This window comes from Lepisma saccharinum, chromosome 17, assembly GCF_977018435.1.
Source record: "Lepisma saccharinum chromosome 17, izLepSacc3.1, whole genome shotgun sequence".
Lineage (NCBI taxonomy): Eukaryota > Metazoa > Arthropoda > Insecta > Zygentoma > Lepismatidae > Lepisma > Lepisma saccharinum.
In genome coordinates, this window is record NC_139245.1 from 27,175,037 (window position 1) to 27,316,743 (window position 141,707).

The following is a 141,707-nucleotide window of genomic DNA, read 5'->3' on the forward strand; positions in this document are numbered from 1 at the left end:
TACTGTGTTCACCATAAGAACTACTCTAAGTAAGTACTTCGTAAATAATCGTGCATCCACGTAAACACACATTTCTTTTGTTAAAATAAACTGTTTTTTTAGTTTTATTCTCACTTATAAAAAGAAACCGGTACGTACTGTTGCTTACCAACAGAATAAAAGCCCTTATTATTGTTGCATCCAAAGTAAATATGTAAACACAAGATCTATCAGTCTGTCATTTCAGGAAGTAAGTTCTCATTTACTGTACATTGTAAACGAATAGCAGTGACCGAAATACGAGGGGCGTTCAGTATACTCACCAAGAAATCAATATATCACAGAAACGTAAATATGTTTGTTTTTCAACAGTCCTCTGCCGTTTCAATGCAATTTGTCGATCGCCGCTCCAAACCTTCTATGCCCTGTTGAAAGAAGTTTTCCTCTTGGCCGTGAAACCATGCATCGACATCATCCATGTCATCCGGAAAAGTCTGTCCACGGAAATGTTGCTTCAATTTCGGAAACCGGTGGAATTCGCTTGGAACAAGGTCGGTTGAATAAGAGTGAACCACGAATTCGAATTCGGCAACTTCTGACCTGTGGGCGGGAGCGTTGTCCTGATGCAGCAGCACCCCAGAGGTCACTATTCCTCTCCTCTTGTTCTAATCTGATTTTCCCAACTTCATGGGTTTTGACATCTTATAAATACACAAAGTTAACTGAAATTATATTCTAAACAAAGTACCCGATTTTGACCGTCCTAATTTGTTTCCACGAACACATTTTCGCCCAAGCGAACCAGCAATTCTAAATGGATGCACGCTTTACCGAATGAACAATCTTCTTGAGCGTCATTGCGCTCACGGTGGTGGAACAAACTGTGTTCGGAACTTCATCCACTAGACTCATATCTTTCTCTTGCTGTGCGAGTTTATTCGCCCCAAGCTCTATCCGTGTGCTACATCTACATAACGAGCGAGGAGAGTTTCTCTTGAGGACCTCCGCTCTTTATATCACCAAGTTCCTACCCCTGTGGTTCTTTTGTGGGATTTCAAGTCTTAGCATTGTTTGTGGTGGGACCATCAGTACAGAGAACCTGGGTCAGATTTTGAATCAGTTTCTGGAAGTCAGGTTCATCACTCTTGAATGACGGCACTTCACTTAACTTCAGTCCATCTTCTGGCACATACTCTGCATTGGGCCTTGAGACCTGCGAAGCGTCGAACCGTCTCTTGGTGGTCTGCAGCAATTAAGGTCCGTAATAGCGCATTTCGTTGATTCGGTATCAATTTCCTGCCCCCAGCCTTGAGCAGTTCCTCCTAATGCTAGCACGTGCTCGTCGCTTGATCAGTTCAAACAAGTAGACTTGCTGGGACCAATACGTTTCATACTTGAACAAATAGGTCTCATCCAAAGACGTTTGGACGAAAGTTCGCTGAATACTGGGAAGAACATTCACCTCATGACCGGATACCCTGCAGCATGATGGCACGTTATATACCAATTCAGGAGACGTAGCAACTACTTTGACCACGCAATTCTCTAATGCATCCAGCTCTGATATTACCAGCCACCAGAGGCGTGGCGTGCATGTAACCGGTGTTACCGCAGGTAACAGAAAAATGTAAAGAAATTAAAGAAGTTTTTTTCTTAACTTATTTAACAATGTTGTTATTTTATTAACAGAGTTGAGTGTATATTGCAGAGGACATTTTTTCTGCAGCCGACAAAAGCGAAGAGACAGGCCGTTCCGCTACCCTCAAGAGGCAACAGGAGGAAAGGGCGCCAATGAAGGGAACAGCGGGGAAAGACTTGAGGAGGCAAGTGTGCTACGGGGTTATTCATATGCCTCTTTAGGGGCCCTGTTGCCGGATCAGCAAGTGTCACACTGGATTTCCAGAAAACAGCTAAATCCCGCCTAAAATGGGGATACTATTTCTCTGAAGCAACAAGAGCTAGACTGCAAAGCCAACGCTGGATTTAACTACATCTGAAACCGTTTAGGTAATAGACGAAAATATAAGTACTTGATGCGATTCGTGATTTGGACAATCCTTTCTCCAAAAAACTAAGTTGGTAACAGTAGAACGAACATCTGGACTTCCTTTCCTCCGCTGGAGGAGGAAAATTCTGTCGTCTGCTCACCGCAGAAACGTCAAACTGACCCCTTTGCAAAGAAACAGAGATGATTGACAAGTCTCGACTACTATTCACTGGATTTTCGCGGTAACTCTATCATGAGTGGTTTTTCTAGGAGTGATTGTGGCTAAATAAATCACTGAGCGGATTGCAAAAGAAAAAAAAAAGAACGAAATTAACAAAAATCCAGATCAAAGGCATGTTAATTTTGGGGGGGATGGAGATGATAAGGTCTGATGACCGCGACCGGTAACACTTTTGAAAAAGTCACGCCACGCCACTGCCAGCCACGTTTTCATGGTGAGTAGGAACAACATAAAGAAGATAAACCTGGTTAAACAGAGTCCTACTGCTGGCCATTCAGTGAATGGGAGTTCGATAACACACTTTGGGAGTCCAAGAATACTTCTGGCGTAGATATGATAGCATCCACAATGAGAAGCTACGGCATCTGTTCACAGTAGGTAAACAGTTACTTTTCCTATTATGAAGCCAATTAAAGCCACAGCCTCTAGTTTCAGGCCAATCACCTTACCTGTGTGTGTAATCTGATGGAGCATATGGTCAACAAACATTTTATCTGGTTCTTATAGGCGAACTCCTTGATTAGGAACTTTCAATGTGGGTTTCGCCCAGACCCTTCCACGCTTGATCATCTCCTTCAACTGGAAACATACGAGCAGGATGCGTTCTTGAAAGAACAGCTAACCTCCAAAAGTAAAACTTGGCGATTTGCAGAGGCGAAGATATAGTACAAGCAATGCAAGCACTGCTTGCATTATTCGAATATCATTTAATGTACTTAATGTTTTAGCCTTATTTCGTTTCCATCGCACTCGATTTAGCGAAAAATTACGGCCGCAAACTCCCTCAGCAGCTCTGTAGCAAGCACCAGCCTCAATGCTTGCGGCTGCTCTGCGGGAAAATAACGCACCCGAAGGAGTCACATGGCGAAGCGTGAAATTCGAGTGGAACCCGTCCACAACGCTTATACCAAAAGCTCTGCTTGCTGAGCTTGCGTTATTCCCGAAAATAGCCGAGCTCAACCGAAAGCAGAAGGATATAGTATTACCACCAAAAACTAGGAGTAAAGAATATTTGTCTTCATGAACACGTAAATAAGATCGCGAATATAAAAATATTTCTTAGTCATAAAATAACTAAAATAAGTTATTATCATTGTTCTAAATTCCATATATATATATATATATATATATATCATTTTATATTACAATTTATTTTAGATTTCGCGAATTGTAAAACGCGTAAAAAATGGATATTGGGAGTTCGGGCGAGATGGTAAAGGGCGGGGGTTTGTGTTTCCAGGAAGTGAGATGTCTGCACCCCAGAGTTTCCCCAGGGAGGGAGGGAAGATTCGACGAACCTTGGTCTGCACCCTGTGTCCAGCTCGGTCCAGCTCAAATTACGTCAAAAGTGTTGACCGCACCAGTGTTTGCAACTGCCAAATTATTTACACAGTAATTCAAGTGAGCTGTTTCACAAATTTTACAACCACATTCAATAAATTGACTGCTTTTGAATAAAACTTGGGGTGAAAATAAAGCTATCTAAAAAGAACTCTCTACTGATATTTACACAGCACAATTAAATCGTATACATTGTACACATTATGAACACAAGAACATGTTTTAAGTTTTATTATTATGACACAAGTGGTGCTCCCAGGATTTTTTGTAGTAGTCTCCTCATTTTGTCATCTTTTCCTGCCTTTGACTTTCCTTTTCTTAGGAATACTGGGCCAAAGGGGGGGCAACCCTCCCCCGGCCCCGGCCCCGCCTCTGTATGACACTTTATTACTTAAATATTATGTATATACTCTTTCTGCTGTAATGATTCTGATTCCACCGCTTAATTTCTATCTCCATACTGATATATCTTTCCTTCCCATGAGGGTTAAAATGAAGGAAATAGGTTGGTATCACTTTCGGTCGTTTCAGAGATTTCCAAAGTGATCTTGCGTGGATGCTTTCCAGTTGTGGAAAGAGCATGGGAGTGTCTTCACGTTTTGAGAACCTTGAAGCCCTAAGATTTGTTGAATTGTTCGATAGCGGGAAATTTCCTATATATGCAAAGGAGTTTGGAATTCTTTGTGGTGAGTACATCGTCTATGCATGTGTTTCTTTTGTTTGAAATGGATTTTTTAAAGTTTGTGTTTAACTTTTTATTTTAATGTTTGACTCCGAATGCGATTTTTAGGGTGCCCACAAATCCTAAATTACAATCACGCAGTGTAAATTAAATAAATGAGTTATTTTACCTAAATCAGTTTGGTCACCGTTTGTCCACATTAAAAAATTATGAACAAATAAAAGTACTAATATATAAATAAGAAAATACGTACCCCTTTAGTCGTATGCGGAAAGTTCGCATATGTAAGACGTTTACTACCATACGAATAACGTTACCTGGAATTTCGAAAGTAAATGTGACGTTTGAGGATCATATGGATTATTTTTAGAACCTTCACTTTATTATGATATTTTGACAAATCCAGCGACCGGGCCAATGAGGCTATAAACCTTTAATCCCCCCTCTTGGCGTGCCATTGTACTACATGTTTTGTTGTACTGAAACATTGCTTGCCTCCTTCGTAAGACTACGCTTCGCTACTGGCGATTTGGTATCCTGAAGCAGCTCCACTCCTGGGGTGTTTGTTGCCACTTGGGAGTACTTAATTTAGAACTTTTAGTGCAACGATATTTCCACGTATGTGTTGGGAATTCCTTTTCTAACCCAAACTAAAGAGAATGGTGTCCTGCTGTGACCCTGTTTGCCATAGCAGTTGACGGTGTTATGTTCAACATTCTTGCTCCCTGTACATGTTATTCTCTGTCGATGACCTGATGATCTTTTGCCGCTCACAGATTTTCACGACAGTTTCTCGTCTAGTCCAACTTGACCATAATTGTTAGCTTGAGTAGTCCTCCCAAACTGGTTTGTATTTCATCAGAGAAATCCGTGTGTTCAATTTTGTCATTAATGCACTTGCCAACTTGATCGAGACCTGTCTACAGGGAGAACGTCCCTGCATTTCGTGAATGAGGTTAGATTTCTCAGCCTCATTTTCGACAACAAATTAACCTGGCAATCTCACTTTCGCCAGCTAAAGTTTTCTTCTTTCAGAGTCCTCAACCTTCTATGCATCCTAAGTCATACATCTTTGGGTGTTGATGGAATGGTTCTCATCTGACTACTGCTCTCTTATCAAGTGGAAGCTCAATTAGGTATGTGTGGTGTATTCCTCTGCACATCACTCTGGGCAGCATTCGTCATGGCGGTATTCATTTGTGTTCTGGTGTATTTTGTACTAGTCCAGTTGGCAGCTTTTGAGTGGAGACACCGGAATAATATTTGTCTCTACGAAGACGCACTTATTCTATTACCTCCATCTACATTTAATGCCTTGTTACGTGCCCGGTCGAACCCAATGATCAACATAGGAAGAATTAGTTGGCGGAAGCAACAATAGGTGGCAACATGACGGAAAGGCAGAAAGTAAATCGATTGATGAAATTAGAGGAGACAAAGTGATATTCAACAAAACAAATTGAAGATAATGAGTACAGATAAAATCATTGTAAATATAGGATAAGGAACATAAAATAATAGAGGAATTATGTCTATTCGATTCGAATCAGTGTCTTTTTCTCTCTGACGAGGAGGAAAGCCTCGTTAGGTTTTTGGTTGTTTCCCCATGGTGGCGCTATATTTGATATTTATCGCCCAAAAGAACTACGGTTGCGCTAGCTGACTTTAGTCGCACCAGACCATAGGTAGCGCTCTTACATTAGCGATCCTGGGTTGTCCCTTTGGTAGTTATCTAGCTGGTGCTATATCCAGATTTGTTGTCCCAAAATAGATCCAAGTTTTGTTAGCCAAATTCAGACTTCATGCCGAAGAAAAGGGGGAGTAACGACGAAGATCCTAGAGGAAAAAGGAAGGAGGATGGTACATTGTAAAGGATGAAGCAGTTTGTAAATAGAAAATAATCAATCTTTGTACAGAAGAATAGAAGAAATATTTAATCATTGTACAGAAGAATAGAAGTAGTAGTTGATCCTTCTACAGAAGAATAGAAGAAATATTCAATCATTGTACAGAAGAATAGAAGAAGTAGTTAATCCTACTACAGAAGAATACAAGAAGTAGTTAATCCTTCTACAGAAGAATACAAGTAGTAGTTAATCCTTCTACAGAAGAATAGAAGTAGTAGTTAATCCTTCTACAGAAGAATAGAAGTAGTAGTTAATCCTTCTACAGAAGAATAGAAGTAGTAGTTAATCCTTCTACAGAAGAATAGAAGTAGTAGTTAATCCTTCAACAGAAGAATAGAAGTAGTAGTTAATCCTTCTACAGAAGATTAGAAGTAGTAGTTACAGAAAAATGAAATTCCCTGACTTTTCCAGGTTTTCCACGACAAAATTTACATTTTTCCCTGACAATTACAAACTAAACTAAATCGATATTTTTGCAAATGGAAATAATAAACTCATACAGATCCAGGTATGGATTTGAAAAGTACCAATATTATCTTCTATGAAATTGACTTAATTTCTCCATTCTCTATGATTTGAATTCAAACTGCAAAATAGTGAATTTTACAATTCAGAAGCTAGAGAAGGATTAAGGAATTTTATCATACGCAGTAAGTTTAAAATAAAATACTTGATTATTTTTTAAGTTACGACCAAATGAGATTAGTGAAGAGTGATTAAGAAATACATTTTGTAATTTATCAGTCTCCTTTTCCATTCTCGGTATTATATGTTGATATTTCCACTGAGGTTTGGGACCCTCTGCTTGCAAGAACCATGAGTGCGGACTCATTTTTCGATGCATAAAGCTACTTCTCTCTTCTCTGTAAAGCAAACAACGTAACTTTTGCATATAAGTGAAACAATTGAATTGTACAAAAGAAAATGTCACATTTCCTTACATTATCAATGGGATTTCTGCTTCAGTACAGTATATCCAAGTGAAGTACTGTGAAACTGACAACATGCAGTTGTACCATTATTGCTGACGAAAAGTATATGTAGGTACGCGTATTAGAAATTTAATGTAAGCAATTTATAGAATTGCATTGTATACGTATAGGTGTCTGATTTAGCTAACCAAACATTAAAACATGAGTACTCTGTTAATAACAGCTTCTGAAAGTTCATATATACGAGAGGCATCCTGAAAAAAGTTCCAATGGTGCCTATACGCAGCACTAGTGGCCGGAGAGCGACACACACTTGCGGGTAGGAAGAAGTGGAATGTAGCTGTAATCTGGTAAAGTCGCAATGCAGCTGTTTTAGAACAGTTCTAGGTTAAAGATTGCAGATCTCATACAGTACCGTCTCCCGCCGACTGCGATGTAGCCTACGTATAGTAATCAGATTTTTGCACACTCAGAATTTGACACCGAGCCACCAGCAATCGTGTGAGGTGTGTAGACCGGACGTCGTGAGTGATAGTATGGTCAGACGATGGTGCAGACAATTCACGGAAGGCCAATCGAATGTGCACCACCCCATACAGCTGAGTACACGCGGGCCCTTTGTATCACTTCATCAGTTTCATCTCTTGTTTAACTGAAGAGGTGTCTGGCAGGACACTGATTTGACAGCTACACTGTGGTAGATATAGTTCCAGTCTTTGCTGTCAGACACACATGCCATGGGCATACAAAATTTAGTGCCATGCTATGACAAATGCCAGAACACTGGTGGTGATTATGCCGAAATAGGTTAGGACTCACTGTTACTAATGCAATAAATTACTACTGATATTAGAAGTAGTAGTTAATCCTTCTACAGAAGATTAGAAGTAGTAGTTAATCCCTCTACGGAAGAATAGAAGAAGTAGTTAATCCCTCTACGGAAGAATAGAAGAAGTACTTAATCCCTCTACGGAAGAATAGAGGAAGTAGTTAGTCCTTCTACAGAAGAATAGAGGAAGTAGTTAGTCCTTCTACGGAAGAAGTTAGTCCTTCTACGGAAGCATAGAGGAAGAAGTTAGTCCTTCTACAGAAGCATAGAGGAAGAAGTTAATCCCTCTATGGAAGAATAGAGGAAGAATAATCCCTCTACAGACGAATAGAAGTAATTAAGCCTTCAACAGAAGAATAAGTTAACCTTTCCAAAGAAGAAGTTAACCACTCCATAGAAGAAAGAAGAAGAAGTTAACCTCTTTCCTAGAAGAATAATATAATTTTGTATTGAGAATTTAAGCAATTTATTTTATTATGGATTTCTACTGCTTCCCTGCCTCTTTTAGTTGGTATTTTTATATTAAATTAATTAAATCCAATTTCAAATATATTTTCAACATACCATCCAAATCGACACAATGTAACATATATAACATTCGTAATTGTGAAGGTTTCAGAATATATATATTCTCATCCTTATATCCATTGGCATATATATATATATCTGCTTTCTGATTTACATTCCAAAGAAAAGAACCCATAACCCTCTAGATTAGCTGTGGTATACAGAAGCTGTGCTCCTAAAGTGTGACATACACGAAGGCACGTAGCAGCCTTCACATCCATCATATCACACTGTCTGACGAGAGAAGGCTATATGCAATAGGGGGTATCGAAAAAAGCAAATTTTTTATGATGCTTTTGGGGTAGAGCGGAAAAGTTGCCTCTATACGTAAGTAACTTCTGTTCAAAATTTCACCACCCTAGGATAATGTCTTCTGTTCTGGCAAGGGACGTGAAATTTCAAAAATTTAGTAAAATCGGCAATTTTTTTTTTTTTTTGAAAATTTTTTCAAATTTCACAGCACTTTGCGGTAGTGTGCAAAAGTTGCACCTATGTATGGTTAATTACAGTGCAAAATTTGGCGCCCCACGGACAATATGTTCTGTTCTGGCAAGGAGCCTGAAATTACCCAAAAATCGACAAATACACCGTTTTTTCATTATTTAACTAACATTTATTAAACATAAACCAGAATTGTCATACACTCGCATACTATTAGATATAAGAATTAAGAAATAAGTGTTCAAAATTAAAAGTACGAAAATGTGTGTTTTGTAGGTAATAATAATGTAAAATATGTGTCTTTAGGTTTTGTACTGTCTCTTGCACCTAAATTCAGGCATGGCCTTTCTCGATTTCAGAGTGCAGCGAATAAATCCATCCCGTTTTTTATGACCACACACTTTCTTTGAGGCCTCCGTAACCAATTTTACTGTTCTTTCCACAGCTTGTGTGTGGCATGGGAACTTTGTAAAAGTCCAGTCAATTGGTATTGGTTCTTTCAGCATACTTTTCAAATCTTCTGTAGTCACATCATTCAGTACTGGTGGTGGAGTTACTTCGCTGGACGACCAGTCAATTAGTTCGATATAGTCGTTTGCTTCGAAGTTTATTTTTGGAATATCGAACTTTCTAATCCCAACGTGTCCAACCGTCTCACATGATTCTCGTGCTTTTATGACTCTTCGAATGCCAAGGGCTCTGATATGTGTTCTCTTATCAGTCAGCATCGCGAGCAGAATGTTTTCTGGAGATGCGAAGTAAGCATTCCGAGAAATCACTGGGTCGATGACGTTGCGGTTAACTTGATCCAAGTATCTGGATGACTGAATGAAATGGTAAAGATGCCGAGCTCCATCCTTAATTGAATGATGGATTTTGATGCGGAACCAAGATGGCACATACACCCTGATAACAAACTCTACTATGGTACGTAAGTTGTCTGATGGTTCCGTGGTGGAAACATACAGTCTTAATATCCTGTTGGCTGTTGTCAACCAGCGGGACATGTTTAGGGGACCTGGATCGCGCTTAGCAAGACCTGGAGGACACATGCCTGAGCTGACGGCGAGAACAATATCCCTCAGATACTTCTGGTCCTTACTCAAAGTGGATATATCATCTGATGGCAAGGTGCAGTTAACTGGCTCAAATGTTACCACTGGAAGCAGCTCACACGCCTTCAAAGATTTTCCAATGCAACCAGTGTAGGAATTGGGTCCGGAGGTGGGACCATCGAGGGACTCGAACAAGTGGCGGAGAGGCAATTCGTTGAAATGTAGTTGACAAACAGCCCATTGCACAGCTCTCCCGATCTTCAGTTCAAGACGACGCAGTACCCCACCGTGAACTCCAGTATTTACGACCGTTCCATCACACCCTAGAACAAGAATATGGTTTAAACCTCCGGGCACTTCTGCTGTGATATAGTCGTAAATACTTTCAGCAATGGCCAGACTTGATCCTGAAGCTGGTGTAACATGACCAACGTAGCTAGATCCTGGTTGTTTCACCAAGGAATAGTGTTCCTCTACAATTGTTCTTTGGTAGTATTTATCATCCTCCTTTTCTGTTGACAATGTTTTGTCACGTCGGCCATCGAAGTAAAGACCTGTTAAATGATCATTGTAAATGTCCGAACTCTCACTTTTAAGCTCTTGCATGGTTCGATACCTTTCTCTAGCAATTTTGTTCTTATCAATCACTAAAGATGTATCCGATTCAGAGACTAGGCCTACGTCGTGCAGAACGCTAGAAGCTAGGGCAGCCGTGGCTTGAAGCGATACCCCAAATCTTTGGCTTATTAAGGTGGTATTTGAAAGTTTCTTTCGCATTTGCGAAGAGGATGAAGTCGACGGTCCGGGATTGTAGTCGTAGTCATCAGGTTCAGGTTCCTTATCCTCATCCATTGCCTCATCATCTTCTAATAACGTTGATGTTGATGAGAGCTCATCACCATCAGGCTGCGATGAGCAGGATGCAGTAGATTTAGAACTACGAAGGAATTTTTTGTCTTCCTTTCAGCACGTGCTTGGAGCTTTTTGGTTTCTTGCAAATCGAGCGATCCAATGCACATTAGGCACTTTGTTCTCTGATCAGCAAGAAATGTCTGTTCCTTACAGGGGACCTTGGATTCCTTCGGGCAATTGCAGTCTGTAAACGTGGAGCACTTACAAGCTGCTATATCAAAAAGAAAGCACGATTCTTCTTTAAACTTCTCCACCCTTGCTTTAGTTGCCATGCTTTTCTCTATTCTTTTATAAACAGCCTTGATATCGATATATTTCTTGTGATATGCATGAATCATATCAAGGACACGTTTCTTTGAAACTGTCGGAATGGAAGCATCAGAATACAGCATTTGCAGCTTTACACAAACTTGCTCTGCGATGTAAGAAAATGCGGGTTCCTTGTTACCAGTTGTTTCAGATCCAAGATGCCACCTTTCGTAAATGCAGCATTTAATAACATCCTCTTTTGTTGGAAGCATCCCAGCAAAATCTGTCGGTGATCCGAAAATTGGGCAGTCTAATGCTCCTCGCTTTGAAAATTTTGAAGATTTTGCCATGTTTTGTTGCTCACTGCTAGCTCAGTTCACGACCTGTAACAAAAAAAAAGATTAATAATTAATAATCATTAATTAGTGGTTAATGATAATCTGGAAAATCTGCTGCTAACATAATTGTTAATAAATCATATTTATACCTAAAAGTATAATGAAAAAACAGTGTATTTGTCGATTTTTGGGTAATTTCAGGCTCCTTGCCAGAACAGAACATATTGTCCGTGGGGCGCCAAATTTTGCACTGTAATTAACCATACATAGGTGCAACTTTTGCACACTACCGCAAAGTGCTGTGAAATTTGAAAAAAATTTAAAAAAAAAAAAAATTGCCGATTTTACTAAATTTTTGAAATTTCACGTCCCTTGCCAGAACAGAAGACATTATCCTAGGGTGGTGAAATTTTGAACAGAAGTTACTAATGTATAGAGGCAACTTTCCGCTCTACCCCAAAAGCATCATAAAAAATTTTCTTTTTTCGATCCCCCCTAATATGCAACCAATGGCAAAGATAATAATAGGCAAATTGTCCATGGCTACTTTCATTATTTTTTATTCTATAACTTGTGTTGTTTAAAAGAATGGAATTGTGTTGATTCGAAATGTCTTCTACGTATTGACGTTTTTATTTCAATTCATTATCATCACATTGTGGAAAACAGACTGAATGAAAATAGTGATGGACAATTTGCCTACTGTTTTTGCTGTTAGGTGTACCAGCTACATCATTTTGCCACAATACTATTTGGTATTCCTCCAGATGCCATCCTTTCAACACATGGTGTTCATAACAATCTGCCTGACGTCTCTTCCCTTATCCTGCCCCTCCCCACTTGGGAATTTCCTGCACTTTGGTTGACACGTTTCAGAGTGCCCTGCCAAAGGCAGAAACCCCAAAGGCCTCTTTTATATGGATTGGTTCGAATCAATTGGTTGTGCCTTTGTTGTAGACTCCAAGAGTTAAGATTGTGCCTTACACCCTCCCTGTTCATCTACGTGGCAGAACTCTATGCAGTCCTAAAGGCACTAATCTTTTCAAAAGTTCACACATTCCAAAGATTCCCCATTGCTGCGATTCGATTGGTGTGATCCAGAGTATGAGATTGCTCTCTTCCAGGCATCCTTCAGTGCAGTGCATTCTTTGTTGGCTCATGCCTTCATCTGCAAGTGTCAAAGTTGCTTCAAAACACCTTCTAAGGTGTCATGCCTGTAATGTTGTTTTAAGTATTTGCCATATTCTTCTAGTGTGCTAATTTTTACTGTGGCCAGGGAAACTTTCAACCTTCCCCAACTCTATCCTCAGTTTTGGGAGATGACAGTATTTTAATGAAACTATTTTTTTTTTTTAAATTTTTGAAAAGAGTGGACCTTTTACACCATCTCTGGAAGTTTTTAGTCTCTCCTTACCTTTATAGTGTGTTGTGCATGTCTTGTGCAGGGCCCTGTACAACTTCAAGAAGACACTGGATACAACTTTTCACTGTTTGTGATGAGTGGACTGCCACAAGTATTACAGCACAAGATATTTAACCTCTTCCCTGCGGCAATGTTGAAGAGAAGTGAAAAAAAAAATCATCTATATATAGATGCAACCGCAAATTCGTGTCATCGTAATGCAAAAACTAACTATAAAAAGGACTTGCCGCAAGCTAAAGCTAAGGAAAACAATATATATGGACTCGGCCACAAATAAACATTACATATTAGGTAAGGTCAAAGGTAAGGTTACCCTTGCATACAACACCATGCCTTGAAGACACATTTAGGGTATGTGGGGGGGGAGGGACCCACAACCCCACTACATATTCTCAATCTAGTGCATTTTGGATGTGATGTGATCAGCACCATGCTCCTTTACCCTCCAGGGTTGCCCCCGGTACACATTGATTTGAGGCTGAGAGAGCCCCAGAGCTGCTTTATGCTCTAATTCCGTATTGCAAAAAAATATATTTTTCAGGAACTGACAAAGCATAAACAATGGATTTTTGGATTGCCAATAGCCCATATAGAATAATAATAGCACGGAAAAGTGGTGTCTATAAAAATGACCTGCCGCAATACAAGAACCGTTAATGTTGAAATGCAGTCTATATATAGATGCTCCACAAAAATAGGTCCAATTTTAGTGTCTATATATAGCTCCACCAAAGTGAGTGGATTAACACTACGAAGGAATGTCTAATGTAATAAACACAGAGAACATGCTATAGCCTGACAAGTTAAGTCCCGATATGCGCAGATCGCTGCGGAGCACTTCCTATTACGTCATCCTCCCCACCACTCTTCTACTCACTGGTCTGGCATTGAGAGTACCAGTGGTGCCAACTCAGCAAAATTAAGCTAAAACAAATATGACGATTTTCATGATACAGTGGCTCGCAGCGACAGACAAACCTGCAAATGAAACTGAAATCGATGCGGAGAATAGAGTGAAAGCATTGTGAACAATAAACAAAAGGAAATTGTACTTAAAAATTCAAAGCCTTATGTGAAACAGTATGCGATTGACACGAAATTTAGAAACGCGGGGCACACCATAATACGACTTCCGCCTTACCACGCAGACTTAAATCCCATTGAACATGTATGGGGGGAAATCAAGGGTAAGGTAAGGGAATTCATTTCGGATTCACTGGACGCAAAGAAAGATTTGCTGGGAAAATTATTTAGCGAATATTCTGTACAGAAATGGATTAAATGTTGTGAACACGTGAAAAAAATTGAAGATTCTTACTTTGAAAGAGATGGACTTATGGACGAGCGTGTAGATGAACTGATAATTAGACTTGGTGAAGCCGATTCAGACACTGACACAGATTCATCGGTAGACACAGACTCGGATGAGTGGGAGAGTGAAACTGAAGAAGGAGAACTGGAAAACATTTAGAAGGTGAGCTCAGTTCTATCGTTTATATATTTTTCATTTTTCTATAGTTTTATTTCATACATTTCTTATGCTGGTAAGAAATATCCTTCTAGCTGACCCAAGTGATATTCTAAATAGATGGAAGAACTACTTTAATGACCTTTTAAATGTCCATGTAGGAGATAAATCAGAAGTGAATGAAGTCCACACAGCAGAACCTTTAGTTCCAGAACCCAACTTGACTGAAGTTAAAGATGCTATTAAAAGGCTAAAGAATAACAAAGCACCTGGCATTGATTTAATACCAGCTGAGTTAATTAAATATGGTGGAAATTCATTAATGTATCAAATTCATAAATTAATCTGTTTAATATGGAATAAAGAAGAAATCCCTCAACAGTGGAAAGAATCCATAATTGTTCCTGTGTTTAAAAAAGGTGATAAAATGAACTGCAATAATTACCGTGGAATTTCTCTACTCTCAACAACATATAAAATATTATCTAACATTCTTTTAACAAGACTAACCCCATATGCTAATGAAATTATAGGTGATTATCAATGTGGATTTAAACGTAACAGATCAACTACAGATCAAATTTTTCACATCAGACAGACACTTGAAAAAAAGTGGGAATATAATCAAAATGTCCATCAGCTATTCATTGATTTCAAAAAAGCATATGATTCAGTCAAAAGAGATAAACTATATAATATATTAGTTGAGTTTGGAATACCTAAGAAGCTTGTTAGTATGATAAAAGTATGCACCAGTGAAACAGAAAGTAAAATTCGTGTGGGTATTAATATGTCTGACAAATTTACAATTCATGATGGGTTAAAACAAGGAGATGCATTATCTCCATTGCTCTTTAATTTTGCCTTAGAATATGCTGTTAGGAAGGTAAAAGAAACTAAAGAAGGACTAAAATTAAATGGTGTGACTCAGTTGTTAGCATATGCAGATGATGTAGACTTACTGGGGGATGATGTGAATACAATTAAGAATAATGCTAAAATATTTTTCAAAACTGCTAAAGAGATAGGTTTGGAAGTTAACAAAGAGAAAACTAAATATATGCTTACAGGCCGAAACCAAGTGTTAGGTAATAATCAAAATCTAATTATTGATAACAACTCGTTTGAACCAGTTTCCAAATTCAAATACTTAGGAGTAATATTAACAAATGAAAATTATATTAAAGAGGAAATAAAAAGTAGGCTTAATTCAGGAAATGCATGTTACTTCTCTCTTCATAAACTTTTGTCTTCTCGTTTAATATCTAAGAAACTGAAAGTTAAAATATACAAAACAGTAATTTTGCCTGTAGTATTATATGCATGTGAAACTTGGTCCCTTACATTGAAAGAGGAACATAAATTGAGAGTATTTGAAAATAAGATCCTTAGGAAAATATTTGGACCTAAAAGGGATGAGGAGACAGGTGAGTGGAGAAGGTTACATAATTTAGAACTACATAATTTGTATTCATGTCCAGATATTATTAGAATAATTAAATCAAGAAGACTTAGGTGGGCAGGCCATGTGGCACGAATGGGAGAGGAACGAGGAGTTTACAGGATTCTTGTTGGGAAACCTGATGGTAAGAGACCTGTAGGAAGGCCAAGACGAAGATGGAGGGACAACGTTGAGATGGACCTAAGGGAAATCGGTAGGGATGGAAAAGAGTATATAGAACTTGCTCAAAATAGGGAAACATGGAAGGCCTGTGTTGCTGCAGCCATGAACCTTCGGGTTTAAGAAGGCTAGAGAGTTAGTTAGTTAGTGGTAAGAAATATCCCTAATATAACATAATTCATTTAAGGTTTAAAGGGAAAATATCAAAATGTATTTAGAATTTAGCGTAATCAATAGGTAGCGTAGGTGAGGGGATACTAATTCATGTCTTTCACATTCAAATTTCGTTGAAAATTCTCAGACGATTCCTCTCCCTCCCGGTTTGCAACACTGCGAAGGAACGTCGCCGCAGACAATGGGGTGGGGAAATGTGATGCGAGGTGCGCAAACAATGGATTGCAGCGTCTTGTTTTTAAACTTGCAGTTTCAGATATCACATTCAAGCAGGGTTAGCATATATTGTGAAGTAAAAAAGAGGACATCTCATTTTCTCTTTAAATATAAAAAACAACTGTACTTAAACAAGTAAGTTGACCTGTTTTGTTTGATTTGGTGTTTTAAGTCCACTTTATGCGCAGTAAGGCTAATCGGGACTGGACCTACAGTTTAAAGTGGAATCTGAACCACTTGTGCCTCCAACGGGTATCAAACCTGGGACCCCTTGATTACAAGGCAATGACGCTACCACTGCGCCATGGGGGAGGCCCTTTTAAGTTGACCTGTAAACTTAGTTTTTATTTCAACATTTATATTTTCCAATAGTATAAGAACACAACAACAAAACACTCTAACACAACTGAATGGTACACAATACCATATCAAAATTATTATGGATACAAGTTCGAGTCAGAGATGGTTTGTCTCTATTTCTGATATCAACCGATCAATTGCTATCAATGGTGTTTCAGTATCAATTTTAGTGAGGATCGTATTTGCACTCAATCTAGTATGCATGTTGTGACTTACTATGCCTTTCTCTCTCTCTCTATCTCTCTCTCTCATATTTTTTTAAAAGTATTTGTGGAAAACACACACATTTCTACTCTGCATAGAAAATTGCCCACACCCTACTTTATCTGAAAAGAGGACATGTCCATGGGCATCCGGAAGGGGAAAATGCAAGTCAACCAAAAATTATATATTCTTGACATATAATTTCATTTGAGCCACAATGTGTTAATTATTGAATGAAAATGATAAATTCAAATTTAAACAATGTTTTTTGAGGGAACAACACTATTATTGGGACAAATGTGCCTTGTTTGCCCCCGGCCCCTGGAAAAAAATACCTTCCTTGACTCTCCCTGGAAAAAGTTCTGCGGATGTCCATGGACATGTCCCCTATTTGGAAAACTCAACATTGTCACACTCTGTACACCCTTCAAAACTATGCACCCTGGACTATCTTGTCCATTAATGTCTGGCCATATGAGAACCAAGCAAGTTTGCAAAATAAATGTGTTTACGTGATGACTTCATCCCACTGTGGCCATGCAGTCTTAAGGCGTCATGCTTAGGATATGCACAGATTTGAGTCTCTGGGGAAAGGTGAAACAACTCTCCTGAAATTTCAGCCTGTGGCTAAACACCGTGAGGAAATTGGGGAGCTATGAATGAGTAACCTGGTCACGAAAATTCACAACAGGGGGTTCGTCGTGCTGACCACACATCAGCCTGCATGCTGTAACTGGTTGGATGATCTCACACTCCGGCAGTCTGTAGGTAGGCCCTGGCCCTAATGGCTGTTGAGCCACAGGTTATTTGTAAGATGATGACTTCTGGCATTGGCATAACAATGATAACTAATACCAAACAGATGACAATTGGGGAAAATAATAAGTATGAATAATTTATTAGATGTTTAATTAACAATATCTGTTACAACTAGAAATAAAAAAGGTATGCATAAAAATCACAAAATATAATATGTAAATACTTTAATATGTATGTATAAGATATTAAAAAAGTAAGAAAAATTTTAGCATGTAAATACTAGCGCAGATTGGCTTCAAATAACATAAAATGCTCTTAAAAAATAAGCTATTTATATCAAATATGGTAGACATAAAACTAAGGCAAAAACAATGTAAAAATGTTGCACTTGATAGCTGCAATTGTTTTGTTTAAAACTATTCCTTCACAAAATTATTGACAAAGCTGTAACTAGCATGATCACCAAGACAAATACAACTTAAGAAAGGCATGGTGGTAAATAAAGGTAGGCGCTTACATAGTCTTCATTTTTGTTAGTTACTGGTAAACAATTTGTCCAATATAAAGTGTGTATCTTTTTATGAGATATGGGCATAGGTGTTATTATTTAAGCTTAAATATAATAACAAAAGGCAACCTTATTAGAAAGTAATACAGAACAACCATCAATACACGAAAGAAAATAATATGAAATTACTTGTAAATAGGCAAACAGAACCATAAGTGCTCAACTCCACTCAATTGATGGCAGCTTCGTCCAATTTGCAACACATTTCTCAAAACTATAAATAATTCTTAGAGAAATATCTAGTTGCATCTCATACGTAACTTCTATTCTCTTGTCTTATTAGTACTTTAATATAAATGTCAATACCTGAAATGGAAAAAGTCAAATTTTAATTTGTATAACATTGAAATAATAAATTATTCCTTCTGTTATAATTCGTCCTTTTTACTATTCTTCTCTAAATGATTTTTCTTCAATCCATTTTCTTGCAATCTATGGCAGGAACATTTTTCAGTTTGTTTGTCAGATTCAGGTTGAGGCACATGTTCCATATCTTTCAGAACTTTTATTTTGCTCACTATTCTCTTGCTCCATTCCTGAAAAGATATTTTAAAAAAGATAAAAATAATTTTGCACATGATACTGAAAGATAACAGCAAGCAGAAACACACATTAAAATAAACTACTGAGAAAGAATAAGTAAAACTTGAATTTCTAGGAGGAGCAATTTGATCCTTTAAAAATCAGCTTCATACCAGATTATCATATTCAAAATCTATTTCCAGTAATATATTTTTGCATACTTGTTCATCTGTCTACATTTGTGTGCATATGAGTAAAAATAACAAGGATAAAAAATGACAATTAGATAAAATGATTTTAATATGTACTGTACAATGGACGAGATCGAGAATATGTGGAGCTCTATACATCCACATCATGCCATATGCCTTCATGGCATGTGTGCACATGTGCAGGGGTACCTTTACCTTTTACCTATATGTACCATCATGACGCTAGTTCAAGAAAAAAAAAGTGGAATTTATTTTCCTTCTCAAATACTGATGGTACAGAAAAAAAAATCCAGACTTTTCCAGGTTTTGGGATTTATTTCCAAAATTCCCTGACTTTTACACTTGCAGCCTAATTTCCTTGATATTTTAGGTTTTCCAGGTCAGTGAGAACTGTAATAGTATTTAAGTGCAACTATGAACCGAGAAGAATAAATTATATGAAAGTCACGAAAATACCTTAGTATTTGCTGAATAAACAGAGGGAAATTGTTAAATCCTCACCAGAGTACTGAATTTTTGACTATTTGTTCCACAAGTAATACATTTTCAAATAATATATATATATATATATATATATATATATACACACACACACACACAGAGAGAGAGAGAGAGAGAGAGAGAGAGAGAGAGAGAGAGAGAGAGAGAGAGAGAGAGAGAGAGAGAGAGAGAGAGAGAGAGAGAGAGAGAGAGAGAGAGAGAGAGAGAGAGAGAGAGAGAGAGAGAGAGAGAGAGAGAGAGAGAGAGAGAGAGAGAGAGAGAGAGAGAGAGAGAGAGAGAGAGAGAGAGAGAGAGAGAGAGAGAGAGAGAGAGAGAGAGAGAGAGAGAGAGAGAGAGAGAGAGAGAGAGAGAGAGAGAGAGAGAGAGAGAGGGGGGGTGGTGGTGCAAAAAGAATACATGTTTTTGGAATAAGTGTAGCATCCTTGATTTTCAAGATACAAACTTTTTATTAGTGCCAAAACCATCGGTAAGAAATACAGTTTAAGCAGGTACACAGTGATGATTTAGGTATGGAATATGATGTCTGGAAGATGATGTCATTGTTACTGTCCGCACCATGTAATCTCATGTTTCGGCGATCTCTCTTGGCCCCCCACACTCCCCAGATTTGTCTATCTGCAACTTCTTTCTGTGGGGTTAACTCAAGCCGAAAAACTTGTTCAGTCGATGAGCTGAAAGTTGCCATTCTTGAAGGAATTACAGCTGTGCCAGACAAAATGTTGGCAAGGGCAATGCGGAACTTTGAGGAGAGGCTCTGGATATGTGCAGCAATAATGACGTCATCTTTCCATACTTAAATCATCACTGTATACCAATCCAAACTGCATTTCATTTAACGATGGTTTTGGTGTTAATAAAAGGTTTGTATCTTGAAAATCAACGATGTTACACTTATTCCAAAAACATGTGTTCTTTTTGTGCCACCCTGTATATACATGGGTTGAAAATTTAATAGTGGCAACAATGCTGTATATACGCCATGAAACGGAACCGGTGTTTCACACTTATACCACATCTTAGTTTGATACCTAAGCTACCTCCCAGTAAACACTCTTCCTTCCAACACCAGGCGCATGCGCAGTGATGAGAAGAATAGAGTATTGTTGGAGTTGGCTGTCTAAAGTTGTGTAGTCACAACCCCACTAATGTCAAAGTTCTGATGATTCTTACTGTACCTCCAGGACAGACCATCAATGTTCAGTTTTACTGTTCATTTTTGGAACATGACCTGCGATGCGAAGAAAGAGGGCACACTTTCTGCTGAATCCTCCCATAATTTTGCAGGACAGTGCTCGAGCACATACAGTGCAGCCTGTGGCTGTACCAGCCCCTGTGACTTTGATTTGATCCCTTAGATGAAGCTTCCAAACTGTTCCAGAGATTATTCAGGCAATAGACAGCCCCATTCCAACAATCAGCAGAACAGGCGATGCTACAGATAAACTGAAAGACTTCCAAATTGCTGGCAATGGTTGTACATAATGCTGGTGACTATATCGAAGGGTTGTAAAGTTTCACAGAGGAATCTCATTTGCCACTATTAATTATCCAACCCACGTATATATACACAAAAATATGAGAGGTAGGAGACTGTAAACACATGACAAAATAAATATTAAACCTACATTTCGTGGGCGAGCTGCATCATCACGAAGATGAGGCACAGACTATTAAAGAAAGCGCCAGTACATAGCCAGAAAGTAGAAATTGTAGGTGGAGTTCAGGAGGGCAGGGAAGGATGTGTGGGGCATTTATTGGGTGGTTAGGTTGAGTCTGGGGGTATAGTAGCCTGAATGCTTGACATATAGGCCCTTTTCAATCACCTGTGGGGGGAGGAGTAATAGGTGTATAATGGCCACAGGGAAACCATTGTTAAAGGTAGTGGTATGGCTGGCTGCTGGTGTGGGTGGGGACAGTGAGATCTGAGTTTTGGGTGAGGGAATGATGGTTATTGATTCTGAGGTTCAAGGAGGTGGTGGTTTCGCCCAGGTACAAGTTACCGCAGATTTGGCAGGTGCCCTTCGGGTGAAGAGTTAATCTGGGAATCTGGAGGGTGAGGGAGGTGATAAATATGGGGCAGGTCTTACACCTGGGTTTGTTGCACCTGTGGGCTGGGAGGTATGGAGTGGGAGGAGTTGGTGTATTTCCGACAAAGATGTTCTTGAGGTTGGGGGGGGGGGTGCAGGGGGAGGGGGGAGTTGACCCTCAGTTTGTCTCAAAAGATATCGCTGGTGTCAGGATCACTGTGAAGGATGGGAAGGAAGGAGTGGAGGGTATGTTTGATTTTCATTACGTGAGGGTGGCATCATCTGATAACGCAATACTCCATGTTCATGCGGCTCGTCTGCGAAATATAGATTTAATATTTTTTTTTGTGGTAAGTGTTTATTGTCTCCTACCTCTCATGTGTTTGTTTATCCACCCTTCTGGCACTTTTCCTTATTATATTCCTGTGTTTATATATATATATATATTCAGAGCCAAGAAACACTTACATTGAAGAGAAATGCATGGTAACAAAAAATATCCTGAGGTAAGAGGTTATTCCTTGCAAAGTCTTGTCCACTAAGTGATACAGCCCGAGCCTCTTCATCATGTTCTCTGGCCCATTTTATTTTTTCAACAAGGTCACTGAGATCGCTTTTAAATGGGACATAGTGCTTCCATGGCTTAAGATCCTTGTAAAAATGTTCGTAATAGTTTGAATCCTGTTTTAAAGTGACAGAATCACCAGCAAGAAGGTATGGAACTCTGTATGCTGCCACTGTTCCATCAATTGTAACTTGATATTTATACTGCAAAACAAATGTTTATTATTATTATTTGTATGAAACAAACACTTAAATGAGATCTAATTTTAAATTTTCCTGTATCTACAATACACATATTCATGTGTGTCCAAAGAAAGTAGTATAATGTTATAATTATTTTCTCTTCTTTTGCGAGTTTTGAATCAGTAAAAATCTATCATCTGCACATTTTTAATATTCTGATAAAAGTACTGATGTACAATTCATAGAGGCATGCATATTTAGTTTTTGACGAAAACACAAAATGTGAAATAACACGTTGTAATGATAATTTTTTCATGTTTCTGAAAGATTAATTCTGCTGTAAATATTTGAGAAGACGTACGTAGAAAAGCCCGCTTCTAAGTCACCATTTGTACGAATCTCACCATAAGTACGAAGGGCCCTCGATGTAGCCTTCTATGACATATATTTGGGGGGGGGGGCATGGCCTTTCACAATATTTTTAAACCTCATGGGTCATTTCTCAATGTGTTTAAGTGCCCACGTACATCGAATGGGGGTACGATGTTGCAAAGGTTCCCCACTGATTCTACGACACCCCTCTAAAAGTATGAAGAAGATACCTGGTGCATTTCTCCTGATAGTTTCCACGGTGGCAGTTTCATGTTGGTTTTCTATGTTTTAAAAAACTACAAATTTTATTTTAAAACATAGAAAACCAACATGAAATTGCCACCGTGGAAGCTATCAGGAGAAATGCACCAGGTATCATCATACTTTTAGGGGGGTCGCGTAGAATCGGTGGGGAACCTTTCCAACGTCGTAACCCCATTTGATGCTCCGTGGGCCCTCAAACACATCGAGAAAGGACCCACAAGGTTTAAAAACATCGTGAAAGGCCATGGGCCCCCAAAAAATACATCGTAGAAGGCTACATCGAGGGCCCTTCATACTTATGGTGAGATTCGTACAAATGGTGACTTTGAAGTGGGCTTTCCACGTACGTGAGAAGCAAAAATGGACACCTTTGTACAAGAATAAACTTAATATTCTGGTAACAACATAAATGTGCTATTAGAAGGGATACGTTTATTTTGTGTAGAAAGTGCAGTTTTTAAATCAAATTTGGGTTATATTCACATTTTTAAAACCAAAATGTCATTTTATATACTGCTTTTTCATCACTATAACAGCAAAATTTTATTTACTGCTTTTGAACCCAAAATTGACTGTTTTTGTACCGAAATTTTGCTTTTTTTATTTACAAAAAATGTAAAAAAAAGTAAAGTGCTCCCCTGTGCTTAGCACCACGCCATGAAGACGTATAGGGGGTGTGGGGGTAACGCCCCACACTTTCTTGATCCGGTCGTGAGTGGGGGTGATGTGATCAGTATCACGCCCCTGACTGCCTTTACCCCCCAGGGTTTCCCCCAGGTACCCATGTTATTCGACGCTGGGTGGGCACCGGGGCTGCTTCCATCGTTAGAAAAGTTCCCGGATTTGAACCGGCCGGGGATCGAACCCGGGACCTTTAGCATGGTAGTCAGACGCGTTACCGACTGAGCCACCGCAAAAATGTGCCTCTAACAATTCACTGCTAGTAAAAAAGCCAATTTATGCAAACTAGTCATACAGTTTAGCAGTAGATCTGAAGAACAAGTACACAACTCTCTCCATCAATAGGATCATTAATTCATAGCATTTAAAAATGTATATCTCTATAATGAACCACATCTATCAGATACTCATTACACAAAAACCTTAAATTATGTCAAGTTATAGCTGCATCTTACATCGAAAAATTTGAAGAATGATATGTGTTTTTCCTTGCCATAGACTTCTTCTTGGTCACGGAAGAAGAAAAAGTTTGTTAATGATGCATTGAAGAGTTCCGGATGTTTCCGAGCAATGTCTATTAACTTCAGCCGTTCCTGGCGAGAGTCCCTACCCCTCCAGAATGCTTTCTCTATCTTTTCATCCCACGACTTCTCTATATTTCCTTGAACGGAAAGCATGTCCAACATAACCCTGAAAATAATAGAGCTAAGTTTATATCAGTGGTATTGGTATCTGAAATTCAGTTGTAATTTAATCACTGATGTCGGCCAGTAATTTTGAGGAACTTGGATGTTTGTGAAGTCTGAATTAGGAATGACACAAAATCTGGATAACTGATATCTGTAGTTCAAATTATCCATTTTGGCTAATCTGGATATTTGGATTGAACAAGAAAATCTGTACAGTGAAATACGAAAATGACTAATAAAAGAATATGTGGATAGACCATAAAAATGGATAAAACTGTCTGGATAATGCACACATTTGGATATCTGGACATTTCGGATAATTGAATATCTTGGATAATTTGGGTATCCAAATAATCTCTATATGAGAATATTGGATATCTGGATGTTTGAAATCTGGATAGAAAATTATCCAATATCTGGATACATTTTTAGATTTGGTCAACCCTAGTCTGATTATCCTGGAAATTATGCAAAATGCATAATTATTATTATTTTTGCAACAACTTTGTGTAAAGAATGAACTAGGTGAATCTATGATCATCTCATGTGATGTTATGAATATTTTAAAGCAATGGTATAGTTTTATTGGAATGCATGCTTACAAATTAAAATTTATAAATATTCTGAATTACTTTGAACTGTTGCAATTGACAGGTATCAGTATCAGAGTAGTTGCACTGGTATCGGCCAGCCCTAATAGTAATAATAATAATAATAATAATGACTACATTAAATAAAAATTCTCAAATCTTACAGTATTACTTCCTGCTACATTGATTTATTTTACTTTGCTTTTATGTTATTTTTGGCTAATTGCAAAGGTAAGGATGAGTGATGATATGAAGTTGATGAAGGAGCACTGACAAAGTACACCCATTCGCAGGCCCCAGATTTGAATCTGGGACACCTGGCATCATAGCATGCTGTACTAACTTCCTGCTACGTGTCGTTAACATCGTAAATTGATGGAAGTCATGGCTGGCCACAACTTAAGTGTTTAATTTTACCTTAAGTATCTTCTATTAACAGATGAATAATTTCCTGCCCAGATTAGATTTCAAATTTGGATTATATACAAAGCATGTGTTGGAACTTGAGTTTAACTCAATTTATCTGTACATATTATGCTCATAAAATGCTAAAAATCAGGAATTTGCCATGGATTACACTCAAGGAAAGAATTATTGAAGTTTGTGATTTATAATATAAAATATTCATGAAAAAGTTAGATTACTGTTTGCATGTACTTACCTTCCCATACATTCCAAGGTTGATTCAGTAATATCGTATGTTGGCATCACAATATCAACAGTGTCATCAGACCCACACCAAGAAAACATGGGCAATAATGGGGTTTGATCTGCAGGAACAAGTGGCCAATCTCCCAAATTAACCAGAAGCTCCATGTTAGGCAATTGGACTTTCCGTGCCAAAGACAGTAGAATGGAATCCATGAACATTTTGAATCCAACATATTTTCCATAACACTTTCGATAAACCTGGGGAAGTAAATAATAAGTTACTAATATATATATTTTCTCCATACTAGAATTAGCATTTACAGATTCAGCTGATAGGGAAGTAATTGGTATTCCATTATTCGTTAAGTGGGGATGAGGGAAAGGAACCGCACATTCTTCGATCTCTGGTATTTTGGAGGTGATATGATCAGCACCATGCTCCAGCTGCCTCTACGTTCCAGGTAGTTATATATTTGAGGCTGGGTGAGCTCCAGAGCTGCTTTATGCAGGGACAAGGCTGGAAGAATTCCAACCTTAGATCACCCACTTCAGGAATCAAACCTCCTGGGTGTCTTGCATGGCAGTCAGGCAACCTACCAAGTACAGCACCATTCAGGGTTGGCATTTTGCCTGGGTTTTTCCAAAGAAAAAAAAACCAACCCAGGTGAGTTTTATTGTTTTTTTTTTTTCAGGTTATGTTTAAAAATATATATTTTAAAAATGAAACACATTTTCCCCTGGTAGTAATTTATTATTAACATTCAATTTGTATTGCTTTATACCTTGTCCCAGCTCAGTGGCGTAGCGCAGTTCTCTGGGGGTCCCCTGCAAGTAAAATATTGGGGGCCCCTCAGTGGAAAAAAGAAACTGATTGTATTGAAGCTATAGATATTTTGGCACCCTAGGCAGGATTGTGTTTTAACGTCCCCTTCCGCCACCCTACCAAGCACAGACATTTTATGTGCATCCTTCGATATTTTCCTCTTATGCAATGGTTTGTGAAATTTACATCCTTCAACTTTTGAAAAGAGAAAAGAAAGAAAAGCTCATTAAAAATAGTACGTTAAAAAAAAACTGAAATTCTGGTCGATCATTAAGGTGCATGACCTACATGGGTATAGAGGTCCTAACCAGACATAAATAACATTTATCCTGAATAGGCAAGCAACTCATTATGATGAGAAATGAGAAATATCATTTAAAGAGTGTTCCCATATAATTATGGCACAATTAACGACATTTCAATAAAATGTACTCAATTCTCTCTTGTAATGCTTTAAACATGCAAAAATTTCTTGTATCAATTGATCATCACAAGTGAAACTAGGATGTGCCACTATGGTTTCCCCCACATAAGGAAGTATCTTATAACCGAAGTGCTACCACATTTCAAAATTATAAGCTTTGTACAACTATGTTGCATCAATCAATGCAAACGTTTTATCAAAAAATGTCTGATACTTCTTCTTTTTTGTTTCTTGGATACATATTCTTTTTATTTCTGTTAAAATTGCATTTCTAACATGATTTGAGGGAAATAGCCTGAAAATCCCACTATGGCTTGTACTACATCCATTATTTTTAATAATACAAGCTCTGCTAAGCCTTTTTTTTTTTTTTTTTTCAAGTTTTCAAAAGAAAATTGACAACTGTAGAACCTCACAAGTATTTAAAGCAATAATTTAGAACATTTTCTGAAAAAAAAACAACACACCCTTCTTGACTGGGTTTTTCTGAAAAAAAAAAAAAAACACGTGGGCAAAACTGGGCTGGGCCCACCCGGGCCAACCCTGCCACCCTCTGTGTTCTGTGAATAGACGACAAAAATGTACACATAATTTGTTGTTTGCATTCAAATATAATGTTTTAAATAGAAAAACGCCAGAGAAGTTATACCAGCTTTCTTGAAACAAAGACAAATCTTGTTTAGCGGTATATTTAATCTTGTAAATCATGCATTGTATTTCTTGTTTTCAAGAACTTTGTCTTCTAGAACAATGAACTATGATTCTTCAGACTTCAGTTCACATTGTGGTCAACAAATTTGCATTTTACTGTGCTTGTTCTTGCATCTATTTCACAGCCATTAACACACAGAGGTGTAGATATACAAATTGCACACAGAGATCATTGCATTTGGCTTTATAACTGAATGCTTTGCTGAAAGAAATTTGGAATCACATTACAACCATAATAAACGCAGTCTCTTACCACAGCAAAGTTAATAAATGAGACATTACTGATCATGTAAAATTATAATGGGGTAGTAACTGAAAATATACTTAATGTGAAGAGTCAAGATACCTGATTATTTTTAACAACATAGTTACAAATGCTCATGCTTCCAGGGTGGTTGTATTTTTCTCTTGCTGCTTTTCGAAATGATGTAAAATTTACGGTAGGAAAGAGCTGGAGATCTGATGCAACCTGTTTGTAGGAATCCTTGCATTCGTATTTATTGAGCCATTTATTCATGGACTCCACTGGACAATAACAATCATCAGAATAGACTGGATCTGGAATTATACAAATGCAGAAACGCTTGTTCATGTTATCATTATATCAACTATTTTAAAATTAAGCTTGGACAACTATAATTTCACACGATGTACTTAAGTTACATTTTGGCACTATACAATATTTCTACAGGAGATATATCATTCATATCTGAAAAAATCATGAAGGCAAAGCTATGACAATTACTGTTAACTTGCTATTATTGAGTTAATGTGAAACATACCTTCAATTGAATATGGTGATCCTGCAACATGGATGCCCTTGTATTTTATGTGAATTTGAAAATCTTCACATGTGTGATACACTTTATACCTGACAATGAAACTTCCATCCTTTCTGTCTAATATATTAACCCACACTCTGCACTTTTTTGTTTGAGATTCACCATTCATGAACACTTCAAAAATATCTCCAGGGGATTCCTTCAACCTGCAAAGAAAAAGATAAAAATAAACCCATAGTTACTTGTCCAAAAGAAGTGGGGGCAGTGGCGTACGCAAGGGGGGGTTACCGAGTTTAACCCCCCCCCCCCTTGAGCTTTTGAAATATTATGGAAAATGCTGTAGAAAAAAATAAACGTGGCTAATTTATCATAGTCAAAGATCTGCGACAGTAATAATAATAATAATAATGATAATAGTCTACCAATAATAATAATTTGAATTATTATTCCCATGCAGCATGGATTGATTGATTGATTTAGTTTATTTTACTTCGCGTTTTGTGCCTCTTGGCTAATTTGCGAAGATGGGGATGAGTGATGAAATGATGAAATTGATGAGTGGACATTCACAAACAACCAAGCCCGACCGGGATTCGAACCCGGGACCCTTGGCGTCGCAGCGCGATGTGCTAACCACTCGGCCACAGGGTCGGGCCCATGCAGCATGGAGAAAAACACAACATTCCAAACACAATCTAAGCGGCCACAAAGGTCAAATTTGCAATTTTTTTTGCCAAAAAGTCGCACAGTGACTAGCGAGAATTGTGAAAATTCCTTGCTTCGTCGCAGGTAAAGGTAATGTAAATTTCCCAGTGCATATAGCACCGTGCCATGAAGGCACACGAAATAGTGTGGTGGGCCACACACATTCTAGATCTCGGCAATTTTGCAGGGGATGTGATCAGCACCATGCTCCGACAGCCTTTATCCCCAAGGGTTGCTCTCAGGTACCCATTGATATGAGGCTGGGTGCAGAGACAAGGCTGGAAAAATTCTAACCAATTCCGGGAATCGAACCCGGATCTCCCACGAGGTTGTCAGACTAGACCAGCGCGGCTCCGTGAATGAGTTTCATATTTTGATTATTTCAATAAATTTAATATATTTGCTTGTTTTTATGGATTTTCTCACACTTGTCTCACCTATCATATACAAATAACCGTTGACTAGACAATTATTTCGTAACAAAGAAACAAAAAAATATAATTTTGTTCTATTGCTTTCATAAATATATTTATGTAGATCTCTACTAAATAATAGTAGTGATATAAATAGTAACAGCAGCTGCATTAGTAGTACTATTAGTAGTAATTTAATTAATTAATTAATTATAAGTATTATTAATTACTTAATTATGATTATTATTAATTAAAGTATAATAAAACAATGGTAATGTGAATTTGTAGAAATTTTTCAATATACCCCCCCCCCCCCTTGATGATATCCAGCGTACGCTACTGAGTGGGGGTACATGCCATCCTCTCTTAACACCCAAATGCCTTCCCAATGGTGTAGTGGCTACATGGTTCCCTTGTAATGAAGGAGTCACGAGTTTGATACCCAGTGTACAAACATTCAGATCTCCATTTAAATTGTAAGTCCAGTCCTGATTAGCTTTTCTGTGCATAAAATGAACTTAGAAACAAACTTAACATGCAAACTGGCCCATAAGTGTAAATATCCTGCAATAAATTTATTTATATAAGAATTAGCCATTTTACGTTGGAATGTACTAATAGAAAATAACATAAAATTACATGCGATAAAGTGGATTACATATTTTTACACAACAGCCTTCTAAAACATGCTTAGTTTTCAAATGTCGATTTGGTTAACTAAATATTGTATTGGCTGGGTAGTCTGTGGAACAGGGAACACCGGATGAGGCATAATCTTGACTCCTGACAAGCGAAAAGTTGGGTGGTGCTTGTTGTGTGAGATTACACTTGAAAGTGAATTTCCTGAAGAAGGTGGGTTACTTCAGATGTTGCCATTGACTATTTTATGGAATAAGGTCTGCCAGTTTGTGTCTATTGTGAGGAGTATGGATATTTACTTTCCAGAAGGATGGGGTTTTGCAAATGTTTTGTGGATGGAATCTGGTGACAAACAATGATCAGGAAGAAATTTAATCAGTCTACATATCTGGGCCATGACATAGACCACATAGAGAGCAGTATCCAATTTTAGGTGAGACAAGAGATTTATAAAAAGTACTGAGAGCAGACAGGTTATTTATTTCAGTAAAGCGATGAGAATACCCAGCATACACATGGAACCCTTGGTGACCTCGGATGTGTGTTCAGAAAAGGAGAGTTTTGCATCAAATATGATACCCAGGTCCTTCTGTGCGGCAACTCTTTGAACACAATTATTTTCTGTGTATAATGTGCTTTCTTTAATGAGAAAGTCATCATGGTGCAATTTTTGGGAGCTAAGTTTCAAATTCCATATTACACACCACTTTATTAGGGAATCTAAATTATTTTGCAGGACCATGTCATTGAAATTAGAGATTTACTGTATATTTTGCAATCATCAGCAAACAGGAGAAGGTTTCTACATGACTCTGAAAGATATTCTGGAAGGTCATCAAGATACAGGATGAAGAGTAGAGGTCCAAGAACACTGCCTAGGGGTGCATCAGAAGATACAACTTGATAAGAAGAGGAGATGTCGGAAAGTACAACCTTTGTTGTCTGTTCTGGAGGTAGTGTTTGAGCAGAGCAATTTTTAATAAATATTGAATCTATGTGATAATTTATGCAATCAAGATAGGATACACTGCACTTCATCTGGAAACGTGGAGAGAGATGTTAGGGAGTGATAGCAGAGTGGAATGAGATTGGGAAAAGAAGAAGCCAGTGTAATAGAAACAGTATTTTTTGGAGGGGGGGGGGAAGTTCCGTCAGGGTCCTCTGCATGTGCTGTGCCATGTTTAACTTCGTAAGGTATTCGAGAATTTTGTCCTTGAGTTTATTAGTGATCAAAAATGCTTGTAATATTGACAATGTACTCACTGTATTTTATTTTCTGAAGTTGTTTAGAGTGTCTTCAGAAGTCGGTAAAAGTTATGCATGTGTGTTCATTTGGGAATGAAGGCTTCTTTTCATGGGTCATGCTGCAGATACTGTAACTGAAACACCTGCAAACATTAGTGTTATGTTGAAAGTAACAGGTTACCAAGGACGTTTAACTATTCTGACAATTACATCCATTTTCCATAGTGCAAGTTTTCCCAGTAACTTTACATGCGCAAGTTCGCATGTTTCATCCTGGCAAACAAATCCTTCCATTTTGAAATTATCAAGGTAATAATGTCTTACTCATACAACAAGTAGCTACAGAAAAAGTGACACGTTACTTGAACATTCCAGCAGTTACATGCAGAAAAGCAACTTAAAACATGTGTAAAATCCTAGCAGAAAGCTCCATGAGAAGCACTTTCATGCATATGTGACACACTACATCCCAACTTGGGCAACTTTGAAAAATCTCTAATGAATATATGCGTCTTTGCCTATGAAATGCTCAGCACAGTGACAAAAGATTCACATGTCTTGTCTGGGCAACTAGATGATGAGGTCAATGATCCCTCAAGAATAAAGATGTGAACAATGAACATTTTTTGTTACATGTAATGTATCTGTCATGGTTTATGGCATGAAACGTCATGTTCGGTACCAGTTTCATAGATCGGAGACACATTAAAATCGGATATTTTGTTTCGCATGGTTCGTACTTACCAATTGTGTATTGCGGAACATAGTTCAAGGTGCCATTATGCTTTTTACACGAAAACAAACACGTTTTCTACTAAAATAATGCTTTTTTCTAAGTGATACCGACCGCACGTAACGGTGCGATATCGCTTACTTTGCGAATCATATCACATCTTTTGTTTTAGAAAATATCAGTGTTTCCAACCTTCTTCAACGAAAAATACTTACTATCGTGTTCGTCACGTGTGCAAATTGTACATTAAGCACGACTAACTGACGGATAGCCCCACAAACCATTCCGATAAGGTTAGGTTAGGTTAGGCAAGCATAGTTAAAAAAAAAAGGGGGGGGTTCGAAACACTTGACATGATCTTCCGGTCAAATAGATACCACGATGAAAGAAAATACCTGGATTAACGTTGGAAACGTTAGAGAAACTCACTTCCGTAAGTAGTTTCTTCGGAGAGACATTTCTTCATTTTTACAGATGTATGAAACTGTGGTAACATTATCGTATGAGGGAAACGGATTCCTTCAAATTTACAGGAGAAAGTACTTACGGAAATTATTTTCTTTAGCGTTGTGGAAGTTCATGAATGTAGATTTGATCCATTTTAATGTGAATGCATGTTGTTTTCTGCGAAAATCTCTGTCCGACACGCTGTTTCTGCTCCCGCCATTTGCTTTCTGCACGAGAGTGCAATGTTTTGTGTGTTAAGATGATGCAAGCCCATAGCCAGTGTTTCAGCCTCTCCGTGTTTTCACTAGAACATGACGTGTTGAGTATTTTTTTTTTTAATTATGCTTGCCTAATCTAACTTAACCTAACCTAACGGAAAATGTTTTTTGGGGCTAACGTGAACGGTTTTTGGGGCTAACTTCAATGGTTTGTGAGGCTAACGTCAATAATTTGCGACGTATTAGCATAATTTCAAATCCAGGCATGAAAGTATATATTTTCCGGTGAACGAGGTTGCAACACTGCATAAATCGATAAAACACTCTCAGAACGCCCCCTAAGCCAGTATGCTATCACGGCCATAATGTTTTACAGATTCGAAACAACAAGTAACAGTAAGTACTCGTAAATAGAAGAAATAGACATTATCTTAGTTAGAAATGCATTATTTCACCTTAAGAAATGTTCCACATTCGAAAATAACACGTTAACAATGTAAAGAAGTCCGAAATATATGATTCGTAGGTGTTTCCCTCATACGATAATAGTGCCGAAACTGTTACCAATATGAATAATGCCGCTCCTTTAAAATAAAATAAAAAAGCAATAACTAGCAACTGATACAAACTTGTTCTGCTTTTCATCCACTGCGTGTATGAAGAAGTATCGGGCTGGCATTACAATTTTATCTGGCTTCAATCCTGGCCCCCACACTTGAGTGTTGATTGGATCAACGTTTGCCGAAGTGTAAATACAATGCAGAATACAGCACATAACAAAAACGTAAATAAGCATGTTTTATGACAGTCTAAAGACTATTTAAAGTGTAGTTCTAAATACAAGCAAAATTTACACAAATAAAACTAAATTAATTTCCCCCAATACAGAATCATTAACGTAGAATAAATATTGCACGATCGCGCCCTGAAAGATCGTAAGGACTGACATATGTCGTAGTTGTCACCATAATGTTGAATTTTGTATCTTTTTATTATTTAGCACGGCTTTTCTGTCAAGTTTTGGTTATCGCGATAACGAGAATCATGGATAATTAGATTAAATTGATGAAGGGCTCTAAGAAAAAAACAAAAAAAAAAAAAACAGGCCGGGGCTCGAACACGGAAACTTCGATGGCGAGATCCAACGAAACGAAGTAATGTTGAATAATCGTTGAGTTAGTTTCTTTGCAATGGCAAATAGATAACCGGATAGTAGCTCCGAAGTCCGAAGCAGTCTAATTTCATTTTCAATGTAATTAAAAATAAGTGTTGGGTAGTCAAGGGTTTATCCACAATTAGCGGGGGGGGGGGGGGATGTAAGAATAAATTTAGTCAAAAAGTCTATAACTTGGGCTTTTGTGGGGCAGTGGGAGCAATAATTAAGGGCCCAAATATGCTAATATTTTTACTTTTTTTGTTTTGTTTTCTTCCCCAGATTATTTATTTGCAGTGTTGCCACTTGCAGGGAATTTTCAGATATAGATCAGACTACGGAACATACAATTTTAGGCACAGCGAAATGTTAAAAGTCTACAAGTCTTCCTTTGCATGTTGTTTACTGGAGCTGGGCACTATATCACTTCAAAAACAGCGTAACTTCACAGGCAAAGACACTACAAAATTCTACATGCAGTGTGCGTGCGTTGTGGGAATTGTTAGAGTGGGGTCAGTGGGATTTCCCGTTAAGTAAAGAGAAGGAGGAGAAGTTGACACATCTCGACACCGGCAGAGCCGACGGATGTTATGATGTAGCAGACGACTAGCAAATATTTGAAGTTATGATTTGCTTAAGCCTTCTAGTCACTGATTAAACGTGTTTTTGAAATGAACAGTGCAAAAAAATATCGTCCATTGATATACTCAAATTTTTAGAACGTCCAAGAATGCGTCTTACGATGACAGCTCCACTGAAGCAGGAGAAAAGGTTATTGCATAGACCAACATCCGTTGAGGAAAATATTGATGACAACCACTACTTCTGGACCAGGTATTTTTATTTATCAGTAGCACTTAAAACAATGCATGCAGTGTAGATTCATTTCTTGACCATATAGTTCGAAATCAGTGCAGTAAACCTGTTGCCTAGTATGCCTTTAATTTTTCGAACACATCTAAATTAATGAATTAAGCATTTTGTAATTTCTGTGTGGGTAAAATTTCAGTAACAACCAAACGGCTCTAATTCCCTTATTTTCATATTTTTCACATTGATACTTACGTATTCTGCAATCCTAAGGATTCTTGAAGGTGGCATTTCGTTTTTTCCACGCAAATAATCTCAATTTTAGACATATCGAGTATTTTTTTTTGTTCGCTTTCGCTTGCGTTACACGCAATATGTGTTCGTCAGGTGTGAAAATTTTACATTATGCACGGATAGCCTGAGTAGCTGACGGATAGCCTCACGAACCATTCACGGATAGCCCCACAAACCATTTGTAGATAGCCACACTAACCATTATGTACGGTAGCTGACGGATAGCCCCACGAACCATTTCCGATAAGGTTAGGTTTGGTTAGGTTAGGCAAGCATAGCGAAAAAAAAAGGGGTTGGAAACACTGACAGGGGCTTACGTCATGAAACGTACGCAGCATGCAGTTCACGTAGCGAAAGCAATGGCAATTGTGCGTCGGTGAGATATTTCTCTTGAAAAATACCTAATTTCCCGGTCATATATATTCCACAATGAAAGAAAATACCTCGACGAACGTTGGAAAGCTTCGAGAAACTCAATTCCGTAAGTAGTTTCTTCTGTAAAAATGAAGAGACATGTCTTCAATATAACGAACTGAGAACGATTTAAGATGACGTTACCCCTCCCAGATTTTCATTTGGCGTACTCACTAATTGAGGCTTCCTAATCACGAATCTGAAGTTAAATGTTGTCGGAAACTTCTAGAAATTGCAAAATAAGCGAAAATAAGGCGTTCGTTTTCGGAATGGAAACAGTCTATTTTCGTGAAATTATTTGTTTCACAAGAAAATATATATTCCTGATACTACTAGGACACCAAATTTTAACTGTCTGCCTAACCTAACCACACGTCAATGGTTTGTGGGGCTAGCGTCAATGGTTCGCAATTATTTTTCAATTTCTAGACGTTTGCGACAAATTTTAAATTCAGATTTGTCATTAGCAGGTCTCAATTAGTAAGTATGTCAAATATGAAGAAAATCAGATAGGGGTCCGGTCATCTTAAGTCATACCACGAACTGTTACCCTATCTGCTTCGCGGAACATTCTTGAAGGTGTATTCACGTTTTTTTAATGAAAGTAATTTCAATTTTTCACATTACGAGTACTTCTTTATTTATGTTTCACTTCCATAAGACACAGTATGGTGCTTACACCTTCGTAGACCATCGCGAGTCGAGCTTGTGTTTTGTCGATGCAGTGTTTCCAACCTTCATAACCCAAAAAATACTATTGAAGTGGATTTTTTTTAAAGCTTCTTCGCATTAATTTACGAACAAAATTTTTACTATGCTTGCCTAACCTGACCTTGCTGGAAATGGTTCATGGGGCTATGCGTGAATGGTTTTTGGGGCTATCCATCAATGGTTTGTGGTGCTACCCATTTTCCAAGTACCCAATTACAAAATCCACTGGATCTTCCACACCCAGTATGAATTTCACCACGCATCCACGCCACGTCATCTTTTCGGAAAACAATGGCGTGGTTGGAAACCCTGCAATCAACAAAACACAAGCACGACGTGCGATAATCTACAAAGATGAAAGCGCCAAAGGATATTGTGCATCAGAGAATTAATTTTCAAGAAAAATAATGAATTTCCGCTATGATACATTCCCACATGACAGTAAACACCTTCCAGATGTTATACAATGCTAAAGGAACTTATTGCCGTAAGTAGTTTCTTGTGTAAAAATGAAAAATGAAGAAATCTGTTTGTGGAATAGTAAATTAGTACAGATGCGTTGCAAAAATTTTGCTATGGGGGGATACCATCCCTTTGCATGTCCCTTCACTTCAAGCACTATTTATATGGACGTATTGCTTGCATTGTAGAATTATACCTCTTGTCGTTTGTGGTTGTTACAAGCATTTAAACACATTTTTTTGGTGTAATGTTTTCCGAGAAACGCGCACTTCTTTCATTAGACATCCGATGAAGAGAGCATGTGTTTTACCAAAACATTACATCAAAAAATGCCTGTAACAACCGTAAACTTCAAGAGGAATAACATAGGCTGTATTGTCTCTGGATAGCTGTGTTTGGAGTTTGGATATTTGATGTACATATGAAGCGTATTTTTTATTCTATAGCTGAATACATGGAAGCAACTCTTACATAAGACAAGATGTATATAACTCTATATAACATGGTATAATCACATATTCTTCTTGTAAATTTAAATGTCGAATGCATTTGAATAATTAGTCACCTAGAAGTAGGCTGTAGTGTTCTATATCTTCTCATATTCTTTTTTTGTGATGTATTGACATGTCCTATATTATCATGTACTGTTATTTGTATACACACTGTAGTCCTTGGATGCAAATAAACTAACCTAAACTAACATTAGTTTCAATAGGAATTTTAAGGGAAATAACAGTCTGAATTACAGAATAATTTGAAAGAGGCCACCGTGTATAGAGTTTAAAAAATAGCTTAAAGTTACCTTCACTAGTTTTTTTACTTTTGACAGTACAAATAAATAAAAAGGAATCTACTGATTAGGAAGAAACTGAATATTTAATATGTATTTCTCTTTCTTCCTTGTAGAAGCGAGAGAAGAAAATGGCTTCTTACCCTTCTCTTTGGGACTGCAGCTGTGTATGCAAGCAGGACATCAGTACCACTAGTGATTCCGGCCATCACAGAAGACAGGGGGTGGAGCAAAACAGATTCAGGGACAGTTTTGTCAAGTTTCTTTTGGGGGTACACTCTGACTCAAGTAATTGGTGGTTACCTGAGTGACATACTTGGTGGGGAGAAGATCATGTTGACTGCAGCTGTTGGTTGGTCCTTGATTACTTTCTGGATGCCTCAGATTGTCAGACTCTTCTCTTTTAAAGATACATCAATATGCTTCATTGTGTTCATGAGGGTTCTTCACGGAGCATTCCAAGGTGAGTATTTGTTGTGCTCCTGTATGTACCTTTGTAGGTTAACCCTTTAGTGTCCAGCCTGTTTTCCCCGGTGTTTGCATGAATGCCCAGCATTCAGCAAGAAATTAAAAATCTACATGTTTTAAATAAAATGTAATATCTTAAAAACTACAAACAGTAGCGGTACAAATCATACCTCATTTTATTAAGTACAGATTGACGTATAAACCTGTGATAAAGAGAAAAAAATCATTTTTAAGGAGAATAAGACTAGAAAGTCCAAAGGACTTCAAAATTTCGAATTCAGCCTCCACAGAGGCATTGCCACAATGTGTTAGTTAAAAATTTTACCAACATGTTGCTTATTCTTTTAATTGTTGTAACATATACTTTTCAATTGCAGGGGTTCACTTTCCAAGCATGAGCAGTTTATCTAGTCAACGTTTAGTAGATACAGAGCGAGCCGCATTTTTCAGCGTTGTGACTTCAGGGTCAGCAATGGGAACATTAGTTACGGGAACACTAGGATCATATTTATTGGAACACTATGGATGGCCGTCAGTATTTTATATAATTGGTAGGTGTTTTGAGATTTAATTTTTGTTCTTAAATGTTTCCTAGTCTAGGCTACTGTATGTACAGTCTGAATTTTTTTGAATTTTTTTGCATGGAACGAATTCAGTCAATTATTGCAAAAACATACTTCTAGGTAAATTAAGAATTCAGTATGCAACATACATTGTTGCATGGTGTTCTCTGGAATGGAAGAGACACAATGGATGTCAGTGACTGGGGGTTTGGCTAGATTTTAATTTGTTTTTCTAGGGGTTGAAGAGTTGGGGAGGGCTGCACCTGTTAGAGGCTCATACTTTTTACTTGGCCTCTACTTGTCATCAATTCTCAATTGTCCTATGATGCTGGACTTTTGAATCACTGTGTGTATGGACCATTCTTTTATTTTATTTTTTATAAAGAAACTGTGCCACTTAAATTTTGCTTCTGAATTTCAGTAGAACACTAAACAAATGACAGAATTGGCTTAGCAAGTTATAAATTTAGTTCATTTAATTAATTGTGCCTATTTGTACAGTGCATTTGTTTTGACTCCTGGCCAAGATAGAGCGTGACTGCAGAACGGCAAGGCATGGCTTAGATGCCGGCAGTTTTGACCAGTGACATGCCACTTACTTTTACGCACATATCTTTAGCATGCAGACAATCATATTTATATTGCATAATGAGTACTAACCTGTGATATAAGGGTTGCTGAAAGTGATGTCTAATTGCATTCACACATTCCTGGAATATTTTGATTGGCATATTTGTTCTGTTTGCAAGTTATTTTTCTTGCCATTGTTAAATTGCTTCTTAAGTCTGAATTTTAATTGTTTCAAAGCATATAAATAATAATATCTTAAATGATTAACCTAATTTTATTAAGTTTGAATATTTTTATGTATGAGGAAGAAAGTTTTACCCATGCGGGCATTACAGTGTTGTTATTCTTGACCATTCTGTGAAAGAAAATGCCATCGCATTGCCATGCAAAAGTTGTATGTTTAGGTAGAGTTGCAAAAAAGCCAGCTATTTTGACTGGACATTTTTTTTTCGACAAAAAGCTGTCTTTTTGGAAAAAAACAACAGAAATTTTGGCTTTGTAGTAATTACAGCTAACCTATTTCACTTGAAGTTAATGTTGAGTTTACAGGTTTGTAGTGACATATTTTACAATTAGGTAAAAACATTTACATGATGTAGCAGCCAAGAGACAGATATAGTCCAATCCCAGTGGACACACATCGTATAGTGGTTCAGATACAATTTTAATCCTAGTTTACCAAGGAGCCCAGGCCCACCACATCTATTTTCTCTTTTTGATTTTTCAACTGTGTGAAAATAAATTATGCTGTTCTCTGGGATGCTCCCAATATTTCTGCATTACTTTTGCTCATAAAAACGTAAATGTAATGTAAATAGGAGGCAAAGTGCACTTGGTGGGCTTATCAGGTGCCATCTTTGAATGCATCTCATTTGAGACACTCATGCCAGTGACAGTGTACAATCGGTTGGTAATGATGGTAATTATCGTAATTATTATATTTAATAAACCACTGCACTTCTACAGACAAAAAAGCATTAATAAGAAATTATTATGGATTTTGAGAGTTTTAGTGAATGATAAAATATGTGAGACACTAATGCAATAATTGGTTATTATTTTTATTAATGATAGTAATTTTTGTAATTATTATAATTAATAAATAACTGCACATATATAATCAGCAAAGGAAGCAGTGATTCACATGGACGTCTGCAGGATTTTTTCCAGGGAGGGGCAAGCAAGGTAATTTTTTTCCGGGGGGGGGGGCAAAGTGCACATATTTTCCTCCAAAATAGTGATGCCCCTCAAAAAACACTGTTTCAGTGTGAAATTATCATGTTTCTTCAATGAATTTATAATAATTAACATAAATTACTGTGATTGAAATGAAATTATGTGTGAATTATATAATTTTTAGGTACACATTCATTTTCCAGGGGGGGGGGGGCGTGGCCTCCCTTGCCTCCCCTTCCGGACGCCCATGGTGATTCAATAATAAAATGGTTTCTTGAATTCTTGGACCCCCCACACCTCTAAATACGTCCTTGTCCTGATGAGCACATCTGATCATGAAATGGACTTAAAGCAATGTTTGTGTCTCAATTTAAATGTTGATGTCATAAAATATGAAACAAATGTTAATATCAAAATATTTGATTTTTCGGAACAATTAAAAATCTTTACTGTTCACAACACATATGCATGTTATGTGAATGTGTGTATACATCCTGTTTAAGAGGGAGGTGGAGTTTGGCGAAGGTCGCCGTGGAAAGTGCTTAAATTTAACATGGGCTTTTTTGTATTTTGTTGAATATAACGTTTTAGGACAAAAATTTGCCGGAAAACACGCAGTAGATGTGAACTTACTTTATGAAACTTTGAGTACATGACACATTTATGCAATTTGAGTTCGATAAATGTGCACAAATTCCATTATTTTTTTTCAATTTCCCATAAGGAAATACGTAAATAAGCACAGAATGGTTATACGATTTGTGGGCAGCACCAACGAAAATGGCCATTATGATGCATACTAACGTAATGCTCAATCCTTTTATGACTAAGCTAGGGAGGGCTTTTCTTTCAAAAGTCACTTGCACGGCCCAAAATGATTGTTTAAAAATGTCATGTATTATCGACGGCAAAAGATACGGCCGCTTCAGCCGAATTTCATTCATCATAGTTCGCCACTTGGCCACTAGATGTCTCTGTTCGAAAATTGCCCCAGGCGAGACGGGGAGGGCTAGTCGCGCGGGTGTTTTAATCCTCTGCACAGCTGGGTTCCGTCCCCTCGTCAGAAGGTCCCGTAGCTGTCACAGCTTGATTTATTGCCTCTTTCCCAGGCAAGAAACCAAGAAAGCAGGAAGGCCATGAGTTTGTGTATGTTTGAGTGTAGAGAAGCAGAGCATATTTACCGTGAATTGGAACCAGTGACACAGTAACTTTATCTGGACCCCTACCGCGAAGGACGTATTTAGGGGGTCCAGGTGTCCCAACCTCACCCCGAAAGACTTACCAAGTATAAAAATTAAATAATGAAAATAATGAGATCGTAAAATAACTTCAATTAAGTAATGAAAATAAGGTTGTTGTTTGATCGCAAATTGTTTATTTCCGCAAAAATATTGGAAAGCAATACGACTTTGAATGACAGTACCAAAGAAGATTTATGCAAGAATTATTACTACATAATAACATGCAAAATATTACCAGGAATTTTACTTTCGTCAACTGGATCTAACATCATTTTTTCATACTCAATGAATATTATATTCTTTATCTATTTGTCATTAATTTCCTTGCCAGGGCAGTTTCTATTTTTTACAAATTTTGCCGACCTTAACTACACGTAAGCTAGATAATGAATACGTGATGTTATACTGTATCACTGTTGTTATACCGCCTTCTTACCTATTCATGTAATAAAAATATATTAATTAATTTAATATAATTATACTTATTTTAATTTAATATTATTATTTTGGGACATTACGTTAGGACGCCCCTCCGAAATATATATCTAGATACGTGCCTCGTGTTCGATTTGAATAAAATGTAGAAAAGGCGGGGAGGGTGGTAGCGCTTCCTCTTTTTACATTTCGATAGTTTTACCTCACATGTGGTACTTTGTGAGTCAACGGTGCAGATAGGAAATACGTGTACACACACACACATAATTGATGATTCGCAAAGGAACTTCGTTAAATTCCCATGCTTGTTCCGCTCACAAATCACATCCTCTCCAAATTACAATAGCCAACTATTGTTGTTGCTTACATATGTGTGTGTGTGGTTCCTAGAACTTCACTACTTCCAATCATAAACTTGATGTGACTCTTACAAAACATTTGTTTTTGGAGCGGAAAGATCATGAAAAGGTCTACTGTTTCTTTGCAAATCTTCAATTAATATAAAATTTAGTATAGAAACATAATTTTGGCTGACTTGCTAACTTGAGATTTAAAGGAATTATTAATTTGAATTCTTCATTAACAATAACAAAAGCGACATAAAATGTAGAAGGACAAGATTATTGGCTTGGTTGAGAATTACATTAGAGATGTACAGGTTAGGAAAGGGGAGGGAGAATTCCCTGTCTTCTTCCTCTTCAGCGCGAACCCTGCCTCCTACATTCTACATGTCCATTCAAAATGTCTTCTTAGTTTCAGATATTTTTGCCTCCCCTATAGCGTAATGGTAAAGATGACCCACGTAATGTCAAAAGGTCCCGAGTTTGGTACCTGGTGGACGCCCAATAGTTCAATCCCACTATAAATGTAGGTCCAGTCCCGATTAGCCTATCTATACATAAAGTAGACTTACAGAAACTCAAACGACCGGCATAGGGTTGACGGCGCTTGTTGCTGTGAGAGAGCCCCCTTTGCCAAATCAAAATTAGGAAACAAAAACTCATCTCCAGGTGTTCCCCACTTTTTCGCCATTAGATGCTGTTCTGCATCGTGACCGTACGGTCTAAGGCTTCATGCTTTGGGCTCCAGCTACGGGACGCGCGCAGGTTCGAGTCTCGTGGATGAAGCGTAACAACTTTTCTCCTGATATTTCGGCCAGTCAAACTCGCAGCCCGGGGGCCGCATGTGGGCCCCAGCATCTGTTAATGCGGCCCGCCTTGGCCCCACTTAACACTTCATGCTTGAAATTATGTATACATTTGTAGTTATCCCGTTTTCTCTTTTCTCGTGATACAAGACCAGACTCATCCAAACTTCAACACATTGACCAATTTTCCCTACACAGGTATACATTCCATTATAGACTAGGTGTTGTGTCAACTAAGCAAGCTGATTGACAGGTTACTTCTGAAGTACCAAAATATCTTGCCAGCTGGGGGAGGGCAGCGTGCATACTTTCTGTCGCCTATGAGTCTGTGTCTTGATTTGCAAGGATTTACCTGGAAGAAAAGCCAGTTTCTGTAAAAGTTTCAGAGAACCATATCGCTGCCCAAACTTCGTTGGAGTAAGAAAAGGACCATAGAAGAGGAATGTAGATTTTTCAAGTGAAATGCTTACTTTTGTTGTGAAGTGAATACTGAAAAGCGTAGAAATTGTGTACCCTGATAAAGTAAATTCATTCAGAAGTATTTCTTTATCACGAAATAAATTTGCCATAATCTGTGGCGGAGTGGTTAGCACAACCCGTTGCGACACCAGAGGTTGCGGGTTCGAATCCTGGCCTGAGCATGGGTTTTCTTTGTATGTGTCCCTTCATCAATTTCATCATATCATTACTCATCCTCATCGTCGCCATTAGGCAAACGTGGCAGAAAAGCAACGCTAATAAAAAAATCAGAAATACAGTTGAGGAGAGGATTTATGACTTAGTCAACGAACAATTGAAAGCGAAAATTGTTCGTGTTGTTGCCTTTTCGCTCACAATATGTGAAATTACGAACGTCTGTGAGCTAGCTCGGTTAGCTCCCTTCATTCGTGGATGCGATTCTCATCTCGATATGACAGTAAAACTACTCGAATGATTCCTCCCCGTGTCACAAGAGTTGACATTTTGAAGGTAGTGGAGGCCATTTTGCAAAGTTACAGTCTTCCGTTATATTAAAACTTTTTAATAAAGTTATAATTTGTCCTTCCCAACTTCTCAGGAATACCAGGAATGACAGGAATATTTGTCCCCAGTAAAAATACTACTTGATGAAGTTGGAAACAGGTTTCAAGACTTCAGAGGGTGCGAAGGGCAATAATCTTGTTCTGCTCTGCTCCCTTTTCTTTTGATGATGCGTGTGCAAGTCCTGACTTCGAATGGAACTTATTTAATTGCAGTGCAACTCGTATAGGTGGGCTATCCTTGATTTTTCTTATATCTCCCATAGCAGTATCCTCGAATAAGCTATTTTACTGTAGAAATTTTATTAATTTTTGTTGCACTTGCCTTGGAGAAAAGTTGTTTTCCATAATGAAGATTAATGAAACAGCCGAATGATCAAGAATGACTGAAAAATCATTTTTTGTCTGCATTAAGAATTTCATGCTAACAAAAAACTTATTGCAGACTTTTGAGGAACTTGTTAAAAAAAACAGTGAAATCTGTGCGAAACGAAACTATAATTGCAAACAAACAGTTACAATTGTAACCAATTTATACTCGAAAGTAACATGTAAAATACTATAACCATGAAAAAATATGGGGGGAGGTCTATATAATTTACATATCGATGCTGCAATAATAATCACTGGAATCCCCCCCCGGCCCAATTGAGTCGAACCACTTAGTTCTGGATTTTAAGGTGTTGGGGTACTAGATGTGTGGCCCGGATAGTTTTGACATTATCGTTATGCGGCCCTACTCACGAATTGAGTTTGACATTGCTGGTCTATAGGACCTGTTGAGGAGATATATATATATATGTGTGTGTGTGTGTGTGTGTCATAGAACATCACTACTTCCAAACAAACTTGATGTGGCTCTTACAGAAACATCTGTTTTTGGAGTGGAATGATTACGAAAAGGTTTACACTGGCCTCCCCGATGGTGCAGTGGTAGCGTCGTCGCTTTGTAATCAAGGAGTTCAAGGTTCGATACCCGGTGGAGGCAAATAGTGGTTCGGATTCAACTTTAAACTGTAGGTCCACTCCCGCTTAGCCTTACTGTGCATAAAGTGGACTTAAAACACTAAATCAATCAACCAACAAAAAGGTTTACCGTTTCTTTGCAAATCTTCATTTAATGTAAAATTTAGTATATAAAAACATAATTTTGCTGACTTTCTAACTTGAGATTTAAAGACAAATTATTACTTCGAATTCTTCATTAACAATAACAAAAGTGATATAAAATATTGGATAAATTTCTTGCCTTCGCTGAGAATCAAATTAGAGATGTACAGGTTAGGAAAGTGGAGGGAGAATTTCCTGGCGTCTTCTCCTTCAATGTGAACGGTGCCTCCTACGTTCTACATTCCATTCAAAATTTCTTCTTAGTTTCAGATGTATTTTGCATCCCCTATAGCATAATGGTAAAGGTGACCCTTGTAATTTAAAATGTCCGGAGTTTGGTATCCGGTGGACGCCTAATAGTTAGTTCAATCCCACTATAAATATAGATCCAGTCCCGATTAGTCTATCTATATATAAAGTAGACTTAAAACAGAAACTCAAGATACTCAAACGATTATCATAGGGTTGGCGGCGGTTGGTGCAGTGAGAGAGCCCCCTCTGCTCAATCAAAATTGTGAAACATAAACTTTTCAGACAGTAAAACCATCGTGGTACGAACATTAAATTTTTTGTTTCAATTACATATTCGACGTCGATCTTGTTCACCAGATTACCAATTGTGATAACTTTTCTCTGCTTTAAAAACTACACAAGGAAACATGTTGAAAACGTGAATTGGACAAGGTTTCTTCTCTAGAGTTGATTTTTAAAAGACCATGTCTTAGAGATGCTCTGAAGGATATTCTATTTTTAAAACACCAATCAGAATAAGGGATCAGCACTTATGTATATTTTCTCCCGCAGGCACGTGACCAGGGGAGGGGGGAGGCTGAAGACTGTTCCGAAATCCTACAAATATGTAATTAAAATAGGGTATAGCGGTGATTAATTTTACTTACATTAAACATCTTGTACAATAACTTGTAATATACTGAGAAATTCATCTTCAGGGGTTCTATTCCCCACTTTTTCGCCATTAGATGGCAGCTGCTGATAAGGGATGAGCCTTCCCTCTGATATAAAATTCTGGCTACGGGCCTGCTGTTCTGCATCGTGACTGTATGGTCCGATGCATCATGCTTTGAGCTCCGTCTACGGGACGCCGCGAAGGTTCGAGTCTCTTGGGGGAAACGTATCAACTTTTCTCCTGAGATTTCGGCCTGTGTATAGGACCGGTTGCCACCCACCATCGTGAGGAGATTGGGAAGCTATGAATGAGTCACGGAAACCTACAACAAATATTAGGGGTTCGTCGTGCTGACCGCACATAACTGGTTGGACTGGAAGTGAGGCCGGCAGTCGGTAGGTGGGCTCCGGCCCTCAGGGGCTGTAGCACCACGGGTTTACTTACGTATATTGGCGTAGCCATGTGTGGGTCCACAGAGGCTCGGCCTCTCCCCGAAATTCTGTCACTTTATTTTGACCAATTCACTGGGATTTTTTAAAGAGTACTTTGTAACACGTATAGTGCTGATCTTGAAGATTATACTGTAATTAGTTGGACTGAAATTTCACTTGGGAAGCAATCAATTAACATTGGGAAAAATCACAATAGGAGAGAGCAACTAATGTGATGCAGGAACTGGTCATATGTTTCCACAGGGGATTCCCATCACCACTGAGAGTTTGTCCCCACCCTTGGCCGATTAACCGGCCTCGTGGCGGAGTATTTATCTCATTTCGCTACGACGCCAGTGGTCCCGGGTTCGAATCCGGTCTGGGCATACGTGTCCTTCGTGAGCGTCTCTTCATCGATTACATCATATCATCATTAGCCAAGAGTGGCAGAAAGGCGAAGTAAAATAAACAAAATCAATCAATCTTGGCCGATTAAAGCTGCTGTGAACTCCAACGATGAGAACTGTGCAAAGGGACTTAATTCAGATCATAACAAAGAAAACTACTTCATCAAAGTGTAAGTTCAATATTATACTATTGCTTCCTGACATCTTTGTTACTACTGTACATTTTGTTACATTGTTTTGTCCGTCTTTCTCCTTTTCAGTTTTTCCATATGTTATTATGCATGTCCATGTTTCCCCTTTTTAAATTCCAGGTAGTTTCGCTCTTGCCCATCTCTAATAGGGACTCGATTCGTTAATAGTTGAAATAATAATTGTTACTAATTCTTGCCTTACTATTATCATTATTATTATATATCGATTTTGTATTATCATTATTATTATATATCGATTTTGTATAAAAAAAAACTTCAAAAATAATACTTTCTTTCAACTGATATTCTCTACCTCCTTCTTTACTCTCAATTGATAATTCTAACCTCAACAAGAAAATTCAACATAATTATAGTAGCCACTGTAATCAACCAAATTTATTCAATCAAAACTTCAGTGATGAACATTCTGTCTCTGGAGCCTGCCACTCGTCTCGCTCCATGCAAGAGTCAGCCAGCAAGCAGTGAAATGCGAATTGCTTTGTCGGTGGAGAAATTTTAGCCTCCGAAACTAGAATGAAAAGAAACAGGTGGGTGTCATTTTCCTGGAAACCTCACTGTGGGAGTCACGCGGAGGGGAGGGGGTGGTGAAGGGAGGAAGGTTCTCTTCGTAGTCCTCTGATATGTCGCTAGGTGTCTCTATATCGCATCGGGCCAGGAAACTACTTTCATGCCAACCTCCAGGCCACTCTTAACGGAGCTCTGAGACGGAAGCAACATGTGGCTCCAGGAAATCAACCCTTAGAAGTAAATGCAACCTTTCGAACCGAAGTAACATAAGCTGCAAGTGTCGCTTGTCACTTGATCTGTACCGTTTTATCAGGGAACTTTCAGACTGAAGCAACAAGTGGCATGTGTCACTTCGAAGCAGACCCTCAGTAATCCATTCAACCTATTGAACCAAAGTGCAACAATGAGCTAAACATGCCACTTGCATGTTGCTCAGACTATACTGTTCTTTCAATGGTGTGCATTGTGCCAATTCGATCTGTTGTTGTTGCATGCATGGTGTATGTCTTGCTTTATACTGAAGAAGACTGTGTCACTTGTTATCTGAGACTTCAGTCTGAAAGCTGAAATGCACATCATGTCACCTCGGTCTTTTTTGTGCATGCGTGGTGGATGCTTGCTTTCAGACTGATGGGGACCATGTCACTTGTCACTTCATTGTGACACCCCGCACTGTCATTGTTACTTCGGTCTGAATGTTCTCTATACTTAAAAGAGATTGTTAGCTCTTTTATCAGATATTAAGATTTAATTTAGCCTGTAAATCACACAACAAATTGCAAGTACTGTTGTTGGAAAAAGGCCAGCTTTTGAAAGAAGGTTCCTTTTATAATCATGAATGGGCCTCTGGAGTGAAATAAAGTAATGCTGTTGCCTTGTAATAAGGAGGGGTCTGAGGTTCAATCCTCACTGGTCAGAGTGCTTCGGATCTCATTTCAATCTGTAGGTCCAGTCCAGATTTTGTAACCTTTAAACAGCCAATGGGTTAAATATGACCCATGGTGTCGATTACAACATGCACGTGCTTTTAGGACCTTCATACTTGTATGTGAGGTTGTAAACACTGACAGATGTTGAGATAATACTTTGAAATGTCATGTGAAAGATGTTTTTGCTTTCAAAAAAAGTTCCGAAGTAGATTGCTCAAATAGTCTCCGAGATATACTAATTTATTCTCTTAATATGCAAATTAGCCATTTTTGCCAAAATGCAGGATTGTACATATGGCATCATATTTCAGTCTGTATGAGGACTAGAGACTTGGAACAAGTTTCATTTTGTTGCAAAAGATCCATTCTTTGAAAACAATGCAAAAGTTTGCACCCTTTTTCCAAAATAACTGGAGAAGAGGGGGCGAACGCCAAATTTATTTTCATTGAAATTTGGGGACTTGTCCCCTTCCAACTCCGTTTTTTTCACTTGGGCTTTCTGAATTGTACATGGTTGCATACTCCGATGTTTTTGCTTTCAAACCAAAGTTATCCGAAGCAGATTGCTCAAATAGTCTCAAGAGATATACTAATTTATTCTCTAATATGCAAATTAGCCATTTTTTGCCAAAACGCAGGATTGTACATATTGCGTCATATTTCAGCCTGTATGAGGACTAGGGACTTGAAACAAGTTTCACTTTGTTGCAAAAGGTATATTCTTTGAAAACAATGCAAAAGTTTGCGCCCTTTTTCCAAAATAATGGGAGAAGAGGGGCGAATGCCAGATTTTTTTTTTTCATTGAAATTGGGTGACTTGGCCCCTCCCAACCCCGTTTTTCTCACTTGGGCTTTCTGAATTGTACACGGTCGCGTGCTCAGATGTTTTTGCTTTCAAACAAAAGTTTATCCGAAGTAGATTGCTCAAATAGTCTCAGAGATATAACATTTTTCTGAAATAATTGTAAAAATTTAAAAATAGCGTGCATAGGTCGCGGCGAGAGAGGGGTTACTTTCGAAAACCGGGTCGGCTGTTTAAAGGTTAAATAGGATTTTTTTTCTCCATTTGCAGCAAGTCTTATTTGCTTCTGCTTCAGTTTTAGTGCCAGTGTTCACTGGGCTACAAAGTATCCGTTGCACCAACGGGTTGAAGACTAATTTATACAGAGTGTCCGAAAAGTCACGCAACCTGGTGTTTACGACCGTATAACGGAATAGCGAAACGGAATGAGAAGAAACGCTTTCTGCCAAGAGAATGCCCTGTATATTGGGAAAATTTAGAGAGACAAACATATGTAAGAACATGCATGTTTTAATAACAAATAAGCAAAGTGTTGCCAAAGGCGGAAAAAAAATATTTGCAAATCGTGTATATTGATGCACAGAACTCACTGAGGTAAATTATTGCAACATTTCACAATACCAACGAACAATTTGGATGGCCATCTAATGAATTTGACAGAAAAAGATGTTTGACGAAGTTTCAAAAACATTGCAGAAGGGAATAAATGGGCTGTTCCAAAAATCGATGTTTTCACAATATTACGAGGGACACTGGCAACACTGTTGGTGTCACGTGTCACTAACAGATGTGTTTCACCTCAGGCTATCACACTAAGGCACTTTTAATGACAAAGGAGAAAGTTGGTTATTCACGAACATATGCAATAAATTACATACACCTTGCAACCCTGAAATGTGGTTACAATTGGATAGGTATGTCAACAGCCAAAATTCCAGGCATTGGTCTACAGAAAACCTGCATCAGTTGCATGAACTACCATTGCACTCTCCGAAAATCGGTGTATGGTGTGGAATATCGCGACGACGTATTGTAGGACCGTTATTCTTTGAGACAACAGTGGATTCTGCTGTGTACGGGGATCTCATAATGCAATTCGTTGCTCTCCTGGAAAAAGACGAACGTGATGTTTGGCTACAACAAGATGGAGCAACTTGCCATACATCTAATGAATCTCTTCGTATGCTGAGATAATTTTTTGGTGATCGTCTAATATCCAAGGATTTATGGCCCAGTCTAGTCGCTCGCCCGATTTAACATCTGGAGATTTTTTTCTGTGGGGTTACTTAAAGGGGAAAGTATACCAAACAGACCCAGAACATTGGAGGAGCTGAAACGAAACATTACACAGGAAATTAATAATATCGGTGCTGCAACCCTCAGGAAGGTATCTGAGAACATGATCAAGCGAACCAACTTATGTATCCAAGAAAATGGTGGACACTTCAAACATTTGCTTTAATTTGTAGCAATACCCACATTTCAGGGTTGCAAGGTGTATGTAATTTATTGCATATGTTCGAGAATAACCAACTTTCTCCTTTGTCGTTAAAAGTGCCTTAGTGTGATAGCCTGAGGTGAAACACGACTGTTAGTGACACGTGACACCAACAGTGTTGCCAGTGTCCCTCGTAATATTGTGAAAACATCGATTTTTGGAACAGCCCGTTTTTTCCCTTCTGCAATGTTTTTGAAACTTCGTCAAACTTCTTTTTCTGTCAAATTCATTAGATGGCCATCCAAATTGTTCGTTGGTATTGTGAAATGTTGCAATAATTTACCTCAGTGAGTTCTGTGCATCAATATACACGATTTGCAAATATTTTTTTTCCGCCTTTGGCAACACTTTGCTTATTTGTTATTAAAACATGCATGTTCTTACATATGTTTGTCTCTCTAAATTTTCCCAATATACAGGGCATTCTCTTGGCAGAAAGCGTTTCTTCTCATTCCGTTTCGCTATTCCGTTATACGGTCGTAAACACCGGGTTGCGTGACTTTTCGGACACTCTGTATCTAATTTTATATTTGACAGCAAGTCTATACATAATTGAACTATGATTGTGCCATAGTTGATATATTAATATTAATTGAGGGTGCATATTAATTTCCATATAAACTTTAAAGATCAGAAATGTATTTATGGGTGAAATTGTTGGGATCAGGGCATCGACATGTAAGAAATAAATTTACTGGGCTGTGGTCTCACAAAGGTTGAGAATTTTGCAACAAGCAGCCAAAATACATCACTAGTTGCCCCGTGTCCGGGTTTAGCAGGCATTTATCCAAATTATACATGATGTACTGGAAAGCCAGAATACAAATATACTTTACTGAACACAAAATTTAATGTAAAGAGATTTGATACTAGATTTTCAAAAGGTAGAGCAGTATTTTCCTTTTGTTTGTGTAACAAATTCAAACTTTGAAAATCGTATCATACTAATCATACTATTAGGATCTATTAAAGATGCATACAATACTACTCTAGTTATGTGACTATGTTTATACTACATAGATATATTAAATAAGCCTACCGAAATATGAAGATAACACTAAGAACGAACTGCCCATTCAAAAAGGCCAGCTTTTTTGAAAACTCTGATTATGTCTAGCTATGAATTTCACATTGTAAATTGTATTTTATATTTTGAAATGAGTGTGTATTGTACAGTAGGGAGATAAATGAAAACCATGGAACAGGAAAAATACTGTCAACTACTGTATTTTCATTGATTTGAAAAAAGCAGCAGAAAGAAACTCAGGTTTTTTTCCAAAACAGCCAGTTTTTTTTCCGACCACTTCCAAATCGATGTTTAGGTGTAATTTTCTAGTTTAATTTAAGCGCTTCCAGTCTCATAGATCACATCAGTGTTAGTTTTTTTCTGTGTAATCCCAGTGTTTGTTTAATAAGATTTTGTGACGATTGAAATGAGTGGCCGAAAAATTCACGTTAAAACAAAGAATTTTTATGTGTGACACTTAAGTGAAAACTAAATCACGTAGACACGTTTGTAGGCAATTTATTATTTGTGGGGACTCCTAAAAATAGTCTATAGAAACAATCACATACTATAGGTGAACTGAAAGACAATATAAGAAGAAAACTTACAAAAATTACGGAAGAGGAACTTTTGCATGTCAATCAGAATTTGATCAAAATATGCTGTGAATGTGCAATTACTTTATCTACTCTTATAACACAGATTAGCACTCGCTGTGGAAAAAAAATACAATTTTCTGCATGCTAAAGATATGTGCGTAAAATAAGCAGGACGTCACGGGTCAAAACTGCCTGCATTCGCGCCGTTCTGCAGTCTCACGATATCTTGGCCAGGAGTCAAAACGAACACACGGTACTATTTCCAAACTGTATTCTAAGCAGTGTTGATACATTGGTCATATTCCAGTCTCATACATAGGACATAAGTTATTTTATTTATTTATTTACTTGTTTGTTTTTTTTTTTGCATTTGAATATAAGCTCATAAAATGAGGTTAGCATTCTAAGATTTCACACTGAAGCAACAAGTAAGCATTCTGTGATGCTTGAAAATTTCACCAATCAAATGCAGGCTTGTGTCATGCCACTGTAGTCCACAATATTGCTGTTGATTGGTTCTTTCTTAAGGGACATTTAGTCGCATTTTGCTTGAAATCTCTCTAAGAGTAATAATAAGGGGTCAAGTACAAAATTTTACCTCACAATAAAACAAGTAGAATATTCAGATTTTTCTGATATAAATTACATGTAAATTGGACATCAAATGACAGTAGGGGAATACAAGTTCCAAAGAGTTGATTTTTTCAGCTATTCGAAAATTTAAACAAATATGAGTAAACATGTATAAAACTACAGCCTAAATGTGTAAACGTGTGCGAGATTTTAATAATTCCTCACCAAGACTTTGATGATTTGCTTACTACATTGCCTGTTGTTTCTTCAAAATATTACAATTAACCTATTTTTAAAAATTATTTCAGGTTCTTTTGGAGTATTGTGGACTTTGTTATTGAGGTACTATGCTGTAGATGTGGAGAAGAGGAAAAATATTTTGATTTCTCTTCCTTCAAAACTTTATTCATCCCCATGTTCTAGGGAGAGACTTCCAGTACCATGGATGCAGATATTTAGACGATCTGCATTTTGGTAGGTTGGGTAGAAAGTTAATCATTTATCTTAATTCTAATGTGTGATACAGAGCTTTTGTTAGAATGAAAGTTGAAATTAGAGGTAAACATAAAATTTATTAACTCGGTTTCAAACTTTTTGGAATTTGTTGTTTCTTCTCAAGATTATCTAATAATCTTATTTATTCTATGAAGATTGTATTTATAACTGTTGTCTGTGAAGGACAAGTTCTGTTATTGACAGACAACCATGTATACTAGTTATTTCCTTTTTTTTGAGTAGTTTACATGCAATTGCTACTGACAATCTTAATTTGATGTAGTGTATATTCTGAATATTTTACACAGACAGACAAAAAAATAGTAGTGTGACCAATTTATGTTGCACATAAATATGAACTGTGATTTTTTGTAAGTAAAATAAGATTGAAGAAAATTAACCATTTGAAGGAAAGTGTTTATATATGTGCAAAGATTCATCCTAATCACATTTTGGTTGCATAGCAACTACAGTAATAATCTGCAATTGACATGTGTTATTTATATATTTTATCACAGTATATATAAAATAAATATAGTTTGCACTCTCAATGTTTAATGTTTTTCACTGTAAATTTACTTTTAAAAAATCAGTTCATACATACCGAAATAAATCGGCAAATTCCTAACTCATTGGCATTATACTACAGAGCATTCCCTGACATTCGCTACGAGACTCGGTGGCAAGCAGCCCGCCATCAGCGCTTGTCTTTCCCAGTGAACGGGATCCGCGACAGTTGCTAGAGTTGGCTATTAAAATTAGTTTTCATATTGTGTACTAACCTTGACTACAGAAGGTGTTGAAAATGATGTCTCTCTGCTGCAACACATTTCTGTCATCTCCGAAGGAAATTGGCATTTACACGTGCAAGTTCGTCTACTGTAATTCTCCAGATTTCTCATACAATACTCTCTTTTAACTCACGAATGGTGTGCAGATTGTCTTTGTATACTTTATTTTTTAGATTTCCCAATTTTTCTTTCCACTTTTATTCAGAACTGACCCTGTTACTCAACTTTTTTACGAGGTTTAATATAATGGTCCTATGTGGATCGGGAACACCAGGAAATTTCGTTTCAAAACGTCGTCTTGCTTCTCCACAATTTCTCTTCCGAAGTAACACTCAACAAGATAAACCCTTTGTTGTAATGTAAACTTTTGTGGTGCCATATTAAGCCACAATCTTCAACACATGGACACGACACAACACACCTTCCGAGGGAGGATTATACTGGCGTCAGTCTGCAATGTCAACAGAAAGGGAAAGAAAGCGAAGGCAGGGAGAGCGAAAAAAACAGACTGTAGCGTGCGACTATCGTGGACCCGTTCACCGGGAAAGACAAGCGCTGACACCGGGCCACTTACCACAGTGTCTCGTAGCGAATGTCAGGGAATGCTCTGTACAATGACTATTAATGACTAATATAGTACAAAAATTGAACAGTAATCGCTAGAGCTTTTTCAACTTTACTTTCCAATAACCTTTCTTCTCTTTTGGGTTTTCTGCTAGCTCTAAGAGTGCAACATGTAATTTGATATTTGGTCTCTTCCTTGTACTGTCTGTCTTCTAAACTTGCTGACTACAGATTTCTTTTTCAGGTCTTGTGTGATAGGACATGCGTGCCAAAATAATTGTTTCTTCATTCTTCTGTCCTGGCTGCCAACATATTTTCATGATACATTCCCAAATGCTAAGGTACATTATGCATGCTTCTTATGTTAATTTAATAGTCACTAAAATGCTAGAGACCTACACAATAGTAGAACCCTGATTTTTACATTCCCACACTTTGTTTTCCTGCTTAATACGTTCAGATATCTAGGTCCCGCCAAACGGCCATGTTAAATAATGAAATGTTTGCCATTAACTCCAGTTTCCTGTTTTATACATTTTCCCAGAGGCGATCACAATTTTTATTTTCCTTTGATGTCTGAAGTTGAGCAATCACTCCTGGATTCATTGTTAAAAAGCGACAAACCTTCAATCATGGGACAGTAAAATAGTCTCGCCTCCTGCATTCAAAGTGTATATTTTCCCATGGACAGATTAACAAGAAGGTGAAAATTTTGAGAATACCTTTGCAGCTCTGTAGATATTGCTAAATTGAAATATGTCTGAATAGCTGCTTGCAAAATTGAAACTTTTTTATGCACCTAGGATATTGTATAAATAATATATGGGTATGTAGTACTGCCAGGGGTGCCCCCCCCCAAAGCCCATGATGCACTCCCCCCCAAAAGATAGAACATCCCCCCCCCCGCTTATGCCGAATTAATTACTCAAATTATTTTTGTCAGACAAAATTTGCGCAAAAATATAATACCAGAGGTGCTACCATTTTTGTCTTGGGGGTCAAGTACCATGATAAACGTATCAATAATAATAATAATAACATTAATTATGGCTTTATTATTATTACTAGTAGTATCAAAGATGTTATCTTCATAAATTACGCAAAAAGGGGGGGGGGGTAGAAGTCTGTGCTAAAGCATTTATTTGGAATAAATGATTTGAAATATTTTTTCAACACTGTCAAGTTCACATTAGCTTATAATGGAAATCAAGCACACAAACTGTATTCTTGAATGGCAGAAAATGAATGATAAATGCATTCCGAAGATACATGTGTAACTTTCATGTAAAACATATGTTTTACACATATGCAACATGGAGCGACATAAAATAGTAAATATATATGCAACAAGCTAACACTAAATTGTGTATGCATTCAAAGCTTATTCAATACAAATATATAACACATATTATTTAAATACATTACATTACATAAAGAGACTGCGAGCGAAGCGAGCAAGAAAATTTTTAGATCCAATTTTTGCAATTGATAACAATATTGATTTAATAAGGTGCAAATAATTTCACTGGACGCCATGGCATTCTCTCTTTTACAACTTTTTTTTAGATTATTCGGCTCCCATGGCAGACTCCCACCGCCCCTAGCTACAGCTCTGAACTTGACGAAAACGAGAAAAGCAGATAATGGAGCGAAGCAAGCAAGAAAATTTTACAAAATGTATTTTTATTTGCATAAAATTTGAAATCGAAGGGGGTAATTGCTCCTCTGTGCCCCCTGCATGTGCCCTAGGCCGTCAATGTTTGTCCCCCCTATTTGCCCCTAATAAGGTGCAAATAATATCACAGTGCGCCAAGGCATTCTCTCTTTCACAACTTTTTTTCATTTAGATCATTTGGTGCACATGGCTAACTCTCGCCGTCCCTAGCTATAGCTCTGAACGTGATGAAAACTAGAAATGCAGATAATGCGAGCGAAGCAAGCAAGAACATTTTTCAAAATGAATTTTTATTTGCATAAAATTTGAAGTCGAAGGGGTAACTTGCAGTTGCCCTTGGACGTCAATGTTTGTCCCCCCTTGCTACCCTAGAATTGACTTCTGTCGAAGGTTGGGTGGGGGTGGGGCAATGAGCCCCTGCCCCCCTGTGGTTCCGTCACTGTATAATACAGACATATTTAAGCAATATATGTTTACTTTAGATACTTTAGGCTCGCTGCCATTGTTAGTCAACCTTATTCTGCACAGTTTGTCTGCTCGACTAACCTTGTATTAATGCAAATAAAACCAATTCTGAAGGCATAAGAGGCGGTGTTTCATTTCAACCATATTGCCGCGATCACCCACAGGTAGGCAGAAAAACTAAACGTAATAACCAATCATAATAATAAGTCAATCAAACTATACAATCCCTCCATTTTTGTGTGAAGATATATATAATTGGTATAAAATTTTGTCCCACCCAAAAATTCCCATGACACAGGCATGTCATGAAACCCCCCTGAGTACTGCTTGTTTAATTTTTGCATTCAAGAAAATTACTTTAAGTTACACACAAAATTTGAAAGCACAATTGATTTTACCACCATTCTGGCAGCTTCTTCAGACATGTACTACTAGAAAGATGGTGAAGTAGATCACACTTTCAAATCTTATGTGTAACAATTTTTGTAAGTTGTATAGAATAGATTACCACTGCCACTCCGATGTATCTAAATATAATGTAATTTTTACATGAACAGAAACATGCCTATCTTATAAAATTATGGACGTGGAAATATTAAATTTTGGATATGAGTTTGAATTTTAGGTCTCCATAGTTTTTTTTATAATTTTGACTACCTATTATTGTCTTTTCTACAAGTTATATTGTGTATATTTGTGTGTTTTTCCAAATTTCTTGGCACATAAAATTCTGCACTCTACTCGCATTATTATTAATCATATAATTTTAAAAGTACACCTTTATTGTTATTAATTTTTCCAGGGTTGGATTTTTAATGTAGTTCCGTGGCTCCTTTCCGTGCCATGTACATTCCTAGGGAAGTGGATGTGTGAGCAGTTACTAAGAAAAGGTTATTCTGTTACATCTACAAGGAAGATTATTGAAGTGATTTGTTTGGGAACACAAGCTTTAGGCCTGTCATTAATTGGTATGTTACTATTACAGTATATTTTTAAATAAATGCATTTTCTCCCCTTTTTTTAAAATAATTTATTCATTACAATATTAGGCATGCCACGGTAGCTCAGTCGTTAGGACGTCTGACTACCATGCAAGAGACCCGGGTTCGATCTCCGGCAGGGGAGAATGGGATTTTTTCCACCTGTTCAAGCTGCTTCAGTGCCCACCCAGCATCTTATAAAGTGGGTACCTGGAGAAAACTCTGGGGGATAAAGGCAGCCAGGGGCATGGTGCTGATCACATCACCCCCACCTTCGGCCGTGATCAAAAAAGTGTGCCCCCCCCCTAACTCCACACCCCTATGCCTTATTGGCGAGGTTCGAGCCTCCTGCTTGTAAGCGTTCAACATTTTTTTCTTGAGATATAGACCAACGAACATCTTGAGGAGATGAGGGAGCTACAAACAAGTACCATTAACAGGTGATTTTAAAGCTCTAACAAGGACTGGAAGGTCGTCGAGCTGACAACACAACCCCTGTAACTGGTTGGATGATCGACCACCTCTGCTGATTTGAACTATAGTTGGTCAGTTTTGTGTGTATTTACATAAAAAAGCCAGACTTTTATTCTTGTATAAGGTTAAATCCTATTCAACATCATGGTCACATTCATTAATTAAGAATTTCATTTTCATTTCATAATAGATTGGTAGTGATTGACTTTTGATTTTGCCACTCAAGTTCCTTGGTTCTAGTTCAGCGCAGACATAGGTGTTCTTCGTGAGTGTCCCTTCATCAATTTCACTAATTCCCATTGTCAGAATTAATCAAAAATGGCAAGAACACAATGCTAAGTAACAAATACATAATGGATTGGCACACTTAGTTTCCAGTACTTGACTGTTTCATATTGTATCAGTCCATACTTACCTTGTACAATGTACACCTGCTAAATGTAAATGCAAAAATACCTTTGCAAATGTTCTCATATTGCATTTTATAACTTAATCTTCGATCTTTTCTGCCTGCATTTTTTTGGCAGCATGTAAAATTAATGTTCCTAAAATTTTCCACAAGTATGGTTTCATATATATTTATTTCAACTTATGAAATAGCAGTGACTCACAATATAACATCACAGTATTATTCAGGTACATAACATGTGTTGGATTACAGTTTGGAAAATGTATGTAAAAATAACAGTATTTTTTCTTTTTATTATTGCAGCCAAAATATCCACTTTTCATGGTGCCTTATTCTGCATGACTGTAACATTGGGGGCATCGGGATTCCACAACAATGGAATAGTTGTAAACCCTCAAGATTTAGCTCCAAAGCATTCTGGCAGTGTTTTTGGAATGATGAACACGGTTGGAGCTATTCCAGGTTAATATTTACAGCTATTACTAGTAAATAATATTTTTTTCTATATTAACATCCATTTGTGGAGTCAGAAGTGTGCATCATACATTCTAAATTTTACTAAATTTGCATTTTTGAGTGAAACTCTTGCTGCTTTGGTGGCCGAGAGTATTGAGTGGGGCACAACGGAGTATTTTGGTAGAGCATGGAATTTGTAGTAAATCACGGGCCCGTTGTAAGTTTTGTCCCCACCACCTGCAAAATTAAATTTATTCACCTGAAAACAAGGGTAGAGTTGATCTCACGAAAATGTGAAAGCAGTTGATGAAAAAATGTCGAATTAACCTTGTGTGCTGATATTTTTATTTATCCAATTTTTCAACAAATAGCATGTACTTTTTTGGGGAGGCCAATATAAATTTATAATCTGTGCACCTTAGTTCTGTAAAGTAAATGTTACGAGGGCCATTCAAGTCAAACCAGGACTGCATTTTTTTTTCTTCTGAATAACTGCACATGTGCATGCAGACTAGGGCTGAGCCGATACCACTTTGAACCGACACCGATACTCTCCCCGATTCCCACCGATACTTGAAAATTGGAATAATTAAAAGTTGTTCAAAATATTGATTAATATTAGTGTGTATGTATTCCATTCTAATTGTATGCATTAATTTACCAAGAGTTTTACTTTGAAACATTCGAGAATCACATAAGAATATTAAATTACATGTTATAACAAAATTAATTTTTCACACATAAGTAATGCAAGATAAAAAGGAACTTTGAATTTTGCATAATTTTGAAGATAATGAGACCATGAAAGTGTCGTGTGGCATTTTTATGGACCCCTTAAAAGTTCAGAATGCCGGAAAAGTATTGGTCGGTATCAGTAAATAAATTACAACCGATACTTTCAGATACCAATCCCACTGGTATTATCGGCATCTGTATCGGTTCAGCCCTAGTGCAGACACACAGGAATAAGAGCACTAACATCATGGGTAATGCGAGTCACTTGTTAAATGAAATTTCAGATAAGCCTGCGAGTGCAAACTTGGGAAAACATATTGTGCTGAAATTTCTTCTGAATGAATGTGTAAAATCAAGTGAAATTCACAGAAGACTTCAAGCACAGTATGATGATGCTGCTGTGAAACATTTGAATGGTGCAAACAAGATTGCCGTGCAAGACGATCCATGCTGAGGTGCCTTGAAACCCACTGCAGTCATTTCCATGATCATTCAGCAAGTGGAAAACCTGATCCATGAAAAATTGACGAGAACGAGAAGTTGGAACACAATCACTCACAAACACCTACAGTTCTGGAAAGTTAGTGTATGTTGGGTACTTGCACCAGCACAGAAAATTTGCAATGAGTTAGAGGAAAGGGACATTTGGACAGAAAAGGCCAGTCTTTCCTCCAGCAGATTGCTATCTGTAATGACATGTGCGTGTTTCCAAAAAGTTCAGATCAATTGTGTCCGCAGGTGGTCATGGCCAATGTTTTTTTTTTTTTTTTGGAACAAAAGTGGCATCATTCATAAGTAGTGTTTTCAGTCAGGTTCTCAAAGATGTGAATAATGTAAATGTAAATGAAAAAAAAAAAAGCTGAGAGTCCCTCTGTACACTTCGGACCTTGCTGAAGCGAATTTCACCAGTTTGGGCCGTAAAGGAGTTTCTTGGAAGCCAGTATTTCAGCAATGATAAAGAGATTAAGCAAATAATCCGATCGTGACTGGCATATTGAGAAACCTTTCTGCACTCCTAGTATCCAAGCACTAGTGAAACATTGGGATAAATGCATTAGTGTAGAGGGGATTACATGTAGAAATAAAAGTCCCAAATGTGTTCCATTAGTCTGAAATATCAAAAGTTCTAATTTGGTTTGAACACCCTTGACGAAAAGACAACAATAGTTATTTTTATAAGGCAAAACCTATTGCAGTCACTTGAATAAGAGGCGAATAAACATTCAGGTTCTTCATTATTTGTAGTTTTGCCGTGATATTGGCAAATATTTTCTGTCAGTCATTACTATTTTGTAACTGAATTTTTGGTCTGTTAAAAATTGGTGTTTCATTATTTCACATGAAGTTATTCATCATAATTTTGTGTGTCTAATTTATTCACTGAAAATTCTATATATCTCTCTCTCTTTTTCTTTTCAAAAGGTTTTGTAGGTGTGTACCTGGCTGGATATATACTAGAGCTTACAAAGAGTTGGGAAGCTGTCTTCCAAACAACTGCGTTAATCAACATGATTGGTCTCGTTATCTTTGTAATTTTCGGAAGTGGAACTCCCATTACTTAATGGAGATCCTGATTGTGAAACATAAGACATTCAAAAATTCCATTCTAGTTGTGAAGGTAAGTGTTTGCTTTCCTTCTGTCCATTTCTGATTTTTTTATGAATTAAACCTTTGAAGTGAAATGAAATGCCATTTTTGCTAGCAATTATTTTTGTGTAGATATGTGGTTGTTTAGTCTGGAAGGTGGTAATTATTTTATTGATGTGTGGCAAATTGGAACATTTAGTAATCATTCATTTTCACTCACATAAAAGTTTGACAAGCTGTAAAACATAATGCATTCTATGTTTAAAGTAAGGTCAAGAAATGTAAAGCTAAGACCATTTCCCCATGTAAAAAGTGTAAATATTAAAGAGCCATTGTATTTCTTTGTAAATAATGCACAGCTGGTTTTGTACCAGTACAATGAATGTACGCGTATATAAGATATCTTGTTGATTGAAAAACTGTGATGTAAACTATTCTTTTTTTATGGGTACTTTTATCTATCTGAATAGATATTGGTATGCTGTGTTCATACATGCTGTAAAGATTTTTATAAGTTATGGATACTAGTATTTAGCTCTTATCTTCAGAATTAACTTTACATTGTGAAAGAAAATATGAATTATGTGTGTGTGTGTGTATCTATAGTGTTCGGAGCAGGTGGTTGTAGGTGGAACTGGAATAAACTTAATACAATGACAATTTGTGATGTAATTGTGCATGTTGTGACACACACACACACACACACACACACACACACACACATACTTGTCAAAGGCAGTATTAGAAAGGAAAGAAGGGCTGAGGCAATATAGGTTCTAATTTATTTACCAATAAAAAACTAAGTCTTAAGTACCTTGTAAGACCTGCAAAAAATGAGATGATATATTACTCAGATAATGGAATTATGTGGCACAATTCTTCTCCAAGATGGTCAGTGACCATGCCTTGAATATCCTTGCTGTTTCTCTCTCATGTTCCACCTTTCAGTTTCTCCTGTTTCCGTCTGCCTCTTCTGAATGCAGGTGGAAGAGAACTGGCTCAGTTAGAGTTCTTTCCTGCATTTTAGGGAAACTATGGGGAGGAAAAAGTGGTATTGTTCTTCCGTGAAAATCTCGTGATTTCTGCTCTTTTTTCAAGTGTCGGGCCAATTAAATTCTACATGAACTTTATTTCCTTATGTTATTTTAATTAATGTTTCACATGTGGTTCTTTATTGCAGTAACCACTTTTATTTTCTGATTAGTGTATTTTTCTTATTCTGACCCTTTTATCTAATTGTGGTGATGAATGTGAATGATAATTGGATGAAATTGATGAAAGTCAGGACTCAAATCCAAAGCTTTCGGTGCCAAGAAATCAGAGTTAACTGCTCAACACACTTAGTCACCAAGGCAGTACACGTGGATCCGAAAATGACTTCTGGATATGGGGAAAACATAGCAAAAAAGCAGATGAGGAAAGTACAAGGAGGTTTGATCTGAAAGTTAAAGAAGAGCTGTGTGGGGAAATGCTACAGAGTTTTTCAGAAATATGTTTAGTTCACATTTCTCGTTGTTTATTTGTCCTTTAGATATTTCTCTTGCCTCTGTCCATAATTGTAACCACAACTCTTGTCTTAGTCTTTTTGGAACACCCTGTATATTCATAATCATTCAATGAAATTCCACATTGCTGAATAGTCCAAGTGTCATTATTAATGTGGGTACAAGGTGGTATTGTCTGCTATATTGATTAATATATTGTAAACATTTGGAAAGTCATGTGGCTGGTTGAGAAGAATGCTTTCTCAAGGTACAGTCAGGTGTAATTTACAATTGTTAGGGACTTGCTGAAAAATATACTGAACTTCCATCAACTTGAGCCCAATACTGAAAAAAATGTCATTTGGTTCTTACAATTACAAGTTTTTTATGTGCAAAAGAAATAAGAATTTTGGGGTGTGTTTTAAAGATTCCGTAACAGTGGTACATGACACTATAATCAGTAATCATCAGAGAGAGTGTGTGTGTAGGGGGGGGAGATGTACACCTCGTTAATAATTTGCTGTCCCCATGGCTCAAGAAAGCACTCTGCTACCTATAAATCTCCCACTTTTAGCAGCGCTGAGTACAAGAACATATGCTCAAGTACAGTCGTGAACACTTTTGGGATGTAACATTCCAATTGACTTTCATTGGGTTTGTTACAGTTCAGAAGGTCTTGTAATCAAGTGGTCCTGGGTTCAATACCTGGTGCAGGCACATAGTGGTTCGAATCCCACTTTAAACTGTAGGTCCATGCCCCAATAGCCTTTCTGTGCATAAAGTGGACTGAAAAACGAACTCAAACTCTTCAGAAGTGTCCATGACTGTAAGCTTAGGGATTTATTCCCTGTTAATTGATTTAATTTTGTTTCCAGTGTGAGAATGTTAAGTACAACTTCGGTTCATTGCCAAAAAAAAAAACAAAAAACCTCACTATTTGATGTAGGTTAACAAATAAAAGCTTAGTTTGTAACTTGTAAAAATTTATAGGAGAGACTTATTTTCTCAAGTTCTCATGGTGGTGCTATTTTTTTATTACAATTCTTAAAACATGGTATAATTTAATTTTGAGCACAAAATAAATTATATATTATAACATTAGATGAAGATAAAATTCTCAGACTGAAAGTTAAACTGGATTTAAAAATTATGTATGCAAGCAGTTAATGTGGTATTTACATTTGTGGCCAATTGTATTATCTTATTGCAATGTAACAAGCATCTTGTGACAGTTGAAATATTGTGAATAAGAGTATAAAATGTGCTACAAGTGTAAATAATGCATTGTGAGTTTCCTTTATATTGGGAGTAGGGTCAGATTAATCGGTACTTTTTTGGTATCGACCAAGGTAAACATATCGGTTCATTGGTAAACTTGCCGAAAATTTTCAAGTTCTGATATTCCTGTAAATAGTCTGTAATTTAGTACAATTTCTGCTACATTATTTTTATGAATAATACAAAACTAGGGTTTATGAATTAACCTTGATGAAGTAAATGTTTAGTATCTTGCTGTCAACTGGTACATAAAATTAAGTAAAAATTTAAATGAACCATCCAGCTTCTTCACAGAACATTGACAATTTTATATTGAATAAGTACAACAGGAGTTATCAGAAAAAATTGTATTGGCCCACCCTTAGTTCCTCTACATAAAATTTAAACTGTTAGCATAAGCTGAAAGTTATTCATTACTAAAATGAGATTATCAGTTGTGAATTGATGTAAATTTTCTCATTGATAATTTCTGGAACTCAAAACATTTCTCAGAATTTCTTTCCTCAAGGAAAAACTTTATTTGTATCCACTTTGATAAATTAATTTTTTTAAAACACTATTATTACCACTGTCATTATGTTCACAGTTTTTTGTATTTAATGTAAGTTTCAATTGATGTAGCAATAGTCTTGTAGAAAATCTATTGTTGTGGTGTATTCACTGTGGTACTTTTTTTTATTGCCTATGTAATGCATCTCTGAAAATTACCTGAATTGTGAATTTACAATATATTTTGTTTCATTTGAATTCCTGAAATCTGAAAGAAAGTTATAAATTCTGTGCTTTTGGCATCTGTGGGAAATTAACCATGTTAATATCGGTAATCTCATAATGCACCAACCGTAAGGAATTGGATATGTGCTATCATGTGCTTTTGTATCTTTGTTAGAATGTTGTTGCAGTGATAACCATTTGCTGAACTGTTGGTACTTTCACATGTTACGGAAAATCTTACCAACTCGTACCAATACATAATCCTTGGTAGATTTTAATGTTAAAGTGTTATTTCAAAGTATCCATAATTTTATCCCCAAATTCTGGTTTAAAATTAATGAGTTACACATTTTGCATAATTTCCAGGAACAGAAGTATCACATGGCATTTTATGGTTATCATTGGGCCATCAAGACATGAATAGTATCGGTCAGTATTGGTGGTACTTCAACTGTAGAGGGGAGGGGGGGGGGGAAATAAAAATGGACTTGTTTGAATGGTTTACAAATGATAGCATACTACATCCCCCTATCCTATACTGACATTAATCATGGAAATAGAACAATACAGCTTACATATATAAATCAATATTTATTGTATGTTTAGTCAAACATTTGTCAACAATAGTTCATTATATATACACACACAGAAATCTTTATAAAAAGACAAAAATGAAAACAGGACATTGGTAGTTACACATCGACCGTCATAAATATATTACAGTGATGCAAGATTTTTTGACATGTATGGACCATCTAGCTCATAACCAATCTTCCTGTAATAGTTACGGGTACCAACACCTGAAAGAAAGAAAAAAAAAAAGTGGCAATCATGTAGACAACTAAGTCATATTATTATGAAATGGGTAGCATTGATATTAAATGACTCAATTCTTAAAGACTATGGACTGATGAACTAGATGGAAATAATTAAAATCAATTATGAATATCTTGCCGCATATGAGAAATCCACATTTAATGTTAAATAGTACTCAATATCAACAGATATACATATATTGGTAAATTTGGTGATTACCTCCATAAATATAATTATCCCATATCTTGGTGCAAAATTCTGACATTTTGAATATAAGGCAATTCGTATGTACTGATTTTGTAAAGTAAATGTTTAAATATTGAATAGTTTTCACATAGAAAAAATAGAAAAAACTATTTCATTCGCCTACTGTTAAAGCATTTTAGTTTACGCCTTAGCAGTAAAACTTGATAACCCACAGAATATGGATGAGAGAAATGCAACAATTTTTTTTTTTTTTTTTTTTTTTTGCATTGTGGGTTATGAGTGTGTGTGTTGCTGCTAAATACCACATATTGTATAGCAATTGGATCCATGGATCCAATTTCAACTCAATTTTACTCCCAATCCACTCAATTTAGGATGCAAGTTATTCATGGAACATTTGCTTTCTGATACATATAAATGTCATGTCACTCATGTCTAACTTTAATAGCTTCCATACTGCTGAAGTTTGTTACATGACTGAATCTATACTGCTTACACTCATCTATTTCTAGTATTTGTGGCATAACAGTTCTTTGTTACATTTTACAAAGGGCGACACTGTTAGCCAAGGTGAAAAAAATAAACTTTACATGCCATTAAATTACAAACACAACAGGATCCAATCCATATTATGTCACAGAAACTTACCTGATATCACAGCTATTTTTCTGGAACCATGTTCCTCCCTGGCTATTCTCTCTGCTTCCTCCATTAGCAGCATGCCAAACCCTTGGTGCTGGAACTTGGTTGGATCTCTTGCATTCACAGGAACTACACTGCCGTACACATGCAACTCCCTCACAATCGAGACACCCCCTTTCAGCTCGGGCCTGCAATTAAGAAGTATTTACAGGAGTTGATTTTAATTAATTTGGTTTATTTTACTTCACTTTTGTCTAATTGCAATGAGTATGAATGATATGATGATGAAATTGATCAATGCCCACGCCATAATTCAAACCTGCGACCCTGGTATCATAGCATGCTGTGGTAATCACTTCACCATGGAGGTTGGCTAATTTATTTTAAGGCATAAGTGTAAATAATGCACTTGGCTAAAGTCTTGCATAACCTGACAAAAAATAAACAAACTTAAAACCCAGTTGGTTTTTCCATAACTTTGGTATTTCAATGATTTCTGAAATGAAGGAACATCATAGAGGTGTATACTAATTATTGATTGCATTATAGATTCTTAGAATGTGATCACGACTGTCATTATAACTCAAGATTAATTTTGCTATCTAAAATGCCCAACACTTCTAATATTGAAATGAAGTAGAACGAAATATCAGAGCTCAGTACACCAATACAAACATTTAATAGGCCTATATTAAGTTGTAGATTCTGCAGGTACTTTAGACAAAAGATCCCAATATGTATGTTGAACAGCAACTTATTTATGGGCCCAGGTGGGTTGGGTTTTTCATACCCTGCTACCAACTCATTCAGCCTCCTCGATGGCATAGTGCCTTGTAATTAAGGGGGTCCGGGTTTGATACCCGGTGGAGGCACAGTGGTTCAGATTCTACTTTACACTGTAGGTCCAGTCCTGATTAGCCTTTCTGTGCATAAAGTGGACTTGCAACAACAAAACAAAGCTACCAACTTACTGCAAATGGTGGGAGGGTTGAAGAGGAATCATTGCAGCGCATTTGGTATAATAAAGGAATTATAATAAATATACAGCTCTGAGAAAATTGAGAGATTTTCTATCACTACTCACCTGAATGTTTCTTCAGAACATTTCCGTAGCCTTAATAGTCCAACTAATATATCCTGCTCAGGATCTTCATAGGACAAAAACGTTTCCCAGCCTCCATTTGCATAGTAATCTCTCCTAATCAGTTCAACCTACAAAAAGAAATTATAAATCTCTCTAATTAATTTCCAAAAATAAAATTAACAAATCTTAATGTACAGAATTTGGATCTCTGCAAAGTCTTATGCATTAATTTTGCCATAGACTAATTTAGTGCAAAACTCTGCCATTTTGTTATTTTATGAGTATAAAAGTATAATTCTTATACCCTGGTTTTGTAAAGTAAATGCCTAAATAAGCAGTTTCTTTTTCAAAACAAGTCATGTAGAGGAGCTCTTTAATTAAGGAAGTGCAAATTCAAGTTCTGCACGAAAAATTTGTAATTTTATATTGGATCTGTAGAATATCAGTCCCCCCCCCCCCTTTGTTTACTAGTTTAATAAACTGAAATGACTTGCAATAAGTGAGTACTTCATTTCTGTATATTGATTTGCTACAATGTCTTTCCCTAAAATTCTTTATTGCTACTTTTTATTTATTTATCTTAATGAAATGAATGCTATTTACTATTGCTGGAAACTTTAATCTCTTCTAGCAGATTTCATTGCAGTTATTTGTTTTCAGGCAAGCAATTTCACTGGATGAAAAAGGCCAATAAGAGAATATTCATAAGCAACATGTACAATTAGGTAATAGTACCTCATATGGCCTGATTTTGTTATGAAGCTCTTGTATTCCAACTTCCCTTGTCCTGACGTCTCTGCATTCTGTGCCAAAGTCCTTCATACGGGCAAGAGCTAACTCTCGCAAGTTGCCATGTTCCACACCAGAACTGAAATCAAGAATGAATTTCATAAAAGAAATGGTGAAAGCATTGTTACAATAAATAGTTTCTCTTGAAATCGAAAAAGCACTCATTAGGTAAAAGAAAATACCCTTTAGTCCAAATCCTATATTTATCTTTATAATTGGAAATACAATAAAAAAAAGTGAGAGAATTTTATAATAAAAAAAATTAAAAACTAGTCTCACATGCTATTTATACACAATTTTATGAAAAATAATTACCAGCAAATCAGATCCCTCCTTAGTAGATTTGACAGCTTTTTATACTCCCATGGTAAATCATAATAACTCAAAAAAAAATAATCTAAAATTCACTTATTCTCCATGCCAAGATTTGATATCCCTGCCCCATTCCTCTTCTTGCCGAAACCACAGTTGTCATATCTGAAAGTGTTGTCACTGTACTTGTGAGGGAAAGGAGTTGTCTACCACCTTGTCCGTGGTTCTTAAACCCCAAGATTTATGACTATGGTTTCTCCTGGAGTAAGGGAGATGCAGTTGGGTAGTAAAGCACACTTCATGCAAAATATTTCTCTATATTCACACTACAAGCAAAATTCTGTATTACTAACCTGACAAGAGGCATTGGGATATCCCTTTGGACCCTGTATACACGCACCCATGGTGGAACAAGAGCTAATATACGAGCTATGAGGTCAATTAGTGTGTTTGGAGGATAACTCTTATATCGACCTGTTTTCCACAATTCATATAGTCCAGTTCCACGAATAACCAGAGTTGGATAAATCTTCAAACCGTCAGCTCTGAAGGCTGGATTTTCAAAGAACTCCTATTGAAACAAAAATAGAATTAATTAATGCTCCTATTCTGTAGCAAAAAATCTGTGCATCACTGATGAAATTAAATTAATAGTGCTTCCTTGGTTTCACTTAAACCAGATTTTGTTCTGATGAAAGAGGCAATACATTTTATGGATGCCCTGGTACCAATCAAGTAGCAATATAATATATTGATAACTTGTAGTGCAGTACCTTCTTCGTAGAGTATGTATCCAGATGCCTCCACGAGTTTTGAAGTTAAAATTAACAATGAAAGTCAGTTGTGCCACCCTTTCCGGATGAAGAAAAAATGTTAGACAACAACATACTTAGCAAACTATAATTTTTAGATAAACAGCAAAAAAACACTATCTTCAGGCTTGTCTGGAAAGTGTTAAAACCTGATTCCACAACTTCTATCCTAACCTTTCAATTAGTTTTAGAATTTAGCTATATTAGTTAATAACATAACCTAGAAAGTTTGTAAATAATACTTACAATGAACTGTTCCACATCTCTCTCAAAATCTACATTCGGAAGGTCGGGCATCATGTGGGCAACGACTTTGAAGCCAGCATCTTTGGCCAACTGGAAGCTTTCACATACAGCCCTCACTGTGTGGCCTCTGTTGGTGTCTCTAGCAATATCCTCGTACACTGATTGCACACCTATTTCCAACCGCGTGCAGCCATACTTCAGCATATCTCCAAGATGCCTCTTCAGACAGTAGTCTGGTCTGGTTTCTATCGTGATCCCAATGCATTTAACACGACTTCTCTCGGAATACCTGCCAGAGGAAAAATACAAATGGCACTTTAGAATCAACGAGAAAACAAAATGGATTCTGAAAATCTGAACATTGCATAACCACAATGACAGATTAGGTTTTGCCTCCAACCTTGTTATCAAGACTGCTTCATACTTGGTGAAGGTACACTGCATGGTGGTTCCGATCCAGATAGCTATCTTGGCCATCAGTGCAATTTTTTGGCCCGTTTTACCCTACAGTCAGTCCTCCAGGTATCCACAGAGCTCCACATTTTCTTTATGCAAGGACAGTGCAATTCCCAACCCCAGGTCTGCCATGTGGCAGTCAAGACACCTTATCAACTGGACCACCACAGCTATTACTTCCTCAAGGCAGTGGAAATGAATGGATGGACCTTCAGGTAGCAGCTCAGATAGGAGTTGTAAACTAAGCATCCAAATCAAGCAGGTTAAAGAAAATGCTGGATTAAATAAAACTGAAGTGACACTAGAACTACATTCAAGGGGAATGGTAGGATGGACACAGAATGTGCAGAAGATGGAAAAAGCTGGGAAGAAAAACATGTCATGGCCCAAAACAATGAAGTGAAGGAGTAAGTAAAATACATTACATGTAGAAAATCTTTCAGACTGAAATACTCCCTCTGTCCCATAATTATTGTCTGGTACACCTTTGGTTGTTGTCTCATAGTAATTGCCCAATATTCAAACTGTGACATTGGTGTATACAGAAGATGAACATAAGACAAGGGAATGAGTCATACAACTTTACTACTCAAGGATCAGTACAAATTGGGCTTTCCATCTGCCTCTTCGTCTGTCATTCCTGTACTACCATTTTGGCATACCGGACTATAATTATGGGACAGAGGAGTAACTTATAGGACACACAGAGAATTTACAACTAGGGCTGATCCAGAAACTCTTACCAATACCCACCGATACAGATGCTTAAAAATTGTTAACACTTAAAATTTGTTCAAAATATATTAATTTTAGAGTGGGTACGTCTCGCTCCCTCTATAGGCATTAATTTACCAGTTTTGTTTCAAAATACTATAAAAGATAAGTTTTCCACACAATGTGGTGAAAAATACACAATAACTTCAAATCCTACATAATTTCCAGGATAATTAGAAAGTTTTGAGTGGCATTTTTGCAATTTGAAAGATCAATTTGCCAGAAAAATATTGGCTGGTATTCTTAACTAAAATCCAACTGATGCTTTCCGAAACTGATACCACTGGTATTTGACAATTCTGATACATTAGCATCAGTTCAACTCTAATAATAACCTATTGAAATGTTAGTGAAAATTGAGGAATTGGAACTGGGAAAATAATTACATCAGGAATGAGCAAAAAAAACATGTACAGAGATCTCGGCTGTGGAAATTGTGATGAATTCAGAGCTTATAGAAATACACTTGGTATTGTGCATGAAGTTCCTCGTTGAACCACAATTTTCACTAACCTTTCATAATCTTTAATACACACTCAGGATATCTGAAATTAAGAATCGTAGATAAAGTACATACGTACAATAGATTAGCGTTGCACCCAGATTTTTAAGTTTTTTCTCCAGTTTCCTGAAAAACATAAAATTGAGGTTCTGTACATGTTACACACCTATTAATAGTGCATCAAATGTACAGTCCCTTGAACCTGAATTGTTATATGTTAGGTTGTAGCAAAAGAATAATAATGAATACTTACTTAACAGCTTCTTCTACATTGCTACTCGTATGACCAGAAAGGGCATCATGAAGATTCCGAATGAAATAATCTCTATATTCTTCAGACAAGCACATGAAGGTGCCACCCATTACTATGAATTCCACTTTATCAACATTATGTCCAAGTTGCCTCAACTGGAAAAAAAAAGTCAATAAATCTCATATTGCGATGGAAGTCATTGTTCCCACAAGGTAATGTTTAATTAGGTACATTGATGACGATGCAGCATGCTACCATATACAATTTATTTGTTATAGATTAACAATGACTGTGTATCTTCCTTTGCAATATGGCTTTACAAATTGAAAACGGACATGGTTCAAGTCCCTGCAAGAGCATGTGTCTTCCAGTGTGCAATATACCTAAAGAAGTACTAAAGGAACACTACTACGCAGCAACAAAAGTAAGGGAAGTGGGTGCTATTCTGCAATTTTTTTGTGACACTTAACTGAATCCTAAGAGTGTTGTTTGTTTCATGTAAAGGGGCAAACAAACATCCAATATTTTTTGTAGGTAAGGTTTTGTATTTCCAATAGCTAGCCAATGTTCAATTGAAGAGTGTTTATGTAAATACTAAAGAAAGTGGTTGGTATAACAATGTATAGATATACGTGTGTGTGTGTACACACACACACAGAGAACAGAAAATTTGAGTATACCTTTCTTTCAGGGGCATATGGATAAAAAATTCATGAGAAAAGTAAGATCTACAAAGATATAAAAATACAGATTCCACTGAATGTTATTAGCCATAACTAGTGTGACCTGCTGGTTGAGTACTTGGAAAAAAGGGGGCAAAACTGACTTGTGGAAAGTGTGAAAAGGTCCGGGATCAATTTAAAGTACGCGCTTAAAAGTTAAGCTACAACCAACAGTTACAAATTCGAATTGTTGAGGATTACGGCCTGCTTTTAGCGCTGCCCCCTCAGTCTCAAAAGAGAACCAAAAATTGCTATTGTGCGAACTCAAAGAGAATGAAAATAGTTATCGTCCATTATTCACACAATCAAGAAATTACATGCAAATAAAAAAAAAAGGGGAGATCACAAAACATCGTGGAAAATTTCGCTCAGGCTTGACCAGTTGTTAAAAGATCTTTCAATTTCAGAAAAAATATACACAATAACTTAATATAGACACATGTACGTAATCTACGTCACTCAATACCTTTGTCGCTAGTTTTTTCTTACCAACAATAATTTTTGTTCTTTTGTCTTTTTTCCTTTACGCGAAATTTTATAAACAAAAAGGGTGAGGCACAAAATAGTATACAAATATCGAAGATCCTTTTGAGTTACAAATTTATTATACTCAATCTTGAACAAGAACAATTAACTTCTCAAATAACAACAACATGAAGAATAATCTTATCGTGTATCAATCAGTTCTACGTACCCTTTGAGAATTTATCTCACTTGCAATACTAACAATTGTTACTGTCGTTCTTTCATTTGCCTTTTGACATGACGGGACACATACAAACATTTATGGATATTACAAAATTCTAACAACTACTAGAAAACTCACGAGTTCCAAGTGAACCCCATTTATTGCCCATTTTAAAACTTAACATGCCGAGAAATTCAAACATTTACCATTTATCAATAAACAGACTAGTTTTGCCACATATCGTTACTTTGACAATAGGTAATACTATACTCCCTACTCCTATTTGATGCTCGCAGTATCCCAATTTAACTTGTGCCAACCTCGTGCATTTGATATTTCAACATGGTGCATGTCTAGTATCTCGCGCACGCCTTGGTAAACGTTAATAATTCAGGCAAAATGCCGCAAGTTCATTCGCGTTATTATAGATACACAATCAATAAGCCTACTCGTTGATTCTTAATTAGATAAGGTACGTTAATAGCAATTTAGAACAACTAGTGTTTTCGACGGTTCCTCTTTTTTAGTCCTTTTATACTCGTTTAAACTGGTGACTCAATTAAGTTAAAGATACGCCACTCTTTCACAGTTCTCGATCTTTGGATTTATTGCAGAAATATAGAGGGGGAAAAGACGACACTGTACATACCTCCATTAGTAGCACATGAAGTACCAGACGTCAATTTCAACACTGCTAATAGCGACTGGTCAAAAGAAGTCCTGCCTTCCTTCACGTTCCGTCATCAGAACATTGGCTTCGCGTCTAGAAAAGTCCATAGACCCATCCTCAGTCACAAATCTGAATCCTATCACAAGTTGTGGGAAAAACACCCAAATCAAACTGGACGACGGTAAAGTTCACACATTCGGCAAATGCAACCTTCCATTTACACGTATAAAGTTAATCAGGAAAAAACGAGTTCCTCGCGTTGAATCGTGCAAAAGCAGAGAGAGAATATATATATCGTAAAAGTGTGTGCTAAAAATGAAGTCAGAAAGGAGGTTAAGTCTCGCACGCGAGGCAAACTTGCACGCTTAACCATGCAACACACTGGAAGGCTCTCTCTCACCCGTGACCGAAGTCACGTCGTTGTTATCGCAAAGCTTGAAGAATCGGAACTGTTATCGCCTTCGGCTGGAGAAGCGAGCACAGGGCGAGAGGTCAGCGGAGACTATTATAATTAACCAAACAAACAAGACGCAAGGCGTACGAAGAAATGAGGAATTGTGATGCTTTTCCACGCGAAAATACAAAAGCGTAGGAAAAACGTCACACTAGTTTCTCATCAGAACTCTACTTCGTGGACAGGTTCATTCATATGTGAGGGTATTTAAATTTCTTTTTTTTTTTAAAAAAAAACAACTTATTTAGCAAAAAAATGTATTTCTTGAATATTTATAAAACCATTGTTTCTAATACACAACGAGAAGTTTAAAAGTTGACAAACTCTCAACTCCTTTTAAGTTTTTTATCTCATTAGTTTTTAAACTTCTTTAAAGCCTGAAGAAGGCTTGGAAACTGAGCTTAAATGTGTATCAGAAAAACAATCACTTGAAAGTACATTTTACAATTTTTCTTAATGCATAAATAAATGAGCTGGACCTGAAAATGGAATAATGAACAAACTTATTGATCAAATAGTTGCACAACAATTACGTTATCATACAAAAAATATGTAAAAAAAAGTTTCCTTTGTTATATTTTGATATAAAGTATACAATTCCACATACATTCTTTTGATAAACATGTTTTGCCATGCATATGATGACTTGTGAATACATTAAAATAATTTAGTATTTTTTTATCTACACTAGAACATATTGATATTAAACAATAGAATTATTTGAAACAAACCTGGTCAACTCTATGTCGTGTCTGAAGAAAAGGATTGTACCGTGCTCGAATTGCTCTCATAGATGTTGGTTCATAACCTGTGTAAGACTGGGTTGAGTATTCAAAATCTGAATCTGGTCCTCCAGGACAATAAACACATATATTTCCAGTCATGTTTATATGAGGGCATCGATGTGGTTTGCACATCACTGCAACTACTGCAATCTGCAAAGGAAAATATTTAAAATCAGGAATATCTGCAAAATTGACAGAACAACAAAAAGTAGCATTATACTCTGATCTTTTTTGCAAGCAGATTTCACTCGCATAGATTTTCTCATTCAGTTTTGAAATCTGCCTGTGCTCATTACAATTTAAATAAAATGGATTGAGGTCATCCAAACAATCCACAAGCACACTTATGAGAGCATTTAGATGTAATTAAAATTATTGGCCCAAGTCCCTTTTGTTATATTGCAATTTGTTCATGCTACGTAATTATTCTAGTATGAATAGAACAATCTGAATGGCAATTTATACACATACACATGTAAACATAAACATATAAACAAACACTTATTTAAATATAAATTAAGACTCACCCCACTTGCAGTTCTTACGGGCTTGGCTTTTAACTTTGGCAGAAGGATCTTCTTGTAGTCCGAAGGTACTGCTGCTATGATGTCCACCAACCTAGGGGAAGTTTCCAATCCATATTTAGAGGCAATGCGTGTCTTCATTCTATTTAAATTCACATCTTTTCCATCTTGTTGTGCATGGATTAACTCTTGGATAATTTCTGCTATTGTTACAACCATTAATTCATCGCGGCTTAGATTCAAACCTGAAAATAATTAAAACCTTAAAATAACCCAGAGAGACAACCAAATAATGCACTGAACCTGCATAATAATGTATGTAACATGTTTGAAACTTTAATTCAATTTTAAAAATTGTATTGTTATTTTTACGTCACTTTTCAGCAACTTCTGGCTAATCCTGATGATGAGAATGAGTAATGATTATATTATATTGATGAAGAACTCCCATACTTACTGACCATATTTTTAAAAAAACAACCGCCCTCACCCCCCCAAGATAGCAATCGCCCTCGCCCTCCACCACCCTCACCCTCCGAGATCGCACATCGCCCTCGCCCTCCACCACCCTCACCCTCCACCAACCCTCAAGTCATTACTAGTGGGTTGATTTTTTCTTTTTTTGTATTTTTACCTTAAGGAAAATTCATATGCTTTCAACGGTTTCATTCATTCATATATATATATATATATATATATATATATATATATATATATATATATATATATATATCTTGATTTGGGATACTCTGGCAACCTTTTAGAGTTCTATCACAGGAGTTTGTGTATATTTGAGCTTAATGTACTTATTATTGCATATACGTATTGGCAGTAATTTCCATGCAATCGTTCATTTCAACTTTGCCTCTTTTTGTGTGAGTGTGTGTGTGTGTGTGTGTGTGTGTGTGTGTGTGTGTGTCTAATCTGTGCTATATGGCCTGTGGGCTCTAGTTGGATGGGTCAAGAACATCCAGTTATTGGAAACTACTGTTTATGCTAAGATCAAGAAAAACTCCTTCCACATCACATCAACCAGGGACATCTAGAAGAATGAGTCACATTTCTAGGTGCCAGAAACAGTAGCAAGGATGCATTATTTGTTCATTATTTGTTGATTATCTTTGTAAATCTGTGCGTCTGTCCGTGCCTGAGTGATACCTGTTTGGGGGAAGGTTAAAAGGGGAATTTCTCTTTCAGCTTGCAAATGTTTATTCTTTGGGGGATGACCCCTTCCCCCCACACACACATACATAAATAAATATACATGCCAAGATGGGGGCTGTCGACATCCGTTTGAAAACCTGAACAAATTGAATAAATATTTACTTTTTATGGAATGTGAATAGTTCATTAAATAAGTAGATATGCAGCAGACCCGGAATACAACGGAACTCTGTTCCGGCAAATCAGTTTGGTGGCGGAATTTAATTCCTTCTATGGTATGGCCGTAGACATGGGTTGGGTTCAACAAAATTTTTTGGGAGGGATCAGACCATTGTTCAAATTTCAATAATATAAATAATAACAATAATAATAAATATTATTATACAATGTTAATCAAAATACCATAAAACTTATATAATTTAATTCCATTATTATTATTATTATCATAATTTTCATCATTATTAATATTATTATTATTATTATTATTATTGCTGTTATTATATCCGTGAGGAGACTTTCGTTCGCGATCCACCAGATGAACAGCATAGCTGTTTTACATTGTATATTTTACATTTAATACAGTTAGAGTACACGACATGTGTAGTTATTCTTGTTTGTTAATATCTTTTATATTCGTTGTTCAATAAAAGCTTTCAAAGTGAGACAGCTGAACATTTTATTTAAAAAAAAAAATTGGAATTTTCAAAACTGTGGAACCATTTATTATTTCGATTAAATGATAGATTATGATATATACACTATCTGGCCATTCGTCACCGGACACCCCACCAAAGGCATGTGGAAGCATCATGGTGTGGTCATGCTTCTCCTGGTATGGTCTTGGTCCCCTTGTGTTAGTGCGTGGAAACATGAATGCAGATGCATACCTAACGATCCTGGACAATTCTGCGCTACCGACATTGTGGGCACAATTCGGTAGTGGTCCTTATCTGTTTCAGCACGACAATGCCCCATGTCATACGGCAGGTGTGATCAACACGTGGTTCGAGGATATGTGTGTGCAAAAACTTGATTGGCCCGCCCAAAGTCCTGATCTCAACCTGAATGAGCATCTTTGGGACGAGTTGGAGCGCCGGTTGAGAGCCAGGCCACACCCCCCAAAAAACACTAAAGAGTTGTTCGCCGCTTTGCAAGAGGAATGGAGCAGGATTCCCGTCGAAACCTATCGCAATTTGGTGGACAGTCTTCCTCAGAGGGTTGTGGCTGTACTTGCTGCGAAAGGTGGCCCCACACGATACTGACGGACGCCTGAAACCGGATTAAAGTACTCGTTCCAGGTGTCCGGTGACGAATGGCCAGATAGTGTATATATAAAATGGTTTCTTTAATGTACACTATTTTTTTTCGATCTAATGAAACTTTTATTTTTGTTATTCTGTTCGAATACTAACTGAAATTTATTTCTCTTATTAATAATAAAACTGTTTTGTTATTTCTCTTATTAATAGTAAAAATGTTTTGTATCTTGAAATAAACTATGCAAATTCCAGGGGGTCCATGGATCGGTTCGGTTCGATCCTCTCCTCCCGATGCTCATAATTGTTCTTGTACTTACCAAACAGTCGACAGACGACAGTCGCTATGCACTAAGTACGTGTTTTATAGGACTGCACGTATACACTCCATAGGCTGCTGGGTGGAGGGTGGTGAACGTAACGCGCTACGAAGCTGGAGGTCCTAGGTTTGAACTCCTATCAAGGAGGATTAAAACCTTATCAAATGGGGCAACTTAAAGGTCGGAAAGGCAATTTTGGGACACCCCAAACCCATTTTTCAGTCAGAACCAGAAAAATACACTGGAAAGACAACAGCAGAAGTGAAAATGGAGCAATGGAGGTGGTCTGTGATTCTGAGAAAAAACTGTTTTGCACAAGTTTCGGGAATTGCAAATGTTTGAAAATTCTAGCTCGATCATTTGATTGGTTTGGCCTTCTTTACTTCGCTTTCTGTTACTTTTAGCTGATTGCAAATATGAGGATGAAAGATCATATGATGAAATTGATAAAGGTACATCGATCGTCTCAGCATTGTCTCCCCTTGTATTTTGAAAAGCTTCGAATAAATTTTTGAAAATGAGATACTGATTTTGGTTCCTGGACGTCCATTAATACAACATGTCAGAAGTTTCGGGGGGAGGGGGGTTGAACCTTTGAACATCCAAAGTCCCTCTCTAAATACGGCCATGTGCTGTGACACTGGACAAAGATTTTATGTACATAATACGTACGCCATACAAAAGTCCATCCTTTGTCACATTAATTCTTATAAACAATAAATGAAGAGGAGAAGTGAAAGTTATTGTACTAAATTTGTCCCCGGAAATTTAGGAAAAATAAATTCGATTTAAGATGAAAATGAAATCGTACCGGCATCATTTTATAAATGGCAGTTAAATAAAAACTCCATTACGTTGGGGATGGGAGCTCAAACACGCATCCAATAGATAACATTAATCACTCACATACAGCTCCTACTATATGCGGCAGCGGTAACAAATCATATAAATTACTTGAATGTCTTATCACTTGAATACTTTTATTCTCGTTCTTTGTCTTTCAGATGTGCATATTTTAAGACTGTTATTGCTTTTATTTTCTGTTACCTACGGAAATCTTTCTAGCACACATGTAGACACTCCAGGAAAGGAAATATATGTCTCTCCAAGAACTTCAAGTGGCAATGGCATCTGAAATTATACGATTTGGTCTTAATTGATTTCATATTTTAATTTTCGCTCTCAATGCCATCATCGACCGAGTATTTACTTTCTGAACACATAGCACGTGTACCAGTACTGCATACCATATTTTGATAAACAATGCTCTAGTGGTAGGTTTTACCCCCATTGACCAAGAAAATACATTCTTTATGTAGACACTTGGAAGTTTTGGTGTTTAGTTCCTTCCTTTAATTATACATCTCTCAAGATTTACAGTTCCTATACGGATATAAACATGAGCTTATTGGAGATGAAAGAAAGTTACAATCCTTTCCCTGTACTCATTGGGTAGAACGAGGCACTAAAAAGTTAACATATTTGCCCTATGATAATATATATAAGTCATGTCATTCCATGTCAGTTCAACCAAGTAAAAAAAGAGGTTTTGGAACCTATGCTCTCAGATTTTGATGAAACTTGGCACATTTAATCCTTTCATGCTGGTGAGAAACTACATTTTTTTTTCTCTAACTTGTCTGGTTTCATTTCTACAGTTTCTCAAACTTTCAGTGATTCATCCTTTCCTCTATTCCCAAAGCCTCCAAGTGAGCTGCACTGTCTTCGAAAAATAATTCTATCTCCCTTACAAATATTCAATCTTTTTGAAATTTCACAACAATGATAACCAAGTAATAAGAATTCCAGAAAAAAATATTTCAACATATCACACTTATATTTTAGTAGACAATTAAATTAATAAAATAGTATTATTATCTAATTTTTTGGGACCGAAAACTTGGTTTACTAAAATTTCAATTATCATCGAGAGGGAAAGGTGCAACACCAACACAAGTATTTTTGTAATGAACTTATAAGATCTAACTTACCCAGAGACAAAATTGATAGCTTTTTCTTTCCTTCTGAAAATATGACAACTTATTTCTGAAAATTTTTAAAAACGGCTACCGGATTTTATATTTTTCAAATTAATTTAAAATCTAAGATTCTAATTCAAAATATCATTGAAGTAAATGTTTAGAGCATACAATTTAAAATTATGTTTTCCTGGATGCACAGAGGGCTGGGCACGGGGGAGGGGGGGTCGTGCCACCATCCTTGGAAAATGAAGGTCAACCAAAAAGTACGTATTTTACACACATTCAGACCTCTCCGATGGCGCAGTGGCAGCGTCGTTGCCTTCTAATCAAGGGGTCCCTGGTTCGATACCCGGTGGAGGTACATATTGTGGTTTGGATCTCACTTTAAACTGTAGGTCCAGTCCCGATTAGCCTTACTGTGAATAAAGTGGACTTGAGACACCAAATCAATTAAATCAGTTCACACGCATCCTTTTCTTTCAGTCACAGTCGTTTGTGTATATTATTAAAAGGGTATTGCAGGGACATGATAACTTCATATCTACAGAGTGTTTCTTTCAGGGGGCGACACACTTGTGTAGCAATATTCCTCATTTACACCCCTCTCCCCCACCAAAATAAAAGTCCTGCTGATGTCCATGAATTGTTCTTATTAATTATTAGATTGAAAGCATGCCCTTATAATATCTTATATTGTTTTTTTACATTTATTAGTAAAAAGACACATTTTAAAAAGTAGTTGATATTCTAACTTTTAATACACGGAATGAAATTAATGAGAAATATACTAAGCATTATAAGTTGTAGATTAAATAGCTTTAGTGACTTTGATGACAAAAATACTTAGTTCCCTTGGCCATCCACATTCATTTCTTTGCATACGAATATTCCAAAAATCTATTTCATGACAGTTTGCGAATATTATGGGATGAATATTGTTTGTTGCTGTATGCTCAGACGTGATAATAGGAATAATGATACTACTACGACATTGGGGAGGCTCGTGTGATGCTTTTTATTCTCTTATGTTTGTAGTCATATATTTGGTTAAATTGCAGCATATTTTAATGTTGCTTATTACGTGATTTATGCATATTGTTAATGTAATTCGTTCATTTGCACCTATTTTTAACCCATGCTAGTTGATAGATGAGGGGGAAGAACTAGCTCCCCACCCACAACCCCCACCCTCATACACACGGAGATATAGAGAGGGGGTTAACAACATTGTAAGGGCACCCTTACATACAATTTCAGTAGAAATGAAAAAATGATGTTTCGGATAGTCAATATGTTTCGAGCACATTACAAATATTTTCATTGTGTGGCATTCTTCAACCCAATTTCTCCTCTATTGAATGGCTTTGCTGGTTCCAGTGGCGGCGATTGGGTTCCAAAACTGGGGATGGGAAGGTGCCAATACTGAGGGGGCAAGGACAGTTTACTATCTCTTGGTAGAGAACGTTTAGCATAGTGCGGGGGCAAAAGTGTCAAAAATGGGGGAGTTAACTGACCCCCTTGCCCCCTAATCACCGACACTGTCTGGTTCTGTGCAGTGAAAGTACTATGAGGTAGGTTTTATTATTTACTTTAACTTACACGGTCCATACTTTGGGATCCAATATCTCCTGTTATTTGTGATTTCTGCACTCGGAAACACATTTTATACGTTTTACATCATAGTATAAATCTATTGAGTGCCTTCCCGATGGCGCAGTGGTAGTGTCATCACCTTGTAATTAAGGGGTCTCGAGTTATAAACTCGGTGGAGGCACATATAGTGGTTCGGATCCCACTTTAAACTGTACGTCCAGTTCCGATTAGCTACTGTGCATAAAGTGGACTTAAAACACCAAATAAATCAATCAAATCATTCAATCTAAATCTATTGATTAAAAATTTGACATAAATCATTCTCGAGGGGTATTGTCGGTCAAGGCTCAAGGGTCCTGGACATAACCACTCTTAAACCACCCACTCTAATATAAGTAATTCTAAGGGTATGCTTTCAGTCAAATAACCAATAATCATGGGCATATGCAGATTTTATTTTTTCGTGGAAGGATTGTAATCGAGGAATATTCCCCCATAATAGTGCCGCACCCTGAAAGAAACACTCCGTCGATATGAAGCATTGATTGGAAGCAACTAGTTACAAGTAACAGTTATTTTACGACACTTAAATTGCAAACTTGAATATTTGTGGCGTGGGACAAGAGCTACATTTGGCAACTTTTAAAGATTGTCGTGGAATCACCTAAGCCAAATTTTCAAGGCTGACTGAAAGCACAGACGCCAACTATCTCCTCGTTTCCTTGTTAAAAGAGCAGGGGAGGGGGAGAGCGCATTTAATCCTTCCCAGGACCAGAATCTGTGGCCAGGTCTCTTGTCTTGACAAAGATTTCCAGATATAAACGTTCCTCATACTGAGAATGGAATCTGCTTCAGAAAGTCGCCTAAGGGGTAACAAACAGGTCCACTCGGTTCATAGCTGCAGAACAACGAGCCCCTTTATTTGATCTGTGATAGTGATAGAGAATGCAAATACTTTGTTGCTGATTTTCTGCAGTGGTAAATGGCTACTGCTCGCTAACCAAAATCCGCGAATGAACATAGCAACACCTACAGGCATGTTGTGAACATGGATGTTAAATAGTTCTTTATTATTTCGATTTCCTTTTTGAAGTTATATTGTTCGTCTACACGCAGTGTATGCTTGCTTATAGACTGAAGGGACCTGTGTCGCTTGTCGCTTCGATAGCGAAGAGACAGGCAACAAGCGACACGGAAGTTTCAAGCCGAAACGACAAGCGACACTTCAGTCAATCTGCATGCACTCGCCACGAGACAAACTGGGGCAAGACAGTATTCAGTCCGAGCATCAAACGTCAGTTCGAAAGGTTTCATGTATTATTAAGGGTTCGTTTCCAGCAACATGCATTGCTTGTCGTCTGTGAAGGGACAAACGATAAGAAAGAATTCATCACTTATTCCAATAGACCGAGCGACACGTAAGCGATAAGCGACACCTGTAGCTTCTCGTGTCGCCTCAGTTCGAAAGACTGTGTTTATTTTTGAAGATTGTTTTCGAAAAGATACATGTTACATGTCGCTTCAGTCTGAAAGTTCAATAAATGAGTGTTTCTTTTTTTCATTATTGCTATTGAATTCTTATAAGAACTTCTATGCACTGCGGAAATGGATTGTTTTCTTTAAATTCTAATCTTGCCGCTGTGAAGAAAAAAAAAATATATTTTTAAATGTGTGTAGTGCGAACACAAAACCTATCCAGAACTGCAATATTTAGTACAATACACAAAAGAAAGGATTTCCTAAAAGCTTCATAAAATGTTTCTCGTGCATTAGAAACGGGAACTTTTAAAAGAATAAGCAAATAATATATTTTTTTTAAAGAAGCAAAGCCCTCAATTTTCTTTATACAGTTTACAATATTTTCTTGAACTGCCCATTCCCTAGCACAATAATTTTCACAAAAACTGAATCTGTATTGTATGAATTGCATTTGTATTTGGAGTTTTAACACAACATACAATTAATAACCTTGAATAAATTGAAAAATGGGAAATAACGATGGGTTACTTCCAATTATTAAAAAGTATTTAAAAAAGTTTAGATATTCGTTCATTACTCTTTGTACTTATCCTTTTTTAGACGTAATGAACGCTGGCCTGGGTTTCCAAGGAAACTACGTTTTTCCAAGTAAATAAATGTTTGCAAATGTTTAATGTTTTTTGTTTGAAATTCTTCTAGAGTTTCTAGATGGGACGAGACTTTTCACGAGCCGTCTTGTATTGTCTCGTGTCTCATCGCAACAGTGAGACGTGACAGGCATTCAGTTTCATTTCGAATTTCAAAAAGCTTGTCCCGTATCGTGTCTCATTTCGTGAGCAACACTATAGATCATGTATATATTTTATTTATTTTAATCAATTGCAAAGTTAATCCGTCAGTGGCAGCCATGGCCTTGTGCAGCTCAGTTTTATAAATTCAGGATAAAATTATCCTTTTCCGAGGATTCGTTGTGTCGAAATGTACAAAAATGTTGTTAAGAAAATTTATTTATCTCGTCCTCTATACGCTGTGAAAGTTTGTGCATCGACATGCTGTGTTTGTTTCTTATGCTACAGACTTGAGACGAGACCGAAATTTGCCCCTCGAGATCGAGATTGGTGCTTACAACTAGAGCCGAGATTATGCTAAGTCTTGTCTCATCTCGATACCAGCTTATAAGATTCCTAATTCCAATAAAAAATTTACAATGAGTTTGTAGTATATAGAAGAAAATTATTATGACATGTTATTTATTGTTGTCATGGGGAATTCGAAAAGAGGTTTTCTTATTTGAAACTCAATTCCCCCTCTCCACTAGAAATAATTGATAATTTGTCCCCTCCCTACAGGAATACTTTCCGCCTCTAATGAATAATATAAATATATGAAGACTTATACAATTAAGACTTATTAAAACTTCCGAACCAGCCAGAAGCATAAATAAAATGCATGTAAGTCTTCACACATTAGTTTATTCCAATTAATGATTTTTAAAACAAGTAACTCAGTTACTTTTTAACTGTAACTGTTTTAAAAAAGTCACTTTCCAAACCCTGCATATGTCCCTGCGATATCCATTTAATAATAAACGCAAATGACTGTGTCAAATAAAATTTTATTTCTGGGTAAGTTAGATCATATAATAATAATAATCCTATAGCGCAACAGTCCAATATCGGGCCAAGGTTACCTACCGACTGCTGGCCTCCCTCCCACGGAGCCACCCAGGGGGCGTGGAGATCTGCAGCCAGACTAGGGGGACGGGTGGTCAGCCCGACCGACCCCCAGCCGTTGTAGGACTTCGCGACCGGATTACGCTCACTCACTCGGAGCTCCCCACTTTCCTCACGAGGGTGGGTTGCCACCGGGCCTATACGTAGGCCGAATAAATTCCAACCAGAGCCGGATTCGAACCTACGCCGTCCCGCAGCAAACGATCTCAAGACGAGTGAACGCCTTAACCCGCTCGGCTACGGAGGAGGACAAGTTAGATCATATAAGTTCATTATAAAAATACTTGTGTTGATGTTGCACCTTTCCCTCTAAACGATAATTGAAATTTTAGTAAATCATGTTTTCGGTCCAAAGAAAAATAGAAAATACTATTTTATTAATTCATTAGTGTACTAAAATATAAATGTGAACTGTTAAAATATATTTTTCTGGAATCCTTATTGTTTGGTTAACATTGTCGTAAAGTTTACAAAAGATTGAATAATTTTTAAGAGGGATAGGATTATTTCTCCAAGGAAGCGCAGTTCATACTTGGAGGCTATGTGAACGGAAGAAAGGATGAATCACTGAAAGTTAGAGGAGCTATAAATATGAAACCAGGCAAGTAAGACACAAAAGAAAAGGTCATTTCTCACCACCATGAAAGGATTAAATTTGTCAAATTTCATCAAACTTTGAGATCATGGGTAGCATGGTCTGGTTGAATTGACTTGGAATGACCCATAAACCTTTCAAATATACTCAGAAGGGACACAGATTTCTAAGCACTAAAGCACATTTAAAACACGGATTTTAAAAGATGAAACAAATTTGAAAAAAAATAATAATAATAAAACGAAGGCATGTGTTTTTTCAACATTGATTATTTTTGTTTAAAAAATCATGGCTAGAAGTTAGTTGGTACCTGTGTGTGGTTTTACTTTACATATGGATTCAAATATTTCCGAATATTACTACCCTTATAAGGTCTTTATCCATTAAGGGCTTTAAACGTATTGGATTGTTTTTCTGTGTCTAAGTAAAGCTCTTCTAGTCAAGTGAAAATATCTGCCGTTAAATAAAGTACCAGCAGTCTTTCCTTCCCATGGACCCTTTCTATGAATCATCCAGCGCATTCTTCATGGTTCCATAGGCACACACACTGTCTACCAGCAGGGTGGAATGTGCAGGTAATTCTTAGAATTAGGCTTCAATTTCATTAATGCCTTAATGCCTCAGAAATAGACATTTGACGCTCATAGAAATTTGTACGAGATCATCACGAATAAATCGTAATATCTCTTTTTGAGCTTCAATTCCATTCGATGTCAGGTCAAATAGTATTCGATGTAAGTTACAACGGGAAAAAAATATTATCGAAAAATTGATATATTATATTGGGTGAAGTAAAGTAAAAACAAACAAAAGTAAAGTGTTCCCCTGTGCTTAGCACCACGCCATGATCCGGTCGTGAGTGGGATGTGATCAGCATCACGCCCCTGACCGCCTTTACCCCCAGGGTTTCCCCCCAGATACCCATGTTATTCGATGCTGGGTGGGTGCCGGGGCCACTTACAACATTAGGAAAGTTCCCTGATTTGAACCGGCCGGGGATCGAACCCGGGACCTTTAGCATGGTAGTCAGACGCGTTACCGACTGAGCCACCGCGGCTTATTGGGCGAAGGAAATTTATAAAACAAAAATAAACTTAATTTAATCCTATATCCTCGTGTCTCGATCTGGCCCCGCCATAACCCTCACCCTCCATCGCCCTTCACCACCCTCCACTTGCCCTCACCCTCCAACACCCTCCACTTGCCTTCACTCCGCACGCCCTCACCCTCTGAGAGTGCAGTTGCCCTCCACAACCCTCACCCTCCGTGATCGCTTTCGCCCTCACCCTCCACCGCCCTCACCCTCCGAGATCGCAGTCGCCCTCGCCCTCCACCGACCTCACCCTCCGACATCGCTCTCGTCCTCCACCGCCCTCACCCTCCGAGATCGCAGTCGCCCTCCAATGCCCTCACCCTCCGTGATCGCTCTCGCCCTCGCCCTCCACCACCCTCACCCTCCGAGATCGCAGTTGCCCTCACCTTCCACCGCCCTCACCCTCCGACATTGCTCTCACCCTCACCCTCCACCGCCCTCACCCTCCACCGCCCTCACCCTCCACTGCCCTCACCCTCCGAGATAGCTCTCGTCCTCCACCGCCCTCACCCTCCGAGATCGCAGTCGCCCTCGCCCTCCACCGACCTCACCCTCCGACATCGCTCTCGTCCTCCACCGCCCTCATCCTCCGAGATCGCAGTCACCCTCGCCCTCCAACGCCCTCACCCTCCGAGATCGCTCTCGCCCTCGCCCTCCACCACCCTCACCCTCAGAGATCGCAGTTGCCCTCGCCTTCCACCGCCCTCACCCTCCGACATCGCTCTCACCCTCGCCCTCCACCGCCCTCACCCTCCGAGATCGCAGTCGCCCTCGCCCTCCGAGATCGCTCTCCCCCTCGCCCTCTACCACCCTCACCCTCCGACATCATTCTCACCCTCACCCTCCGACGACATTCTCACCCTCACCCTCCGACATCGTTCTCGCCCTCACCCTCCACTGCCCTCACCCTCCGAGATTGCTCTCGCCCTCGCCCTCCACCACCCTCACCCTCCAAGATCGCAGTTGCCCTCACCCTCCACCACCCTCACCCTCACAAGTCTTCCGGAGGGTGAGGGTGAGGTCTGCCCTCACGAGGATCGCCCTCCGGAGGGTGAACACCTCTGATTGCAAGTAATGTAGTAGCATTTTTTTATTATTTCATAGAAATGTAACTTGAATTTTAGAAATGCACAGTGGCAATTCGAAGTGTTAAATACGTACTATTAGCGCAGAATATTTTTTTTTACTTTCAAACAGTAAAACACAAGGGTCGATTGTGCAGTCTAGCCAAATGTACAATTTATAAATAATTTGGTAAATATGCGATATTGCCCGAACGGATTTCATCAAATTTACAGGAGAAACTACTTATTGAAATCAGTTTCTGTAGCATTGTTGAAGTTCTTCGAGGTATTTTCTTTCGCGGAAACTGAAAACTTCACCATAGAATGCTGCAGAACAAGAAATAATGACTTTTTATGTAAGGAACTTGCATTTTCTGTAAGGCGACAACATTATGCCGTTGACCTACAGATGGCGCGAGCGTCGAAAGTCACGCAGTCTAGCCAGTGTTTCCAAATGTGCCTTTTTTTACGAGATTTTTTTCTTGCTTTTTTTAACTATGCTTCCCTAACCTAACCTTGCCAGAAATGGTTCGTGGGGCTCTCGTGAATGTTTTTTGGGGCTATCGTGAATGGTTTTTGGGGCTATCCGTCTATGGTTTTTGGGGCTATCAGTCAATGGTTTGTGGGGCTATCGTGAATGGTTTTTGGGGCTATTGTGAATGGTCTTTGGGGCTATTATGAATGGTTTTTGGGGTTATCTGTCAATGGTTCGTGGGGCTATTGTGAATTTTTTTGGGGCTACCCGTCAATGGTTTGTGATGTCATAATGAACACGAAAGTAGGTATTTTTTGGTGAAGAAGGTTGAAACACTGCATACACACACCAAATCGACAAAACACAAGCACGACGTGCGATGATCCATGACGAGTGCACGCCATATTGTCTGTTACCCAAGCGGAACAAGGAAGACAAATAATAACTTAAATATGAAAAGTTGCACTATTTTATGGAAAAAGACATAACTTCACCTTAAAGAATCTTCCACAATGCAGAATAGGTAAGTATCAATGCTAAAATTAACGAAATAAACGAGTGAGAGGTGTTCGGCAATATTGCATTATTACCAAAGCTTTTATCATGAATACCTTGAAAACTAATTGCATTATTACCAAAGCTTTTATCATAAATACCTTGAAAACTAAATAAATATACAAACACTGTGTAAATAACTTACATAATATTGTGTCCTTTAAAATTAGAAATCATTCATAATAGTAATTGTAGAAGAGGTTTATTTTTGCAGTGATTCTGTGGCAGTAAATCACTGTCACATAAAAGGGATGGTAAGTATCCCCGAAATGCATGTCTTCAAATTTACAGGAGAAATTACTTACCGAATGCAGTTTCTTTAGAATTGTGGAAGTTCGGGGAAGTGTTTTCTCCCATCGTTCAATCAATTTTGCCGGTGAATCTATTATTTTTTGATATAAATGTGTGACCGATGCACGAAAGCACTTGCATCCATTTACTTCCAGGTGGATGTAGCCTGTGTGTAATGACGTAATCCCAGTCAATCCCGGTCATTGTTTCCAAACACGTGTTTTTGTAACTGAAGAAGGTACGTTTCCGCAAATGGTTGTGGGGCTATGTGTCAATGTTCGTGGGGTTATGCAAGAATGGTGTGTGGGGCTATGCATATTTTTTTTTTTTCGAAAACCAATTTTTAACTTTTATAACCTATACATGACCCTACCTAACATAACCTTACCAGAAATGGTTCGTGGGGCTATGCGTCAATGGTTTGTGGGGCTATGTAGGTTTTTTTGGGTGGAGTGGGGTGGAAACACTGCATGCCGACTACGGTAGTGAAACTGTGATCGCCATTTAGCGTGTTACTGAAGGGAAAAATATACGAACAAAAATTACTTCATACGTCGAAAGTATAGATTATTTCCGTGAAAAAAACGAAATGGCACCTTCAAGTATCCTTAGGAATGCAGAATACGTTTATCAATGTGAAAAAGAAGAAAATAAAGGAATTTCAGACGTTTCGGGGATACTTAACATTTAATAAAGGGACATTTAGGCGTCCAGTTTTACGTAAAAAAAAATCGAGACAAAAAGAAAGGAAGTGTACCGGCAAGGGACTCGAACCAGCAAACTTCGGTGGCCAGATCGGAGAAATCCCTCGGCCACCGAGTCTAGTGGAATTCATAAAATAACATGTCGTTAATGTAAGAAATATACATTATTTTCCTTAGAAATTCATTATTTCACCTAAAGAAATGTTCCGCAATGCAGAATAGTACGTTAGCAATGTAAAAAATTGCGAAACAAATCATTGATAGGTGTCTCCGGTATAATAAAGTCTCCGGTATAATAAAGTAGTACCAAATATTGGTGACATCAAGCATTTGCTACTGTCTCTAAACACTGCATCACTTTTAAATTCCTGAATAGTGTTTACGTATGGGTAAGAACTGCAATAAGTGACGAAATAATAATTTCTATAAATTTCTAAACTAAACTGATCTGTAAATGCGTTGTTTCTGCTGGCATGTGTGTATTACTGAAACTCAGTATCATTTATGTTGCACGGTGCGGACACGAATTATAATTTATTTCGAATATTTACCCTTCTTGCTTTTCCCCATGTCCGACGTATGTATGACCTGTTAATAACAATGTCTATAATCTGTGATCATCCATGTGTTTCTTTTGCAATACCACAGGTTATCGTATTCTAACTTATCTCTGGTTAAGATCAGGGCGCATTTTCTAACTCCGCCAAATTTATTTGTTTTGGTTTTGCATGTGAGTTCCCCATTTTTCTGCATTTGGGAAATGAAATTTTCAATATTCTAAAAATTCTTCCCATTCTAAATGCAAATGGGCTTGGTGGGGCCATGAGATCCATGAGTATTACCATGCAAATTATCCATCCCCATGCCCGTGCACTTTATTTGACCAAATAAGAGCTTCAAGAATTAAAAGAAAACTCAAAACAAGCTAGCTGTTGGTAACTTCTGGACCAGCATACATAAAAATCCATCACTTAGAAACACGTAGAATGTGAGAGAAAACTTAATGAATATAGTCATTGACAATTTGCACGGTAATAGTCATGGATCCCACTTTACCTGAGTTAATTGTATAAGGTAATTTTTAAGTTGTTGTTTTTTTTTCAACATAAATAACTTTTCTTCGAATCCAAACAGTGCTCATTACTTTAAGGAAGGTTCAGATTTTGTGTGACAATGATTTTCAAAATTGTACGATAATTAGTATTTCTGCTAGAAGAATTTGAAACAAAATCAAGCCAATCGGAACCGTTACCGAAACAAGAAACTTTTCACTTCAGTATTAAAAATATAAACATTTCTAATGAAAGTCTTCCATATATGTAACTTTCTTCCTGCAACCATGTACATCATGAAGATTTTTACATTTGGAATATTTACAAAGTTAATAAATTAATACAAGTTTCAAAGTAGAGTAGTTTCACATACTATTTACACTAATTTTGTCAATTCCACAAAGCGAGACACTTTTTTAATCTGCTTCTCACATTCAACCCTAGCTTACTCAAGGAGGGGGGGATCAGACCCACCACCTATTTTTGTGATTATTGAACTGAAAATTTTTATTAAAAAATGAAAATAAATTACATTGTTCCCTGTATTACTTTTGTTAATGAAAACATAAATGTAATGTAAATAGGAGGCAAAATGCATCATCTTTGAATCTTATTTGAAACACTCATGCCAGTGAGTATACAATTGGTTGGTAATGATGGTAATTATTATAATTAAAGAACAACTACATTTCTATAAACAAAGAAACATTAATGAAAAATAATTATGATTTTTGCAAGTTTTCATGAGTTGTAAACTATGTATGTGACATAACATAACATTACCTGTAGCTCTACAGCCCTGGAAGGGCTTTGGCCTATCTCCCGACTGCCAGTCTCCTTCCCACAATCCTACCTAGAGGTGTGGAGATCTTCAATCAGTAATGGGGTGACGGGTCAGCACGTCGAACCCTCAGCCGTTATAAGAGATTTCCCAGACCAGGTTACGCTACTCACTCCTAGCTCCCAAATTTCCTCACGATGGTGGGTTGCCACCGGTCTTATATGCAGGCCGAAAACCCAGAGACTGAACCCACACACACTCGAATCCATACTGTCCCACAGTCAGAGTCCAAAGTACAGCACAGCACATTAGACTGCACAGCCATGGAGGAGGAATTTAAAAAATAATAAGAAACTATTGCAATTTTTAAAAAAAAGGCTATCTCTGGATGAACCAAATTTGAAGTAAAGTACAAAGATCAATCTTTGACAGCATGCAATATATTCTAGCCATTTTTCCAAAGAAAGAGAAAAAAATCTAATTAAGCCATTAAAATAAATGTTAAGTAGTGGAAATTTTGAAAATTCGAGGTCTTCAGCTGGGTCTACGATTGCAGCATGCCAAAAAAATACAAAAACATTTAATTATAGACACTTGTACACAATCGAGAAAACATTTGTCATCAACCTATGAATAATAAAGTGTTCACACAGCCAAATAAAGAAGAAAAAAAGCAAATATCGCTATTTGAAGCATGAAATTCACTTCTAGCATTGAACCTATAAATGGTGAGTGTTTGAATTTTGCAGGGAAATACAAGGAAACTTCTTTCCTTGAAATTTTCATTACCAGTTTTCAAAATTTGAAAAAAAATCCAGGATTCCTAGAAATTTTACAAATCTATCCTCTTGCTTAATTGTCCTGACACAGACGAAAAAAGGAGAAAAATATTGCAGAGGAGCACATCACACTCCTCTTCGCACCTATACTTCGTCCTCTTCTGCTTTCCATCTTCGGTGCACAGCTTCCATCTCCAGAAGGTAGTCTCATCTGGCAAGTGGCTCATGGTTAGAGAGACTTTTGATGGTCCTAAGTGTGTGTCTGATCTCCAGTTAGACAGCAAGGAAAAGGGGTAATTCATTCATCTTGGGTCTCTGGATGCTTTTGAATATGTTGGTCGTAGTATCTGTTGGTTTCAGCCATCAGAAGATAGACAACTTGATCATCGACGAAAAGTCTAAAAGCTTCGAAGAGAGAAGAGTTCTCATTCAGAAAGTCAGTCTTGGGTCCACGGTGTGCATCAAAAGGTAGAACATTTGGTCCACAGTCAGAAGGTTGTCTCAGAGTCCAGTTAGAGTGAAGGGTTGGAAGTAGTTGGGGTGTCTCTTTATCGCCAGAGGATGAGGAATCAGAATCGCTCACACCAAGCCCAGGAATGAGTTCGTCCACAACTGTAGTCTCATTTTCTTCCTCAGAGCCCATTTCCCATCCTTCAAACTCGTGCCTGATTTCCTCTTTCAACAAACCCGATAATCAGGCCATTCTTTCCTGACACTTGGGCTGAAGAATACGAAGAACACAACACAACAAACATGCCCAAGACCACAAACTGTTTTTTAACCATTCCGGTTCTACCAACAAAAACAATTGATGCTCACATCACATTGGTACATGACAGAGTTGGATGGAACATTTAGAGAAACGGCTCTTAACCATTTCGGTTCCTTCCTTTCTCGTTCACATTACAAAGATAACCGCCTCCTACAATGCATGTGGTGAAAGATTTCTCCTATGTATGGAAACGAAGACAACTCTTGGACCTCCCATCCTTTTCTTGGACAAAGCTTCCAAGCTTCCTCTGTCAAAGATATCAAAATGCCAACTTTCAGGTCAGTAGAGTTCAATAACAAAGCTGGAACAGAAATAGTTTCCAGATGTGCTTTCTTAACTATTCGAAAGCTTATCAGGAAAACACAAAAAAAAATACCACTGTTTCCAGATGCCCCAAGCAGAATCCTGTTGTGAGGCAACCCCCCCCCCCCCCATTTTCCTTTTAAAGAGAAGCTAATGGGTGGATGAGCCCTCCTGATTCTTTGTTGTAGATCAGAAGTCCTTTGGTTACATTGCGACGCATTCGCAGTTGCAATATCAAGGCCATGACCACTTCTGCAGAAGCTTGAATGATGACATTCCACTATGTTACTTCTTGCTATCATTGTGACTGACACAAAGACATTAATAGAGGCAATTATATTTCACGATTTTCAATGGACACAAACACATATAAGTGTGGTAATTCTTATTTAGAAAGCTTGAAAAGAGAAATATAATTTTCGAATACAATCTTTATGTAAGTAATTATCAGAGCTAGGAATTTTAGGTGCAAAAATTTGCCAATAAAGGTGCAAAAAAGGTGCTAATTTTCAGATGTAAAATTTATTGTTAGCAGTGCATACATATATAATTCAACTTGTCTGGAGAGCTTCACAAACTTGATGCAAAGCAGGAACAATGCAGGTCACATGTTTTAAGTTAGGATACATATTCTTCAGATTAGAAAATGCAGCTAACATGTAAGATGCTTGGTCTGGAAGAACTAACCACACACTATCATATTTTACGCCCTCCGGCCACAATACAAAACATGCATCATTGAAACTTTGCATTACACTTGCATTATCTGTTTTGCCGAGAAAATAAGTTTTTAAAAGCATGGGTTTCACTTGATGTCCATTGAGAGGTGCTACTAAAATGTTCAAAACATACCTGTTTTGCCTATCTGTGGTTTCATCTTGTATGAAATAGACTGGATGGTCAGCTACTACTTGCCTGATCTGCTAGATTTTAACTTCATAAAGAGATTGAAGGTAAGATTTCCTTAAGGTGCTCTCATCTGGAACTGACTTCCCAGTATATTTTTGCAAATATGATTTCATGACAGGATTGTTAAGTTTTAAAAGAGGCATTCCACATGCTATAAATGTCCTTGCTGTCTCACTGAAAAATCCATTTGTATTTCTGGAACTCGAAGATGCAAGCGCTTCACTAATGAATTGCTGTCGCTTGCCACCTTTACCATCTCGTAGTTCTTTATTCCTGACGTGCTTCCCACTTTGTAGATGCTGCACAACCCGAGTGCGTTGGCGTTTGTCATCAACAGCAATAGAAATATCACACACATCACACCTCAGAACAGATCCATCAATCTGAATGCCGTCACTGCTAAACTGTTTAACAATATCCTGCAGTTTCCCAACATTTTCTTTATGTTTTGGCATGGTGAACAAGCAAATCCGATGCATCGATCACAGACTGCAGTTACCTTGCTCGCTGGGACTGGAGAAGGAAACTAAAACAAAACAGGTTTCCTACAACAATTCGTAAACAATACAGCATAGGACAAAAAGAGTACAACTTCTAGCAATTGTAACGTGTCATTGTTGGCACTGTTTAAAGTCCGCGCGCTTACTACATTAACATCCAAGAACTGAAGAAAGCCGATTCATTGTTGTGCTGTAAACAAGAATCGCGTGCCAAGAAGCCGTGCCTCGAATGTGGGTGGGGTTAAAGAGCGTGCGAATTGTATTTAAAAAAATGATAAAGATGCAAAAAGGGCGAAAAGGTTCTGAGATTGTGAAAAAGGTGGAAAAGGTTGTGAGATTGTGAAAAAGGTGCAACCGAAACACCATGAGTAGAGTTCAATACGTGCTTATATTGGGGATAAGTCACTTTTTTACCCATTTTCACACAAAAAATTTTTAGGTGCAGCACCTAAAATTCCTAGCTCTGGTAATTATACTTGTATGATACCATTGGGGAAAGTTTAATTCTTTTGCACATATAATAACATGTTTTATTGTCATGTGTTTTACCATATCATGGTAATCCTTTTTCAGGGATCTTATTTAAGTGTACAAAATAATGTGGTCTAATGTATTATTGTTACATAAATGATTGTGGTGATTTATAATTAGAAACAATTTGGAAAATAATATAAAATATTTCAGTATAATATTTAATCATAAATAATGTTGGAATCTTTTCTCCTCAACTTTAAGTAATTGCCTTCCTTAATATGGAAGTTTAATATTTACTTCTGTCAATATAATTAAAGAATTGATGATGAAAGTCTCACACCTTTCAAATGATTAAAGTAAATTAACTGAAATATTATGTTGTAAAATGTTTGATTCTAAGCTTCCTAGATAGTGTAATAGTTAACGTTGTTGCTTTATAATCAGTTCCCACGGTCAAAACATTAGTACCCCCACCCACCAATTTGGCTCCCCAAACATGCACTATATTTGAAAATTTGTTAAATTACCGAACTATAGCTTAAGTGATGCCCTAAAATTGTGAAGGGTCTTTTCTCTCAATCTCCAAAGATATGGCTTAGACAGAGATTTGAAAGTGTCATCAGAATTTGTTGCTAAATGTGATTGATTTGGTGTTGTAAGTCCACTTTATGCACAGTATGGGTAATCGGGACTGGACCTACAGTTTAAAGTGGGATCCGAACCACTATGTGCTTCCGCTGGGTATGGAACCCGGGACCCCTTGATTACAAGGCAACGACGCTACCACTGCACCATGAGGGAAGCTCTGGTGCTAAATGTGAAATCAACTTTACACCCAATCCACAAATGACTTTGGCAATTTCACTCAAATGTAAAACCAAATGATTCACTGGATGTACCTAGTTGTGATATGAATTTCAGCTTAAAATCTGAATTTGCTGCAGTTATCATGGCCACAATATTTGTGACTTACCCCACTCTTCCTAAACAGGAGACGAAGTGTCAACCTCACATCCATGTGTTGCACCTAGGAGGTTCTGGCACCTGGACAATCCTCTGTGGAGCTTATGTTGTGTTATTCCTATGTGTTTGAGGCTGTCCATTCATACTCGCCTTTGAAAAATGGAACCAAATAAACTAAATCAATCTTCCTAAACCACACACACTTTATTACATAGTTTTATTAAAAACTTAAAGCTCAAGTGATGCCCTAACAATGTTGAGACTCATGTTTCTTTATCTTTGAAAATGTAGTCTATTCATACATGAGCATAATTGAAAGCTCTCGCAAGACATGTTAAATTGGTCTATGATCTGCCATCTTCAAAAGTGGTGACAGATTGTTTTTCAAAACAATGCAAAACCGGTCCTCCAAAGTTATCTCACCTGTACATTTATGGCAGTTACAAATAAAATGTTTTGTGATTTGCCACAGGTCTCCTCCTAAACTACAAAATGTATTTTAAAAAGTTTTATTGTATTATTATGGACTGAAGATTCTCTACCGACATATAGTCTAGACAGTTTTGAAAAAAAAAATATGTACAGCATGCTGTGTGTGTGCAACATGGGAAAAATCAGTTTTTTTCCCCACCATCCTTAAACATGTCTGATTTCGCTCACATACAATACAGTTTCGGACTATCAAGTTTTCTAGCGACAGAAATTATTTAATCTAAATGATTCTAAATTTGCAGTTAGTAGTTACCATGGTCAATAAATAGATGACTTGTTCCTCTTTGCCCATCCACCTCAACCCACACCTAAACCAAGCACCATATTCCAATAATTTTATTATCCAAGTATAATACACTTAATGCTCCAATAAGTTTCGTTCACAAAGCTCAAAAATATAGTTTACACACAAGGTTTGAAAATTTCAAAAATCATGAAAGTATACGTATACACTGTATTTACTTGAGTACACAGAGCCTTTCTTTTAACAAAAATTTATGGCAAATTATGAGAGTAGACAACTTACGTGGGTAAAGAACTCATATCCTGCATAGGCAAGTAATCCATTCTTCATTGAAGCTTCAATGGGAATGGAATGGAGGGAGGAGCATCATATTGGAAGGAGAACAGAACATATAAAACTTTGTATACTATATTTTGATAAGTAAAAAAAATATAACTTTAAATGTGTTCAGATTAATTACGCCACAGTAGATAATTAACTTTATTCCACTTTCAGAGCATTGAAACTATACATAGAAATGAAATTCGGACTTTGAATAATTGTACCCAATTCCTTCCTGTATGCTTTTTTATACGCTCTGTTCATCAATATTTTAGAAATATGGTTATTTTCTCTACCAAAATTCCACTTATAGCACGATTTGAGAAAAAAAAACATGATGAAACCCACTGCACCTTATACTATGTTAATTATTTGGAGTATTATAAGCTCTGTTGAGCTTTTTATTACAAGTTTTCTCAAACTGATGACATTCGTTGAACCTCATAAGTGTTTAGAGCATTAGCTTACAACATTTTCTGAAAAAAACCTATGTGGGAAAAACTGTACTGGGACACAGGGCCAACCCTGACACAGATAGAACATCATTAATTCTGATGAGTTGGAAAATTAGAAGTGCAGGGTGGTTCAAAACTCTCTAGACATTTTAATCAAAAAGCATTTTATTGACAAAATTGACCATACTGCTGAAAAGTACTCTAGAATAGAAGACAAACTCAGTACATTTTAATGTGCCTAAGTCTAGGTATAACACCCACTTCTCTTGCGTAGACCAGAACACATGCTACAACATAGCTGGTGTGATCTCACTCGTTACTGCAGTTCTTTGCCATGTTAGTTTCTCTATGGTGTTCATCTTTACTTGGTACACCCTACACTTGAAACTCCTGATAAAAATAGTCTAGGGGAGTCAGGTCTGGGAGCGAGATGCTCAAAGTCTTGGTAAGCCATGGCTGATCCACCCACTAGAAAAAGTGTCAGCGAGGTAATTCCGAATGATTCTAGCAAAATGGGGTGGTTCACCATCTTGCTGAAAAACAAGTGTATTTTATCCTAGCCTGAACACCATTCATTAGCGATATATGGAAAATGTCAAGAAACATTTGAATCACCCTGTATATACAGCTGATATTATAGCTGAAATCAAGGCAAGGATAATGAACTGAGCAGGACACCTTAGAATGATGACAGAGGAATAAAGAAGGTATTTTCTGTAATGCCTGAATGCAGATGAACAAGAGGGTGACCCAGAATGAGATGGATAGATGATGTGGAGAGAGACATCAGAAGATTGGGATAAGATGATGATGATGATGAAAAAGGGTCCAAAATAGAAAGGAATGGACCAGCTTTGTTGAGAAGGCTAGGCTATACTACAAGGGCCATAACGCCAAAGGGAGAAGAAAAGTTGTTGATTGTTTTACTGGCTGTTATGCTTCCTGCTCCTGCCCCCACCCCTCTCTCTAATGCACACACACCCTGCATACATATACTTAATGTGCAGTTGGTTTAATTGAAAGAACAAATGTATCAGGTAAACAATAAAAAAATCGATTTGTTTCAAGTAAAAATGGGAAACACAGTGATGCCCATATAACTCCTTATATTCAAGAAAAAGCATACAAATCTGTAGGGAAAGAGCATTACACATAGTAAACACAAACAAAAAAAAAAACAAAAGACTTTCTGAATGTAACAGTAGGCCTGAGAAACAAGAATTGGACATAAATGAAATACTTTCACATATTTCTACTTTACAGACCTTAAGTTTTCTATCCTTCTGTTTACATGTATTTACTAGGAAACTGAATGTATTTGTACTTTTCCTTTGAAATGTTTGCATATAAAATAGGCTACAGCCTTGCTGAATATGCACTATCACAGCCACTTTGTCTTCTTAAAGTAACAATAAGAAATGCTAATGAATATTGTATATTTAGTTAGATATTATTAATAGTCAACAAAATATCTCATCACTTTTTTAGTTCAAAAGCAACATTCTAGGATGACATTAGAGATTCATATTTATTTCACTATGTATTTAAATCTGCCTTTTTCTACACATTATACATATATATTATCTTATCAACCAGATTTAAAAAAAAAATAGTTCCCATTGCTAGAAATATTTTGCTATTAAACTTCTTCCTTAATGTTCAAGAAACCATTTTGATAAAAATAATGTTTGTTAGATGATATTACATATTAATAACATTTTGCAGAATTCCTGCTTGTTACAGGTATAGGTGAAAAGTATCTAGTTAAGTAATAAATGCAAAATAATATGTAAAATTAGTGTATCACATACAAACTGTTTTGCTTCTTTTAAGTGCACAAGAATACTTAAGTTGTATACTGTATTGTAGTTATCCATTGCAACATTGCAAAGTTATAATAAAAAAGAAAAAGTAAATAGAAGCAAAATGTTACAGCAAATAGTAAAAAAATAATTATAAAACAGCATACTGATACATACAATATACACTGAAATGTTACCAAAATGACCTTACAAATTACATTCAACTTTCACATGTCTTTTTAACGCTATATTCTTCTGCAACTGACTATAAAATACAATTGACACTTTGCAACGTCTCTTATGTACTAATCACTTCTTTTCATTCACTTCCACCACTTCGTTTTCGTTGTCCATTGAGACTTCCTTCTTCGATATCTGAATGCGCCTCTCCTTCTTCAGATTTTCAATAATTTTGAATTCTAAACCCAATGCATTGCACTCCTCTTCAAAGCACAGCTCCTCCTCTACTGTGAGGCCAGGGGAAAATGGCATCCTCACCATCGATGGATCATGCTTGAAGTCCAGCAAATTCTGCCTCACCTGTTCTCGGAATGCTGAAGTGATATTTGCCTTCTGCAAAAATACAATTTTTTTTTTTTCATGAAAGACCTTTCTCATTAACTGGGTACTTTATTTCCTTAAAAAAATGTACAATGAATTGAGCTTCTTCTGGAGCAAACCATTTTAATGCCATATTCAGACAAAATAAATCTCTTCAAATTGTGATTACATTATAAACAACCTAATGTCATGAAGTATATTAAATATTTATTAATTATACATGTAGCACTAAGAAATAATACCATTGGTTAATCAATGCTACACCATAATTGTAATCAAATATTTTAAAGCAAAACTTGGGTAAATCAAAATAGTATAATTGCGATGAAATATATTAATATTATCACACTAAAAAACATCTTACGTCACATGTCCGCAACATTCTTCTTAAAAACCACACAAAATACAAAACACTTTAAAAGTTTGTCCAAGTTTTCAACTTCATCTTGGAGTTATTCATCAGGGCTGGTCAAGAGACTGTGAAGAAGACCCAGTCAAGGTTCCGATGATGCTACTCAAGTCTCTCGTCCAGCGATGATGACTCCAAGATGAAGTCGAGAGCTTGGACAAACTTTTAAAGTGTTTTGTATCATACTGTTTACGTGTTTGTGTAATTTTTAAGGTACTTTAGTATTATATGGACTACCTCATTTCAAACCGTTTGTTTTCTCGGAAAGCAAAAGAAACTTAAGGTTTTGTTCAATATATGCTTTCGTGGTTACGTTAGGCAGGTTAGATTTGGTTCTCTTAGCATTAAAATAAAGGGTACTTTCTTTTGCTTTCCAAGAAAACAGACGTAGGCCATATAATACTAAAGTACCGTTTTTAACAAGAATATTAATATTAATAAGCATTCTTAACAAATGTTACAATGTAAAGAGCATGAAAATCTAATAAATAAAATAATTAATATAAATAACACTCTTAACATAAGCTATCAGAAGCAGTAAGGGGATGAGCAAAGCCCTAGAAGTGACTATAGAAAACATGGTGAAGAGACCTGTTATGGTGTTTCAAAAAAACATGAGTATGCCTCTCCAACACTACCCTCACGATATCTGAAGTGGCTTCATCGCTAACACCAACAGGGATTCTTATACCATTGGTTGGGAACAAATCATTTGTAATGGCTAATGCTAACCCTAATATCACAAATACAAAAATCATACCCTTGTCTTTGTCGCTTTCTCCTCCTTAGCAACATTGCGATTTGTCTGGAACATGCGATGGCACATATCTTGAGATGTCTTCAAATATCTTTTCTGCTTATCTTCCAGCTGCAATTTACAGAAGAATAAATAATATAAAACTGTAAACAATCAAACTAGAAACAAAAATATGTACGCTCCCAAATTGTTTCTTCTCTCATCTAGCTTAACTGCGATGAATGGAGAGTTGATGAAATTTATGAACGAAGAAACGCAATGTAACATTCGTACCTTATGCAAAATTAAAATTTCAGATCCAGGAGTTCCAATCATGTTACACTAATTACTCTGCCATGAAGACGGGTTACACAGAAAAGGGTTCTGATACAGTTTGAAGACAACCAGTGGTGTCTGTGTTAGAACATATCAGTCGGAATTTGATCACCGATACATTTCTGGAGTCTGGGTGTTTACAGAAATATGCAAAAAATTGCATGCAGCATTTTCGTGGGGTTTAAATATCCTGAAAATGTTGCAAAATGAATAATTTTAATCATTTTTGCAACAACATTGTGGAGAGGAATGAATTAGGTGATAAGTAGCAATGGGACTTGATGTGCTGACCACATGTCACTCAATGAAAAAGCTGCTCTGGCAGGCTCTGGAACTTAGAGGGCTGTTGAGTGATGGAGTTTAGTTCTAGTATGGTGTTAAAATTAATATATTTTCTGAACTGCTTTAACTGTTACAATTTTCTAGCCTCAGCACTGGTATCAGTGGGAATCGGTTAGAGTATCCGTATCGGTTCAGCCCTAAAAATTACAAAAGTAAAATTTCAAGCTCATTACACCAGTTTTCATCTATGCGCATCTATTTGAAAACTGAAGTGAAAATATTTTCATATCAAGTACCCTTTACAATACATGGCAGTTATATCTGAGTGAATGTAGGATCTCTTGTATGACAAGGTGATATCCCTATCCACAAGTGACATTCATTGATGTTATAAACCTATATGATGAACATACTAATTTACCATAATGGTCCACTCAGTAGGGTGTCTGACTGCCATGCAGGAGACCCAGCTTCGATTTCTTGGGTAAAAAATCTCTAAGGGAATTTTTCCAAAAATAGCCAAGCGTAAAGCAGTTCTGGAGTCTGCCCAGTCTCTTAATCAGTGGGTACCCAGAGGCACATTTGGATATTGCATGTAATATGGTTATTGCATGTAATATGGTAGAGCTTGAGAGAGTGTGGAGCCGACCTCTACATCCCATAGGTCAGTGGCTCTCAACCTTTGTGAATCTACAGCCTGGTAAATTTGATTCTTAAGTCGTTTACCCGATCCAAGTCATAAACATCTTCCTAATTCTTTGTTTTTCAGAAATATAAAATTTGGACTAAAATTAGTTGACAACGATAAGTTCTAATGGAATCTTTTGGTTTTCTCTTGCCAATATCATTAAATTAATTAATTTGGTAAGTGCTGATTTTCATTGGCACGTTCCACTTTAGACACTGGAAAATTCAAATTAATCATAATATATCCACTTCAAAATATTTGTTAATGAAAATTGTTGTGCGAACTAAATTCACTGTAGGGCCCTTCCATCGACGTCAAAATTTAGAGGCAAGATGCAACATGGCCCCTGGTTAGATTGATTGATTGATTGCTCACAAGCACTGGTGAGAAAGAATTTCCTGTTATCGCAATGAAAATCCGAACAAAAAGGCAATCTTTCCAGGTGGTTGCCAGTTTGGGCTGCAAGTTGCTTCACCCTTCCGGCTCCAAATCTAGAAAGGGCCCATACTTGTAATTCAATTTTGGAGGCTGCACACAGGTGACAGTCCCCTCTCAACAGTTTTAATTTCTCACCAGGACTGGCAAAAAAGAATGTCCTCTTTATCGTTGGTGAACCCTGAACATAACCATCATTTCGGGCAGTTGCCAGATCAGGCTGCAAGTTGCAAACTTCAGGAAAACCTCTCGCAGCTCAATATAACTTGATGCCAGAGTCCAATACCAGGCCAGGAGGTTGAGAAACACTGCCCCACGTCCCTTCATGGCATGGTGCAGTGCACAAGGGGTCCTAATCTTACAACTTAGCCTTGAAATAAAACTACAGCAGGTAAAAATGCACCAAATTCATGTGATAGCTAAGCAAATTCAAATAAAATTGGAGCATTAGGAAATTTTTGATTTTATGGCTCTAATATTGCCCACAGATAGCTCGTAAAAATAAGCTAATACAACTTACATACTGAATAAAATTGTGACCCTATTGGTACAATTTATGCATCTTACTCTTGTAACTTGAATGTTAGGATAAAAAGTAGCTTGTTACCTTCTGCAACTCTGCATTGATGGCAGGATTCCTAGGTTCCAGTCTCTGGGCATACACCAGTTCACGTCTTGCCTGACTAAATTCACTCAGCATCACCAGAGCTTTTCCATGACTGAAAAAAATAAATATCCTAAGTTAGACACATAAATGTAATGTACATACATACACTTAAAAATGTTCAGCTATATTGCATAACTTAATTGAAAAATACATTTTTTTTTGCTTTGAAATACCTAACTACCACTTGATTTCATACAATGATGATAATAAACTAATGTATATGTAGGTGCAAAAAAAACACTGGCAAAAAGAAAAGTGGGAGTGATGTAAAATTTATTGCTTTCCTTTCAGAACATTTGAAATATCAAAGGACATGTGGGAAGTAAACATTATTTTTAGAGTGGAAATTAAAGGACAGCAGAGAAAGATGGCAAAAAAAAAAAAAGAGAAAAGTTTCTTTAAATGTTCCCAAATTTAAAGATATATAACGAAAAGTTACTGAAAATTGTGGTTTTGAACCCTGGACTCTAAGAAAGAGAGCCAACACAAAAATCAACTCCTGCCTTCACATAAAAAAATGTACAGTTTCAAAATTATTTCAATTTCCGTTATTGTGCATCAATCTTTGCCACTTGTTGGGCAATTGCAACGATGAGGACAGGTGATGATTAGATGCAATTAATAACAGGACACTCACAAATAGCACCAATTCCAGGCTGGGATATTGATTGATTCCTATATTATGGGCATATCAGCACATAGACTATTTTAGCCCGTCACACAATACAGGGACAGGCCCCTTAACCAAAACAAAAGCGAGGACAGGCCCCTAACAAGAAACTAAAAGATATTTGTTAAAAACTCATTCATTCATTACTTAAGAAGAGCTAAAACTATACTGCCTCCTTACATATTAAAAGCTGAGACTGTAAAGCTGCACTCAGTACACACAGGGACAAACAGAACACCACACAGACCTAGAGAGGATTATACCTACAGGTGCAAGAGCCTTGTTGGTCAGCAAGCAGCAGTTAAAAGGGTATACTATGGGGAAGTGAGGTTGACAGCAAAGGTCAAGAAATGCAATCTGCGTTGGAATCCCCTTCAGTCTTAACATCATTTGGTACACAGACTTTAACCTATATTAAAAGCATTAAAATATCCAATTCCATGCCAACAAACCATGTCTACTTACTTGAACCTTGCCTTTGCACTGTTCTTGTCAATCTTGAGTGCCCCTTGGCAATGCTTGCAAGCTCTCTCAGGTTGCTTTAGTCGATTGAAGCACACTGCCAGGTTCACATGAAGCTTTACTAGAAACTTTTGTTGCACCTTCTCTTCTTCTTCATTAGCCAACCTATTCTCTTCCAGGAGTTTTATTGCTTTGGCATACCTGGAAATATGCAAGCAGGTATTGTAATCTACACCACTACAGAAAAAGAAGTTCAACACTTTGACAGGTAACATTTATTACATTACTTAAGTTTCAGAAAACCACTGTCCAGCACACCACATCATCTTTACACTTGCAAACATGACTTACCGACTACCGATGACTAAAACTAGATAATTTTTTTGATAGGTACTGGGAGAGATGGGAACATGAAATAGCAATGTTGTAATGTTGCATTTTTCATGGTTTTGAAAGGCGTGAGGTACATTTTCAAAGTGGTCGGAAGCAGAAAGCTACTTGTAGCGTTGCTACTGTAGTACCTACAAAAGTTGTAGCTGTAGCTGTAGAGGTGCTACATTTTGAAAATTGTAGCGAAGCTACAAAATTCCTGTAGTTGTAGCAAAAATTTTGCTACAGCTACATTATTTTTCTGCATTTTGAGGTAAATTTTGAATGTGGCAATAGGGTAAAAAAAATTCGACAACAACATTTACTTTTGCAGGAGGTTAATAAAGACAGTCAATTACATGAAAATACATATAATCTACATTATAAATATCTCAATATCGCGCATTATAGATATTTGCATAATTTATTTCATAAATATCTGAATATTTCTTATATCCAGATAACTAACATACACATGAATTTATTCAGGTTAACAGCTACGTTTTTCTGAGCTGCATCGCTATTTTTGGTAGAGACATGTCTCGCTTGCTGTACCGCTAGGAAAAAATGCCTCGTTTGTGGTACTCCGTGGATATCCATGGTGTACGAGACAGCAAAATATCAATATTTACTGTGTAAACACAACTTGCAGTGCAAAAATGAGCGATCCATTTTCCAGTACACTGACAAAGTGTATCCAGTATCCCCAAAGTTTGAGTAAATCCCCCAACTAGCATTCCATTTAAGTGCTAAGTAGATAGAATTGATAAATATCACATTTTTAACTTATTCCCATTTTGCACAACACCTTATAGTTAATTTCTATACATATGATAAATTCCAATTAATTTTTAAAAAATAATCAGCCACATAAATATTTTTGATATGACAATGAGAACAACACGCACACGTGTAAGACTTCATTATCATTAATATTCCACGAGAGCAGCAGGGATATTTAATAAGAAAAAATATCATTATAATGTTATAAAGCATAGTTTACCCTCCAATAATTATGAATGTTCAGAATGCTGCTTTTATATCAGTCTATTAAATAATGTAATATTTGTTCTCAAGAAAAATATGTTGATACGTGAACAGAGATACGTAAGCCTACCAAATTTTATTTGTGTATAGTTGTAATCATTAATTTGGTTAACACCCTACTTGCAATATTCATATATCAAATTTGAATTGATATGCCACTTGCATAGGTATGTTATTCTCAAACACTATAGTAAAATAAGTAACTGAAGTCGCACTGCTATCAAAATTATTGAATGACGGGAATCAAGATAATAAATAACAATCTATTTTCCAGTAATTACAACTATCATACTAGGGGCTGCTTTTGAATATCCTTGTGGTTGTTTTTAGGCTTTATATGCAGAAATAGCAAAAAACAGTAGCGAAGTTACTTTTAAAATGTAGCTTTCTGATCACTGCATTTTCCCAACATGCTTAGTTACGATATGATGCAAAATGTGAAATAAGCTCAAACATTTAGAGTTTGTTTATAGATATCTGAATTTTCCTGAGAATTATGAAAAATCAGGGAAAATTCATTATTCTGGTGTAAAAGTTGAGAACCAAAAATGGACTTGCTTACACAGGAACAAAGTTATTACTGATAACTACATTCATTTCTATCCCATCCACCACATCAGACAATTTATCCAAAGCTCCAACATCAAACTTGCACACAAACCTATATCTCAAATCAGAAGAACCCTACCAGAGGCCCGTTTTAGAGGAAAGCATTTTTCTTAACATTCATGCCATGACAAAAATGCTACTATGTCAAGTGAAAAAAATCTTATGATGTTATTTCTCAAGGATAGAATTGGTCCTATTTCCATAGCATAACCAATCAGAAGCGACGTCTAGGTCTCAAGTGTAGATGAAATGGTGGCCGAGTGAGATGTAAAAAATGTTCCTATGAAACAGTACTACGTACAAATCAATGGTGCTGCTTAAATTCATGCTTTATAGCTTATACAGTATACTAATGGAAGAATAAATTAGTTGTTTGAATTGTAAACACTGGGCACTGGCTCATCTCATGTGTCTTTTGTGCTGCATAGATATTATCTAATGTATCATCTGAACGCTTTGCATTGCAATTGCAAATGCTAAGCTGCTGTATTGTCTCATACAAAAAATGCTTTAAGATTTTTGAAAACATTTATGCTAGCAAAAATGCTAAGGGAAATGCTTCCATCTAAAGCAGGCAACCCCATATCACAAACCACTCCAACCCCTCTACAGTCATACTTCACCCTCCCAGCTCCCTCATGGAAAATATCATCAAAGAAACCCAACAGAAACCAGCACTAAACCTAGACAATGGACAAGCACACTAAACATGACACCCTATTCTTAAAGAAGACAAAATGCAGTCCCCTGCTCAATGTCTTTCCACCCATCCACGAACCATGAACTATGTCTCACCTAGCAATACAATGAAGCAGACAACCCAACCTACCAGTCACGACTCGGCAATACCTTCATACGACAGAAGCCAAAACAGCTGCTAGTGGAAAGCACAGCAGATGGTGCAACCGAAGAAACACGCACGAGCACTGCCAGATGGGAGAAAATGGAACTACCACCACCAAGAAAACAAAGTAGTGATGAACTACAATCTCTGTACCAGACACAGATTCCTTAGTTAATGAAGGCAGTGGAGTGGGCCTTTGAAATTAATCATGAAATCAAAACACTTGTTATGCAATCGCAAAATAGTTTCTTTCGCACATCATTGGTGCAAAACTAATAGAATCTTCAAATCTTGCATAATTTCCAGGATAATTACACTCTACGAAAGTGTCACGTAGCATTTTTGTGGATACCGTGAAAGATCAAAATGCCAGAAAACTATCGGCAGCCCTACTATAAAGCAAATGGCAAATGGATAAACTTACCTTATACTAGCTTGTCGAATAGCACCTTTCTGGAAGTTATCATTTCCAGCTAAATGCTGAGCTTTTGCAGCCTTCAAAACTACACTAAAATCTACCTTCATCTTCTCATCGGCAGACATGGCTTCATATGCATCTGCTGCCGAACTATCAACAAAATCTTTGACTTCAACATCTAGCAATATCTTTGCATCTGAAAATAAAATAAATTAACTTTACCTTTTGTTGTGAAATCATCAGTTTAAGCAATGAGCTTTACAATGAAACCTCGATTTAACATTTTTCAGGGTACCACAAAGAAAAATTTCAATTGCAGGAAAATTTTATTACACTACTCTCCTGGGACACGGAGATTCAATGTATAATGAGAAGAATGTAAAGTCAAGGAGCATAAAATTACTATTCTTGCAGAACACAAAGTATAATGAACAATCTGCCACTTCATTCTTTCGGCCAAAGATTTGTATCCTCTTATAAGTATTCTTCTTTTCTACTGAGTCATATGGATCTACACTGTCTACGATTTGACACAATTCTGTGTATTATATTTATATTATCTTCTATCAGTTCTCCTTCCCTCAACAACAGCATAGTAGCAATACTGCCTTGTAATCAAGGAGTTCCAGGTTCGATACCTAGTGGAGGAACATGGTTCAGATCCCACTTTAAATTGTAGGTCCAGTCCCAATTAGCTTACCTGTGCCTAAAGTGGACTTTAAAAAATCAACTCATTTAGTGGTAAGTACTTGTAGGAGACAGAAGATTGTCCTTGGCTGCATGCAACACATGTTGGGAATAAAACAAAAAAAGAAGCCTTTCTTTTTTACCATTTTGCACTAAAATGCATTTGCAAATGCATACACACACCCAACTTCTTCGTCTCTGCTTCGTAAGCAAATCCAATCTAATAACACTTGATTTGAATGAGAAGTGATATCTACCAGCGAAGCAGGCATGTCTCTATAATTACATGAAAGCCACCTATTGGAAAGGCAGGACACTGAAAAATGTTACGTGTATTATGCTTTGGTTGCTATACGTATAATGCACAAACAAGCAAACACAAATACAAACACACACACACACACACAAAACACATGTTTTCAATATCGTAACTAGAGACTGGATTTTAAAGGGAAGTCCTTTTTTTTTTCAACACGGATCATGGAATAAATAACAACAGTGTTGATAATTATCTTTCACCAACAATATTACATGGTTTTGACATCCATTTTGTTTCCTTTTTCAGCACACATTCCTTTTTTTCCCCTTTTTTTAAAAAAAATTCCTTTCTGGTCCCTTTATTTACTAGTTTTTCAGCCTCCATTCAGTTTCCCCCTTTTTAAAAAAACATCTTCCTTCCATATTTTGTATGACTGTTGTCTTTCCATAGACAAAACATTCAACAATTGTCAATTTGGTGCAGTTTAAAGGAAAGAAAGAACAAACAGCTTCTACCTTACCTTCCCTCGATGAGTGTTGGGAGTATGGTGCAGCGATTGTTGAAACAATGAGATCTGAGCTTACACAGCAACAGATGCATTGTAAGCGACATGCCTGTTGGGTTCAAAGTGTACCTATCAGCTAGATATACACTTTATTGTGAAGTTTTTTTTAGAATAGTTTTAATTTAACTGTGTGACAGTGACGACAGTATTGAGTGTCAGTGAAATGGCGAATCCAGATACAAGTGGCAGCAAGCTATGGAATGTGGGAAGCTGTTGCAAGGAAGATTTCATCGAAACGGATGGTAAGATTATTTGCTGCACTTTACCTTCAGAAAAAGAAAATGAAAAAAGGACCATAGTTTATTTTTGCACTCCACTAAAAATACTATTTTAAATGAAAGCACAATATATACCATTCATATACAGGGTGAAGAGAAACTATAGGGACAAACTTCAGGAACTGGCTCAGCATACACAACACTTTTCAGATGCCCCCACAAGTAAAAATCAAGGGGGTTTAAGTCCGGTGATCGAGCGGGCCATGCCACAGGGCCTCCTCGTCCGATCCATCTTTCTGGGGAAGATGTTGTTGAGGTGCTGATGAAGAATAATGCGAAAGTGGGCTGGCGCTCCATCATGCATCAGCCACATTACCTGTCGTATTGCCGAAGGCACATTCTGAAGCAAAAGAGGCAGAGTGTTCTGCAGGAATTCCAGATACGTCTGTCCTTTAAGGCATTGTGGAAGAACAAATGGTACAAGTAGGTGGTTGCCAATAATCCCTACCCAAACATTGATGGTGAGCCGTTGCTGATGAGATGATTGAACCATTCCCCGAGGATTGGCTATAGTCCACAGATGACGATTGTGTAGGTTGACGATGCCATCTCTACCAAAGGTCGCTTCATTGGTGAAGAGGACTGACGACAGAAATCCCAATATGGTGGTGGCCTGTTGAAAAAAACAGCGACAAAACCGTTCCCTTGGAGCAAAATCCACTGGTGGTAATCCTTGCACACATTGCAGGTGATAGGGATAGTAGCGGTTTTCATGCAGGATACACAAAACTGTCGCTTGGCTTACACCATGCTGGCGGGCCACTTGCCTGGAGCTTGTAATGGGGTTGTTCTCAATATTGTGTAGCTTGTGTACCTCCAGCTCTGGGGTACGCACATTCCGCGGATGCCCTCCATGTTCACCTGTATGAAAGGACCAATGCTCACTCAAACACCCATAAATGGCTGCAAAGGTTTTCTGGTTTGGGTGGTGATGTCTGTCCGGGTACGTGGCTCGATAAATCCGTACGACCTCTCGACAGTATACGAAGACCATCTCAGCTTGTTCCTGGTATGAATAACGGACCATTATGACCAATCAAGGATTGGACATACATTCCCAAATACAAACAAGGCACAACACTATTCCATTCAAGTGCAAGGCTCAATGCTACCATGCCAAGATGACATGGGAAGCCATTTTGTGTAGTATCAATATTAGCAGAAATTAAGAGTAATGCCTCAAAACCCTAATAAACAGCTTAAAATCATGTTAAAGCCATAATCCAGAACAAAATAAGTTGTTATCAACATACCCAAGCCATTTTGCATACAAAGCACCATTTGCTATAACTTGTTTATCATACAAAATTTTTATTTACTCACATATTTTCAAGCGAACATTTGTGTAGGTTCAGAATAACCCCCTTTCCTTGAAAATACCATTCATTTACCCCAGTTATAATAACTGTGCTTAACAAACCCTAAAAATCGATGTTTTTTTGGAGTAAAACAAACAATCAAACAGTTGAGGAACTCCATCCTAGTCTGACACGTGGTGGTCAGACTTGGAACTGCTTGAACCTAACTACCCATGAGCTTGAGTTAGCCAATGGGAGCCTTTCCAGACATGACGCCATAGCCTGGATAGAAAACTTCCTTTATTATGAGTATAGGAAGCCATCTTAAATTCTATTCTGTACTAGCTTTTAAGGAGTAAACATCGTGTCCAAGTAGCGTGTTATGTTGAAGCATAGTGAGTGAGCACAATGGCCCTGAAATCATTGGGAACTGCCAATATAGTGATTCAGAGTCCCTGAAAAGCCTAGTATGGGCTCAAATGGCAGATAACAGCCAGAAAAGTTATACTTGCCAATAGACTGGATTCGGGCATGCTAAAAAGTGATAAAAACGGAAAATGCCAATTTTCCTTGTCACGAACATTTCACGCGTGGCCACGTGGCTGTATAAGATGGACAATCAGATACATACACACAGGAATCCATCTAAATCGAAGAGTGGAATACCCATCCATCATTACCAGTACCCTCAATAGCTTGGAGAGGCTACAGGAAGCATGGGATTGTGTGTTTTTGTGCCAACAAATTAGGTTTCCCCCCAAGAAATAGAGCCATTATAGTTCAAAACTGTGTGTGTAACAAAGGGCCCCAAGTCTACTAAAATGAGTTCCAGATATTGTAAGTAGAATGTTATCTTATCTAAGTGCTGTGAGTGTAAACATGTACATAAATGTTTGTTTTTGCCTGTGATAATTCAAGATGCTTGTCCTAAGGCCAAATGACCAATAAATTTGTCATTCCAACGAGTTGTATCTAATTTCATCCCTGATTGTGAAATACTGCGAGTGCTCCACTAGTAACCGTTTAAATTTAGGCTGAAAGTTCCTATAGACACCAACGAGTCTTCTTCCGAACACTTGCTGCTAACTGGGAACACCACACATCGCACATGGGAGATGTGTGGCTATGTAGAGTAGCTTGGGAGATATATTTATACCCTTCTGGATATTGAAGATAAGTAGATAACCAAATTTCAAAACCTAGAAGTATAGTTCCTGACCCCATTGTACCATGGTGCTTCAACGTAGCTCCAATCACAATCTACAACACAAAAAGCACACTGCGAGGGTTGTTATGAGAGGATGATGTCGTTCTTCAGTACCATCTACCTTGGCAAATATGTGTTTTCGGACATATGTTGATATGAACTTTTTTTGTTCCTTTACCTGTCAGGAATCACCTACTTAAGTTTGTCCCTATAGTTTCTGTTCACCCTGCATAGAAAGGGATACATTAAGACAAAATTTAATGTATCCCTTCCTATATATGAATTGTATATTTTGCACTTTAATTTAAAATAGCATTTTTAGAGGAGTGCAAAGAAACTATAGTTCTTTCCCCACCCCCTTTTATTGGCAAGAATTTTCCCTTTTTTGTCCTTTTTAGATGAAATTTTTCCCTTTAAAATCTGGTCTCTAATCATAACTCAATTCTGTTACACATAAACATTATTTTCAAATTACTTTGTAATTCATGGGATTTCACCAGCTATTATTTTGCAGACCCGACCACAGGAATATTGATACTGAGCCTCCCTCTTTATTATAGAGAAACACTCAATTCACATTTACCCCATTACTATACCCAGTCACAAAAAGGAGAGCATAAAAATATGCCAACATTATACATTACAATATATAATCTTCTGCGATATACTGAAAAGGGGAAAAGTTACTAAGATGTAAAAAGTTGTTGTACAAAGTGAAAACAAACATGGAGTTGCTTGCAAAAATATTTGCGTGTACCAATGGTCTGTTGGTATTTACCTAACTGATAAAAGAAAGATACACTCTTACACATTTTATGCATTACAGACGATTTACAAGGTTAATTATGGCATATTAATAAAAAGAAGTTTTAAAATTACGAAGTGTACTTGTAACATTGGTCATGTCAGAGGGCAGTAGCAGGCGCCCAACATCTGGCTATGTTAATAATCAATGTCCAGATGAAAGAAAAGATTTTAAATTTATCGTACAAAATTTAACTTAGCTATCTTTTTGAACACACACATATAGTATATAGTGATTTTTTTTTCTGGGAAGAAAGGTTCTGGTAGACTTCAAGATGGTTTGTTATTGTGTTCATCATAAGAACTGCTCAAAATGTTGTGGTATGTTCATACAAAGGCAATCTACAAAATGATCATTGATACTGCCAGAAAAAAAAGGCACTGATTATGAACATATAATAATAATTAGGGCTGAGCTGATACCAATACATCGGTATCGGCCGATACCGGCAGTGTCAGCATCGGTGAGTATCGGTTGATTTTCTTTTACCGATACCATCTGATACCAAAGATTTTCAGTGGCTAGAAGAGCGGGCAAAGGCAATAGCTTGTCTCAACATTTGTCCTTTCTAAAAGTCCCTTCATTGTGACAGATTGGGAGACCAGAATAGGAAGTTCCATAGATTTTCCTAGAAACACTGGATAAGTGAAAGATGAACCCAAATGTGATCATGAAGGCATGTTTTGGTTTGGTTTGATTTGCTTTATTTTACTTCGCTTTTTGTGTCACTTTTGGCTAATTTGCAAAGATGGGGATGAGTGATGATATGATGAAACTGATGAATAGACACTCACAAACATCCATGCCCATGCCAGGATTCGAACCCGGGGCCCCTGACATTGTAGCACAATGTGCTAACCACTCCACCATGGGGCAGGCATGAAGGCATGTAACTACTCAGTTAACGCTGTAGGAAATAAACCATTCATTGCCAATTCTTGCTTGAAGATCATGGTCGTAAGGTAAGTGGATGTTTCAACCCCCCTCCCCCACACTAATGCCGGGTCAGGTAGTTGCAGAGTTCTTGGAAAAGAGGGATGAAGGTCACTGTGAAATTAGCTTTGTTTTATCTACGTTCAAGCACGAAGGGGAATCAGCAATTTATACTTATCCTCTTCACTTCTGTCTTTCGCGTGACTGCTGGTATCGGCCAATGATGGCTATTTATTTCCGCCGAAAGCAGGCCCCTCATGGCAGAGTGGTTAGCACATCGCACTAAGATGCCAGGGTTCGAATCCTGGCCTGGGTATGGATGTTTTGGAGTGTCTATTCATCAATCTCATCCCATCATCACTCATCCTCATATTCGCAAATTAGCCAAAAGTAAATCAATCAATCAACAATTTCCATCAGGATTAGATTGGGAACATACGGCTTTGAATGACAGTACTAACAAAGATAAGCTAATTGAGACTGGACCTACATTTTAAAGTGGGACCCGAACCACTATGTGCCTCCACTGAGTATCGAACCTACGATCTACTGGTTACAAGGTGATGGCAACACCATCGGAGAGACCCCTCTAAAGATTTATGTACAACCAGGGGCATCCAGTCATAAGGACAATACGGATGCCGCACTGCCGTGTGCAACCGCAAGTGAACAAACATTACATTAACATTTATATATTAGCTTTTACATTGTCTGAATTGCAAATATTCCATTGCTTATAGATCGTTGGTTAGTCGGTTCTATATTCATTCTTCCGCGACAATTGCAAAGTTTGCACGTCACCGTGCGGTGGAATACGGAACTTCGAGAGAAATGTGGCGGGGCGCCGTCCTCCCACTTTACGAGACATAGAGCATTCTCAGGCGCGGTCGCGAGGGGTAAGAGGCGAGGGAACTGAGGGAATAACACGTGGCTGGGAGGACGGAGGGTTTGTCGTCCGAAACCCACCCCCTAGGCGAAACTGGCCTTCTCTCCGGAGAACGGTAAACAATGAAGAGTTGCCAGAAGCAATGCAGTTAACATAAGAAAGAAAATTACCAACCGTTGAAAAAAAATATTCTCTATTCTATAATGTTATTCATTTATGACATAAGAGTAGAGCAATAAATAATGCAATTTCCAACGAGGAAAGAAAATGTCGCTAACTGAAATAGTACAGACTCTTGCATGATTTTTGTTATTTACCATCGCTTTCTGCTACTTTTCGGTAATCACGACGATGAGGATGAGTGATGATGTAATGAAATTGATGGAAGAGCACTCACAAAGAACACACATACCCATGCCGGGATTCGAACCCAGGAGCCGTGGCTTTGTAATGCGGTATGCTAGCCACGGAAGTCGGCTATAGATTCTTGTTACATGCAAAATTATCGTACATATGCGTTGTATTTTTTCTGAGTTTAGTGAAAAGTACATTTGGATTACAATGATGTGGAGTACATCATGTAGGTTTAAATACGTGTTTTGATTAGCACGTTTGAAAAAATTCCTGATAATGTGACAAAGTTCTCCAATTTCTTTTCAAGGCGGATGTTAAATAAATTAGAAACTCGTCATCTAAACTCACCAAGAGCCGCTACAGGAACCTGTATATTACAAATTTCTTAAAATTTGTCAAAATTGTCTGGCAAACCCGAAGCAATAAAACGACTCTTCGGTTAGTGCTGTAGTTGTGCATTTGTCGCGATGAACAGTGTGGAGAAGTTTTTCTACCGTCTGGATGAAAAAATAAACATAAAAAATCTAGTCCGAATTTGAATCTAGAACAAGTGTCAAAGAAGGGAGGTCGTGAGTTCACTCGTAAATTTCGCGTTGAAGGACAGAAGGATGAATTTTAGTTACAAGCATGTCTGAAGATTTCTGGTAAGTTTGAAGTTTTTACTTTAGAGCTTCTGGTGACGCAGATATCACCTTTCCAGTGAGATATTTATTTTGGTGCCCTATTTCACATATCAATTGGTCATGTTGGACAGGAGACATTTTCTGTGTAACTTAATTTTCACGATCAATGCACGTAAATATTCGTCATTGTGCTTATCAAGTTGTGTAAAAATTAATATCCCTTCTTCTGAATTTTCCCCTCTGTAAAACGACTAAATCTGTTAGAATTATATTTCTTCTTCCATCTTCTTCGCATTAGTGTTAAATAATTATTCATTTAAAATGTGTAAAACATGATATTCGGTAAACACGAACGTATCAATTCCTTATCACGTTGGCTGTTATACAAAATTCATCATTTAAACTCGCATTACTAGTAGAGCAAATTTGTGCCGGCCCCCGTGGCGGAGTGGTTAGCACATCGCGCTACGACGCCAGGGATCCCGTGTTCGAATCCCGGCCTGGGCTTGGATTTTGTGAGTGTATATTCATCAATTTCATCATATCACTCATCCCCATCTTCGCAAATTAGCCAAATGTGACACAAAAGGCGAAGGAAAATAAAGCAAATCAATAGAGCAAATTTGTGAGCTATCGCCCCTCCACTTTGGTTCACCACGAGCCGCCACTGTGTACAACACTACTTAAATAATGTACATAAAATATTTATCAGGAACTTTACTTTTCATCAAATGGACGTACCATCATTCTTTTTGATATTCAATTTACTTCTTTTGACATATTTTCTTGCTATGACTGTTGTTTTTACACATATTTTAGTGGTCTTATTTACACGTAAGCTAGATGATGAATATTTGCTGTTTTATCTCTGATTTTATAGCGTCTTTTTACCATTTATGTAATAACAATACTTTTTAGTCAAGATAGAAAGAACAAAATAGTATTAACCAGAGGCATCTCGTCCCTTGGGGCTTCCGGGGGTTAGCCCCTAAAAAAAAACGGACGTATTCACATAATTATCAATCACCATAACATATAACTATCACACAGTCTTTTAAAAGGCGATTTTTACCCACGTAAATTCATCGTCTCTTGCAATGGATACGACAGCGCTCCTAGCGGCATTGATGTCAATTATCGTTTTCCAGGGCACGTCGAAAAGGAAGGCGTGGCCTACACCCACCTACGCTAGTGAAGGTCACATGCTAGCAGAGAGAGGAGGGGAGAGTGCAATGGATTTGAGAGCTGATTCGGGACTAATTCCGTTGCGTCGCGTTCGATCTCGTGTGATGTTCTGTAGTGTTTTGGTGGCTTTCATTCGCTATGTTTGAGTGAGTTTGGCAGGATTGATGTTCGAACACAAATTGATGAAGGACATAGGCTGTCAATTACAAGACACAATGAATTTGTTCGGAAAAATAGGCATATATTAAATAGAATTATCGATTGCTTAAAATTCTGTGGTCGACATGAACTTGCTCTACGAGGACATAATGAAAGAGAACAATCGTTAAACAGAGGCATCTTCCCAGATTTATTATCCCTTCATAGAAGAGGGAAAACTAAGAGGGAACTTCGTGTTCTTTATTGTAGTGAAGAGTTGAAAAACATTAACTCTATCAGTAGATTGCATTCATTTTTTATTTAAAATTATTTAGAGGGTACCTTTTCAGAAGCAGTAAAAATGACAAACATAGTTTTAATAACTCCAGTGGCAACAGCTGAATCTGAACGATGTTTCAGCACATTGAAGCGTATTAAAACCTGCTTAAGAAATGCAATGGGACAAGACAGACCAAATGCCTTGGCACTTGCTTACAATAGAGATAGAATACATTTCAAACATAGAGGGCTTCAACGAAAAAGTAATAACAAAATTTGCTGAGCAGAAGAACAGGAGTCAACGTTCGTAGAAAGGTATGTTTCACAACAATACCTGTTTCTTTTGTAATCATGTGAATAGTCATTATATTTTAAATTCTTTAAAAAAATAAGTCCAGTTTTGTAGTTTAGAAGAAGATAAATACCCGTTTTTTTGTAATTCATGTAATTTGTCATTACATTTTAAATTCTTTCAAAAAAGTAAGTCCAGTTTTGTAGTCTAGAAGAAAAAAATACCTATTTTTTGTAATTCATGTGAATTGTCATTATATTTTAAATTCTTTAAAAAATAAGCCCCGGCCAAATTTGAGGCCACGAAACGCCACTGGTATTAACGTTCTTTTTCCTCCGTTTCTTAGTCTGTGGTTACATACAACAATACTCCATACGCATCAGATAAATTAAGTACTAATTAATTAATTTTCATATTATTACAAATAATTATATTAACATATTAAATTAAAACAATTTTATTATTATATTTCTGAGACACTTGGCTTGGACCGGCTCCCCAAATTATATATTTCTAAATACGTGCCTAGTGATGTGACGAGTTAGTATGACTCGGTAACTAGTCTTTGTTATTTTATACTGGAATTATACAAGTATCGGTATCGGTGGATATCAGTATCGGCATCGGCAAATGGTGGTATCGGCTCAGCTCTAATAATAATAATAATAATCTGTGGCTTGACAGCCCAGGAAGGGCCATACCCTATCTCCCGACTGACAGTCTCCCTCCCACAATCCTACCTAGAGGTGTGGAGATCTTCAACTGGTAATGGGGTGACATGGGGTCAGCACGTCGAACCCTCAGCCATTACAGCAGAGTTCTGAGACCGGGTTACGCTACTCACTCGTAGCTCCCCAATTTCCTCACAGTGGTGGGTTACCACCGGTCCTATACACAGGCTAAAAACACAGAGGCTGAACCCAGGCAGTCCCACAGTCGGACTCCTAAGCACAGTGCCTTACTATAAGTGCATCTAACGAAGAAATAAAGTTAAGAAAATGAATGAAAAATACAACAACACAGAGCAGAAACTCAGTGGGGACAAAAATGACCTACCTCTAGGAATCCTTGGTTCACATCCAAATTTCCCGAAAGCAACCGATGGCTCTAGCAAAAACTGAGACTTTTCACCTTTCCGCATGGAAGAAACGGCAATATCCAAGCCTTGGATCACGCCTCCTTTACCCAGTCTAAATGAATGAGGAAAGCCTCGCATGTATGTTGAATCAAATGGTTCATCTGCATATTCCAAATACATGTTGTAGTGGATGGTCACAAGAGCTTCGGGAGGAATTACTTCCCCGTGTCCTGAATGTTCCACCTGGGGATTGAAGAAATATAAATGTATAATACATAATGTTCTTGTCGTACAAAGTATATATATATGGAAATCTGTCCAATCTGATTTTGCAAAATTGAATCTACAAAATCATAAAAACAAAATTCCAGGACGTTTCAAGACCAAATTATTAGAGCAATTAGTGCACATGAATATGTTTGGATGAAGATCATAACTAGAGACCGGATGTTTAGGCACTAAAAACATATAAAATAGGCAGGCAAATAAGCACTTATAATTTTCAAAATAGGCAGTAAAATAGGCAATAAAAAAGGCAATTAAATTTAACTCAAAATAATGAAGAGATACATACAAAAAGAAATAGGTGTTTAAAAAATATAGAAACATACCTGTACATTCTTTATAGTTGCTTAAAATAAACCAGGAGCTCATCATTAGAGACAGCAGTTCAATATTGTACTTAATAAATCACTACAAACAGGAGTCTCGTCAGCCCAAAATTTTCCATTGTATAATGGCTACACACAATAGTCTGACAAAAGAAATTGTTGGCTACTTCCAACCAGTACGCAATACACTTTATCACTGCACACAGGGTTATTTCGGTTAAAAAATTTACACTATATATTCCACACAGCAGTTCGAACTAAGAAACTGTTTAAATGCATTTCAAGTTTGTATTGTACGGTTTGGCAGTCTCTGAATAAGAAGCACTAATTGCGGTTGCACATCACAACAAGGTATTTCTTCAGGCGATCAACCGACAAGTTATGTCTGCGATCGGACAACACATTTTTTAGAATTGAAAAAGATATTTCAACCTTCACAGATGTTACCGGAGCATACTTAAAGCACGCGAGAACATGTGAATCTAACCCAGTTTGTATATTTTTACCTTTCAGAACTTGTTGAATTGCCCTTAATTTGTCCAAGTCCTTATTAGCTGCAATAACTCGCTAACTGTTATTTTTAAATTTCTTGGAAGCATCGGAAACTAATCCTGGGAACAGGAAATTGTATGCACCGAGTTCAGTCATGTCCCAATTTTAAAGAAAATGCCTAAAATAGGCAATATCTGCCATTTATGAAATAAATAGGCAATATCGTATGAAATAGGCAAAATTAAATTGCCTTTAAATGAAGCTAATCCCTCCCACATGGCCTTCGCAACATTCGTTTTCATCATATCTCTAACAGGAAAGAATAGGCATTTTGCCTAACATCCGGTCTCTAATCATAACCTTTTAGCCAAACACTAACATTTATAATCCACATAACCAAGTTTTACAATATTTACTTCACACATGAAGGTAACAAAGAGAAGGGAAACCAACAGTTGGCGGTTTGGATAGGGAGAGGGAAGCAAGTACCTGGGGTGACTTACCACATATTGAATAATGATGGATAACTTGTATTTTTTTTCCTATAAAAAAATATAAAAATTATAGCATAAATATCATATGATTATCTTACAATTGAGGAGTATAGCTGGTCTTGGAAATCTCCGGCACATAGGCTGGACTGTTGCTTTATACATTTGTTCGTCATTTCTTAATCAGGGAAGGATTGGCAAAACACAAAATCCTGTTATAACTGGTATTAGCAGGTAAAGGAACTGGATATAAAATACCACACCATCCAGAATTTTTACACTTGCATGGTAAAAATTACACTTTCTACATACCAACTGAAGCCTAAAAAGAAGAAAAAGTCATAAAATAATAGGGATCAGCCTATATGAAATTTTGGCCGATACCGATATACTACCGATATAAAATTTACCGATACCGATATTCTACCGATCCAATATAAATTTAGAAATGGTCCTTGAAGAACTTGAAAGATTCATTGACATCCTTAATAAATGTGTGTTAAAATAAATTGTGTATTTACACATTTACTTTTTTTTAGAAAGTAGCACATGGAGATTATCCATAAAAATTACAACAAAATGGCAAAACTTTGCACTAAATGATCAGTTATTTATTGATATATCAGATCGGTAATTTTAATGATAAACCGATATGCCTATATCGGCTGATACCGATTGACCGGTCCCATCACTATAAAATAATATATGAAGTAATTATAGTACCGTATGTAATAAATCACTTTCTTTCATTACATGAAAATTATAACAAGTGGCCATAAATAAATAGGCAAACATTCAAAAAGAGTTTAGGTTAAGAAATTGAGAATAAGATGCTTTCCTACCAGCATGCATTTAGTATAAACTAGCTTGTATCCAAAGAGATCTGTTTGGCGGTTACGCGGAGAAAGATAACTCATTCTAATGAGTTCATGAAAATAGCTTATTAACTTTGTACTGAATTATTGTTCAAAATATACTTATTCTTACAGTATAATTTCTGTACTTAGCACTACTTACATTTGTAATAAAAATTGTGGAAAACTCTCGTTACTGTTCTTCCAGTGTTCATTTTGTGAAATTTAATTTAATGTTTCTTCTGTGGTACAACTTTTCCAAGAGATGCACTGGCAACAAGAGATGAATGCAAGAGAAGTGCTACTTTGTTGTATACATATAGAAGAATAAAGCAATACAAACCTTCTTTTTCACAGTACCATCTTCTGTAATATCAACCATTTTTCCAGCAAGCTTCTGAAAGTAGGTCCTCTCTGAATTGTCAGTTTCATCCTCTGATGACCCTAAATCTAAACATTCAAGGTTGATGTTCTGCAACATCTCTTCTTTGGTGAAATACGTCTGATCTTCATCTAATTCCTGCTTCAACTCTGGCATCACCTCAAATATTGAACTTTTTTTGTTCAGCAACTCACTTAAAGCAAAAAATAAATAAATAGTGTTAAGAAAATGTCATTGATGACCTGTACACACATCTCATATATAAATACAATATCTAGCATGTAACACAAATAGATGTCCAGATAACACACCACTAAGGTTAATCAGTAAATGTTTACTATTCTTCAGACACCTATAACTTCTGAGTTTCGTCAATTTTTGACATTTCTACTTACCTATCTGCTTCGCGGATCATTTTTTAATGTGTATTCATGTTTTTTTGATCAATTTTTTTAAAAAAAGTGTTTTTGTAACTGAAGAATGTACGATTCCGCAAATGGTTTGTGGGGCTATGTGTCAATGGTTCGTGGGGCTATGCGAGAATGGTGAGAGGGGCTACGCATATTTTTTCGAAACCAATTTTTAACTATTGTAACCTATTGTGACCCTACCTAACCTAACCTTACCGGAAATGGTTCCTGGGGCTATGCGTCAATGGTTGAATTTCCGCTATGAAACGTTCCCACATCACACAAAACACCTTCCAGATGTTAGACAATACTACAGGAACTTATTACGGTAAGTAGTTTCTTCTGTAGAAATGAAGAAATATGTCCGAAGGATAGTAAACTAGTACCGGTTAATCTAAACAGAGTAAAACAGTAAATACGTGACAGAGTGTACTTGAAAGTACTTAGATTATCTTCTTTTCAATGTTTCAGAACTGGTTCTTCCTTCAGACATGACTAGGAATTAAGACATTAAAAAGTTTAAAAATCAGAAGGAAACTGTTCAGAATGTTTAATGATTCTTCACAAGCTTAACAGGAGTATTAGGAAGTGCTTTAGAATATTGGAAACAATTGTGGGAGTAAATTCAAAGCTTGCAGAAAGAGCTCCACTAGAAATTAGCTTGTGCAAGCAGGCATTCTTAGTTTCAGGTCAACTTAGATATGAGATTTTGCGGATATTCATGCAAGGCTGGTTGGTGGTTTTGTGCATGAATAAGATATTAGATGATCAAGTGTTATTTTAATGTTAAGAGGTCTAAACCTGACCCAACAATAAAAAAACAGTGAACGCATCACTCTGCATTGCATCAAAAATGTCATCATTACATGCAAAGTGTGTGGCCCTTCAATAGTTTATTTTACTTTCTCCAGGGAGTACACTGGTACAGAGGGTCAAGGGTACTGAATCTTCTTCTTACATTAATAGTTCAAAAATTCCAACATTCATTTCTCATAATTTTTCTTTGCAAATGATGGTCATTTTTGTTTCAATACAAATGCCAATTGTTGCAATTTCAAAGATCAAATGCAGTATATACGACATAGATAGAAAATGAGTGTGGAGCCCCAATCCCACACTCTCCATGTGACTTCATGGCATTTTTTGCACACTTAACCGTAAAAATCTAAGGCTTCGTGAAATTGACGATGCAAAAGCTTTTCCCCACCACATCTCACCATATGATGTGCTTGGCATTCTCAGTACCTTCATTTGGACTTTAGCTGTGGAGGGAGGGATACTGTGTTAAATTGTTGTCCAGATGGTTCGTTATTCGATCAGTGTAGTCGTTCAGACAAAACGTTAGTTTTAACGTAAGTGTAATGTATAGATGCACAGAAGGTGCATTCTTTGTCATATCTAAAGAAAGAAATATAGGCATGCAAACTATAAAAATGTGCATTTCCCAAAAGGTTAAAACGATATCCTTGAATCTGTTAGTATCCATGTAGCCAATGTTCATCTAATTCGTAGTAGCCTATCCGGAGCACTTTCACCAATTTTTAAAATAAGATTCCATTGTGTGCGCACGACATGCCAAAAATCATTCACGACTTTTAACACCATTAAACCTAACGCTCCTAACTTAACAAAAATGTAATATTGCCATCACCAACGGCATCATACCATGTTAAATACTTCTCTATATAACTAGTTTCTGCAGGCTAAAAAATAAAATAGAACGTTCATATTGGACACATCATAAACAATGCAAATGTTTATAAACTTCCCCGTGGGTGTGTGGGAAGTCACCAGAACCTCTGTAACATGGCATTTCTGCTGCTTTTGGCCACTGTTGCCAATGAGAATAATTAGATAAAATTGAGGTAACAGTTCGTTATATCGGAGACACATTACAATAGGATATTTTGTGTTTCTCATGGTTCGTACTTACGAATTGTGTATTGCGGAACATAGTTGACGGTGGCATTATGCTTTTTGCACGAAAATAACATCGACTTTTCACATTACGAGTAATTGTTTTGGTTCCTTTCTTCCGTTGCGGAACAAACACTATGGCACGCACAGATGTGGATCATCGCGTGCCATGCCTGTGTTTCGTCGATTTGGAGTGGGTATGCAGTGTTTCAACCTGCTTAACTGAAAAATACCTACTTTCGTGTTCATTATGTCATCACAAACCATTGACGGATAGTCCAAAAAAAACAAAAAACATTCACGATAGCCCCACAAACCATTGAAGGATAGCCCCACGAACCATTGACGGATAGCCCCAAAAACCATTCATGATAACCCCACGGACCATTTCCTGCAAGGTGAGGTTGGGTTAGGTTAGGTAAGCATAGTTAAACAAAAAGGCACATTTGGAAATGCTGGCGAGACCGCGTGACTTTCGACACTCGTGCCATCTGCAGGTACATATGGGGTAACATTATAGTATAGGGGAGACAGATTTCTTCAAATTTACAGGAGAAAGTACTTACAGAAATCATTTTCTGTAGCGTTGTGGAAGTTCGTGAATGTAGTTTTTATCCATTTTAATGCGAATACATGTTTTCTGCGAAAATCTCTGTCCGACACGCTGTTTCTGCTGCCGCCATTTGCTTCTGCACGAGAGCACAATGTTCCGTGTGTTAAGATGACGTAACCCCATAGTCAGTGTTTCAAACTTGCAGTGTTTTCACTAGAAAATGACATGTCGCGTATTTTCAATTTTTTTTTAACTATGCTTGCCTAACCTAACTTACCTAAACTAACCTTACAGAAAATGTTTTTTGGGGCTAACGTGAATGGTTTGTGGGGCTAACGTCAAATGGTTTGTGAGGCTAACGTGAATGGTTTGCGAGGTATTAGCATAATTTCAAATCTGGGCATGAAAGTAGGTATTTTCCGGTGAATGAGGTTGCAACTGCATAAATAGACAAAACACTCGCACAACACACCCTGAACCAGTACGCTATCGCCCGCCATAATGTGTTACAGAATTGAAATAACAAGTAACAGTAAGTACTCGTAAATGTAAGAAATAGACATTATCTTAGTTAGAAATGCATTATTTCATCTTAGGAAATGTTCCATATTCCAAAATAGTACGTTAGGAATGTAAAAAAGTGTGAAATATATGATTTATAGGTGTCTCCCCCATACTATAATACTACCCATAATGGAAACAACGGCATAATGTTGTCGCTTTGCACAAAATGCCTCCACGAACTTTCAAAATGCTACAGAAACTCATTTCCGTAAGTAGTTTCTTCTGTAAAAATGAAGAAATGTGTCTCCGACATAATGAACTGTTACCAAAATTGATGAAGGTACACTCACAAAATAGCGAATGACCAAGTGGGGAACTTTGGTTCTGAAATCGAAAGTAATTCGACTCTAATATGTTGCGGGTTCCCATCTCGGTCGGGACATGTGTGTTTTATGTATGCGAGTGTCCCTTCATCACTCAACTCAACCCCTTCGCGATTTACCAAAGTGTCTAAAAGTTAAAATATACAAAACAATAATTTTGCCTGTAGTATTATATGGGTGTGAAACTTGGTCCCTTACATTGAAAGAGGAACATAAACTGAGAGTATTTGAAAATATTTGGACCAAAAAGGGATGAGGAGACAGGTGAGTGTAGACGGTTACATAATTTAGAACTACATAATTTGTATTCATGTCCAGATAGTATTAGAATAATTAAATCAAGAAGACTTAGGTGGGCAGGCCATGTGGCACGAATGGGAGAGAAAAGAGGAGTTTACATGATTCTTGTTGGGAAACCTGATGGTAAGAGACCTATAGGAAGGCCAAGACGAAGATGGAGGGACAACGTTGAGATAGACCTAAAAGAAATCGGTAGGGATGGAAAAGAGTATATAGATCTTGCTCAAGATAGGGACAGATGGAAGGCCTGTGTTGCTGCAGCCATGAACCTTCGGGTTTAAGGTGGCTAGAGAGTTAGTCTGAAAAGCGACGTGAAAAAACAAAGTCACTCATTGAATTAAATGCAATATAGCAAATATTCAATATGTACACCACCAATATTTATAAGTAAACTTTTGTGTTCATTTCAAACTGTAATTTTAAGGTGCTATAAATGTAAGGGACCAACTAATGACAATGCTTACGAGAGGTTTACAGGTTCCACGAGTTCTGAAATTGGAGTATCATTCGTATCTTCACAATATTCTTCATTGTTTATAACAAGATGTTCAATATTATCCATTGTGGGTACAAACAACACAAAGTCGTTAATATATATTATTCACAGGTTCCTTTCACAAACCCACTACAGAAGTAGTTCAATCAGCGTTGCCAGGTCAGATTTTTAAAAATCGGGAGATAGTCCCCTCAAAAATCAGGAGATTTGCTTAAAAAATCAGAAGAATTAATAATAGCGGATTATTAACGTTCTGGGGGGGGTGTAGAATGGGAAAAGCTTTCCACTATCATTATTGAACGTTAATTATTAATTTTAGAAGTCAAAAGATAAATTTATTACTGTTATGTTAATACAAATTTTATTATGAATTTACACTTCAAGGGGTACGATAACCCCACCCCCTTAATTCACCTAAGGTAAAGGTACAGTTTCCCCCAACCAGTGCCGATGATCGGGTGCCAAAACTGAGGGGGTGCAAGGATTGCCCCCCCCCCTAATCGCCGGCACTGCTCCTACACATTGCAAAAGGCAGTGACATTACTGGAAAAAATCCGACCTCGATTTTCTGTTCATCTCTCACAAATATTCTAAAATAAGTTGTGACTGTGCGTGGATTTATGTACTTGGCGTTTAAAAGTTTATGGAAACATTTCGTGATTTTTGTATTAACTAGGACTAGAGCTTAAACCACTACGCATTCAGGGATATATTTTTTAAATATTCTACCTGATAACACCTTAGATTGCTTTTCTTTAAAACTAGCCAAAGTTACAGAATATAAGCATACTCCCATTCATGGTAATGCAGAAGGGCTATCATGCCTGAACCCGCGAAATATCCCAGTCCCAGCCCGGGATTCGAACCCGGGGCCCAGTATCAGACAAGTCGCAGATTTTTTCTTCAACTTTTTTCCCCCAGTTACTCCAGACAATGTAAATGTTAATTAAATCAGCTTTTTGCATTCGAGGATTACCTGGTATAAAATCTGGAAAGAGAATTTCTACCGTCACAGTATTGACTGAGTATAAAGGGACATAAGACCAATTGTAGTAGTAGTTACGCTCAGAAATAGCTTAAGAAAAACAACGCTATAAAAACATGAACTATTATTTCTAAGTTAAGAGATGATTAAGGAAAAATAAAACTGCGACGTATAAGTCTGCAACAGCAGTCTACTAAGCCGACTTCCGTGGCTGAGTGGTTAGCAGAGAGCTATGACATCAGGGATCCCGTCTCGGGATCGAATCTCGGCCTGGGCATGGTTGTCCCTTCATCAATTTCATCATATCATCACTCAGCCTTGTCTTCGCGATCAGCCAAAAGTGGCAGAAATGCGAAGTAAAATAAACCAAATCAATCAATCAACAGTTTGCTAAGAGCTTCTGTAACCATAACCTTTGACTGCATTCGTAATGTGGACTCGTTTTTTTATCAGAGTTAAAAACCTGAACCTGTATCTAGCATTTGCAATAAACACTACCAAAAAACTGAATACTTGGGTGGCAACATTGGTATTTAGTTGTAACCAGTTTCCTCCCCTTTGACAAAAACCTCAATGGGGAAAGTTAGGACACCCGCCTTGGAGTTCCCAACGCACAAAGGGCTCAAGAAGCCGCGGGTCTTTCCCAGTGTCATCAAGCCTGGTATGACCATCCTCCCCCCCACCTCTCTCTCTCTCTGCGGAATATTCATGGGTCTTTGCATTCCATCAGCTGAATATGTAAATTTTAAATCAACTTTCGAGTTTTAAAAATATTTGTTCATTAGAAATATTTAAGGAAGCAAAAAATCAGGAGATTTCCACAAATTCCTGAAACTTGTCAGGAGATCAGTAGATCGTGCTGAAAATCAGGAAATCTCCTGCGAAATCAGTAGACCTGGCAACACTGAGTTCAATTTACAAATTTCTTGCCAGAAACACGAGAAGGGTGTCACTTATCGCACAACACTTGAGCAGCCTTGTGTTCTGACGTCACGGGAGGAAGCTTTTAAATTTTAGGCTAAATACCTGTGTTGTTAGGTTAGGCTAGCTATGCTTAGTTCTCTTAGCCTAAATAATAATTTTTAATTGTATTATTGCTAATAGAACCTAACCTAACATCGTACGCATACCTCGTCTGACGTCAGAACACACGGTAGCAAAACTGTTGTGCGACAAGGAAGACCCATATCACACACAACGACAAAACACTCACAGGATCCTACTAATTATCACACGATACGATTCACAAAGGTACGAATAATCATTTTGTGGCGGATATGATAAAATTTGATTTCAGTATAATTTTACTCAGCTTACTACTAAGTTTATAATCCAATAATAAAAAGTGAAACCTAATGAAAAGCTCACAAAATTAAATAATCTCTAAAATGTCCTGATTCACTCTGAAAATGGACGAATTACTGTACTGAACATCAACGAATCAGAATAAATATAGAGGGCAGAGACTTCCTACTTCTAGTCTGTGTTTCCTACTTTCATAGTCGGGCAAGAATGTCAGTCACATGGTCCTGTGCCAGGGCGGTGTGCGGGACAGAAGTGTTTGAGTTGGGGCGGGCAAGGGCGCCGACTTTCTAAAATTTCTGTGGGTGCATATCAATGGCGGTTAGATCTGTAATTATCAAGTATTGTATACTTTAAACAACTTACATGCTCAATGATTGCAAGAGGCAATGATATTATCAAAGATATTATCAACACGTTACTAAAAGAAAATTCCACATTCATACAAATTAAAATGAAAAAATCTTCATGCAAATAATTTTAATTGTATTGCAGAAGGAAATATGCAAGGATTTTGTTGTGAACAGAAACTACAAAATGACTAACTTTATGTACCAAATAATAATAATAATCATGACATGTTAACTTTCAATATTAAACACATTCCTTCTTACGTCATTTGCACTTATGAATTTGTTTGCAATTTTGGTAATGTCAATATTTTTAGTCATTTCTTTATGAACATGCAAAATTGCCAAATCATTCAATCTTTTTTGGGTCATTGTTGACCGCAAAAACGTTTTCAATCGTCTAAGTACTGAAAATGACCGCTCACAGATACAAGAAGTAACAGGTATAGTTAAAATCACCCGTACAAACTTCACAAATTCTGTGAGCATTTCACGCATGGGACCACTGTTTTCTCTACATAAAATATTTGTAATGTCTGACAAGTTGGCCACTTTTTCTTTGTTCGTTCTGCACACATCTAGAAACATGTCCCTGTTCAATGTTAGCGTGTCTTTATCAAAGTCTGTCCCATAGAACTGCAGAATTCGATCAGCACCAATTTGACCGATAGCAAAAGCTTCAAGTTGTGAAATAAGTTCCAAAACCTTTGTTTGAAATCTACGATTTAGCGAATCTACAGCCACATCAATTGTAGACTGAAAATAAAAACCGGGCTAAGTGCCACAACAATCCATTTCCATTTTATTGCTAAAATATGGGCTATGGGCCTATGCCAGTGCGGTAAAAACCGGGCTATGTGATATGCAGTCTGCAAGTAGTTCAAACTTTAGCCATAAGAATGCGCCTTGGTCTAAGTGCCACCTGCTGTGTATCAAAATACGGGCTATGTGCCAAGCGACATGTGACTGGTTTTGTGGTCACTTGGACGTCTTGGAGGTTATTGTGTGCTGCGTTTCCTCCAAAACAAGCCCCGTCTAATGAGGTAAGCCTAGAACGGTAATGTTAACCTTGTAGGATATCTTCCAAGACAATGTTTTTCCTGTTTTTCTCGGAACTTAGATTTTGGCACTTAGCTAGGTTTTTGTTTTCAGTCTACAATTATCTCACAAAATATTTGTCTGTACATTTCCTCCGGCGTTTGATACGTATGAGGATCACTACCTTCGCCGTAGCGTTTTGGCATCTTCCTTTTTCTAGGCAAAACTGGTTCATCAATGTTCAATTCCTCCGCTTTCCTCATGGTTTCATTCCACAACTCAAAAAATATATCCCTTTGTAAAGCTAAACTTGCAGACAAAATTTCCACCAAAGTTTTGATTTCTCGGTATGACAATGATTTCTTCTGAAAAGAAGAATGAAGTTGTTCAATCCTGCCGAAACTGAAATTAACATTTTCAGGAAAATAGGAAATCTGAATTGATGTAGGTTTGAAAAATATCCACTAGCCTTCCCACCGACTTCACTTTTTTCTTCTGACAGATCTTCCAAAACTTTTAAGAGAACGTCATAATTACTTTCCAACGATTGTAGTGATTTTACCCTCACACACCACCTTGTGGGACAGAATGGTCGCAAAGTCAGTCTGGGAATGTTTTTTACAACACCATAAACCACTCCGCTCTTATATGATTGAAACAAACAAAAAAAGAAAAAATCAACTATTGAGGTAGTCGGTCACAATCAGCTTCCTTGTGTCTCGGTTTATTCTTTATTAGTGCTCAATATCGGCAAGTAGTTATTTTAAAACAATTGTTGACGAATGGAGTGGGCGTATTGTAGTGTGTCACTTGTAAGGAAACACCAAAGCAAGCCGAAAAGACGGGATTCTATTCACAATACAATATACTTCCATTGTTATTGTGGGGACTGCCTTTGACTTGGCCAGAGACAGGCAAGGAAGGAAGGAATGTGTTGCTTGGTTGCCTTTGCACAAACACATTTGAAACAATTATGTTTTAGAGGTTAGAAATTTTAACTTCCATCTCAATGTTTTAATTGCTTATTATTTTTTTGATAATGGCAAGTGAGAAATATTTATTTTATTTTGTTTTTCTCAAACTAAAAATCTTGTGGGAGCGGCGCACCTACAGTATTAGTTATGTGGGTGCTCGAGCCCCGGAGCACCAACGTAGTCGGCGCGCATGGGGCGGGATCGAGACTAGGGATGGCCAGATCCGGATCCTAAGGATCCGGTTCCGGATCCTAAAATTTTTCGGATCCGGGATTTTCAGATCCGGATCCGAATCCGGTACTTTCGGATCCGGATCCGGATCCGGTACTTTCGGATCCGGATCCAGAACTTTCGGATCCGGATCCGTTTTGCCATCCCACATGCGCTTCTTTGGAAAGTAAGAATGTGCTTATAACATGTTGTTATAAGCACATTCTTTGCTCGTTTTGCAATATTTATATACATGTCTGCATATGTCCATAAACATAAGCGGGCATTACAAGCCTCAAATGTCGACATCTCCGCCAGCGCCGCCCGCCACGCTTCTCCCGATCTCTCGGCTGAAGATCGAAATGGACGCACTGTGTATATATAATAATACATACATACACACATATATATAGTGTGTGTACGCGCGTGCGCGATTTGTAATTAATTAATACACTTACAAGGGAGGTCTAAGTCTCCCCCTCCGATTTCCATGAAACTTGGCAGGTGTATAGAGCCCCCCCCTTCAAATGTCAAGATGAGGAGAAATTAAAGTGAGGATCTGACCCCGAAACCACGTAAATATGGCATAGGAAGAAACAGGGCGCATAGGACCTCTCTATACACCTGTCAAATTCCATGGAAATCGGAGGGGGACACAGGGGTCAGATGATCCACACGTCAATTTGTACTCATCTTGAGTAGTAGGTACATTAGATAACGGATGTTGCTATTTAATATTCGCAATTCATTTGCACGTACTTATAACTAATTTGCACGTACTTAGAACTAATTTGCGCGTACTTAGAATTTATTAGCAAGTACTTAGAATACTTTACATTTATGTATTTGCATGTTTATAACTTTTAAGAATATATATTTATTTATTTTATGAAAAATATGTATATAGAAGGTAATTAGAGGTACTAAACGCTATGCATATGTTTTTATATTCATTACTGCAAAGTATGTAACGTATAAATCGATAATAATTAATGTTTATAATATTGAAAATAAGTTTTCTATGGTTTATGAACCGCTATGAACGCTGGTAATGGTACGAAAGAAGACGGTCCCGGTACTCGAACCCGCGATATGTAATATTATTAATTAGTACTATGTAATAATGTATGTTATTATGGTATGAAACACGGTGGTGCAACACGCTAGACAGAATACGGTCTTTGAATTTCGACTCCGCTCTGATCCCAGACAGAGAGAATGAATTAATATTCCGCGCAGGTAGACGAGAAAGGAATTTGGGGGAGTGTGCGTTCAAGGTCAAATGACGTCACAAAGTAAGAACAAAGGAAGAACCCGATTGACCAATCAGAACCGGTTTTTTCAAGGTTAACCAGTACGCAAGAACAGGAGAAAGGTATGCAATACTGTAGGGCAGGGGAGGGATTGATCCAGACATCCTTTGTTGTCTGGAATGCACAGCAATGGTCAAATCTCTGAAGCTATGCGTCGCTTGTAGAATCGGTTTCCGCCGCCAATTAATATTCCGTTCAGGTTTGCCTTCAAGGCACAGGACGCTTTAGCGCAGGTTTTTTTTATCTGTACTATGAAGAAGGGAGAGCTATTAGGGACGGGGCCTACAGTTTTCACCATTTGCTTTTATTACGGGGTAACGAACCTAGGACCTTTTGATTATTGATTTAGGGAGTAAATGTATGTTACTGTGTGCTATTTAACTTAATTTTGAGTTTATTTTTTTACCAAACTTTGACTTTATGTCAAACATTTTCACAGCTTATCCTTATTTTTATTCAAATAACACAATTTTATCTATTCAGGCAACATTTTTTATTAAATTTTGGACTCGCAAAGATATTTTTACAACTTTTTAACTTATTATTTTACAATTTTATGTTAATTTTTTACCAAAATAACACTATTTGTACTATTCAGGCAACATTTTTTCATTAAATTTTGGACTCACAAAGACATTTTTTTCTACGTTTAACTTATTATTTTACTACTTTATATTAATTTTTTACCAAAATAACACTATTTGTACTAATCAGGCAACATTTTTTATTAAATTTTGGACTCACAAAGACATTTTTTCTACGTTTAACTTATTATTTTACAACTTTATATTAATTTTTTACCAAAATAACACTATTTGTACTAATCAGGCAACATTTTTTATTAAATTTTGGACTCACAAAGACATTTTTTCAAATTTTAATTTATTATTTACAAGTTTATGCCTATTTTTTACTCAAATAACACAATTCTATCTGGTCAGGAAAGACTTTTAGTTACATTTTCGACACACAAAGTGTGTGTTCTCAACTTCTATCTGTTTATTTCACAAGTTTAGGCTTATTATTACCAAAATAATACAATTCAATCTGTTCAGGAAAGACTTTTAGTCGCATTTTCGACACACAAAGTGTGTGTTCTCAACTTCTATCTGTTTATTTCACAAGTTTAGGCTTATTATTACTCAAATAACACAATTCTATCTGTTCAGGAAAGATTTTTAGTTACATTTTCGACACACAAAGTGTGTGTTCTCAACTTTTATTTGTTTATTTTACAAGTTTAGCCTAATATTTACTCAAATGACACTATTTATATTATTCATGCACCATTTTTATTACATTTTGGACTCTCAAAGACACACAGAGAGAGAGAGAGAGAGAGAGAGAGAGAGAGAGAGAGAGATTTTTTCCAAGTTTACAGGATTATTCTCTAGTTTACTCAAATAACACAATTTAGATGTGTTTTGAATTATATTTTGGATGCAGAAGTATGTTTTGACAAGTTCTACCCTTTTATTTTACAAGTTTAGGCTTATTATTACTCAAATAACACAATTTAATCCAGTCAGGAAGGATTTGTTATTATATTTTGGATGCACAAAGAGAGGTTTTCAACTTTTTTATTGATTTTTTGCAGGGTATGTATTAATTTTTATTTATTTTGTTTTGTATCATATATACATTTACAAATTTTTAACTTAGAGTTTAGTATTTATTTAATTTTTTTCAAAAACACTAAAAAAAGTACTTTTAGCTAAAATGTAAGCCACAGAATGTATTATTATTATTATTATTATTAGGGTTTACTGATTTCCACTATGCTATTTTTGGTTCTGTATTTCTATATGTATTTATTTAGGGCAGGTTACACCTGCCACGTAGGAAAGTTTGTTTATTTTAGAGTTTGCTGAGTATTTTGTTACTGCTATACTAGGTAAAAGTTTTCTAAATATACCAGATAGAGCTCTATGTACTTTTGTTTTTGCTATTTTGGAGATGATGCGATCAGCACCACTCTCCATCTGCTTTTTATTTTATGTACCCAATATTATTTTGAGGCTTAGTGAATTCTAGAGCCTATTTATGCAGGAGAGAGGACTTGAAAATTTTGATCTCAGACAACCCACAACTATTTGTCAGAGTATTTTAAAGGATATTTTATACTTATTATGTGCCACTAGAATATCAAAGCTTGCTTAATTTTTATGTCTGTAACGCATTTATTGTATTTCTAGCTAAGGCTTACTTGATAAAGTACACGAAATGTTTAACATTTCAACTATTTGCTTTTATACGAGGGCAATTTTTTAGTGTAACGAAAATTATAATGTGTCTATGAGGTCTGAAACCCCTTTACCGAGGGTCCATATTTGGACGCTTACTAATATTGTTTTTTCCCCTTACATATAACAATTTAACAATATAATTACAATACGAAGTTAACAGATGGCTTAGGGGCCTAGGTCCACTTTCCAAACTTTTTTACTATTCTAGAAGAATTATTTAGCTTTATAGCCTTTTTCAAGGTATTTTTGAAGTATTACTGGCTTCTTTGGGTGCATCAACACTTGGGTTATTTCTATTTGGTTTATTATACGAGGCTACAATCACTATCTGAACACTGAAATCCTCAGATTGAAACTTAAAGCTTAGGCTGTAACTAGGGACTTAGTATGTATATCGACAATTTATAGGACAACACGAACCTTACAAAGGATTATAGGTGACGTAGGACCACACGCCAGAGCTTTGTTAATCTGCAAGAAGCAGTTGCAACTAATGCTATGAGGATATAATGTTAATTTTTCACTGTTTCACAAGGAGGCTATTTTTTACACAACCAATATTTGCTTTTTCAAGTAACTACATGAACCAGAAGCACACATGCCAACACTAACTAGATTTTGATTTATACTATCTCAGGTGCTAAATGTATCAAGAACACTGATTGTACATATTTTTGAGAATCCAACTATATCAGGATTTTTCTATGTAAGTATATTTTTATTGACTGGCTTATTTAACAGATCAAACAGAAAGACGGCAAAATTCACTAAATGTAGGTGATTGCATGAAAATAACTAGATCAAGGGGTGACCAACAGTGAGCTGAATGTATATATAGAGGGTTGCGCTCTATTATTCTCACCTTCGCTGGATTGGCGAAGGAACGCACTTGTGGGCGGTAGAACCTGAACGGGCTCCACCATGGCATCGGAGACTCGAAGCAGATGTTTTGGAGGATGAACCCAAGTAGGGTCATAGGCGCTACGACCAATTTGGTCATTGCTTTTTATATGAGGAACCAATTTGGCCCACTCCCAAAATTAACTTAGATTGCTTATAACTTATGAAATTTGAAGTCTGCACAAGATCCGATGACAAAATCTAAAATTGTAACAACCCTGCCAGGGACTTGAACCCTGGACAGATAGGTTAAAAGCCTAGCGCTATACAAACTAAGCTACCTGCATTTTTAAAAAGTTAGTTATGTTAAGAAATATATTGAAACACCTGAGAACATTCTTGGTCTGGTTCGACAGAGAAGGAGACAACATTTCCAAATGTTTACAGACTGGGTGTATTTTTCCACTATAGAGGCCTTCACTATATGTAATTCGAAAAGCTAAAGTTCAGCTAGCTTCCAAAATTGAGGTAAAGATTGTGTTTGGCGAGATTAACAAGTTACAATTATATCCAGTTACGGACAAATAAAGCTAAAAGCCTCAGATTTGCTGTACTAGCCAAGTTTTAGTAACATTTTCTTCACTTTAGTACAAATATCAAAGAAATAGGTATATTTTATTTATAATTTGACAAAATGTACTAGTATTTAATTCACAAAGTTAGGTAAAAAACAGTATTTTTTTAAAATATTGTTACTGCCTTCAAATTTTATGTTATTTAGCCACTAACAACTGGTTTACACTGCTTGGCATCCTTTAAATAGGAAAAGAAGGAATTATTTGTTTAGTATTTTTACTACTTTATATTTATTTAAGAAAACAATTCTACACTTTAACTTAATTTTTAACAAATTGTTACTAATTTATATATCAAAGTTATGTTATTTAGAGTGCATAAAGGCGTATAAAGTTAATATTTGTACTTATCAGTTCAACTAACAATTATATTTTACACACAAAAGATACAGTTAAATTACTTGAATCAGAGAATAATATTTTACAGTAATTGATTCATTCAGCACTAGTCAGTACTTTTATGCATCAGAAAGTTTTCTTAATTTTCTATTACGCATGCTATTTTGGGCTATTTTTAAAATGTATTTCTAGGGCAAACTGGTTTAATTTTCTGCTTATAATGCAAAGTTGACAGTTTTCGCACAATGCATTGTACATTTGTTATATTCTCTACGTACAATCCAAATATTATGCTTATTTAATGTATAACTAACTAACTCTCTACCCTTCTTAAACCCGAAGTTTCATGGCTGCAGCAACACATGCCTTTCATCTGTCCATGTCCTGAGCAAGATCTATATACTCCTTTCCTTCCCCACCAATTTCCTTTAGGTCCATCTCTACATTATCCCTCCATCTTTGTTTTGGTCTTTCTATTGGTCTTTTACCATCAGGTTTCCCAACAAGAATTCTGTATACTCTTCTTTCCTCTCCCATTCGTACCACATGATCTACACACCTAAGTCTTCTTGATTTAATTATTCTAATAATATCTGGGTATGAATACAAATTATGTACTTCCAAATTATGTAACCTTCTCCACTCATCTGTCTCCTCATCTGTTTTAGGCCCAAACATTTTCCTAAGGATTTTATTTTCACATACTCTCAATTTATGTTCCTTTTTCAATGTAAGGGACCAAGTTCATTTACTGTATTTAACTTTTATTTTTTGTAATTAACAAAAATTAAAAGCTTATACTGTAGTTATTATATCTTTTTCTATCAGCTTATTTTGAAATTAATATTATTAGGTATAGTCTTTGATTTATAACTATATTGCTTTTTTATCAATTTATCTAAGAGTACACGCAGACAAACACATGTGTTCACACTTTTATGTAAATAGATATGCCATTTTTCAATATTTTAGTATGAAGATTGCACTTTAGCTATTTAAGCAAGGGTAGGAAAGGTAGGATTTTTGAGAATTTGTTGCAGGATTTTGTTGTCCAAGTATAGATGAGAACTGAGCTGGGAGACTGTTTTGAACATTTTCATGAGAGTTTGCATGTGAACTGTATGCAAATTGAGCACTATTGACTGTGCATGCTTCTAAGTTTTGCTGTTATTTCACATCAACTTTGTGAGACTGTAGACAGTTTTCCTATTTCAAGTAGTTTTTATTGATTGTATTTGTATATGTTTTGGGGACTTAGCAGTTTTATGTTATGAGGCAGTTTGTTGTAGAATATTTTTACCGGATTGTTTTGAGATATTGAGTGTCTGCTGTTTTACTTGTAATTATTTTCCTTCTTGTGTTGTGTATTTGACTATATTTTGTCCAAGTTCGTAGTATTTAGAATAATTGTTATTGACTTGTAGATGTAGGGAGTAATAATCCTTTGCAAGATGCTCTATACTTTAGTCTGAACATTATTATTAGTGTTCACTTTTGAAGCCTTAGTATTCTGTTAGTATTATTAATGTAGAGGTAAATTAGGCTGAAATGTAGGCATTTTTCTGATACATTATACTCACTTAGTTGTTTCAGCAGGTAGAAGTTGCATGATGGTTTACTGCTGATGATGTTAATTTGCTCTTCTCATGTACTACGTATGATGTAGCTTACTTGAGTAACTGGAATTTTCTACTGAAAAAAGGATTGCTTGTCTATTTTATTCCTATGTTGTTGAGTTTGTCCATAAGCAAGCCATGTTTTTACTCTATCCTATGCCTTGGAAGAATCTAGTTATATTGTGTTTGCAGTTTTATGTTTCTCTAAGGTTTCAGCTATGTAGTTTTTAAACTGTGCTATGGCTTAACTATTGATTTCTCTTTCTGGATGGCATGTTGGTTCTGTGTATTCCTTTTGCTGCTTGAATTTGACTTAGGTTGTTTGCTTTTTTTCTTACATCCTTATTTGTTTATTTGTTCAGTATTTTTTATTTTTTAATATTTTTTTTACATAAAAAATTCAAAGTACATTGTTAAAGTCAAAGTGTGTTAAAATTTAATTTTTCAAAGTCAAAGTTTTAAAAATACAATTTTCTAAAATGTAAAGTTATAATAGTATATTTTTGTTAGTAGAAGTTTTTATACTAGGGTAAATTATTTTGTTGTTAATTTAAAATTTGTTAGTTAATGTAAAATTAAAGTAATTAAAATTCAATTTTTCAAAGTTAAAGTTTTAAAAATACAATTTTCTAAAATGAAAAGTTATAATAGTACATTTTTGTTAGAAGAAGTTTTTATATTAGAGTAAATTCTTTTGTTGTTAAAGTAAAATATGTTAGTTAATGTAAAATTAAAGTAATTAAAAATTCAAATAAAATAAAAAATACTGAACAAATAAACAAATAAGGATGTAAGAAAAAAAGCAAACAACCTAAGTCAAATTCAAGCAGCAAAAGGAATACACAGAACCAACATGCCATCCAGAAAGAGAAATCAATAGTTAAGCCATAGCACAGTTTAAAAACTACATAGCTGAAACCTTAGAGAAACATAAAACTGCAAACACAATATAACTAGATTCTTCCAAGGCATAGGATAGAGTAAAAACATGGCTTGCTTATGGACAAACTCAACAACATAGGAATAAAATAGACAAGCAATCCTTTTTTCAGTAGAAAATTCCAGTTACTCAAGTAAGCTACATCATACGTAGTACATGAGAAGAGCAAATTAACATCATCAGCAGTAAACCATCATGCAACTTCTACCTGCTGAAACAACTAAGTGAGTATAATGTATCAGAAAAATGCCTACATTTCAGCCTAATTTACCTCTACATTAATAATACTAACAGAATACTAAGGCTTCAAAAGTGAACACTAATAATAATGTTCAGACTAAAGTATAGAGCATCTTGCAAAGGATTATTACTCCCTACATCTACAAGTCAATAACAATTATTCTAAATACTACGAACTTGGACAAAATATAGTCAAATACACAACACAAGAAGGAAAATAATTACAAGTAAAACAGCAGACACTCAATATCTCAAAACAATCCGGTAAAAATATTCTACAACAAACTGCCTCATAACATAAAACTGCTAAGTCCCCAAAACATATACAAATACAATCAATAAAAACTACTTGAAATAGGAAAACTGTCTACAGTCTCACAAAGTTGATGTGAAATAACAGCAAAACTTAGAAGCATGCACAGTCAATAGTGCTCAATTTGCATACAGTTCACATGCAAACTCTCATGAAAATGTTCAAAACAGTCTCCCAGCTCAGTTCTCATCTATACTTGGACAACAAAATCCTGCAACAAATTCTCAGAAATCCTACCTTTCCTACCCTTGCTTAAATAGCTAAAGTGCAATCTTCATACTAAAATATTGAAAAATGGCATATCTATTTACATAAAAGTGTGAACACATGTGTTTGTCTGCGTGTACTCTTAGATAAATTGATAAAAAAGCAATATAGTTATAAATCAAAGACTATACCTAATAATATTAATTTCAAAATAAGCTGATAGAAAAAGATATAATAACTACAGTATAAGCTTTTAATTTTTGTTAATTACAAAAAATAAAAGTTAAATACAGTAAATGAACTTGGTCCCTTACATTGAAAAAGGAACATAAATTGAGAGTATGTGAAAATAAAATCCTTAGGAAAATGTTTGGGCCTAAAACAGATGAGGAGACAGATGAGTGGAGAAGGTTACATAATTTGGAAGTACATAATTTGTATTCATACCCAGATATTATTAGAATAATTAAATCAAGAAGACTTAGGTGTGTAGATCATGTGGTACGAATGGGAGAGGAAAGAAGAGTATACAGAATTCTTGTTGGGAAACCTGATGGTAAAAGACCAATAGAAAGACCAAAACAAAGATGGAGGGATAATGTAGAGATGGACCTAAAGGAAATTGGTGGGGAAGGAAAGGAGTATATAGATCTTGCTCAGGACATGGACAGATGAAAGGCATGTGTTGCTGCAGCCATGAAACTTCGGGTTTAAGAAGGGTAGAGAGTTAGTTAGTTATACATTAAATAAGCATAATATTTGGATTGTACGTAGAGAATATAACAAATGTACAATGCATTGTGCGAAAACTGTCAACTTTGCATTATAAGCAGAAAATTAAACCAGTTTGCCCTAGAAATACATTTTAAAAATAGCCCAAAATAGCATGCGTAATAGAAAATTAAGAAAACTTTCTGATGCATAAAAGTACTGACTAGTGCTGAATGAATCAATTACTGTAAAATATTATTCTCTGATTCAAGTAATTTAACTGTATCTTTTGTGTGTAAAAATATAATTGTTAGTTGAACTGATAAGTACAAATATTAACTTTATACGCCTTTATGCACTCTAAATAACATAACTTTGATATATAAATTAGTAACCAATTTGTTAAAAATTAAGTTAAAGTGTAGAATTGTTTTCTTAAATAAATATAAAGTAGTAAAAATACTAAACAAATAATTCCTTCTTTTCCTATTTAAAGGATGCCAAGCAGTGTAAACCAGTTGTTAGTGGCTAAATAACATAAAATTTGAAGGCAGTAACAATATTTTAAAAAAATACTGTTTTTTACCTAACTTTGTGAATTAAATACTAGTACATTTTGTCAAATTATAAATAAAATATACCTATTTCTTTGATATTTGTACTAAAGTGAAGAAAATGTTACTAAAAACTTGGCTAGTACAGCAAATCTGAGGCTTTTAGCTTTATTTGTCCGTAACTGGATATAATTGTAACTTGTTAATCTCGCCAAACACAATCT

At 36.9% G+C, this 141,707-nt stretch overlaps 4 protein-coding genes across 5 annotated transcripts; 1 reads left to right on the forward strand and 3 right to left on the reverse strand.

Annotated features, from left to right (window-relative positions):
- Nucleotides 1-17,833: 17,833 nt before the first annotated feature.
- Nucleotides 17,834-33,704, reverse strand: LOC146001635 (protein O-glucosyltransferase 2-like). Of its 2 annotated transcripts, none has more exons than XM_083139211.1 (7): nucleotides 33,279-33,704; nucleotides 28,250-28,455; nucleotides 27,814-28,025; nucleotides 25,520-25,767; nucleotides 24,035-24,269; nucleotides 21,984-22,283; nucleotides 17,834-18,789 (listed from the first exon to the last, which is right to left on the reverse strand). In XM_083139211.1, the coding sequence occupies exons 1-7, from the start codon at nucleotides 33,443-33,445 to the stop codon at nucleotides 18,622-18,624; spliced, it is 1,536 nt and encodes a 511-aa protein (XP_082995337.1). In that variant the 5' UTR covers nucleotides 33,446-33,704; the 3' UTR covers nucleotides 17,834-18,621. The 2 variants fall into 2 exon arrangements, with proteins under 2 accessions (XP_082995337.1, XP_082995338.1); XM_083139212.1 differs by lacking the exon at nucleotides 33,279-33,704 and adding an exon at nucleotides 31,270-31,310.
- Nucleotides 33,705-34,200: 496 nt separating this feature from the next.
- Nucleotides 34,201-65,003, forward strand: MFS18 (major facilitator superfamily transporter 18). The gene is made up of 8 exons (XM_083139213.1): nucleotides 34,201-34,636; nucleotides 37,400-37,746; nucleotides 38,129-38,302; nucleotides 53,192-53,357; nucleotides 54,978-55,074; nucleotides 57,676-57,841; nucleotides 59,040-59,198; nucleotides 61,350-65,003. The coding sequence occupies exons 1-8, from the start codon at nucleotides 34,533-34,535 to the stop codon at nucleotides 61,487-61,489; spliced, it is 1,353 nt and encodes a 450-aa protein (XP_082995339.1). The 5' UTR covers nucleotides 34,201-34,532; the 3' UTR covers nucleotides 61,490-65,003.
- Nucleotides 65,004-65,561: 558 nt separating this feature from the next.
- Nucleotides 65,562-90,636, reverse strand: Elp3 (elongator complex protein 3). Its single transcript, XM_083138548.1, has 10 exons — nucleotides 90,582-90,636; nucleotides 75,730-75,971; nucleotides 75,149-75,352; nucleotides 71,884-72,038; nucleotides 69,899-70,187; nucleotides 69,194-69,411; nucleotides 68,475-68,607; nucleotides 67,740-67,867; nucleotides 66,662-66,843; nucleotides 65,562-65,790 (listed from the first exon to the last, which is right to left on the reverse strand). Exons 1-10 carry the CDS (start codon nucleotides 90,598-90,600, stop codon nucleotides 65,708-65,710), a joined length of 1,653 nt encoding a protein of 550 aa, XP_082994674.1. The 5' UTR covers nucleotides 90,601-90,636; the 3' UTR covers nucleotides 65,562-65,707.
- Nucleotides 90,637-99,158: 8,522 nt separating this feature from the next.
- Nucleotides 99,159-126,808, reverse strand: LOC146001248 (inactive peptidyl-prolyl cis-trans isomerase FKBP6-like). Its single transcript, XM_083138549.1, has 8 exons — nucleotides 126,639-126,808; nucleotides 122,069-122,300; nucleotides 119,256-119,520; nucleotides 108,417-108,606; nucleotides 105,127-105,324; nucleotides 103,932-104,043; nucleotides 101,608-101,715; nucleotides 99,159-100,450 (listed from the first exon to the last, which is right to left on the reverse strand). Exons 1-8 carry the CDS (start codon nucleotides 126,734-126,736, stop codon nucleotides 100,187-100,189), a joined length of 1,467 nt encoding a protein of 488 aa, XP_082994675.1. The 5' UTR covers nucleotides 126,737-126,808; the 3' UTR covers nucleotides 99,159-100,186.
- Nucleotides 126,809-141,707: the final 14,899 nt, after the last annotated feature.

Excerpts from the sequence above, each read along its gene's own strand:
- LOC146001635 (XM_083139211.1), bottom strand. The coding sequence starts at position 33,445 with ATGCTTATTTACGTTTTTGTTATGTGCTGTATTCTGCATTGTATTTAC. Across the intron at positions 28,026-28,249 it reads ATCACCATATTCAATTGAAG|ATCCAGTCTATTCTGATGAT; the intron begins GTATGTTTCACA and ends GTATAATTCCAG. Across the intron at positions 24,270-25,519 it reads ACCTTGGAATGTATGGGAAG|GGTTATGTTGGACATGCTTT; the intron begins GTAAGTACATGC and ends TATTATTTTCAG.
- MFS18 (XM_083139213.1), top strand. The coding sequence starts at position 34,533 with ATGCGTCTTACGATGACAGCTCCACTGAAGCAGGAGAAAAGGTTATTG. Across the intron at positions 55,075-57,675 it reads ATACATTCCCAAATGCTAAG|GGTTGGATTTTTAATGTAGT; the intron begins GTACATTATGCA and ends TAATTTTTCCAG. Across the intron at positions 57,842-59,039 it reads TTTAGGCCTGTCATTAATTG|CCAAAATATCCACTTTTCAT; the intron begins GTATGTTACTAT and ends TTATTATTGCAG.
- Elp3 (XM_083138548.1), bottom strand. Across the intron at positions 70,188-71,883 it reads AATGTAGAAGAAGCTGTTAA|GTATTCCGAGAGAAGTCGTG; the intron begins GTAAGTATTCAT and ends TTCCTCTGGCAG. Across the intron at positions 68,608-69,193 it reads ATCCCAATGCCTCTTGTCAG|TTCTGGTGTGGAACATGGCA; the intron begins GTTAGTAATACA and ends TCTTGATTTCAG.
- LOC146001248 (XM_083138549.1), bottom strand. The coding sequence starts at position 126,736 with ATGGATAATATTGAACATCTTGTTATAAACAATGAAGAATATTGTGAA. Across the intron at positions 122,301-126,638 it reads GTGGAACCTGTAAACCTCTC|TGAGTTGCTGAACAAAAAAA; the intron begins GTAAGCATTGTC and ends TTTTGCTTTAAG. Across the intron at positions 100,451-101,607 it reads AGAAAGCGACAAAGACAAGG|AAGGCAAATATCACTTCAGC; the intron begins GTATGATTTTTG and ends GTATTTTTGCAG.